The sequence below is a fragment of the Meles meles genome, chromosome 6 (genome assembly GCF_922984935.1).
Source record: "Meles meles chromosome 6, mMelMel3.1 paternal haplotype, whole genome shotgun sequence".
Classification (NCBI taxonomy): Eukaryota; Metazoa; Chordata; class Mammalia; order Carnivora; family Mustelidae; genus Meles; species Meles meles.
In genome coordinates this window covers 77,414,659-77,536,554 of record NC_060071.1, presented here as the reverse complement: position 1 = coordinate 77,536,554, position 121,896 = coordinate 77,414,659, and the positions used below count along the sequence as shown (strand labels likewise).

General features: G+C 46.2%; 5 protein-coding genes across 10 annotated transcripts; 1 reads left to right on the top strand and 4 right to left on the bottom strand.

Moving 5' to 3' along the window:
• Positions 1 to 4,199: 4,199 nt before the first annotated feature.
• On the bottom strand, positions 4,200 to 14,590 carry MMP14 (matrix metallopeptidase 14). Its single transcript, XM_046008304.1, has 10 exons — positions 14,224 to 14,590; positions 10,005 to 10,153; positions 9,695 to 9,817; positions 9,007 to 9,314; positions 8,352 to 8,513; positions 7,847 to 8,007; positions 7,531 to 7,669; positions 7,248 to 7,398; positions 6,656 to 6,771; positions 4,200 to 6,308 (listed from the first exon to the last, which is right to left on the bottom strand). The coding sequence occupies exons 1-10, from the start codon at positions 14,326 to 14,328 to the stop codon at positions 5,968 to 5,970; spliced, it is 1,755 nt and encodes a 584-aa protein (XP_045864260.1). The 5' UTR covers positions 14,329 to 14,590; the 3' UTR covers positions 4,200 to 5,967.
• A 1,516-nt stretch (positions 14,591 to 16,106) lies between these two features.
• Positions 16,107 to 20,305, bottom strand: MRPL52 (mitochondrial ribosomal protein L52). Of its 4 annotated transcripts, none has more exons than XM_046008313.1 (5): positions 20,224 to 20,305; positions 20,059 to 20,116; positions 19,889 to 19,956; positions 17,020 to 17,084; positions 16,107 to 16,662 (listed from the first exon to the last, which is right to left on the bottom strand). In XM_046008313.1, the coding sequence occupies exons 1-5, from the start codon at positions 20,249 to 20,251 to the stop codon at positions 16,510 to 16,512; spliced, it is 372 nt and encodes a 123-aa protein (XP_045864269.1). In that variant the 5' UTR covers positions 20,252 to 20,305; the 3' UTR covers positions 16,107 to 16,509. The 4 variants fall into 4 exon arrangements, with proteins under 4 accessions (XP_045864269.1, XP_045864270.1, XP_045864271.1 ...); XM_046008314.1 differs by having other exon boundaries at positions 20,239 to 20,268; XM_046008316.1 differs by having other exon boundaries at positions 16,553 to 16,662; positions 17,013 to 17,084; positions 20,224 to 20,268.
• An 11,066-nt stretch (positions 20,306 to 31,371) lies between these two features.
• Positions 31,372 to 63,967, top strand: SLC7A7 (solute carrier family 7 member 7). 3 transcript variants are annotated; one of them, XM_046008305.1, is made up of 10 exons: positions 31,372 to 31,526; positions 32,658 to 33,197; positions 58,001 to 58,126; positions 58,882 to 59,026; positions 60,426 to 60,549; positions 60,860 to 60,963; positions 61,255 to 61,351; positions 62,760 to 62,909; positions 63,060 to 63,243; positions 63,454 to 63,967. In XM_046008305.1, exons 2-10 carry the CDS (start codon positions 32,699 to 32,701, stop codon positions 63,558 to 63,560), a joined length of 1,536 nt encoding a protein of 511 aa, XP_045864261.1. In that variant the 5' UTR covers positions 31,372 to 31,526; positions 32,658 to 32,698; the 3' UTR covers positions 63,561 to 63,967. The 3 variants fall into 3 exon arrangements, with proteins under 3 accessions (XP_045864261.1, XP_045864262.1, XP_045864263.1); XM_046008306.1 differs by having other exon boundaries at positions 31,384 to 31,526; positions 32,661 to 33,197; XM_046008307.1 differs by lacking the exon at positions 31,372 to 31,526 and adding an exon at positions 32,004 to 32,250.
• A 401-nt stretch (positions 63,968 to 64,368) lies between these two features.
• Positions 64,369 to 72,798, bottom strand: OXA1L (OXA1L mitochondrial inner membrane protein). The gene is made up of 10 exons (XM_046008308.1): positions 72,705 to 72,798; positions 72,098 to 72,259; positions 71,214 to 71,418; positions 66,132 to 66,275; positions 65,794 to 65,879; positions 65,459 to 65,623; positions 65,223 to 65,327; positions 64,948 to 65,110; positions 64,779 to 64,859; positions 64,369 to 64,696 (listed from the first exon to the last, which is right to left on the bottom strand). The coding sequence occupies exons 1-10, from the start codon at positions 72,765 to 72,767 to the stop codon at positions 64,575 to 64,577; spliced, it is 1,296 nt and encodes a 431-aa protein (XP_045864264.1). The 5' UTR covers positions 72,768 to 72,798; the 3' UTR covers positions 64,369 to 64,574.
• A 45,568-nt stretch (positions 72,799 to 118,366) lies between these two features.
• Positions 118,367 to 119,296, bottom strand: LOC123943301 (olfactory receptor 49). Its single transcript, XM_046007343.1, has one exon. The coding sequence runs from the start codon at positions 119,294 to 119,296 to the stop codon at positions 118,367 to 118,369; it is 930 nt and encodes a 309-aa protein (XP_045863299.1).
• Positions 119,297 to 121,896: the final 2,600 nt, after the last annotated feature.

Sequence of the window (121,896 nt, the reverse complement as noted above, 5' to 3'; positions counted from 1 at the left end):
TACAGCTGTTGGCTTGTGTAATTCACAGTTTTCACTGGCAATTTAAGTCAACAAACTTTTTTTCCCCTTTTTAAAAGATTTTATTTCTTTGTCAGAGAGAGTGAGATTGAGAGCAGGAGCAGGGGGAGTGGTGGGCAGGGCAGAGGGAGAAGCAGGTGTCCCGCTGAGCAGAGACTCAGTCCCAGGACTCTGGGACTCCTGACCTGAGCTGAAGGCAGCCGCTGAAATGACCGAGCCACTCAGGCGCCCCTTTAAGTCAAGAAACTTTCATTAAGGGGCTTCTGCATGCCTAGCACCAGCCTACTCCTTTGTAAGGAAGTGAGGACAGAACGTGTTTGTCCCGTGGCCTCAGTGGAGTCAGTATTATTATGAATCATAGTCATTCCTGGACAGAACTATCCCATCAGTGCCTTGCAGGGCTGTGGCGGGCTGTGTGAGCTGCTTGCAAGTGGCCACATTTTTGGGATCCAAACTCGGACGAATTGTCTGCCATACACAAACACAGAGTGAACGTGAATACACAAATGCGCAGAACCTCAGGAAGATAATATTACTGGATCCAGACTATACCGTCAGGGCAGCCATGATCCTAGCGCAGAGCCAGACACTGAGTGGCCAAGGAGAGCATTTTTGGGAATTGATTTTGCTCTCTGGCCTGGTGCTCCAAGTCTCTGGAAGCTGAGCGAAGGGTGACGTCTTTGACCACAGGCTGGATCAGAATGAGCTGGAGCTTGTCGCATGTGTGTGAATCCGTTAGGCCTTCGGAGGCATCGGTCTTTTCCCCTCTCTTGTGGTCATCCTGGCCTTGCCCCACCCAGACCCCATCCTGCCCCAAATCAGGGAAGTGTCCCTATTGGGAAGTGAAGTGTGTGAGCAGGAAGTGACCCATGATGAGGCAGCTCCCAGACCTGGTCTGGTCCCTGAGTCAATGAGCTACTTCAGGCATTCAAAGGAAGTCCTTCCGCCAATTCACTGCAGTGTGGACACCTCTTCTGTGCCCTCTATTGGTCCTCCCCACCCAGGTGTGGGTCTGTGGGGACAGGAAACTGGTCTCCTCCTCCTCCAAGCCACAAAGGGCCCATTGGAGAAATAAGGCACCCTTCGGGGGGAAGGTGCTGCCTCAGCATGGAAGCAAGGGAAGCTGCAACCTTGGGGTGTGGCAATAGCCCGCTTCGGGGTGCCTGATCCTGCTGTGAAGCCCCTGGTTCCAGGACTAGTGAGGGACAGTGGAGGACAGAGGGGGCTGGGCCTGGCTGGGAAGGCTGGCCTGGAAGGCGCTCAGCCTTCGGCCCTGGGCCAGGGTGGAAAGTATGTGTGTGAGCTCATTTGGAAGGTGGCTTCTGGCCAGTCAGGCCTGCCTCCTCTCCAGGCCCCAATTGCCCAGCCCCCTTGAAGACCGCCACTGGGTCTCCCCAGTCTCCCAAGACTGTCTGAGGGACGAAGGCTGAAACCCCCAGGTTAAGTGTGCAGCCCCTGGTCTCCTAAAGAAAGTGAATTCAGATTTGGGATGTGGGTGAGAAGGGGGTACAGGGACAGCAGAACAATGGATTAGCCTTGACTGGGGTTTCCTTGGAGCCTCAGAGAATGGGAACTGTCCTCCTAGGCCCTTGCATAGCCATTCGCCACCCCCATCCCTCCCTTAGCTGTGACCACTGGTGCCACTCAGTCCTTCTGGCTTCTGAGTCCTTCCTGCTTCTTCCTTCTTTCCCTCAGAGGGGGACCTGTTCCTGTCCTCCAAAAAAGGAGGTGACTGCAGGCAAAGTGGGTTTCTGAGGAAGAGCCCTTCTCCTGCTGCATTTCTGTGCCCCATGCTGTTGGAGTAAGAAGCAAGTACTCATGGGCTGTCAGATCTCCAGAACACACACCACCACACACACCCAGCCATGCAGGGGCCACATTGGAAAAGACACCCAAAGACAAGGGCAGAACCTACCCGCACAGGGAAAAAAAAAAAAAACACAAAAACAGACAGACCTGGGTTTTCATTTTGGATTAAGGAGCTACGACCTTAAGGAAGTCTTATCTGGGCCTCAGTTTCCAAACCTGTAAAACAGGGGCAGTGATTGTGCCTATGTCATTGGGTGTCATGAGGACCTGAGCCAATGTTGGTTTTTTTACCACCTCCCTTTGGCTGGAAAGGGAAGTGGAAGTACGGAGGGCAAAGAGGACTAGGAAGTCTGTCAGTGTCCGGAGAAGGGGGCCCCAGGGGAGGGACAGTGGAGTCCCAGCAGGGCTGGCTAGGTTGTGCATGAGGGGTCACCCTGCTCAGTCCTCCCTTCTCTAGAAGGCCCGGCTCGTTCTTTGATTCTTGCTTCTCATGTCGCTGACCCAGCACCTGGCCGGCAGCCTTGGAGGTGTGGACCCAGCTGGTGGCAGGATCCCTGGGGAAGGGCTCAGATGTGTGGGGTGCCATGGGGGGCAGAGCACTGCCTCTGCTCAGTGCTTGCCCCTGCTGCAGGCTCCTTTGAGGCCGTGTCCCTGGGTTCTGCCCAAACCTCCTCGCAGATTCCCCTTGGCTCTCCCCGGCTGCTCTAGCTCCATGTGCTGCTTTCGAATACAGGAACTTGGAACCTTAGAAACTGGGTCAGGCCCAATGGACAGAGCAGGGTAGGGCCAGTAAAAGCAGCATTTTCAGGTCTCTCGGGAGCCACAGGGACCTCTGTTCTCCCCTCACCCCGCCTGACCCTGTGTGATCAGCAAGGCACCTCCCAGCGTCTCTGGGTGGCCTCCCTGGGCTGGACCCCTCAGGCCCAGGGCATGTCAGAAGCACGGGACCTTGCAGGCCTCCACCCCACAGTTCTCCCCGCTCGGGAAACCTCTTCCGCCTCTTTCCCCCTTTGTCTCTGGTCCTCCATTCCCATCTCTCCCCCTTGGCTTCAGAGAGCATCTTGTGATTCCAGAATCAGGGCCAAACAATTTCCTCGTGATGGGGAAACCGCACTCCAGCCGTGGCAGCCCTAGGCTCCCCCTCCTCTTCCCTCTGGCAGTCCCCCCTCCCCAGGCTCCTCGACTGGCTCCAGCTGTGTTTTGCAGAACTCCCACTGGATAACATCTGTAATTGCCTCCAGATGTGGGCCACAAAAACACAAAGGGGCCATGAGCTCATCTTCGAGCTCCTTGTAACACGCACAGCCCCCCGCATCCCCTCCCCGCAGACAACCCCTGACTTTCCCATGCCAGCTTTCCCTGGGTCCCCATCCCCTCTGGTGAGGGTGGCAGGGAGGTGTCCACATCCACTGAGATACATAGGCTGTGCCAAACAGCTGTTGGCGGGAGAGGTGGAGGAGGGCAGGCGCAGGGTCAGGGTTCCTGGCTGGCAGAGAGGTGGGGTACCCCTTCTGCCAAAGCAATCACACTGGCCAGCCCTGAAGAGCAGCTGGAGAGAACTGCTGGTCTAGGTGGGGCCAGAGCTCGTGGAGGAAGGCTGTGGAGGGGGCCTGGGCTCGAGCCCAGGGAGGGCTGGGCTAAGGCAGGAAGGGAAGGGGAGGAAGAAAGAGGGCTGCTCCCCTTCAGCTGAGCTGACTCAGCAGCTGAGCTATTCCTCCCTCCAGGCTGGTTTCAGAGGAAGGGTGGGTCAACAGCCTGGGAACCCTGTCTGGGGCAGCAGTTTCGAAGAAACAAAGCCTTGTTATTCTCCCCTTCCGCCCTGACCATCCTGCCTCTCCTGGGCAGTCCGGTGAGATTCCTGTTTTGCCAGAGAGAGGCTACTCCTCACTGGCCACGGGACAACTGTTCGGCCTTCCTGGGTGTTCCTTCTGCCCCTATGGCCCGAGCCCCCTAGGCCTAGAAGAGGCTTAGATGCACGCAGGGCTGTGTTAACGGGCTCAAAGACATCCAGGGAGTCCCCAGCAGCAGAAAGAGAGGTCTGAGGAAACAGAGGGTCTGCGGCCAGATCACAGGATGGGGTAATGCAATTTAGGAAGATTTTCCGTATGGCCTCAGCTTGACCACTTCCTCTTGCTCTGGGCCTCCAAGATAACCTCTTGGCTGGGTTGGAGAGAGCGCCTGGGCTCTGGGGACTACTTCCCTGCCTCCACGGAGTGTGTATGCCTTCCTTCCCAGCTATGGCCCTGAACCCTCACTGTCCACCAGGGATAAGCATATTCCATTATGAAAAATACTGAAACCCCAGGTCACAGAAAACACAGGTTACAGGCATGCTTTCCATTCACCTCTCTGAGAGAAGGCAGCCACACAAAGAATGTGAAACACCATTTATTCTTTGTGGAAAGGTTGAACAAGGTCAAAAATGTCCTTAGAGGGCACTGACCCAGCCCCGCCCTGCAGGTTCCTGGGGTCTGATGCCTCTGCACCCCCCCACCCCCACCCTTCCCCTGCCCCTTGTTAACAAAAAGGAACGATTTGAAGGGAATTCATATATAATAATTATAATAAAAATATACATTAAACGAAACAAAAAAAACCCAAACAAGACAAATTTAGCCGAACTGCCAGCACCGTTCATCCCCCACACCCCCACCCCCCCCGGAACTCCCCACCCCTAACATCCCTCTCCTCTCCCTGTTCCCACAGGGTCTCACTCTCTCAAGTCCCAGGTACCATGACCACCTGTGGTGGCCAGAGGAGACTTCGAATGGGCAGGCAGGGTGGGGGAGAGGAGGCAGGACATGGGTAGGATGGGACGAGGGGCGGGGGTATCAGGCAGTGAGGGGCTAACCTGACAAGACCCACCCAGGCACCTGCCCCCTCACTGAAGCCAGCCGAGGCTGCTGAGTGCTGTCAGCCCCTGGTCACCTCCCAAACTAGGTGGCCACCCTCATGAAGGTCCCGAGTCACCAGTCCCTGGATGTGTGTCATCTCTGCTCCTTTCTCTGGGCTCCCTACCCTTCCCATACTTGTATGCTGGTTGGAGAAAGGGCACCAAAGTGGAGTAGGTGTGCCCTTCTCCAGCCCCTCCTCAGACCTCCAATAAAACATGGCCTCCCCTGGGGACCACCGCCCACCTGGTGGAGTCCCTGCTGGCCTGGCCCACCTGGCCTCCCTCCCCTGATCCCCCGGCCCTCCACTCCCACTGCGCCTCCCTGGTTAGCCTTTTGGTCCTGTCCTATCCCCTGACTGCTCCGCTCCTTGGTCCCTATCCCAGCTGCTTGCTTTCAAGCGAGCTTCTTCTGTCACCTTCAGGCTCACCCCAGGGGTCCAGACAGTCCCTCTCCTTGGCCCCAGCCATCCTACCCTGGGAGCTGCAGCCTGTGCGCTCCACTCCTCTAACCCAGACATCCCCAGTCAAGGCTGACATTTGGGGGGGTAAGGCATTTGTGGGGGTAGGGCCATCAAGGGTTTCTACAGCCCCTTAATGGCTCAGGCTCCTGGGGACGTCCTTGGGGCCAGGTGGGGCAGAGGCAGATCTTTGCAGAGGGGACTGACTCTGAGCTTCCCTCCCAAGGTCTTAAGGTGGCTGTGTGGCCCTCCCCCCCACCACTCCTATTCTCTTAGGGTCTCCCCTCTCAACAAGATTAGATTCCTTTAAACCAGAAAGAGTGGGAGGAGGTTGCCACGGGGGTGCACCAGGTGGGGGGGCTTGTGGGGCTGGAGTGCCCAGAGCCTCCTGAGGTCAGAGTTCAGAGGTTAAAGTTACATCAGGGAATGGAAAAGGAGCAGGTGACCCCATTTGACCTTTGCCAGCGAGGTCTGAGGGTCCTGCCTTCAAGTGCAGAGCCAAGACATTCAGATGGGGCTGGGCACACACCAAGCTACAGAGGCCCCTGGGGGGGGGCAGGGGCTGAAAGGGGCAGCCCCTGATCAGCCCCCAGGGGACTCCATCTAGGGAAGAAGCAATGCCAGGGTTGAGGTGGAGAGAGGCAGTCAGGGGATAGAAAAGAAGGGAGGTGGGGGGTGGGGTAGGGAGAGGGCCTGGGACAGGTGGAGCAGCCCACCCACCACCACCTGCTGCCACTGGCCTTCAGAGGCAAAGTCCTCGTGGTAGGAGTGGGTGGGCGGCTGTGGGGGTCAGACCTTGTCCAGCAGGGAACGCTGGCAATAGAGCAGTCGTTTCGGGGTCCCGTGGCGCCTGAAGAAGAAGACGGCGAGGCCCACTGCCAGCACCAGGAGCAGCAGCAGCACGGGCAGCACCACGGCGGCCGCACTCACCGCCCCGCTGCCCTCTTCATCCACCTCGATGATGATCACCTCCGTCTCCTCCTCCGTTCCCGTTCCCTCGTCTGGCCGGCCCCCTGATGCGGGGCAGCCCATCCAGTCCCGCAGGGCTGACTTGGGGTAGCCTGGCTCTACTTTCAGCTTCTGGTTGTTGAATTTCCAGTATTTGTTCCCCTTGTAGAAGTACGTGAAGACTGCAGCGGTCAGCAAAAAGGTGGCAGGGAAGACACACAGGGAGGAGAAGAGTGGGAGGGAAATCTGTGAGCCACGCGAGCCGGCTGAGTTAATCCCTTACCCTCTGTGAACACAAGTCGCCTTAGCTGTAAACTGGGGTAGTTCTAGTACCAGGCTAGTAGGGCGCTGGGGATTAGGGACCCGACGTGCAGAAAGCACTTTGCTCAGAGCTTGGCATGTGGCAAGGCTTCCAGCCCCCTTGTCATCACTGTTTTCCCCACCATACTGTCCTGTCCAGCTTTCCTCCCGTTCTCCCTTAATCCGCTGTCCCCATCCTCCCCTCATGGACACCTCCCTTGCCCCTCACCTTCATCGCTGCCCATGAATGACCCTCTGGGAGACTCGGGGATTCCTTCCCAGACCTTTATGTTTTTGGGGTACTCGCTGTCCACTGCCCTGAGCTCCTCGTTGAAACGGTAGTACCTGGGAGACAGGAGGGGAAGGGACGCAGTAGGGCACTGGGCCTGTCCTCAGAGCGCAGCGGGGCCCAGACTGAACCCACCAGAAAGCAAAGGGTGCCGACGGACGGGGTGCGGGACCGGGGTTTTGAGTAATGAGGGCCTGTGTCTGAAAGTGGCGGAAGGTGGGGGTGGATGGGAGGTCCCAGGCTGCAAGGAGCCACCGGTAGCCTTTAATGACAGTGCCTGGCTGCTGGGGTGGAGGCACCGTGCTGGGGGCAGGAGGCGCCAAATGACTGGGTCTGAAATGGTGACCCGGTCACTTCCCACTCACTCAGCACCTGATGGAGGCTGTCTGTTGCTAGGCAACGGCAGAGACTCAGCCAGCAACCAACTTCTCCAGGAAAACATCCCAGGGAGAGGTGGGTCTTTCTCCCAAACTGAGGGAATTGGGGTGGCATCTGAGGAGGGAGGCCTGGGGTCAAGGGGCTGAGGTCTCACTTGTTTCCCCGGAAGAAGTAGGTCTTTCCATTGGGCATCCAGAAGAGAGCGGCGTCAATTTTGTCAGTAGGCAGTCCTCGGCCCAGCTCCTTGATGTGCTTGGGGTAGCCAGGTTCCAGGGAAGCTTCGTCAAACACCCAGTGCTTGTCTCCTGGTGGGGAGAGGAAAGGGCAGGATCAGGGTTCCCCTCGGGCTCTTGTGTCTTTGGAGGAGTCAAGTGGAATCCAGTCCTCCAGGGAGACTCTCCGCACACCTGGAGAACTAGGGCAGAATGCCCAGTTACCTTTGAAGAAGACAAACTTGCCATCCTTCCTCTCATAGGCAGTGTTGATGGATGCGGGCAGGCCCCGCCAGAACTGGCCGATGGGCATGGGGTATCCATCCATCACTTGGTTATTCCTCACCCTCCAGAACCAGCGCTCCTAGAGGGTGTCGAGGTGGGGACGGTACATTCTGTCTTACAGGGAGTCCTCTGGCTTGGTCCCCAAAGCTTCCCACTGTCTCAGTTCTAGTTCTTAGTCCTCCTGCTGCTGTTTCCACCCAGCCTGCCGGGCTGGGAGCCCTCCCGTCCCCCACACTGGCCCACTTCTTCCTCTTACCTTGAAGACAAACATCTCCCCTCGGAGCACGGCCACAGTGTCGAAGTTCCCATCACAGATGTTGGGCCCATAGGTGGGGTTTTTGGGCTTATCAGGGACAGAGGGCCTGGAGGTCGTCCTGGGTTGCGGCGGCATCTTGGTGGGGGACCCTGACTGACTCCCTGGTATAGAGAACATGAGAGGCACTTCAGACTTTGTGGCAGAGGGGGGCGGAAAGAACAGGTATATGGGCAGACAATCCCCTTGGAAAGGTGTGGATGGCCCTATGGGGGAGGCTGAAGCAATCAGGTGGGAAAGGACAGAAAAGGTGGAATCAAAAGTGGGAGAATAATTAAACATGTAGGAGAGATAATGTAAAAAAAAGAAAGTGGGAGTAGGTGGTGCGTGGAGGCAGGGTCAGGTGGGGTTGGGGGTAGATCGTAGGGCATGGGGGAAAGGAAGGGATGCACAGGTCAGAGAGGAAGAGGAGAGAAGGAGCAGATAGATGTGGGCATAGATTACTTACCGTAAAGTTGTTGGATGCCCCGGCGGTCGTCATCGGGCAGCACGAAGTTCTCTGTGTCCATCCACTGGTAAAAGGGCGCCATGATGGCCGAGGGATCATTGGAATGCTCAAGGCCCAGGGCATGGCCCAGCTCATGCACAGCCACCAGAAAGATGTCATTCCCTGGAGGGATGGCGATGATTATGAAGGCAGCCTGGGTCCCTTACCTCAGAAGCCCTGCTTTCCCACCAGAGGCTTGGTTTTCACACCTGAGCCTGCGTGTCACATTTTCCACCCAAAAAGCCACAAAGCCAGTCAGCAATCTATTCTGGGCAGAGATGAGAGGGTGCTCTGGGGACAGATCCCAATCCCAGGGAGACATGTATTAAGGGAAGCTGAGGTCCCGTCTGGGCCCCAGGTTCTGCCAGGAGCTAGAGGTGACATTTGCCTGGAAAGTGGGAAGTCTTTGACTGGGAAGTCAGTTATTGGGTGAGAAAGGGACCAGATGTAAATGGAGCAAAATAAGAATCCTGCTTTCATTGGAAGTCAGATTAGGAGATCTCTGTAGCCCAGAGACTTGGGGGTTTGAGGTTTTGGGAGGAGGCAGGACAAACACCCCTCCAAATGATCATTGACTCTCCCCAGAATAAATGAGTCCCAGGGTTACTTTGCTCACCATTCAGATCCTCATTCCTGACAGTCCAGGGCTCAGCAGAGTCAAAGTGGGTGTCCCCTCCGATGTTGGGGCCCGGGAAATAGGCATGGGCCAGGAAGCCACCCTCGCCATCGAAAGGTGTGCTGTCACCATGGAAACCCTCAGCAAAGAAGATCATGATGTCTGCTTGCTTCTCATGGCCCTCGCGGATATAGGCATAGGGCACCTCTCGGAATCGAAGCGGTGTGGCGCTCTCCCATACGCGGAATGCCTTGCGAATGGCCTCGAATGTGGCATACTCACCTACCTTGGGGGTGTAATTCTGGATGCTGAGGTCCAGCCACGTGGGGAGAGGAGGGGAGTGTGTTAGCATCACAACGAATACAATTCTCCTTCCTTGTACTTTCCCAGGTCTGACTGAACCGCCCAGCTACCTCTGCTGCCCCGGCTCTTCCTGCTGCCTCTTGATGCCTCTGCCCCAAGAACTGAGGGCTCAAGACCCCCCACAGGCTTCAGCTTCCTGGCCCTGGGGTGCATCCCCCGCAGGCTGCACCTTCCTCCAGGATTACAGCCATGTTTCTCCCCACTCCCAGGGATGCTTCCCAGGGACGGAGGTGAGTAGGATAGGAGGCCTCCGAGTCTATGAGCACAACTGATAGGGAGGGCGACCCTGATGTTCTGAGAAAGGCAACTTGCCTGTTGGACTCACCAGAAAGTGATCTCATTATGCTGCCATTTGAGGCCCTGGATGGCATAGCGCTTCCTTCGAACATTGGCCTTGATCTCGGCCCCAAACTTATCTGGAACGCCACAGCGGGGACGCCTCATGGCCCTGGGGTGTGAGAATCGTGGCCATTAAAGAGAAGGGTCTTCTGAGAGGGGGAGTGCCTGGCCTTAGGGTCAGTGTGGAGAAGGGGAGGGGACAGGAGTCAGGCGCATAGGTAGCAAGGTCTCTGTGCTCAGTGTTGTCGCTGGGAGGTGGGTGTCATGCAGGATTCCCGCCAGGGTCTGGCACTTACTTCATGGTGTCCGCATCAGCTTTGCCCGTCACGCGCAGACCGTAGAACCTCTGCATGGCAGCGATGGCAGCTGAGAAGGACTGGGGTGAGCGGTGTGTGTGCGTGCGCAGGTCCCCGGGGGGCAGGTAGCCATACTGTTGCAGCCAGGCCTGCAGGGAGAAGAGCGTGGCTTAGAGCATCTCCACTTGGCCCAAGGGGAGCCTCTGCCTCCCCCTGCTATCTGGCATGCAGATATCCTTGGCTTGGGAGAAAAGGGCAACGAGCTCCCAGCCTGGCTCTGGCAGTGGGGCTGGAGGAGTTCCCAGGCTGGACCTGCACTCTGGCCCAGGCCCCAGTATGACTTGTCCTCTCGGGGCTGTGGGCTCAAACAGGGGTGGGGAGCCATGGCTCCGGACTTTGGCTGTAACTCTTGAGAATGGGAGCCCAGATGGCTTAACTGAGTCCTGGGATAGCTTCTCAGAGCTGTGATTCCTTCCAGCACTTTTCTTCTCTGTGTCAGTGTTCTTGTAAATATAGCACGTCCTACCTGTGAGTGGATTGTGCCCATGATGGATGGAGGCAGGGAGGCTGAGGGGGGGGCCCTCTTTTGGGCCCGGTATGAGACCTTCTTGGGACAGGTATGCCATGCCTCTAGGACCCTCACAGCTGACATCTTTTTAGAAAGGAGGAAGCAGAGCAGAAGCTAGGGCTGAGGCTGGCTGCTGAGACAGGACACTGGAACCGTTGGAGGTGGTGGGGCTGGGACCCAGCCACAGAGCTGGGATCCTGCCACTGTCCCCATCCAAGCATCTGACCTAGGGCTTGGGACCTAAAGGCCCATGTGAGGTTCTCAGGAGAGGGAGTGGGAGATGGCGGTCGTGGTAGAGACTCGGTGGCAGCATTGCACTTGAGGTATATTGTGAATTGTTCATAAGATAAAGGCTGGCGTATTGCTTTAACATAAAGTTAGGTTTTCGGTGTTTGATCGAAAGGCACACAAAATACAAAGCCCTGTTGGGGAAAAAAATCCAGCCTTTATTGTAAGAACAATGGAGCATTTTCCGAAAGCCTGAAAAGTAAAGCGAGCCAAGTTATATATGGAATATGAAAATGCTCGGGTTCTCCGATGGAGATACTGTGTTGGTCCCTGCTCCAGCTTTGCCTTCCTCAGGAGTTCGGAGGGGGCCTGCAGGTTGCTTAGGATGGAAGCCTGGAGCGCAGAGCGGGTAGAGGCTGCTGCTGGGTGCCACAACCCCCATCCCAGGTTGTCACGATGGATCTTCCTGACGCCCTTCACCTCTAGGCGCAGGCCCTGCTGGCGGAGCAGTGCTCCTGCATTGGGGCTGGGGGTGATTCAGGAGCAGCTGACTGGGGACATGTGCCTGTGGGGCAAGAATTGCAACAGGGTTCTGGGAAGTGATCCCCCAAGGCTGATGGGAGTTAGGGCCCAAGATGTAAACAACCCAGCTTTTCCCCAGCCAACAGGCCTGGTCAGAGCAAGCTTAGCACCACCCGCCTCTGAGAGCCCCTCCTCAGGAGTAGAGGAGGGAGCCAAGTTTAACCTCTGGGAGACCATAGGGGAGCAGAGCAGGGTGCTACAGAACCTGGTTGATCTCTCCAGGAGCTGTGGACGTGCCCTGACCTGTGCTGGCTGATGCCACAGCTAGTGCCCGTGGGAGGCCTGCTGTGGCCTGTGCCCAAGTATGCGGGAAACTCCCTTTGCCCTTCGCCTCACCTGTGGTGTACACACACACCCCAGGCTTCTGACCCCTGGTGAGGGAGCAGCTGCTTCAGCTTTGGAGAAGGGTGGGAGTGGCCTGCTCCTGGAGCTGGAAGTCAGGAGGACTTAAGTCAGGCCTCCTCGACCCTCAGGGAAGGAAATTGAGGGGAATTCTCTTAGGGCTGAATAACAGAATGGAGGGTGGCAGAGAGGCGAGGAGAATCCACATCCAGGTCTACGGCCATACCACCCTGAACGCGCCCGATCTCGTCTGATCTCGGAAGCTAAGCAGGGTCGGGCCTGGTTAGTACTTGGATGGGAGAATCCACATCCAGGAGCTCTGGGATAAATCCCTCTTGAGAAAGTAGACAGGTCTCAATATTCCCACCCACAACGTCCACCCCATACACGACGGAGAAAAATGGAGACTTAGGCAAGAAAGGGACTTCCCTGCATTCAAGAGAGCCTCGAGGCCTGGAAAGGAAGTGCCCCCATCCCTCTCCTCCCAGGCCTAGGCTCTGAGCAAAGCAAGAACCACAGAGAAGACTAGGAGGTGAGGTAGGAACCACAGAAGAGAAGACTCTTGTGTCTGCGGCTGGGTGGGGGAAGGGCCAAGTTCCAGAAGGGGCCACGGGGAGGAGAGGGATGTCCTGGAGCTGGTGCAGGACTCTGGAGGCCTGGTGGGAGGGACCCGGCTGCCTGAGGCCTGGCCACCCCAGCTCGCCCTCTAGACTGGCCTGGAGAGAGAGCAACTATGTTAGGTCCAAAAACTCAGTTGGCTGGCTTTGTCTTGAAAACTGAGTGGTCTTGGAGGTATTCCCCGAGAGGGGGGAGGTCCAGAGAACCCCTCCCACCTCTGGCCTAGGAGTCCTGGAGAAGCTGGGTGGGTTGGGGGAAATGCTGGCAAACTCCAGCAGGCCCTGGATGGGAGCCTCTGGGCCTGCTCCTCCCTCCCTCTGCTTCCCACCCCTCAGTGGCCCAGAAGCAAATGGTGGTTCTGGCACTGGGACTGCCCATGACCCACTTAGAACAGAGCCTGGGCTGCTGCCCCTCCCCTAGGGGGCCTAGTGGGGCAGGGGAGGGAGGGCAGGGCAGGCAAGTTTGGCAGTGGGCAGCCCCCTGATGCCCAGGCTTCTTTTGTTAGGAGCTCTCCTTGCAGGCCTGAGATGAAGACTCCAGGCCAGGGGTGAGGATGACTCCTGCAGGGCCCTGTCAGGCTTAGCCCCAGGTCAGAGCTGTACTCTCCCTGGTCACCCCCACTCCTAGGGCCACACTTCACTTTTTACCCTCAGATCCCTTCGGGACAGAGAGAGTGTGTTCTTTCTGGAAATGTTTCCTCCGGGGGTGGGTCCGGGGCCAGGACCCAGAGGGAGGAAGCCAAGCCCAGATCCCCTCCCCCTTCTGGGGCCCTTCCCGGCCCCTCCCGACCGCACCCAGGCCCTGCCGGGCTGAGTGGGTTGAGATGGCCCAAAATAAGAAGCTGATCAAATTCGTCTCCCACCTTCACCCCAAAATAAGAGAGAGAGAGCAAGAAAGAGAGGAAAAACCTCCCTAGACAACTCCCACGCGGCTTCCTCCCAGGCGGGTGGGCCAGCGTCGGGGAATGGGTTGGGGGGGCGCCTGAGACCTCTGCGGGTACCTCTCCGGGCCCTCTCCCCACTCCCCAGTGCGATGCCTTCAGTCTTCCTGCACAGAAAAGCAATTAACAAATTAGCAAAAAAGCAATTAACAAAGGCAACTAGAAGAGCCTAAAGGCGCCACGGGCGGAGTGGGGGGAGGCTTGGGGTGGTGAGGGGGCAGAGGGAGGAGGCGGCCTCCCTGCCGAACCCCCAGCTCACAAGGAAAGCTTTGTGTGTACGGAAAGGCGGTCGGGGCGCCAGCCCTGCGCGACCTTCGACGCCAGGGCTCCGGGCCGCGACACAGCGCGGGGAGGCGGACTGGGGCGGGGGACGGGGCCGCTCGGCCGGTCTAGCCCCAACCCCACCTGGTGGCGGCTGCACCCGTGGAGGGCCGGGACCGCCCGGGAGGCGCGCAGCGTGGGGGGGCTCGGAGCCGCGGCGCGGTCCACCCGAGCCTCCCCGGCCGGCGGGTGCGGACGGGAGAGAGCTGGAGGGCCGAAAAGTTGAAGAAACAACGGACTGGCTCACATGACAAGAAAGCAGGGCAGCGCAAGGGCTGAGCAGAGTCAAAGTATTTACCAGGGTCCGTCCTGGTTCTGCAGCTGAGCTCAGAGCCCAGGGGAACCGGGGACGGTGGGCCCCAGCCGTAAGGCTCTTCCCAGGAAAGAACTGGGAAAGAAAGTCGGTGGCGGCGGGTGGGGGTGGCGGGCTGGTTGGGGAAGACAGAACTTGGATCGACTTGGAAGTTTGGAGATGAGGAAGGAAAGCAAAAGGAGGGGGTTGCTGCTCCCGAGCACCCCCGAGCTTGCTGCTCTCCAAGGAGGAGCCTGTCCCTTTGGAGACCCCCGGCTCGCCTCCCTGGCGGGCCCGACTCCCGGCAGGGCCGGGAGAGCTCACTTACTTCGGGGCTGAAGCTGCTCTGGGCCGAGCTGAGGGAGGCGAACGCGGTGGCGAGCGTGAGTAGGGGGAGCAGCAGACTGCCGGTGGGCCGTGGGGCAGGAGACATGGTCAGCGACCTTCCCGGCAGCCAGCCGTGCAGGCTCCGCAGCGGGGGCCCCAAGCCCTGGGGTCGTGCCGCCACTCCCTTGGGGCGCCTTTGTCTTCGGTGGGCACAGAATTTGGATTCCTAGAGCGCTGTCCGCTTGGAGATGGGGGGATTGTTCTTGAAAGTGCCTGTTTGTTCGTCCCCTCTTTCCCGTTTTTTGATCTTTCTTCTGCTTAGTCTGCGAACTGCATTGCGAGTCCTCTCTTACTCCTCTGGTCCCTCCCTTCTCCCACAGTCTCTCCGCCCCCGCCCCAATGCCCTCCTTTCCCGGTGCGGACGTGGTTGTTTCAGCCTGAATCCAATTACAGCCAAGAGTCGGGTAAAAAAAAAAAAAACCAAAAAAAAAAAAAACACCCTAAGTTGCCTTTTTGTGGTGGAGGCTGCCATCTGCAGGGGTTGAGGCCACAGCTACGGAGGGGGTTCTGTGTGTGTGTAGGAGGGGACTTAGGAGACGGGATATGGGAGACTTTCTCCCCCTAAGCATATTTTAGGTGGCTTGATTCCCCTGGTATTCAGCGTTTGTCTCACCTCAGAGTGGGAAGTACTGGGAGGCTCAGTGTCCCAGGCGGACAAGTTGAGAGTCTGGGATGCTGGTGGTGGGGGTCTTCATGTCCACCACACCTGGGTTGGAGATTGTCTGCTGGGACCTGTGGCTCAACCAAACTGAAACATTTGCCCCTTGTTCTTGACAACCACCTCCATCCCTATCCTGCCCCAAACATGCAATAGTAACAAAACCCAACTACCGACCAACCAACTCCACAGCCACACTGGTCCCGTCCTTGCAGAAAAGGCAAATGCCCTGCCTTAAACACCATCATTTGCAATCTGGCTACTCCTTATACTGTCTTGGGAGGAAGGAAGTGCAAGGCCATGGAATGTGGGGAAAGGCAAATCAAGTTCCGGGAAACTGTTAGACAAGAGAGATTGGGAGTTTGGACTTTGGTTTTCCCCTCTACAGTGAAAAAAGGCAATTTCTTGAGGAGTAAAATGTTTATGAATTGACTAAACAGAGAACAAAAGGTGGAGGTATGCAGGGAAGGGGGGAGGGAGAGCTGAAGCTGACAGTGGGGAAGAGACAGATAAGAGGCTGAGAGTGAGATCTGGAAAAGCAGCCCAACAGAAGCAGGAAAAGTGTGGGAGACAGAAAACTCGACCATCAGCGAAATCTAAGATCCCAGAATTGCATTGGTCAGCGAGAGAGGAAGTAGGTAGTAGGGGGAAAGAAAGCCAGGCAAGGAATAAAGGAGGCTGGAAAGAATTGAGGTCAGGTAAGAAGCTCCAGCAATACTAGAGATCTGGAACTATTACAAGTTTGTGGCAGAAAAATGGAAAGAAAGCCCAGTGTTCTGTATTGTAATGGGAGCAAAGGCCCGTTTCTCCCAGAATCTATGATCAGTAACAGGAAAGGTTTCCCTGGGTCCTGGGCAGCTTATGGGTTTGTGGGAGATACACATGGATATTGGATACCTATGCCACAATGACTGATTGGGGGCTGAGCACCTCCAGGGCTCCCCTACACAAATTGGGGTGGAGAGGTGTAGATCTCTCTCTGACCAGGCTCTGGAATTCAGCCAGAACCACAGAAACCTCAAGATCCTACTCTTCAGACATGCAACACCCAAGTCTGGTTCTTCCCATGTCAGCCTTCCCAGTGGGGGTAGCGTCTTGGGCCATCCATCTGAAGTTTAGGAACACTGACACCAGTTGCTTGCCAAGAAATGGACCTCAGCCGGAAAGCCTTTTTCATCAAAACATTTATTAAATGAGTAACTGCATGCAGTCTGAGCTGTGTACAGGCAGTTAAAGGCCCGAGTGCGGAGCTAAAACCAGGAGAGCTGCTGCCCCATTTTCATGTATGGAGAGCAGCTGCTGTTCTCAGTTGGGCTAGTCCTATGGCCTGCAAAGGCTGGGAAGGATCCCAGAGCAAGATTCCACTGAACTGGAATGGAGCCAGGGATGAGGGCACTAGGCCAGCTCCTCCAGGCAGTGATCTTACAGGTGGTTCTTCCCGGTGTCCAAGCTCTCATGCTCTGAAGACAGATGGGGAACGTGAAGGCTCTCTCTTCTGGCTGGGATGAGGCATGTAGGTGATAGAGAAGAAAGCCAGAGAGGCCGGGAAAGGGAGACAGGAACTGCTTTTTATTGATTTGGTCGTGGGTTCTGCAGGAGAGCCCCTTTGGGTTTAAGAGCATTTTTCTGCTTCCTTTCTTCTTCCTGTAACTTCTCCTGCTGCCTGAGCTGCCATGCCTGTAATCCAGCATCCATTTCCTGTGACAGCAGTACAACTCGTCTCTGAAACAGACAGGAAAACAGGGTGGATAACATCTGGGGCTGGAGCTCTGCACCATATATCCTTTCACTCACAGATCAAAGCTGGAGGTTTCAGCTGGAAAATGACACTGCTGACTGGGGAAGGGGACTGGGTCCTGGAATGGGAAGTGGAGGAGGCAAAATGGGTGGCAGAACGGCTTCTACTGGTTCCCACCCTGGGAGTGCCCCACTCTCTTCCTCCCTTCTCCCAGCTGTTAAAATGCTGGTGAAGGGGGCACATGTGAGTTTAGGTGTCAGCACAGCTCAAGCCAAATTAAAATGTACATTTTTTCCCTCCCAGTACACACAGGTTGCCCTGACTGGGCTCTAGCCACTCACTGCAAACTTCTCCCTTTGGGCTTTTCTTCGAAGTTGGCCTCTCATTGGAGGTGCGGGGCGGCCATCTGTAGATGGAAGTGAAGAAAAAGATAGGTATTAGAGATGGCTGGCAGCACCCTGTGAAGGCACTGGGATAGGAACAAGGGAAGAAACAGTCGCTATTTCCTCTCTCCCATTTTATACCCAGGGTGGCTTCATTCTCCAAAAACCCATCCCTCAGTGTCAAGGGTAAGGTATGCCAAGAATAAACTCTAAGGCATAGTCCTACTCTATTTCACTTACCCCTCGTTATCCCGGAATGGTCCTTTGTAGGGCTGAATCTCTTGTTTTATCTCCACCCCCCCAAGTTTTTATTTATTTGAGAGGCTGTGCAGGGGGAGGGGCAGAGGGAGAGACTCTCAGGCAGACTCCCTGCTGAGTGCAGAGCCCCACGTGGGGCTCTCTCTGGGACTCAGTCTCAGGATCTCAACTGTGATCATGACCTAAGCCAAAATAAAGAGTCCGGTGCTTAACCGACTGAGCCACCCAGGTGCCCCTCTCCTGTTTTATCTTTAGAAACCCCCCACTCAGGCAATCTGATCACTGTTCTATTCATCGTGAGTCTTTGCTAAATTCCATCTCACTCCTCAATGAAATGCTCTCTTTTCCTTTCCTTTCAGCCCAGTTCTCGTACTTAGGCCCCCCTAAAACCCTACCTGCCCAGAAATCCTCCTCAGACCTCTTCAACTCTGTGAGCTCTCTCCTGAAAGAAGTGCCTGTCGGGGTGCCTGGGTGGCTCAGTTGGCTAAGTATCTGCCTTTGGCTCCGGTCTCAATCCTGGAGTCCCTGGATGGAACTCACTACATTAGCCTCCCTGCTCAGGAGGAAGTCTGCTTTACCCTCTCCCTCTACCCCTCCCCTGCCTGCAGTCTTTCTGGCTTGTTCCCTCTTTCTCTTAAATAAATACATAAAAGGGGCACCTGGGTGGCTCAGTGGGTTAAGCCGCTGCCTTCGGCTCAGGTCATGATCTCAGGGTCCTGGGATTGAGCCCCGCATCAGGCTCTCTGTTCTGCAGGGAGCCTGCTTCCTCCTCTCTATCTGCCTGCCTCTCTGCCTACTTGTGATCTCTCTGTCAAATAAATAAAATAATAAAATCTTAAAAAAAAATACATAAATCCTTTTTAAAAAGTGCCTACCAGTGATTTAATATTCATTTAGTTGCCTTGGGACTATTATTGTACTATTTTTTTTTTTTTTTTGCCTTATTTGGCTATCTCAAATTCTTTTAGAAAGGGGTGGAACACTGAAGTATTATTATTTTTTAAGATTTTATTCATTTGACAGAGAGACAGCATCAGTGGGGGGAGGGGCAGAGAGAGAAGCTGACTCCCCACTGAACAGGGAGCCCAATATGGGGCTCAATCCCAGGACCCTGACACATGACCTGAGCCAAAGGCAGACGCTTAACCGACTGAGCCACCCAGGCACCCCCATTATTTTCTAAAATGTCCATGCTGTTTTCCCAGCTAGACTTTTACAGATTATGTCCCTAGGTTTCACTGTAGTACAGTGCAGGCACACAAGCATATCATACAAATTCTACAAATATCTGCTGACTTGGTGAAAAACATAGTATCTGACCTTAAGTTGTTTATAATGAAGAGGAAAAAAAAGGACACTTACTTTCTACAAAGTAAGAAACAGTGAAAACTCTGCCCAAAAGTTTTGTGGAAACGGAGAGGTACAATTAAGTAACATGTCCAAGACCACAGTATCAGCAAGTAGAGAAATCTTAAATAAGAATCAATTCAAGTCTTTCCAATATTCCATACTACTTTTAGGAGATGCTGGGTTTCCTGCAGTAAGTAACAAGGGGAAAGAATCTCTACCATCCTTCACGGGATCATACTCCTAAAGAACCCAATAGGGTATGAGTATCCAGGTCTCTGTGCTGTGGAAGAGGACCTTGCCCATACCCAGTTCTAGTTCTTGATCTGTGATCAAACCCACCTAGCTGTGTGATCACAGGAACTCGGAGGCCTCAATTTTCCCACCTGTAAACTGGAGTCCCATATTGGGAGTGGGGAGTGGCTTCAACTTTTCTAAGATCCATCCCTCTCTTCTAGGAGTAATAGCTATCTATATTTTCTTTCTTTCCTTTTCCTTCCCCTCCCCCCACCCCCAGTAAAGAGAAGAAACTTTTCTGAAGGGAGCTCTCCATTCTCAATCCTCACCCTTCTAACCCCTCTCTCTGTGATGTTCATTTAGGCAGGTTTTCAAAGAGCTCTCCTTGCATTTGGTACCAAATTTTCAACAATGTACTCACCACACTGAACGTTGAGTCTTTCTAACTTTTTAAAAACCATTCCACCACGAGAAACATAAAAATCTTATCACTCCCTCCACCGGGGTGTCCCAAATTAGAATTATCTTCTGCTCATCCTCAGAAGATCCCGAGCTAGCTTTACTTTCCTTAGGCGTAGTTTAATTTACAAAACAAACAACTGGGCTCCTTCCCCAGAACTCCAAATATAAAGTTCAGGACAGGGGCGCCTGGGTGGCTCAGTCCTTAAGCATCTGCCTTCGGCTCAGGTCATGATCCCAGACTCCCGAGACTGAGCCCCGTATGGGGTTCCCTACTCTGTGGGGACCCTGCTTCTCCCTCTTCCACTCCCCCTGCTTGTGTTCCTTCCCTCACTCTGTCTCTCTCTGCCAAATAAATTAAAAAAATTTGTTTTCAAATAATAAAAATTAAAAAAACCCCCAAAGTTCAGTACGTTGGCCACTCAGACACATGCCCACCTCGACCCCCTTCTCACCCCCCCGCCTCGCTCCGTCCACGGGCGTCCCCTCTGGGAGAAACTGAGTTAACTGTCAGGTCAGCGCTCACCCGCGTAAGACCAGTCTGGGAGCTCCGTAAGGGGCCCGTAGCCGGAGGGGTTGGCAGCCAGGCCCTGCCTGGGTGGAGAAAAATAGTCGGGTGAGGATTCGGCCCAGCTTCCGGCTTCCCAGTACCCCGCGCCCCAGTACCCCCCAGACCCGCACTAGACCGGCACTCACTGGAGTCGCCACTGGCTACCCGCCCGAGCCGCCACACTGCTGTGCAGCCTCCGGACACCTGCAGGAAAAACAGGGCAGAATTGGAGCAGAGGCCATGGAGGCATTTCAGGGGTCCTAGACCTGCCCCAGCGGGCTCCCGAGCCCACCGACCCCACACCCTCTTACTCAAGAGCAGAGAACCTAAAGCAGCCATACTGAGGCCGCGGCGTCGGAAGTGGGCGTGGCCTCGGTGGCTACGCGCGACGCTGCAGGGGAAGTCGGAAGCCGCCATCTTGAATCTGGGATTCAATCACGGGCCCCGCCATCTTGGGGCACTGTACGGAAAAGAGGACAAAACTGCGACCGGAGTTTTTGGGGCAGAGTGATTGGTCTGCGTGTGAATCGCCAGTAATGATTACATCCTGTGTGGAAGTTGTGTCCTAGACTGAACCATTTGGAACTGCTCCAGCCACCTCTGTGCAGCGATGTCTAGTCCTTCAGAATATATGTCTTTGTCTTAGAGGAGTATTTACCTCATTCTGCCTTCTTCCTCATCACTGTAACGTTTTTCCCAGCCTAAGAGTCAAATCTAGAATGAATAAGAAAATCTGGGTTTCAGCCCTTATTTATTCAACAAAATTGAAGAGCTTATATGTGACAAGCATTTTATTAGGTGCTGGGGATTCTATGGAGAGCAAAACAGACGTCATCACTATTCTGATAAGAGCTCCGGGTCTAGAGAGAGAAGACAAAAATAATCACACACATTACTGTAATAGACCGCTGAGATTGTAGAGGGAGCACAGGGGTGCAAGAACACCTGGCCGCAGGGATCCCGAACAGACTAGGTTCAGCCACTTGCCACTGACAAAATCCAAAGGCTGAAAAACTGATGGTGAAGTAATAAAGGAATTCATTTCAGTGTGAGGCCAACACTGGGAAGACAGCAAACTAGTGTCTCAGAGACTGTCTCCAAAGTCCAAAAATACTTTGGGATTTATATAAGGAAGACGAGGGGCAAAGGTGGGTGAATAGATGCAGGTGGGCAGGGAAGGTCAAATAGATTCTTGTCGCAGAGTCATTCACAAGTGGGATCTTGCTGGCTCAGAACAGTCCTTATTTTTTTTCTTTTCTTTCTTCTTTTTTTTTTTTTTAAAGATTTTATTTATTCATTTGACAGAGAGAGAGATCACAAGTAGGCAGAGAGGCAGGCAGAGAGAGAGGGAGAAGCAGGCTCCCCGCTGAGCAGAGAGCCCGATGCAGGACTCCATCCCAGGAGCCTGGGATCATGACCTGAGCCCAAGGCAGAGGCTTAACCCACGGAGCCACCCAGGCGCCCCAGTCTTTCTGACAAATCATGGGAAGGCCAATAGTAGTCTAACGCTAAGTTCCAATGCCTAAATCATTCACCTCTCTTCATCTTATCATCTACAAAAGAAAGATGAATACAGTCCAATAAGATATATTTTTAAAGATTTATTTACTTATTTATTTGAGAGAGAGAAAAAGCACAAGTGTGGGGGGTAGAGGGAGGAGGAGAGATAATCCCAAACAGACTCCGTGCTGAGCGCGGAGCTAGACACTGGTCTCATTCTTACCACCCTGAGATCAGAACCTGAGTAGAAACCAAAAGTAGGGTGCTTAACTGACTACACTGCCCAGGTGTCCCAGTACAAGAAGATATTTTGAGAGAGACCACATTCACATAACTTTTATTACAGTATATTGTTATAATTTTTAATTATTGTTGTTAATCTCCTGTGCCTAATTGATAAATTAAACTTTATCATAGGTATGTCTGTATAGGAAAAAAAAACACCCATAATATATGGAGTTTGGTACTATCCACGATTTCAGACATCCCCTGGGGTTCTTGGAAAGTATCCTCTGTGGATAAGGTGGGACTATGCTGTATTTGTACATAGTAAACCCAGATCTGTGATTCCTTCCCTCTTTTTAAATCATTATTTGTCTTGGGGAATTCGTTTATTCTTAATTTCTTCATTAAAAAAAAAACCCTTAACATATCACATGTCTGAAAACATTAAAAATGATAATGTGAGAGCAAATGCTTTATAAATGATGAAGCTCTTACAGAAGTTATTTTGTGCTAGGCTAGACACTTAACACGGGGGGATGGGGGGAAACTGAGGGAGTGGTGCTGTGGCCTATCTGGGAGTTTATCACTTCCTTCTGCAGGACTGGGAAGTTTTTCCACAGGAGGTGGCTCGGAGCTGTGCTTTGAAAGAGGGGAAGGGTGGATCCTGGTTTAAGAAGTAAAAGCAGCTGTTTCAATAACAATAATGGTATAGGCTGGGGCTGAACCAGAAGAAAGGATGGGAACAGAAGAACCTTGGCTCTAAGCCAAAAGATGGATCCCCAAAATGAAGCAAGGGCAGTAGGACAATAAAGAACTATCACCGTCTTAACTTCATACACTTCATTTTCACTTATGGAAACATTTCTATATAAATGATTTCACATGATTTTCATAAAAACCTGTAAAGTAGATAAGACAGTCCAGGAAGCAATCACTGTACAGATTGCTTATAGTTTTCAGAGATCAGGAAATTTAATCAAAACGTGGCTGTGGATTTATTGTTTTACAGTTGCAATCATGATTGAAGGCCACTTTCCCGGGCCTGGCTTCATATACCTTTGGCTGGTTCTGAGATACACGGCTGAGGTAGACAGCACCTGGAATCCCATTCCATAGTTCACAGTTGGCAAGTCAAACAGTAGAAGGTAAGGGTCGGAAAAATAACCTTAGTGTCAACATTCAAGATTGATAGGAAAGATGACAAGCTGGACTACCACCAACACGATAGAAAGTAATCGAAGCAGCAATACTCCTACCTCCCAGAAGCTCACACACTAGGGGGACGCCAAATTATAAAAGAGGGCACACACAATAAGGTGAACAAATACCGTGAACCATGTAAGTTCCGAAGGCAGGAATGAATGCATGTGATAGTTTAATAGCTGTGGGAGTCAAGGAGTCAGAGCTGGAGAACTTTGGGGGTAGGATGGGAAGTTTAATTGGGAAAACTGAGAAATCTGGGAGGGGAAAGGTCTTTGGAAGGAAGACAAGTTCAGCCTTTGACGTGGTTGGTGTGATGTGGACAGCCCGTGGGTTGTAAATAGCAGGAAATATGGGTTAGGATTTTGAGAGCGAGAGAGAAGGAACATTAGTGCTGACAGCTAACATCAGCAGCATTCTCAGCGACCTCATGGAACACTGTGGCGGGGGCGCGGGGGGGGGGGTGTCTGGCAAGTGGACAGCACTCTTTAATGACTTCACTAGACTCAAGCAACAGGAAAGCAGCTTCCTTATCCCAAACTAGATGTCTTTCGGCCTCTTGACTTCATCTGGGAAAGCCTGGCGTTAAGAGCAATGAGAAGGATCAGGAACCTGAGCTTCATGTCTTTCCTCTCTTAAACTCTTTGCCTCTCAAGGGCGTCAAACCTGTATTTGGTTTTAATACTTTGTTGTCTACTCATGTTTTGCCCAGTGACTTTTGTACAAGGGCACTGCTCTGAGAATTAGGTGCTTTTAATTTTTATTTATTTGTTTATTTAAAAGATTTTATTTATTTATTTGACACAGAGAGGGAGGGAGACAGTGAGAGAGGGAACACAAGCAGGGGGAGTGGGAGAAGGAGAAGCAGGCTTCCTGAGGAGCAGGGGAGCTTGATGTGAGGCTCCATCCCAGGACCCTGGGATCATGACCTGAGCCAAGGCAGAGGCTTTAACCCACTGAGCCACCCAGGTGCCCCTAAAAAATTTTTGAATCAAGTAATCTCTGTGTCCAACGTGAGACTCAAACTCAGGACCCTGAGATCGAGATCAAGAGTCACTGACTAAGCCAGCCAGGTGTCCCTGGGAAATTAGGTGCTTTTTTAAATTGTTGAGATGAATAATAATGGCATTGGAGAAAATGTCAGTGAAGCTGACTCAGGGTGGTCAATTCCATGTCATTTTTTTCCCAAAGATTTATTTATTTATTTATTTGACAGAGAGAGATCACAAGTAGATAGAGAGGCAGGCAGAGAGAGAAAGAGAGGGAAGCAGGCTCCCTTCTGAGCAGAGAGCCCGATGCGGGACTCGATCCCAGGACCCTGAGATCATGACCTGAGCCAAAGGCAGTGGCTTAACCCACTGAGCCACCCAGGCGCCCTCCATGTCATTTTGTAACTTGTTCTCCTTTTTGCATGCTTTTCACCAAAGTGAAGTTTCGAGAAGAGCAAACTATTTGGGAAGTGGCTTATTTTACATTCTTTCATTATTTTCCTCCTTAGGACAGCTCAGCAATTAAATCACTGTCACCCCATGCAGGAAGTGTGGGAGCTAAAGGCTAGCCCTCACACAATACATTTCTTTGCTTATTATTTCCTTATCACATAATTTATTGGTAACATATTCCCTTTCTTTTCCCATGGCTGCTAAATCAGTTCCGGCTAAATTTTGTGTTAAATCATCCAGCTTCCAAGATGGGTAAATTATGACCTTGGACTGCACTCTTTTTTCTTGCCTGGCAGCTGGGAAGTGTCTCAGCTGTGTGCCTTTCCACTACACTGGACTTTGAGGTGGGTGGCTCTTTGTGAATCTCTGCAGAGTGACAATGCTGGCTTTAAAAATGCTGGAGTTTGACTGGAAGGTGTAAAAAAAAAAATCATAGTATTTAGAAGTCATCTTTTAGCCTTAAAACATGGTGAAAGGGGGCACCTGGGTGGCTCAGTGGGTTAGGCCTCTGCCTTTGGCTCAGGTCATGATCTCAGGGTCTGGGATCTTGCCCCACATCGGGCTCTCTGCTCAGCAGGGAGCCTGCTTACCACCCCCCACCCTCTCTGCCTACTTGTGATCTCTCTGTCTGTCAAATAAATAAATAAAATCTTTTTTTAAAAAAAGATTTTATTTATTTATTTGACAAAGATCACAAGTAGGTAGAGAGGCAGGCAGAGAGAGAGGAAGGGAAGCAGGCTCCCTGCTGAGCAGAGAGCCTGATGTGGGGCTAGATCCTAGCACCCCTGGATCATGACCTGAGCCGAAGGCAGAGGCTTTAACCCTCTGAGCCACGTAGGTGCCCCAATAAATAAAATCTTAAAACAAAACAAAACAAAACAAAACATGGTGAAAGGAGTGTTTCCAGATCCCTTTCCTTGAATCAGCCCAGCAACAACCTCTTTTGTTGTGTCCACGCTGTCAGTAGGACTCTCTAGACGGAAAGATGCTTTGGGGACTCCAACCTCTTTGGCACCCTAAGACAGGCTATTTTTGGTTAAGTGCTGCCTCCTGGCGGCGGCTCTACTGTCGACACCTTCCCGGCCTGGTGGAGACCACTTGCTTTTAGCTAGGGATCTCGGAGCTGATGCAACAGCTCCCCAAGGGGGCGGGGAGTTGAGACGTCCGTCCGAGAGACCCCTCCCCTGGATCCGGGCGGGCGCCGCTCCCTTCCCCCTCCCCCACGGACTTTGCAGTCCAGAGGCCCTCGAGAGTTTCAGCCTGGCGTCTCGGGACTGGAGGCGGGGTTGCCACGGTTTGGGGTTCCTGCCGGGACCCCCGTCGGGCAGCCAGCGCGAGCAGGATCGGGAGGGAGGGAAGAGGAAGCTGAGCGTTCTTGGGGTGGAGGACGCGTCTAAGGGTATCTGCAGGCACTTTCATGCAGCGCAGCTGTACCTGAGTGAGGAGAGGGCAGGGGAGAGGGTTGCGGGGCCCCTGGGTTCTCGGACCCTGGCAACCTTCGTCTACACCATCCCCCTTCCCCCCCGCCCCGGGCTTCCTGGAGTCCGGACGAGGGCTGCTCCGCTAGGTGTAAGGAAGGAAAGGAAGGGACGCCGGGTGGGCTAGGACCCCCCCCCCCCCCCCCCCCCCCCCGCCAAGGCAGACCTGGACATTGGCGGCGACCGAGCTCTTAAGAGGGGCATAGGGGGAGGGCAGTGGCTGGGTCCGATTTGGGAAGGTCTCCGGGCTGCCGACTCGGAACAACCTGGGGTTAAGGGAAAGATGGTAATAAAGGGACCGGCCGGGGCGACGTTAAGGGTCGGGCGGGGTCAGGCGAGGCGGAGCGGGGAGGAGGAGAGCGTGGGAGAGAGGGGCAAAGGTGAGGTCGGGCGGCCGCTGGGCGGAGGCGGAGAGGTGTGTGGCCTGGGTCACCGGGAAGGGAAGGGCTGCGGGACAGCGTCCGGGAAGAGGTCACGCTTAAGGGTTTGCGGTTCAACCCTTGAACTCGCCTGCACGCTCGTGAACCTGAGCCCCAGCCTCGCTCTGCCTCGTCCGCCTTACTGCCGCCCCCAGACCGGTCACCTGAGCCGGAGTGTGGGACAGCAGCGGTCCCGGAGGGCGCGTGCCATAATGGCTTTTTGTTTTCCCGCGACTGAAACGAAACATTCATTTCAAACCATTCTAGGCCTCGCAGTCAAACTGAAAATCATACCCGCCCTCTCCCTTCAACCCATTACTGTCAAAAAGGATAAATACTTCCAGATACTCCTTGCTTAGTTGAGGAGCCAGACCAGCAGCAGCATAGGTGGGCCAGAAGGGCAAATTCAAGGGGGTTCCCAGAGCCCCGGCTCCTGGGAAGTCAGTCTAGCAGGAACAGCATTGTTCATTCATTCATTCATTTATTCTTCCAGCAAGTTTTCTTGACTGTGTGCATGTGCTCTGCCCTGGGGGCACAGGGTGAAGAGCAAGCACTCTGGTGGGGCTTGCATTCTAGTGAGGGAGATGACAACCAACAGAGCAATGAGCTCTGAATGGTGGTGCCCTTGCAGAAAAGTGCAGAATGCTGAACCGATGAAGAGGGAAGAAGTTGCGCCTTCAGAGACTCCTCAGGGAAGGCCTGTGGTAGTGTGGTGTCTAAGCACAGTCCTGGATGGAGTGAGTGAAGGGATGAACAATGTTGCCAAGCATGTCTGTTGTGTGGCGAGAGCAAGGAGGTGGCCAGGGTGCTTGAGTGGGAGTGACATTGCAGGTGCCATGTCAAGGGGGCCATGTTAGGGTGGTCATCCCAGGACTTCCGTCTTGTACATCATGGGCCTGACCCAAGAAGGGAATGAAGGGGCAGGCCATCTGAGCAGTGGCCTGGGTGTAAAAAGGCACTAAGTGATCCTTGGAGGAATTCAGACGTTTGTTGCCAACGAACTCCAATTTCTGTCTCTTGGTGAGCGGTTAAGTTGGCTCCCATCCGCAGACAGAACTCTTGACTGCTTACCTGGACTGTCTGTCTCTAGGATAATTTTGCAACACGCAGGTACAGGTCTGAGTTGCAGGGTGTAGCCCTGAGACTAGCCAGCGGGTAGTTGTAGGGAGGCAGGAGTCACAGCTGGAATTCTGAAAATGCCCCATGCACCGTGAAGTGCCATTCCCCCAGAGAGATTTCCTGAGAGGTTTATGCTCTTGTCTGTGATTTATTTTTATTTTTATTTTTAAAAGATTTTATTTATTTATTTTACACAGAGAGACACACAGCCAGCGAGGGAGCACAAGCAGGGTTGGAGGGGGGGTAGTGGGAGAGGGAGAAGCAGGCTTCCTGCTGAGCAGGGAGCCTGATCATGACCTGAGCCAAAGGCTGATGCTTCCCACTGAGGCACCCAGGCGCCCCTCTTGTCTACAGTTTAAATGGTTTAATATGCGCACTGAGAAACTACTTCAGAAAGTTGTATGTAATGAATGTAATGAATTCATAGAATAAGCTCTCCTTTAGAATAGGAAGAATGAGTCTTCCTGTTTTGATTCCAAGAATCGGTATTCCTCCACCTCCACTAAGTCGACATTCAACAGATATTTCAAGGATCCTGGTTTGAAGGGGTGCCAACTCATTAGCTTGCCCAAGGTGCCAGAGCTGGCTCTTAGGCGGCATGTGCCTCCTCTGGACCAACTGGGGACCTGAGCTGTGAGTGGGCTTGTGCTGCGGCATCTGGCTGTACTCACACAAGAGGTCTTCTTGCATGTGTTGCCTGCCACAGGGGCTGAGTTCCAGAGCCCTAACGATGGAGCCGATGCCCTCCACAGGACCAAGGATAGTTTGTGAGTGGGAGATGAGTAGGAGACGGAATGAGGGGAACAGGCGAATAGGAAGGCACTGTCAGTCGCTGGGAGAGCTTTAGGGCTTGGGAAACGTAGGGCAACAAGAAAGATTAGAGCTGAGGTAGGGGAACAGGAGCCACTGAGACTGGGTAGAGAAGGTGCCTAGAAGAGGGCAGGCGACGAGGTCCTCTGGGTCTGACCAGGCAGTCCCAGCTCCAGCCCATCCCCTGGCCCCTCCCCGCTGCCGGCCAGAGTCACACATGTGTTTTCCTGTTTTCCATTTCGGTCCCCGTCACCCTCTGCCTTTTCTGCTCCTCGGAGTCAACAGCTGCTGCTGCTCGAGCCTTAGCCGGCTTCCCTTCCTAGCACCTTCCCCTCCCCCGCCCCCCCAGCGTGCTGGTAGCCCCTCCTCCTCGCACCTGCCCAAAGGTCACGGGACAGGTAAGAGGTGGGAGAGGAGGGACTATGGGCGAGAGGGGAAGTGCTGGAGGAGGATGTAGTGAGCGTCCTGAAAACTGGCTCACTGGAGACCCAAGAGCCTGTTGTGTCTCCGTCCGGGTCCTGGTCCTGGCCCTCCCCGGGCAGAGCCCTCTGCCCAGAAGCTTCAGCCCTACGCTAATGGGAGCCCTGGCCACAGGAGTAAACAATTTCTTGTTTCACTTTTTTTTTTAAAAGGGACTATCGTAGCCACAGTGGGATATAGAAAAACAAATGGAGAACTGGGGAGGGAGGAGCTGAGCTTCTAGCCTGGGGTGATGGGGGCATCCAGCTGAACCACAGTGTGACTGTTTTCTGTTTCTGTTGTTAGGGGAGGCAGCACAGGCCAGTTGGAGCTAGGAAGGCAGGACATGGGGTGTTTGGGGGGGTAAAGTGGTTTCTCACATTTAGTACTTGAGCTGGACCCAGCAGCCAAGACCCTGGACTGCGGGCTGGTTCCTGGAGGAAGTACGCTTTGGCGTTGCCGTTCATGGGTGGGTTTGGGGGACAGGGCTTCAGTGACTGTTGTGCTGGGCATGGCACACTGGGGGGCCCTGTGCCTGTGTTTCTTGAACCCCTGAATCTGAAACTTCACCCATAGACTGTAGAATGAGTGTGTTGTCCTGTAACCTCCACTAGGTCCTCAGAGTTGAATGCACCTCAGGCAGGAAGAAGACGAGGTGCTGTGTATCAGGAATGATGCTATCTTCTAGGGTTTCAGACTCTACAAGTTTTTCCCGTAAAGCCTAGGGTGGGAGAGTCCCCTGGGAAAGGTGCTCCTGGTCCCAGGCTGCCTGAATGGGAAGCATTTCCTGAGAGCCAGAGTCTCCGGGAGGAACGTGAGGTGCCAAAGACGGTGTCTTCCTGTCCACAGCCTCCGGTGCCAAGCCGTGGTTGGGGAAGGAGGGCGCATCTTTTCTCTGAAGGACAGCCGCCTCTGTCGTTTGTGTAGACTGAACAGGCTAGGGAGATTCCACTGGCAGCACTTCCTGGAGAGGCCGCTAGGGTGTGCTGTCCGCTGGAGTGTGGGTTTCACAGCCCTCCCCCGCCTCGCCCCCTCCCCGTGGGTTTCCGTCTCAAGATTCCCTGATGTGGACTTCGCTTTCCCGCAGCAGGGGACTGAACCCTGCACACTTCTTCCCCACCCTCCCCACGGGTTCCCCTTCCTTCGTCCATCCTTCATTTCTTGCTTTTATGTTCCATTAGGACATCCGTCCACCCCTTGGTGCCAGTAAATGTGGTCTTAAAATGGCAGGCGGGATGATGTGTTTCCGTGTGTTTTTGTTTGCTAAGCCGTGGGCACCCTAGCAATAGCGTCTCTGCCAAGAGGACTTGGGTGATTGCCTCTCATCCCTGCAGACGGATGAGAAAGGGGAGGAGCAGCCGGGAAGGAGATGGACGGGCTTTTTTCGAGTCTTGAGCCTAGCCTGCAGGCTAAAGGATGGCAGAGGCTTTTTGTTTAATCTAATCACACCCTCCCCCAGGTAATTCAGGAGGGAGCCATCTAAAGCGTTTTCCTGTCTGAGGGCTAGGCCTGGCGGTGGGGCAGGTCTGAGCAGGTCAGAGGGGGTGGGAGTTGTGTGTGGGGGGGGGATATTGCACCGGCCCGTTTTCTAGCTCTCTACTTGGAGAGCCTCTCCACCCCCCTCGCTAGTCTGGCATTCTGGCACTGGGTGGCAGGCAAGGTTGGCTGAGATAAGGCATTTGGGGGCTTAGCGGTGTGTCTGGCACCGGGTAAGTGCTCCATAAAAGACAGCTATCATTATAGGAGCATGGAGGGGGGCAGCTGGAAGACACGGACAGGCTCCTCTGGAGGGATTTCCAGATATTTGTGAGAATGGCTTGGGAGAAGTATGATCTCTGGGAAGGCTACCAGGATATTCCTCTCTGTTAAGAAAAAAAACCTAAGGATCTTTAATGCAAATATATAGGGTAGAGATAAGCCCCCCCCCCCCGGGGGATTTTTAGGACTTCATTCTCAGGTTGTAGAATAACCAAAGAGGGTTATTTCAGAACCGGATAGGATGTATTTCTCTTGGTGAAAGAGACCCAGAATACCAGACTGAAGTAGATTATGAAGATAGAATATGTGATTTCAAAAAAAAATGCTTAACTTTCTCTGTCTGTTTCGGGCCTGTCTGTCCAGGATAGCTCAGTGAAATCTTATTTCCCCATACGTTTAGGAAATTGGACTAAACTTGTATATGGTGAAGGTGTTTATAGGAATTGATGGTTTCCTTTGAGGATGAAAGGGCACAGGAGTAGGGAGGGGATGCAGCCATGGGTTTGAGTCTCATTTCTTGACCTTGTTTCCTTGGACATAGCTGGACGCTCAGCCTTGGGGTCATGGCTCAAATTTGGGGGCAATTGAGGGGAAGTGTGCAGAGTTCCTCTTAGGACACCCGTCACGAGGCCACCGAGTGTGGGGACTGCAGTTACACTTCCTCTAATCTCAGCACAGCAACAGGCCTTCGTGGCACCCTTGCCACCTCCCTGCCTTTCTCATAGGGCAGGGCGCTGAGAGGGGAGCGGGGCTAGGGTGGGGCCTGGAGGACGGAGGGTTGTTCTTTCTCAGCCACCAGCCCAGTCCTCTGCTCATCGCCTGAGGGCCAGCTTCCCGGGGCTGCAGAAATCGCACCCAGCGACTGTCCTTTCTTCTGGGCGGTCAGTCCCCAGCAGCGCTGACAAAGGAGATTCCTGAGAGAGTGCCTTCTTATCACGGAAAGTGCTGAGCCAGGAGCTCCTAGCTGCCCCTTTTGCAGATGTGAAGGGCCCATGAACCTTGGACCCAGACAGTTGCTTAACCCTCCTCTCCCCCTCCCTCTCCCCCTGCTATGACTTCTCGATTTGATTTAAATCCATAAGCATTCGCCTGCCCTTTCCTTTTACTGCTGGCTGAAGAGGAGGAGCGGTCAGGCCACAGTTCCCAGAGGCTGCGTCTTTGTGGCTGCGGCCCAGCGGAACCTGCTAGAACCCGGGTCCAGGGTGTGAGTGTGCTTCCCTCCTCCCCCATTCCCCTCCGCCGGGCCCACCTCGCCCACCTGCTGTGCTGCTCTGCCTTGGCCAATGACTTCCTCGCCTGTGGCGTCTGGTGCTAGACCTCTCCCCTGGCGGGGCGGTAGGCCTCTCTCTCTTCCTCCCCACCGCCTCGGGTGGGGCCGGCACCTGCGGACACTACAGCGGCTTCCTGGCCTCGGCTTTGCGTCTTTGGGTGCCTTTGCGGCTTTGGGTGCCGACTCTCCAGCCGCAGCTCCTGGGTGGGGAGCCGTCATCAGCTGTCTCCTGTCATCTCGGGGTTGGGCTGTCCCTTTGGATCACTCTTCTCTCATTCATAATCTTTTGGGTGATGCGTCTCTGTTAATGTGAGGAAATTGACAGCAGGAGGCCTGGAAGACTAGGGGCCCGGAAAAGAGGTGGAAGGAAAAGCAAGGAAAAGAGACTAATCTGTCGTCTTTCTTCCAGGGCGAGTTGGGGGTTGCCGGTACTGCTTGGGCTTTGCAAGGGCTGCTGACTTCACCTAAGGGTGGTTAAGAGCGGCTTCCTGGTCAGGGGGAGAGTTGTAGGTTTCCAGCAAGAGGTCCCCAGCGCCTCCCTTTAGGTTTGCTAGAGCCGGTGTCCTTGGGGGGGAGGGGGAGAGAAGTTTGTGAGGAGAACCCAGAAGGGCTGCTTGCAAGGCTGGTTCCTCACGTTGCAGCTGCGCACAGGTGACAGGTGAGGCTGAAATTAGAGGGAAGACAGCTTGTTTGGGGGTGAGGCTGAAAAACACAGATTCAAATCATGACGGTTATACCTGGGAACTGCCAACTTGCCTTTTATCACAGCAGACTCAGATAAAACCAGGATTTAGTTTTCTCTTCTGTAAATCTGGTGGGCAGCCCCAGCTTAATGAGGAGAAACAGCTTTTTTCTCTCTAGGACGTGAGGGCCTTCCCTTGACAATTTAAGTTGGGGTTATTTTAATGAGCCAGCTGGAGAAGAGGAGGTTAGTGGGAGGTGGGAGGCCAGAGAGAGCTCTCTGAGCTTCGGCAGGGTGGGGTGCATTGCCCATATCGACCACTGTGGGCAAGAGTTCTACGTAATTGCCAGCCCCTGATCTATCTCTTTATCTTTCTTCCTTAGAAGGCGATGCCAAGAAGCTGGTGACAGCTTGCTTCTCTGCCATGGCCGAGGGCGTTAAGTATGAAGTGGCCTCCCAGCGGGAGGGGGATAACCCCCCTTCAGCCGATGAAGCCAGCCCAGGGTCTGAGCAGGTAACGCTGAAGAAGGAGATCTCGCTGCTCAATGGCGTGTGCCTCATTGTGGGGAACATGATTGGCTCGGGCATCTTTGTCTCCCCTAAGGGCGTCCTCATGTACAGTGCCTCCTTCGGCCTCTCCCTGGTCATATGGGCTGTCGGGGGCCTCTTCTCCGTCTTTGGGGCCCTTTGTTATGCGGAATTGGGCACCACCATTAAGAAATCTGGGGCCAGCTATGCCTACATCCTCGAGGCCTTCGGGGGATTCCTTGCCTTCATCCGACTCTGGACCTCGCTCCTCATCATCGAGCCCACCAGCCAGGCCATCATTGCCATCACCTTTGCCAACTACATGGTGCAGCCCATCTTCCCGAGCTGCTTCGCGCCGTATGCTGCCGGGCGCCTGCTGGCCGCTGCCTGCATCTGTGAGTGGGGCCGGGACAGGAGGTGTGGGCTAGAGCGCCTGGGTGGAGGCGGGGATGTGAGCTCAGGAAGCCAGGGAGAAGGAGCTGGAAGGGAATGCTTCCGACAAACACTCTTGTTTTTAATTTAGTAGTATTTTTAAAGAGTTTACTTTAAGTCATCTCTATCCCCCAATGTGGGGTAGAAATCCAGAGTTGAATGTTCTACCGACTGAGTCAGCCAGGTGCCCCCTTGTATTATTTTTACATTCGTGTATGGTTCCTGTAAAAATTCAAATGGTAGCAATGTGTAAAAACAGCAAAAACAAGCAAAACAACAAAGAACAATTTACCTTTCCCCTGTTTTCCCATGTGAGGCCCATTAGCAGTTTGTAGGCCCTTTGTGACTTTCTCTCATTCCTTTAAGAAGTGTAGTGTTTTGGGGGGCACCTGGGTGGCTCAGTTGTTGGTGGTCTGCCTCTGCTCAAGTCGTGGTCCTGGGGTTCTGGGATTGAGCCCGGATCAGGCTCCCAGCTGGGCTGGAAGTCTGCTTCTTCCTCTCCCACTCTCCCTGCTGGTGTTTCCTTTCTCTGTGTGTGTGTGTGTGTGTGTGTCTGTCAAATAAATAAGTAAAATCTTAATTTTTAAAAAAGATTTTATTTATTTGACAGAAAAATCTTTATTTTTTAATTTTTTAAAAAAGATTTTGACAGGAGAATCTTTTTTTTAAAAGATTTTATTTATTTATAATAAATGAGCCAACCCCAAGGCAGACACTTAATGACTGAGTCACCCAGGCGCCCCCTAAGTAAAATCTTAAAAAAAAAAAAAAGTGTAGTGTTTTGGTTTCTTTTGACTGATTGATTAATTAATTAGTAGACTCCATGCCCAGCATGGAGCCCAGTGTGGGGTTTGAACTCATGACCCTGAGGTCAAGACCACAGCTAGACCAAGAACCAGATGCTTATCTGACTGATCACCGAGGCGCCCTTCAAGAAGTGTAGTTTTGTTCTGATTTTTTAAAAAAATATGATCATAGGGGCACCTGGGTGGCTCAGTTGGTTAAGTGACTGCCTTCGGCTCAGGTCATGATCCTGGAGTCCCCGGATCGAGTGCCACATCAGGCTCCCTGCTCAGCAGGGAGTCTGCTTCTCCCCCTGACCCTCCACTTCTTGTGCTTTCTCTCTCTCTCAAATAAATTAACAAAAAAGAAAAAAAAAAGGGATCATAATAAACATATAATACTACAGTTTTTGCTTTTTTCCGCGAATTTACCAGTGACATTTTCTGCTTAGAGATCTACTGTTTTAAAAAAAGCTTCATGGCTTCCATGTAATTTCAGGGCTATGTTTCATAGCAAATCAGTCCTCTGTTAGTGGCCACTTAACGTTGGTTCTGGTTTTTCCATCGTACAGGTAATGCTTCGGTGAATATCCTGTTGCATTTGTATGAGTTTTTCTGTGGACTAGATTCCTTTTTTTTTTTCCTCTCAAAAGCCAGATATATTTTTGAAAGATCATGCCTACAATAAGTGTATTATGTAGTGATGGAACATTAAAAAAATTGATGATCAAAAGGCACATTCTAAGAGTTTAGGAGTAGAAAGTACAGAAGCATTCTTAGAAAAGGGAAACAGGTATATTAAAGTTATTTTTTAGGTGAAGGTTTCTGTCAGTTGAAGCAGTTCACATTGGCTTCTTTCTCCTCGGTCCAAAGCAGTCTTTTCTTTCTTTGGCTTCTGAGAATGTGTTTCATCTTCCGCTTTGGAGAGGTGACACATGAGAGCCACCACCGGTGCTGAGATGGCTGGGATCACGCAGCTGGTCCACCGGCTAGAGCTGGAATCAGCAGTAGTAATGAGAGTTTCCGGAGGCTTGGTTAACTTTGCTCTGTCATCCGGGTGAAGTTACCCAATGATGTACATTTTGGACGTTCAGTAGCATCTGTAGGGTGTCCACATCCACAGAACTTACGGTAGCATCCCCTTTGACTTGTTCCTTAATGTTTCTTCCCTAGAATCAGCCAGATTCTCTTGCTGTGGTTGTGCTTCTAGGTCCCTTCCAGGGTGTAGTACTTGACAGTCTGATCCAACTGTTCGGCCAATTTGGAAGGTGGCAAGCCTTAGGCTGCGTAGACACCAGCGGAGCCAGGAGAAGCAGAGTGCACATCTGAGCTAGCCGGGGCCAGGACAGGGTGTTCCCAGGGCTCCTGCTCCCCGCCCTGAGCAGGACGGCCTGCCCCATGGAGCTCTCCTCTCCTGCCTTTTTTTTTTTTTTCTTTTAAAGATTTTATTTATTTATCAGAGAGACAGGAATAGGGAGAGGCAGGAAGCCAGATGTGGGACTCGATCCCGGAACCCTGAGATCATGACCTGAGCAGAAGGCAGATGCTTAACCGACTGAGCCACCCAGGCACCCTGTGGTCTAGATTCTTTCAGTCTCCCTTGACTCTTGCTGTGTCTCATAAATAATGCATGTAAGCCTGTACAGTCAGCAAAGCCACACTGGAGGTACTGAGAAGCTGATCCTCTGTAGCTGCATCCCTCAGGTGCCTCAAGGAGGGCCTTGCCTGAAACCTTGGAGACCCTTTCCATGCCACAACTGTGCAGAAGGTCAGAGCTGCTGTCATTTCAAGGAGTGACTACTACCCAGCAGCAGCAGCAGCTGTGAGGTGCAGTCCTTTGGCACCGGGTGCAGTTGCTCCCTGGGTCAGCCCTATCCAGCCAGCCTCAGGTTTTTCCACTGCTTCGTCTTACTCCTCAGCTCCCCCCAGCCTCCCTGCTTTTACTGTTGTGGAGATGTGGGTGTCTCTGTGGGGCACCCCCGTGCTTTGTGCGTCCGTGTGTGTGGCTTGGACTCCTCTTTGTGTATCCTCGTGTAGGGGAATGTTTGTCCTGCGTGGGAACAGTCAGGGAGGGGTGGAAGGCACTGCCTCTGTCACAAGAAGGAGGTTCTCCCTTGAGGTCTTAAATGTGTTCTGTAATTTCTCTTGCATCATCTACAGATGATCTGGTAGGTTGACTTACTGGTGAAACTAATTTTAGATCTGTCAGGCTTGAAGTGCCCTCAGATGTGGGTATATAGTACATATCTTGTGTGGTGTAAGGATTATTCCTTCTAAGTAAAATTTCCAAGATGGCTATATCCCTTTAGCCCTAGGATCCTATTATGTTTGTCATTATTATCATGTTGGTCGCAACCTCTTCTAAAACCAATGATATGTCTGCTTGCCTTCCTAACTTGACATTTCTTTTGGTGACTCAGAGTCACCATTGCGCATCTCAATTCTTGTATCACTGTGAGGGCTTCCCAGGGTACTGGGGTGATGGGGTGTGTTGTCTTAGTGGCTTCAGAGCGCTGGCCTAACTTGAGTTCATCAGGTTTCATTCTTTAGGGTTTTGATCTGTGTCGAAACGGCTGTCATCTGACAGCTGTTCCTGGCTTCTGGCATCATGCCTACCTCTGTCAGTCACCCCCTTTTAATTTGTTGCATCTACCTGGGGAACAGAGATGTCCACAAACTCTGGTACACCCTTGTAAGAAGACGCGCGGAGTAGCCGTGGTTATGCTTAGTCTGCAGGGCTCCTCGGTTAATGAAAGACACAGTTGTGTGCACAGGTTTATGGCGTATATTGGACACAACTCTGGTAGAATGACACGTGCATCAGACTTGTGTTTGTGGCTGGGCTCAAGACCCATGTGACCCTGGGCGAGATGCAGTTACTGTTTTATTCCAGGCTGCTGTGTGGATGAAGTGAGATTCAGTGAAAACCATAAATCATGACTCAAGTCCAAAGTATTGGTGAGGATTGTGTTTAAAATGACTCTCTCTCAGCTGCTTCTAGGACTTTGTTCTGTCTTTAATAACTTCCGGGGAACCTAGAGATCTGGAAGAAGGTTCAGAAGGGCAGCTAAGATTGTAAGAAAGAATTAGGGACATACGATTCATAAGTTTCTTCCTTCAGCCATTGTCTAATGAGCTCCCAGTACATGTCAGGTGCAGGGACCTAGGAGGACATTCTGTCCAGGTACCACCTATGCAGTGGTATGTCGTTTATCTAACCGTAGCCATTCAGGAGAAAGCCAGGAGGTAGGCCTAGAAGCAGCCAAGAAAGAGAGTAATTTTAAACATAATAATCATCAATATGTTACACTATTATGTACCGAGCCCTCCCTCAAACATAGGTCTGGTGCACTTGTCACTCTGCTAGAGTTGTCACATATATGCCAGCAGTTAGGCACAAAGTAAGGACTGAGGCGAAATCTTCAAATTCAGCAAGAGAAGGGATTTAATACAGAACATTCCTTCATTCAGGGCACATTTACGGTCTGCTATGTGCTGGGTATTCCACCTAGTGCTGGGAAACAAAGAAGAAAAAGATATGGCTCTTGCCATCCAAGAACTCCTAGTCGAGGTGGGAGACAGATAACGTTGACCGACAATTGTGCAGTATAGTAAGTGTGGGGATAGAGGCGCCATGGGAGTGAGCAGGACATCTTTCTTCCTGTGAGGAAGAGAGCTTAGGAAGACCTCACAGAGACCATGATGTCTAAACAATTTTGGAAAGATCCGCAGCTGTATCCTACAACAATTCTCACAGAAGGAACCGCAAGTGAAAAGGTGTGGAGGTGCAGAAAGGCATGGAATGTTCAGGGAATTCCCGGTGGTTGGTATGGCTGGAATGCGGGGAGGGAGCTGGAGAGAAGGTGGAGACTGGAAATGTAGCCCAGGGCCAGCTCCAGGACTGGTTTATACAGTGCCTAAACAGGTTAGACTTTATCTAGAAAGTCGGGGGGGGGGGGGGGGGGCGCTGTTGGTTGTAAGAGGGGAAGCAAAATCGGAATAACTTGGGAGAAGAACTCTGGTGGCCATGTGGAGTATTTTTGGCAAGTGTGAGAAGGTGGGCAGACCGGTTCAGGGAGCTGAAACCTGAGTCCACATGAAGGATAGTGAGGCCTGTGCTGTGGGCAAGGCCTTTGGACTAGAGATGGGGGATGGATAAGGAAATAGTTATAAGGTGGAATTTTTAGGACCTCTGGATGGGGGTGTGAGTGGGGGAGCTCTCAGAGGTGATGCTAAGGGTTGGGCTTGGACAGGTGGGCAGTGATGGGGCCTCCATCTGAAACAGGGAAGGTGAGCTGAGCGATGAGCAGAGGGGCATCGGGCGTCTGCTGGGCTGCTTATGGGACCCTTCCCTGAGCAGTGCCTTCCTTGGGTCTTCACGACCCAGAGTTGGTCATTTTCCCGTCCACGGAGTCCTGCTTACCTAAAAAAGAAACTGATGGCGAACGATGATGCCAGTCTATGACTGCACAGTGATGAGTGTACATGTGGAATTTCTAATGACCAGGTGGTGTGTATTTGCTCTCTAGGCTTCCTAATACCATAGCCCCTGGGAAACCTATCGAATCATCAGGGAATTGCTTGCAGGGCATGGAATCAGAACAAAGGAAGAAAGTTTTGATCATGGGAGAAAAATTTACTGAACGTGACGGACTCTGTAGAATATGGAGCTGAGAGGTAGAGCAGGGAACTCATGGTGTGGTGGTAGAGATAGGCAAAAGTTGTCAATGCAACCTATGATCTATGGTCAGTGCTGGGAGGGCATGGAGAGTGCCTTCCTCAGGAGACGCCTGTCGCAGCAGTGAAGGATGAAATGGAGTCCGGGCATGTTTGGAGTGCCCGCTCAGCATGGTCTGTGAGGCCTGCTCCAGCTCTCCTTCTCTGACCTCTCTCTGTTCCAGAGACACCAGTCCTCTTGCTTTTCTTCCACTTTGCCTGGCCTGTTCCTGCTTCAGGGGTTTTGTACTTTGTCCTTCCTTCTGCTGGGAAGGCTCTTTCCCCAGATACCCTCGGAGCCTACCCCCAGCCCCTACTCCATTCATGTCTTTTTATAGATATTACCTCACCGGAGGCTCAGCCTGTCTAAAGTGGTCCCTCTCAGTTTCCCATCCTGTTTTGTTTTCCTTTATAGCCCTTGTTACCACGTGACATTAAATATTTACTTGCTTATTGTCTGTCTTTCCCACTAGAATGTAAACGCCACAAGAATAAGTGCTTTGTTTTGCTCGCTGCTGAGTCTCGGCATCTAGAACAGTGCCTGATCTGTTGGGTACTCAGTAAAATTGGTGAATGAAGGCTTAAGGACATTCTCGGCACAGGGATGGAAAGGACAGGCAGTGTAAAGCACAAAGGGGAGAAAAAGTATGGGGTGTGGGGTGTATGGGGGCGATTGTGGGAATGTGAGAGGACAAAGGGAGGCAAAGGGGGCTAGAGCATGAGGCAAATAAATGTTCCTAGAGGGTTTAGGTTTTACCCTAAAGCATCTGAGGAGTGACTGAGGGGTTTTAAGCGGGGGAACAGTGTAGCTGCGGTGGGACATCAGAGCGAGGCTGGTGGCAGAGACACAGATTAGGAAGCTCTGTGGCAATCCAGGCAGGAAGTGACAAAAGCCTGAACTAGAGCCGTGGAGTGGGAGTGTGACTTGCTTAGGAGGTGATGTCTCCAGGAAAGGAGAGGGAGGGGAGCAGATTAGAAGGCATAATCAGTATAACCAATAGTACTCATTTGGATGTCCAGTGTGGGAGAGAGGTAGGTGAGGAGGAAAATATTTAGCAGCCTGTAAATCCTGAGCTACAGGGGCTGAGCCTGTCTCAGGAGTCCCTGTATCCCCTGCAAAGAAACAAAGAGAGGAGCTTGATAAAGATTGCTTGAATGAGCTGGGTTTCTGGTTTGGGCGATTGGTAGGTAGTGGCATCATTTACGGGGGTGGGGAAGATGGAATCATGTTGAGTTTGAAATTTATTTGTAGGATAGTAGGTGGATTTGCCCATTCGGAGCTCAGGAAAGAGATGGGGCCAGAGATTGGCAAGTGCTTCGTGACTGTTGGATGTTCCTTTTCCCAGCACTACCCTTTGTCTTTATGGAGCTCTCGGGGTGTGTGTGGGTGTGTGTGTGTGTGTGGGTGTGTGTGTGTGTGTGGGTGGGTGTGGGTGTGTGTGTACACGTGCGTATGCATGAGCACGTTGGGGGTGGGGCAGGATGGGCAGCCCAGCACAAGATTACAGTGGATTTTTTTTTTTTTAAAGATTTTATTTATTTATTTGACAGAGAGAGATCACAAGTAGACAGAGAGACAGGCAGAGAGAGAGAGAGGGAAGCAGGCTCCCCGCTGAGCAGAGAGCCCGATGTGGGACTCGATCCCATGACTCTGAGATCATGACCTGAGCTGAAGGCAGTGGCTTAACCCACTGAGCCACCCAGGCACCCGATTACAGTGGATTTTGATGAGTGTTTTGATTCCTTAGGCATAGAAGGCCACAGGAGGAGACCTATGCTAGCCTCGGAGTTTAGAAACTCTTCATAAGGAAGTTTAAGCTGACACCTACATGAATGATGAATTAACCAAGAGTAGGTAGGGTAGAGGAGCATCTCAGGCAGGAAGAACAGAATGTATGAAAATTTGAAGACAAGAAGAATTTTTTTTTAGAGATTTAATTTATTTATTTGACAGATCACAAGTAAGCAGAGAGAGCGGGGGAAGCAGGCTCCCTGCTGAGCAGAGAGCCTATTGTGGAATCCCTGGACCCTGAGACCATGACCTGAGCTGAACACAGAGGCTTAACCCACTGAGGCACCCAGGCGCCCAAGAAGAACATTTTTGAGACTCTTTTCAATAAAGGAGTTCAGGGTGGGCTTCAGTATTGAATTTAAGGTAGGAAATGTTGAGAGCTGGCTTGCAGAGAGGTAGGTAGAAATGGTAGGACAGGTTGTTCAGGGCTTTATAAACCGGTCTAGTTATTATTGTTATATAACAAACCACTTAAAACTTAGTGGCATAGACTAACAGCCATTTCATTCATTCATTCATTTTTAAAGTAATATCTCCATACCCGGAGTGGGGCTTGAACTCCCAACACTGAGATTCAGAGTCATGTGTTCTACCATCTGAGCTAGCCAGGTGCCCCACAGCCATTTTATTCTTTTATGGTTTCTATAGTTCAGGAATTTGGGAGGGCTAAGTGGGGCAGTGCTGCTGGCTCGGGGTCTTATGTGGCTGTAGTCACATGGTGGCAGGAGCTAGAGCAAGGAGGCGCTGAAGAAGATGGGGACTAGCTGGCCATCTTTTTCTCTTCAAGTTCTGCTGGATGTGTCTTTCCATGGAGTCTCTCCCTGTGGACTGTGTTGAGTTTCCTCACATAATGGCAGCCCGAGAGCAATCAAAGTCTTTACTTGGCAGCCGAAGACTTCAAGAACGAGTATGTCAGCAACGGAAGGAGAAGCTACACTGCCTTTTATGACCTAGCCTCTGAAATCACAGGGCGTGCCTCCTGCTGTACCCTGTAGGTAGAAACATTCACAGAAGACCACCCATTCCTGAGAGAAGAGGTACAGACCCTATCTCTGGATGGTCAGAATGTTAAAGTCACATTGTATGAAAAGTGTATGGGTTGGGAGATCTTGGTGAGACATCTTTGGGAGATACAATCTGTTACATAGACCGTATTAAGGAGTTTGGTGGGCTTTCTCCTAAAGCAATGAAAAACCTCTTTAGGTTGTAAAATGGAAGAGTGACTTGCGTCATTTGTGATTTAGATCTTAGAATTTGTGATTTTTATTTTTTAATTTTTTTTTGTTTTTTAATACTTTATTTATTTGTGGGTGAGCGAGAGAAAGAGCACAAGCAGGGGGAGCAGCAGGCAGAGAGAGAAGCAGACTCCCTGGTGAGCAAGGAGCCTAGTGTGGGACTCCATCCCAGGATCCTGGGGTCGCGAACCAAGCCGATGGCAGATGCTTAAATGACTGAGCCTCCCATGCATCCTGAATTTGTGGTTTCTAGAAAGGTTATTCCAGAGAGGTGGCTCAGTTGGTTGAGCATCTCCCTTTGGCTTGGGTCATGATCTCAGGGTCCTGGGATCGAGCCCCATATCAGGCTCCCCCTACTCTGCGGGAAGCTTGCTTCTCCTTCTGCCTCCCCCCGTTTGTGCTCTGTCAAATAAATAAATAAAATATTAAAAAAAAGGCTATTCCAACTCCAGTTTACAAAACTGAAAGCAGGGAGACCAGTTCAGAAGCTGTTACCATGATCCCAGTGATGGTGGCTTGGATTAGAGTTACGGGATGAGAGAAGAGGAGACTGATTTAAGACTCAGCTACTAATTAGATATGGGTAGAAGCTGAGGAGGATAAGATGGCTAGGTTTCTGGCTCAGGCAACCAGATGGATGGAGCTGCCAGTTACAGGGAGTGAGACTGGAGGAGAAGTAGGTTGAGAGAAATTGATAGGATCCATTTGGGATAGGTTGAGTTTCCTCCTCCTGATGTCCAGTGGGTGGTTGGATATTCAGATATATCTGAAATCCCGATAGGTGGGCTGGAATATACTTTTGGGAATCATCAGTGTAGAGATGGTCATTGAAGTCAGATGAGATGATCTTGGGACAGGTTGTAGCAAGAGAGAAGGAAAGAGCTTAGGATAGCATTCTCAGGAATGCAAGACTGAGGGAGAAATACTCTGCTAAAAGGAGAAGAAGCATCTAGAGACATAAGGGGGGAAATGGGACACAGTGAGTAGAAGAGAGCAGTTTGAGGAGGAGCTGGTGGCCAGCAGTGTGCAGTCTAAGAGGCCAAGCTAGGTATGGAGGGCATTGGCTTGGATTTATCAACAGGTCACTGTGACTCTGGAGAGGGAAATTTCAGGGCAGTGAGGGTAGTAGAGTCAGATTTCAGAGAGATTGTTCATTTATCCAGTGAAATCTGAGTGTCTGCTATGTGCCTACCTCAGAGCTAGACCCTCGGGATCTGAGGATGACGGTTTCCCAGTGTGCTCTCACGTGGCTCCCAGTTGTTGGATGAAACCGTTACATGAAGCATTCTATGGCGGAATGGCTCGTGTGGGGATGTGGGAACCCAGAGCAGGGGCAGCGTGCCCAAGGGTGGTGGGTTTATGCTCAAAAGTGGCCTTTGTGGAGGAACTGTTAAGGCATGGAATGTCATTTGGAATTGGCAGGTAGGAGGTCAAGGAAAACCGTCTTTGGTTGGAGCTGTGGAGTGGCTGTTAGTCCAGAGCAGAGGAGAGAATCTAGAGGTACCATCCAGAAGGCTGAATCTGAAGACCGGAAGGGTGGTTGTTAGCGGGAGGGATCAAGGTTGAGGGAGGAATTTATGGGAAAGACTTAAGTCTGCCTTAGGTGGGTTTGGGGGTATATTTCTGGAAAAGTTGGATGAAATATCCTTAACAAGAAGGTCTTGCCCATGGTTGGAATGCTTGGGGGCCCTGAGTCAGCATTTCTCTCCCTTGACCAGTGTAGAGGTTCCCCTCATCCCTTCAGGAGGCAGCAGTGTGTGGTGGTGAAGAAGGTGGCATCAGGCCAGATTTCTTAGTCTCAGGTTCCTCATCTGTAGAACTGGGTCTCTGTCTCATAGAGGCGTGATTTACATTTTTGCCATACTTGCCTCCTTTTCTATCCAAACGGTGGCCGTTTCAAGCAGATGGAGTTTCTGCTCCTGTCATGGTGGCTCACTGTCCTTTTCTAGGTATAGTCTTCCTTTTCAACAGCTGATGGAACTCCAGCCCTGGTAGGCTAGTGTTGCTACTAGACCTTGAAGTCATTTACTGATAATCGCTTAAGTAAGTTTTTTTCTATGCATGGCTGACTTCACTCATTGCTGATTTCATTGTCAGGGGAATCACGTGCTGTCCTCTCTGCCAGGAATTTGTCCTCTCCTCTGTCCTCCCCCAGCCCTAGCACCTGCCTCTCTGTGCTCAGTCCAGGTAACACAGTGGTCCTGGTACCCACCTGCACCTGTTTCACTGCCCCAGACTGGATGCGGTGCCACCCATTGACTTTCAGAGCACCCAGTTCTTACCCATGTTCACTTTTCTATGAAGGCTGGAGACTGGGTCTTGTACAGGGCCTGGAACACAGCTGATGCTCAGTATGTGCTGGCTGGATGCATGAATGAATGAATGAATGGATTGGGAGTTCTGAAGGAACCTTGCTGTCCTGGTTACCGTTGGGGCGCCTGGGTGGCTCAGTGGGTCAAGCGTCTGCCTTCAGCTCAGGTCTTGATCCCAGGGTCCTGGGGTCGAGCCCCACTTTGGGCTCCCTGCTCTTCAGGAAGTCTGCTGCTCCCTCTCCCTCTGCCTGCTGATCTCCCTCTTTGTGCTCTCCATCTCAAATAAATAAAATCTTAAAAAAAAAAGTTACTTTTCCTAACCAGAGAGGTATGCAGATGGACCCTCCTGAAGCCAGTTATTCTGGAATCTCAGGGTTCTTTGAGGATTGGTCCAGTTTCTGCAGCCAGAAGGCCCAACATCCCAGGGAGACGTCATCCCACAGTCTTGCATGCAAATGGGGAGGCACATAGTGTTCTGGAATGTATACAGGCTGTGGAGGTGGCCACGGACTGAGTTTCCTCCGTTTTCTCTATCATAAGATAAAGACAGTCGGCCTGCTCTGTGTGAGAATGTAAGTGACCTAACACTTTATTGTCAGTCACAAATGGTCTTTCCTTCAGTCACGTGCATCTTACTAATTCAGTCACAGGTGTCTTACTAGTTTCCGGATACTTTCTGCATTGTCTTTGGATGACCTAGGAGCTGTTTTAGTTTTACGGAGATCAGAAAGGAGGGCTGAGACCCTTCTTCTCTTTGCCGGCAAAGCAGAACTTTTCTCTTGGTGGAGGCGGGGCTGGGTGTCCAGAAGTCTGGCTCCAGCTTCCTCTTTCACTAATGGGACATTTTTCGTCCTGGGTTCTTTCTCACAGGCGGTCTGTCCATGCTGTACCCATCAGCCAGCAACATCTGTTCAGGCTCCTGGGAACAGAGCACTGGTCTTTAGGGATCGGGCAGAATCTTCACGTCCCTGATGCTTGACTCTAGTGGCTTGCATGGAGCAGGTCCTTTGACAAATGGCCGCTGGATGGATGAACAGGAGATAGGCCTCCAGCTGCAGCTTGGCCGAGAAGGGCATTGCGTGCTTTGGGCTCTCGGGGGGCTTTCAACTGACGGCTGGGGTGACTGTGGGAGCAGGGCACAGGGGAGGGCAGATGGCTCCTCCTGAGTCTCCCAGAGCTGCCTGTGGGCTATAGAGGACTTCGGATCTCGGCGTGTTTGTCTTAGAGCTTTGGCCATGGGTCCCTGTGCAGCTCCTTCTGATACCAGATGACTGACTTCATGTACTTGGGGCTGATGAAGTGGAACAGCCAGGTGCTGGGCCCCCAACTGATTTTTGCCCTTTGAACTTTCTCCTTGGAAGCTGATTACTTTCCCAGAGGAGTTTTCTCAAGAGCCACTTTAGGTTGGAGGTGAGGAAGCTTACATTTCATGTCCCATATTCACAGCAACAAACAGGCCGGGGTCAGAGCCTAGGGTTCTTTGTTACAGGGTCGGTGTAAACTTTGGCACAACCTCAGCGGCGGTGAGAGGGTAGAACTCTGTGTTGGTCTGATTCCCAAGGCTCTTCAGGGGTTCACCCTTGGTCTCCTCCTTTTTCTGTTTTCTTTCTCTCTGCCTCAGAAGAGACTGAGGGGATAACCTAAAGGGGACTGGGGAAGGAGCTGGGGACATTGAGTCCCCACCCTGGCTGTACATTGGAATCACCTCAGAATTTAGAAAAATGCTAATGGCCCCTTCCCCTCCCACCTGTTTCCCCAACCAAATAAATCCAAACCGCTGATTAGAAGAATGGGAATTGGGGATGCCTGGATGTCTCAGTCAGTTAAGTATCTGCCTTCTGCTCAGGTCATGATCCTGGGGTCCTGGGATCGAGTCCTGTGTCGGGGCTCTCTGCTTAGCAGAGAACCTCCTTTTCTCTCTCCCTCTGCTGTTCCCTGTGTTCATGCTCTCTCTCTCCCTCTCTCTCTCTCTGACAAATAAATAAATATTTTTTTAAAAAAGGGGGGAATTGGCTTGGAGAATGAGAATTGGGGAAAAGTTGCTGCTGAGAACTGATGGGGGCCTTGGGAAGAAAGGTTCTCAGTTGTCACTGTCCTTTAGAATTATGTGGGGAGTGGGGAGCTTCAAGAACGTGCTCATGCCTGGGCTCTACCCCAGAGTTGCTGACTTCATTATCCAGGGCAGGCCAGAGCCCTGGACTTTGTTAATCTTGTCAAGTGATGCCACTGTGCAGCCTGGATAGACGGGCACTGCGTTAAGTGAAGGGCTTGGGCTTGTTCTGCTCAAGGTGGTTCTGTAGGTGATGATTTCACTTAGTGAGTGCCTTTACTTAGCACATCCAAAGCAGGTAGGTCATCAGACTCCTCCAGGAAACCCCGTCTCAGGCCTCCTGCATTAGAACTGCTGGGTTGGAGCCCTGAAGCTGTAACATTCCCCGGGTGGTTCTGATGCTTGGGGTCCTGTTTCTGAGGACCCGAACTGTACTTGGCTGAGCAAACCAAGAAGAAGCTGATGGACAGAGCTAGTCAGCTTTGAGAAGGGAGCAAATAGTGTGGCTTAATAGAAGGGCCTCCTGGTGCAGACTGCCTGCTCGCTCCTTCAGAGTGGTGCAGGGCTATGGCAACCGACATGCTGGCTGAGTTCCAGGAGGCAGAGAAGGAGGCCTCTGGTCTGGCGACCCATAGGGTTTATGCTTGGCTTGTCTTCTTGCCACATGCTTTCACCCATGATGCCTGAGTGAGCAGAATGGTTCTGTAGCCTGAAAGGTAAAAGAATTTGAGGACCATCTGCTGTCTGGGACCTATAACAGCACCTAGGAAGGGTGGAAGAAACAATACATCAAGGAAGCCAGGAAGAAAAAAGTGTGTGTGTGTGTGTGTGTGTGTGTGTGTGTGTGTTTGTGTTTAAGAGCTTATTTATTTGACAGAGAGAGAGAGAGGGAATACAAGCAGGGGGAATGGGAGAGGGAGAAGCAGGCCTCCCAGTGAGCAGGGAACCTGATGCGGGTCCTGATCCAGGACTCTGGAATTAGGACCTGAGCGGAAGGTAAGTGCTTAATGATCGAGCCACCCAGGCACCCCAAGAAAAATGATTTTTAAGATGTAGAGAGTATCCTAACCCAGCATGAGACAGCCCAGACAGACAGACAGCAGAGAAAGGGAGGAAAGACTTGAAATTTGTAGGGTTAGGCAATAGACCTGAAGCTTTTTCAGAGAGCTTACATGTGGTTGTTCTGAGGAAATGACAGCGATAGAACATTCTGGAGACATCTGGGTATAGCAGGCCTGAGCAAACCAGTTAAGAAACTTGGTGGCTCCCCAAAGGCTGTGACTCTGACTATATGTAGACTAGCCTAATGCAGAGACATGCGGTTTTCCCTGGAGCAACATACCACAAAGCTTGCTTGAGTCAGTTAAGCCCACCGATGGCTATCCTTTGCTGTCCTTTGGGTTGAATGATGTCACCAGTCAGAAGATACCTGAGGTATGTCTCTGGTAACTTTGAAGTTCAAGATAGGGAACTGAGTGGAAGGTAGCATTTTCATGTCTGTCTATTGAAGGCTGTGTATATGAAAGCAAAAAGAGAACCTAGAACAGAGTCCTCGACTATGAATGCTAAGATAGCAGAAGGCTAAACTCTGGGAAGGGATAGAACAGATTTCACTGCTGAAAATTTCACCTGAAATTTTAGAGGAAAGGAGAAAAATGCACAGATGAAAGTATAAATCTGGGTATTCTGGAGGCTGTGAGGAATTATAGGGAAGAATAAAGGTGGAAAAGTTGCTGAGTAATGCATTTGGGAAAAACAGGGTAGAAGACTGGGAATGATGCTTTTGGACTCCTATTCTATAAACATTAAATAAGGCCAATAAACATTTGCTTTTTACTTTTATTTGCAAAGAGGAAAGAATTTCCTATTTGATTAGAATATGACCGGGAAAGCATATATACCTTGTTGAGAAATGGCGGGTTTCCTAGAAAAGCTGAGACTGATGTGGTGTGTCAGAGAGAGCTTTTCCTGTATCAGGATCTGCTGTAGAATGAGATGATGCTTGCTCCCTCTGGGCAAGATCGAGTTTTGATTCTTTGGATTGCGGTGAGAGGGAAATTTCAGTACTCCAAGATACAGAGACCTGTCAAAGGATTTTACTTCCCCGTTTTTTCATTCTGACAAATGCAGTGAACAGTCCCACCCTGTGCTGCCTCAGGCTCTCTGCCTGCAGATGGATTTCTTCTTACAGCTAAACAGAAGTCTTTCTTCTCTTACCCTGGGCCTCACAGATATGTGGCCCATCTCTTAGGGAACAAAGACACTAGCCTCTGTTAATCTGTCCGCTTACCTGGGGAAGAATTATTACGTGGTGCTGTCAGAGACTCTCAGGTTCCACTTGGGGAATTTTCCTGAAGGTCTCCTATAGCAGTAGGGCATGGAAATAAATCCCCATCCTAAGGGAAGAAGCATGGTGGAGAGAACAAGAGGATAAAAGCAAAAAGAAGTAGGAATGATGTGATTGTAGGTATAAACTGCACACCATCGGATCAGAGGGAGGAGAAATAGTTTGCTTTCCTAAAAAATCACGACGAAATTTGTACAAAAGGGAAAATAAGGCAGTGATGGTAGTCTCAACTCCTTGAGCATTTTTTTGCTAAAATCTTTTTCATTCCATTAGAAGCAGTACCTTTATAATTAAAAAAAAAGTTTATTATAAAACAGTTTGAACATACAAAAATAGATATGTGATATGATGAATAATGTGATGAACTCCCAGGGTTCAAGCACCAGCATGAATGATTAGTCACCCTTGTTTTATCTATACTCCAACCACCCCCCCATCCCACTAGACTATTTAAAGCAAATCCAAGACATTATACAATTTAACCTATAAAGGCTTCAGTATGAATCGCTAAAGGATAAGGATGTTGCTATTGTTTAGTATTTTTATATTGTATAGTGTTATAATATTGTATAGTATTATTAATTTAACATAACCAGGGGAAATGTGGGATCCTTGTGTGAAAGTGACTCTGCCTACCCAGAGTTTGTACCTCCCAGAAGAAGAAATCGTGTATTTCCTCAGAAATACACTCTAAATTTGGGCAGAGATTGCAGAAAAGTTCAGGGGAAACAATTTATAATCTCATAGCTAGGGACTTTAAAAAAAAAAAAAAAAGGACCAGTAGCTTCTCCGAATGAAATTTTCACCTATTTTATCAGAATTCTCTTATTTAGGAAGAGGAGAACCATGTGAACAAACCAATGACTGAAGCTTTTTGATAAACTTAGATTTTTAGAAACAAGATCCGTAAGAGATGGTGAGAAGTGGTATAATGAGGACTAAATGCAGGAGTGACCCAGAACTGTGAGAACACCCGAAGGTCGGTGCCCAGCATCAGCCTAGATCTGTAGAACCGACTGTGGAGGATGAAAAGCTCTAGAAGCAACAAACAGAGTGAGAACAGCAAGGGCAGTTAGTTCTGTAATAACAGATGGTGGAGAGAAAGGAGAAGGCCATAGTCCCATTTTCCCTATTGTTACATTGCAGAAAGATTGCTAACCTAGTAAAGAGTCATTAAAAAAACAGATCCAGGCCAACAAAAAAACCAAGACCAGGAGAACTGAGGAGATAGTAATAAAGCATGGCATTGCTTTAAGTGTTCCTAACTATCCACTCGCAGACAAATGGAAAGAATTTATAACTAGCTCAGGCATTCTCCATGAGGAATCTCCCCGATCTTGAAGAACAGGAAGGGTGTGAAAAGAAAGCTGTTGAGTGAGGTATTAACTAATTTTCCTATTGCTGCTGTAACAAATTCTGACCAATTCGGTGACTTAAATCAACACAAATTTAGGGGCACCAGGGTGGCTCAGTCAGTTAAGTGGTTTTCGCTCGGGTCAGGATCTCATGGATTTTTTTTTTTTTTTTAAGATTTTATTTATTTATCAGAGAGAGAGAGATCACAAGTAGGCAGAGAGGCAGGCAGAGAGAGAGGGGGAAGCAGGCCCCCTGCTGAGCAGGGAGCCCGATGCAGGGCTGGGTCCCAGGACCCTGAGATCATGACCTGAGTGGAACGCAGAGGTTTAACCCACTGAGCCACCCAGGCACCCCGGATCTCATGGGTCTTGAGATGAAGTCCTGCATTAGGCTCCATGCTCAGTGGGGAGTTTGCTTGATGATTCTCTCCCTCTGCCCCTCCCCAAATTCCCATGTGTGCATGTACTTACTTTTTCTCTAAAATATATAAATCTAAAAAACACACAAGTTTATTATCTTACCTGTAGAAGTCTGAAATGGGTCTCATTGGGCTAAAATCAACGTTATCAGCAGTGACTTGCTACTTTCTGGGTCCTCTAGGGAAGAATCCATTTTCTTGCCTTTTCTAGCTTCTAGAGGAGGCCCATATTCCTTGGTTCTTGGTCCCCTTTCATCTTCAAAGCTAGCAGTGGCTAGTCAGGTCTTTCTCACATTGCATCACGGTGACACCAACACTTCTGCCTTCCAGGGCCATTATTCTGTCCACAAAAATGATAATCCAGTTTTCTGAGGAAGAGGTGGATTCTGGGAATTTTTTTTTAAAAGATTTTAATTATTTGACAGAGAGATCACAAGTAGGCAGAGCAGCAGGCTCCCCGATTCTCAGCATTCTGCACTGAATAATTTGAAGTTCATTCCAGTCTAAATTCTGGGCTCATCTGTTAAACCTGGTTAGCAGTGTATGAGGAAAAGAAAGGAAGATCTCTAGTTACCTTATAGATTTACTAGAAATAAACCATGCTAAGCTAACCTCATTTTTGGTTCAATTTTGGCCTCATCTTGGCTTAATTTTAATTTTTTATTCAAGTATAATATAAAAGGAACAGTGCATGTGTCCTAAGTGTACAGGTTGATGCATTTTCACAAATTCACACAACTGTGACCATCATCCACATCAAAAAGCCAGCCCCCTGAGCCTCTCTTGTGTTCTCCCAGTCACTCCCTCTTGTCCCCCATGCACACACAAAGGGAAAATGCTATCCTTCTTAGTAGCATAGATCGTTTTGGCTATTCTTAAGTAAGTGGATATACAAGATATGCATTTTTTTTTTTTTTTTTGGTACCTGACTTCTTCACTTAATACGTTTGTGAAGTTCATATTTTTATAGTTGTAGATACTTCATACCATTATTTAGTATTCCACTGTATTTAGCCACTCTACTGTTGATTGGCATTTGGGTTGTTTCTAATGATTATTTTTGCAATTATTATTTTTTAGAGATTTTATTTATTTATTTGACCGAGAGAGACACTGCGAGAAAGGGAACAGAAGCAGGGGGAGTGGGAGAGGGAGATATAGTCCTCCTGCTGAGCAGGGAGCCCAATGCGGGCGCATCCCAGGACTCTGGGATCCTGACCTGAGCCGAAGCAGATGCTTAACGACGGAGACACCCAGGTGCCCCTCAATTATTATTTTTAACTAAACTCTATGCCCAACACAGGGCTCAAACTTAGGACTCTGAGATGAAGAATCATATGCTCTCCGGTTCTTGGCTGGCTCAGCTGGTAGGGCATGTAACTCTTGGTCTCAGGGTCCTGAGTTTGAGCCCCATTTTGGGTGTAGAGATTATGTTTAAAAAAAGAAAAAAATCACATGCTCTATGGGACTGTGGTTATTTCTAAATAGCAGTGAACATTCTAGTGTAAATATGTGCTATTTCATTTGGATCATTGGATATGTCATTAGAATGCAAGAGCAGAGACATATACAGATTTCAGAAAAGTTCTTGGCAAGTTCTCATTCTTTTTTTAAATTTATTTTTTATTTTATTTTATTTTTTTAAAGATTTGATTTATTTATTTGACAGAGAGACATTTATTTATTTAACAGAGAAAGTATAAGGTGGGGGAAGGGAGCAGCAGGGAGAAGGAGAAGCAGGCTCATGCTGAGCAGAGAGCCTGACATGGGTCTCGATCCCAGGACCCTGGGATCATGACCTAAGCAGAAGGCCGATGCTTAACCAACTGAACTACCCAGGTGCCCCTCTCATGATATTCTGGCTGATGAGGTAGAAAAAGGTGGACTAGATAAAAGAGTAGTTTGGTGGATTCTTGGTTGATGTTGTGGAATAATGACAGCATAGGGGAAGGTCTATAGTGATGATTACAGGGCTCTGCCTATCTAGTCAACATTTTTGTCAATGACTTCAGGAAAGACCCAGAGAGTGTGCTAATCAAATTTGCAGATTTCATGGGGCGCCTGGGTGGCTCAGTGGGTTGGGGCCTCTGCCTTCGGCTCGGGTCGTGGTCCCGGGGTCCTGGGATCGAGCCCCGCGTCCGGCTCTCTGCTCCGCGGGGAGCCTGCTTTGAGCCTGCTTTCTCCTCTCTCTCTGCCTGCCTCTCTGCCTAGTTGTGATTTCTCTCTGTCAAATAAATAAAATATTTAAAAAAAAAATTTGCAGATTTCACAAAATTGAAGGCTTTTGACATGCCTGATAAAATTAAGGGGGAAAATCCATTTTTAGTAGTTGAGAATGATATCTAAAAATTTCAGAGGAAAGTTGCTAGGAATAAATGTTAAAATCTCATATTTGGGATTAAAAAAATTACTTTTGGGACATCTGGGTGGCCCAGTTGGTTAAGTGTCTGCCTTTGGCTTGGGTCATGATCCCTGAGTGCCAGGACTGAAACCCACATAGGGCTCCTTGCTCAGTGGGCAGTCTGCTTCTTCCTCTGCCGCTCATCCTGCTCGTGCTCTCTCTCTCAAATAAATAAAACTTTTTTTTTTTTTTAAAAGATTTTATTTATTTGTCAGACAGACAGAGTGCATGAGTCAGAGGCGGAGGGAGAAGCAGGCTTCCTGCTCAAGAGCCCGATGCAGGGGAACTTGATCCTAGGACCCTGGGATCATGACCTGAGTCACCCAGGCATCCCTCAAATAAATAAATTAAAAAATTTTTAAAAAAATAAATAAAATCGTTAAAAAAATCACTATTATAGGCCCCAAAAGGGGGATAGGGAAATGCTCATCAGTTTGAGGTGGGATTGTAGTTGACAGTGAATTCAAACTGAGACCCCTTAGTCTGCAGAAATGTCTGTCGTGTTCTCTGTGGGTCTCCTGTTTCAGGGACATCCTGACAAAGCGAAGTGAATGCAGAGGGGAGAACCTCGGTGGTGAGCAGCCTGGAAGCCATATTTGCACAGTGGAGGCTGAAGAAACTGGGTTTTTAGTCTGAAAGGGGGAAGCCTCCAGGGGGACAGGATGTTAATCTTTGATGATAAGAAGGGCCATTATGTGGATGCAGAATTAGCCAAATTCTGTGTGGTTCCAGAGGTGAGATATAGGACTGCTGGGTAGAAGTGTGGTGAGGAGAAAGTTTTTGGCTTCATGGAAGGAAGAGCTGTTGATCTCTTTAAAAATGGAATGAGTTGGGGCGCCTGGGTGGCTCAGTGGGTTAAGCTGCTGCCTTCGGCTCAGGTCATGATCTCAGGGTCCTGGGATCGAGTCCCACATCGGGCTCTCTGCTCGGCAGGGAGCCTGCTTCCCTCTCTCTCTCTCTCTCTCTCTGCCTGCCTCTCTGCCTACTTGTGATCTCTCTCTCTCGCTGTCAAATAAATAAATAAAATCTTAAAAAAAAAAATGGAATGAGTTGTCTCATAAATAAAGTACTGAGGTTTTATAGTCCCTGGGAATCTGAAGCAGAAAATACACTGAATAGTACCTTAAGTTTTATGTGTTCTGTTCTCTGATTTAAAACTAACAGTGCTGGAAAAACCCAAAACAACCTAAAAACTAACAGTTTTGGGAAAACTGTGGGGTTAAAGTTCTTTTTCAGGGACTGTTTAGTGTGGGCATCTAAAGCAGATCTGGGCATCCGATCCTGAGTGGGCCTGCGCACTTTGTTCTGTTCTGGATCAACCTGTGTGGGTGCTTTCCTGGCTTTTGAGTTCTGCAGCCGTTGCTGGGCCTTAGAGCTAGGACTAGCCTGCTTACTCCTCCAGTAGAGCCCATGACCATTTAGGAGCATCTCCCCACCCTCCTCCCTTTTTAAAAAGATTTTATTTATTTGGGGCGCCTGGGTGGCTCAGTGGGTTAAAGCTTCTGCCTTCAGCTCAGGTCATGATCCCAGGGTCCTGGGATTGAGCCCTGCATCAGGCTCTCTGCTCAGCGGAGAGCCTCCTGTCTCTCTCTCTGCCTGTCTCTCTGCCTACTTGTGATCTCTGTCTGTCAAATAAATTTAAAAAAAATCTTTTTTTATTTATTTACTTGGAGAGCAAGCAAGAGAGCATGAGCTGGGGGAGGGGCCAAAGGAGAGGAAGAAACAGACTCACCACTGAGCAGGGAGCCTGGTGCCAGATCCCAGGATCCTGGGATCAAGACCTGAGCCTAAGGTGGGTCCAAGTGACTGAGCCACCCAGGGGCCCTGAGCATCTCTCTTTTTAAAAATATTTATTTATTTATTTAAAAGAGAGAAAGAGAGTGTATGCATGAGAGTATGAGAGGGCGGAGGGTCAGAGGGAGAAGCAGACTCTGCTCAGTGGGGAACCCAACCTGTACTTACTTGATCCTGGGACTCAGGAACATGACTGAGCCTACGGCAGATGCTTAACCGACTGAGCCGCCCAGGGGCCCAGAGCATCTCATGAGAGGATTGTGGGAGTGGCTTCTTCAAAGCATCTTCCTCCAAAGCAGGTCAAAGCAGGAATGGAGCTGCATGTGAGTCAGGAGTCCAAGGTGATTTCAGGCCATCATCTTGTGGGCTTGTACCAATGTTGGGTGGAGATGGAATTATACCTAGAGGTAGGAGGGTAGGGCATTTCTGCCCTTGAAGCTGACTTGCAGTTGCCTCTGTATTACTCTAACCCCATGGTCCCCTCCTTTCCCTGCCTCTGAAACAGGAGGTTGGGTCCCACTGTAGGAACAGTACACTGGGCTGGGCTTTGGGGTCTCTGGTGAGCTGTGTCAGCTGTGGGTGAGGCAAAGAGCCCAGTCAGCGGTGCTGCCTGGCATACCCATTCCCTGCCCCCATAGCCAAGAGGCCCCAGAAGAAGCTGGGTGCTAGAGAAGGTGAGGGCCAGCTCTCTTCAGGCAGTTCCTCTGCTCCTGGTTTCTTTCCAGAGGATTCCCTTCTTCATTCAGACTGACCCCCTGTGCTAAGTACAGAGAGTAGATCAGGGCAGGAAAATGGGTCAGTGGCTGAGAAATAAGGCTCAGGTGCTGGGGAGGGAGAAAAACTGGCAGGTCAAAGGAGAGGTACAAATGGATGGATACAGAATTTACGTAGAGAAGCGGTAGGGATGGAAATGGCAACAGTCCATTATTTTCATTTCAGAATTTGTTGTAGTAAAGGGTGATGAGTTGTCTGTTTGCTGCCTATAGGCATTGGCAAAGCTGAGAGCAGCTCCCTGTGGCACATGGCTGTAGACTGAGCCAGAACTCGGCCTGTCCCAGCTTGGTGTTATGACTGTGGGTCCCTTAGGGCTAACCATCCACCTCAATGAGGCGATCCCTTCCCTTGTGAATAGTGCAGCATCAGGTGTCCCTGGTGTTTATTTATTTTTTTTCACTAGTCTCTGTACCCAATGTGGGCCTTGAACTCAGGACCCCGAGACCAAGAGTTGTGTGGTCTACTGACTGAGCCAGCCAGGTGCCCCCCACCTTTTGTCCCTGGTTAGTCTATCTGTCTTTTTAAAAATTTTTAAAAAGATTTTTTATTTATTTCAGAGAGAGCGAGCGAGCGTGCACGCAAGTGAGCAATCATGAGCAAGGGGAGAGGGAGAGGGAGAAGCAGAAGCTAGCTCCCTACTGAGGGAGGGAGCCTAAGGTGGGGCCAGATCCCAATTTCCGGAGATCAGGACCAAGCCAAAGGTTAAGGGAGGGCAGAGGCTTAACTGACTAAGTCACGCAGGTGCTCCTGTCCCTGGTGTTTCTAATCAGAAACCTCAGCTGGGGGGCACCTGCACCTGGGTGGCTCAGTTATTAAGCGTCTGCTAAGCATCTGCCTTAAGCTGGGGTCATGATCCCAGAGTCTTGGAATCAAGCCCTGAATGGGACTCCCTGGTCCCTGTGGGGCCTGCTTCTTCCTCTCCCACGCCCCCTGCTTGTGTTCCCTCTCTCGATTTCTCTGTCAATTAAATAAATAAATAAAATCTTAAAAAAAGAAAGAAAAACCTGGGCCAGGTCCTATTTGTAAGGCAGCAGCAGAGCCCAAGGGTGAGGTGTAGGGGCTACACAATGGAGAGAAGTTGTAGGAGGGCGGACGGATGGCTGGAAGCAGAAGTCCAGTGGCGATTAAAGGATGGGTGATTGACTGCGGAGGATTAACAGGTCTGAAAGATTCTTGGAGGGTGAGATACGGACACTAATGTCACTTTGTGGGGTGCTAGTGGAGACTGTGCTTGTCTTTAATTATTAACTTAGCATTGAGGAATTATGGGTGCAGTCTTGCCCAGCCCTGTGATAAGGTTTGTTTATTGTCTTGTTTATTAGGTAGAAAGGCACATGTTTGTATAGGACTAGGATGCCCTTTCTAGGGAAGAGGAAAAGAGTTTTGGCGGCCAGGAGACTAGGAGGGGTGCAAAGGAGGGAGAGGGAGAGACAGAAGATGACCCAGCTGTTCCCTGAGGTTGGTCTTTCCTGCTTCTCAGGATGGAGATGCTTCTGGGCCAGTGTGGCGAGGCCAGGACACAAGAAAATAGGAGGATTAGGGACAATGAAGGACATGCCTCTGCCAGAACTGAGACAGCGAGGAGGCTTCCTGTGAAGCATGCAAGCCCAGCACCAGACCTCCCTTTCTCTACTGGGAAAGAAGGCAGGCTGATTCTGACCTTGCCCTTGGAGCCCTTGTAAGGTGGCAAGCCTTCCTCTTCAAGCTCCTGTGGCTGAACTGGAAAGGCAGGGGCAGTGAGGTGATTGGCTTCCACAGTGGAGGTGGGCTGCAGGGGCCTGCCCACTTCAGACGCTGGTGTGGGATCCAGAACATTAAGCGGGCTCTCAGAATCCTTTCTTTTCACTCTCGTCCCAGCCACATCCGGGGACTACAAGGCAACCTCACAGCAAATGTGGGCTTCCCTTCTTGAATTTCTTCTTAAGTAGTGGATTGAAACTTTTTTGGGGGGAAAATGGATTTCCCCGAGATTCTGACAAAGGCTATGGACCTTTTTCTTAGAAAAATGCATATTCTTTGGACATATGTACTTAACTATTTACAAGGAATTTCAGGCCTTGTGGAAGCCCTAGGTTAAGCACCCTGGCTCTAAGGGTGATCCATGAATTTTCCCAGAGCTCGCAGGGGTCAAAGTATTGCCTCTGTCCCAGGGTAGGACTTAAGGAATGTTTGTGGCTCGCTCTTTTGCATTGTCCATCAGGAAAAATGCCATTCCCACTCTATAGGAACCTTGGCTCCAAGGATCTTTCCAAGTACAAAAACAAGTGGCTGAGCTGGCAGGCGGAGCAGGAAGTCTGGCCCCCATTCTAATCCTTGGCCACACGTCCTGACCCGCTGGCCCCTCACTGGATAAGTCACAACAGGAATTGCCAAGGTTAACAATACCACAGATTGCTGAGTCCTGGAGCCTCTATCAGGAGGTAAAGGGGTGTAAAGCTGGGAGGACAGTGACTTTTCAAAGCCTGATAGCCGATAGCTGGAAAACATCACTATCCTGTATGGCTGCCAGTCACCTCCCACTGCTGGGAGTACTGTTGTGTCTAAGCAAATCCAGTTACTTTGTTTGCTCCTGATTAAGTGCTGAGGGTGTGTGTGCGGTGCTGCCTACACAGATGCTCAGCTGGGCCTTTGAATGCTAATGCTGAGGACCTGCTGGGCAGAGGTTTCAGATAGCTCAGGTCTTTGGCCAAAGGGTCTGTTTTGATGACTGCTTCCGAAAGTAATGCTTGGGGGTCCAAGGCTCTCTGGGTGGTAGGGTCATTCACCGATCAGAATTGCTCTTTTTTCAGGTCTCTTAACCTTCATTAACTGTGCCTATGTCAAGTGGGGGACGCTGGTACAAGATGTCTTCACCTATGCTAAAGTGTTAGCACTGATCGCTGTCATCGTCGCGGGCATTGTTAGACTTGGCCAGGGTAAGCCGGAATAGCAGTGAACTCTTGTGCGTTTTCTTTGCGTCCTACTTCTTTAAATGCTTTTTGTGCATTCTCATTTGCTAAGTGCCATGATTTACATTTTATAGAGGAGGAGACTGAGGCCGTAGAATTAAGTATCTTGCCCAAGTCCCTAACTCCTAGTACGTCAGTGGGGATTTGTACACAGGCTGACCTCAAACCTGTCTTCTCCGCATGCTCCCAGAGGCTGATCTTGGCAAAAGGGCTGATGGTCATGTCCTGGGAGTTGGCTTTAGCCGACTGTCCAGCCCAGTGCTGTGGCTATGTTTGGTCTACCCTTGGAAGTTCTGCAAGGGCAGAAATGAACTCCTTGTATCCACCCCTCTCCAATTTCCAGGTAGGAACACTAGTCTGCCCTGCTAGTCTGTTGCCCTGGGCATAAGAAGCGCTGTCCTTCTTCCATCCTGTACCAGCTGTTTGTGGTGTTAGAAAGGGGGTAAGAATGGGGCAGCTTACAGGGCAGGACAGAACCACATCATTTCTGTTCTATAGGCCTTCTGCTCTGTAGTGGTTTCTCACCCTAGAAAGCTGCCCTAGTCTTTCCTGTCAGGATCCCCATGCTGTCTCCCGTTCCGTTTTACCAGTGTCCTTGCTGCGGAAGGGGTTCTAAGCCACTCACTTGCTGTGAGCGTCATGTTCTTCTCCTTTTCTGGATCACTTTGAAGCTGGGGGTAGGCCACTAATCCTTCTGCCTTTGCATGTTCTCTGGATTCTAGGAGCCTCGACTCACTTTGAGAATTCTTTTGAGGGTTCATCATTTGCAATGGGTGATATTGCCCTGGCACTGTACTCGGCTCTGTTCTCTTACTCGGGCTGGGACACGCTCAACTATGTCACTGAAGAGATCAAGAATCCTGAGAGGTAGGTATCTCCCCATCAGTTTTCCATAGCAGTAAGGATAGCTATCATTTACCCATATAGCTCACCATAGCTACCGAGACAGATTTTACCAGCTCCGCTTGAATAGATGCCAGGCCTAAAGGCGGGAGAGATAACTTGTCGGGTAACCGCAGGCCTTTTCACATCTGTCCCTTCATTCCTCCATTAAGTACAGCAGGTTGTACCTGTTCATGTGTGCTTTCTCCTGGGTTTTCCTTAATATTCACCTATCCTTATTCCCACATCTTAGGTCACAGATGCCCCCAAACTTTCCTGTTTTCCTTTCGAGCCCTTCCTGGTTTCTCAAATTTGTACTGACATAGTGGTATGATGTCAGTATTTAACAGCATTATTTCAGCCTTGTTATTCTAAATTATTCCGCAGTTATGCAGAATGACAAGAGCACTGGACAGGGAGTCAAAGGGTCTGGAGCCTGTCTTTCCACTGATTTGAGTCCCCTGCCAAGGCTACTGGCTTCCTTATCTGTAAATTGAGGGGGTTGAATGATGTGATCTCCAGAGCCCTTCCTGCCTCTCAAATTCAATGATTCTTGGAACTAAGATGTTCCAAGAGTGGAATGGAGTTTCTGTAAATTTTTAAGTCAAAACAATAAACTCCTCTTGGTGCACAGCCAGTGTTGCAATCCCGGGAGCAGATGAGAGAAGTAGGACTGAGGCCCTGGGTCAGTGGTGGTGCTTCCACCTACTGGACAGAAGCTAAATGACTTGAGTATGCCCCCCTCCCCCACACTGTGAAGAATGTTTATGAAAGTCATAGCTTTATTGCTTTAGAGGATCTTGTCTTTGTGTCTTTCTCCTAGCCACTGGTTAGGATGGCCCCCAAGGTTCTCAGACTGAGTAAGGGGGTGGAGTGAACCCAGTTCCCAAGTTGCTTATTTAAATACACACATTGTTCTGGTCAGTGAGGACCTTACTCTCTGGATTTCACAATTTGCGTCCCTAATTTCCTCTTATATTTCTCAACCTTAAGACATATTTCCCAATGTTGGCAATCTTGTAAAGGGAATTCTGACACCAAGAGGCTTGGGATGTTAAAAAAAAAACACAACAAAACACCAAAAAAAAAAACCCACTAGCCACCTCCCCACCCCCACCGCCTTCTGTGCTATTACACAGTGACATTGCTTTTTACTAATCCTTTTTTTGCTGTTTGGTTAGCCTTTTCTCTAAATGTGATATTCCTTTCCCTTGATTCTCTTTAAGCTCTGAGCTCAAGAATGAACTCACTATAGTACACAGCTTCAAAAGCAAAAGCACTGGGGAAACAAACAGGAGGATCCATCCCTGGATTGGTGTAAGAGTCTGAGGATTAAAGGATGTGACCCTCGGACTAATGTCTGCATTATTCTGTTTGGCTGTAGGAATCTGCCTCTGTCCATTGGCATTTCCATGCCCATTGTCACCATCATCTACATCTTCACCAATGTGGCTTACTACACTGTGCTAGATATGAAGGACATCCTGGCCAGTGATGCCGTTGCTGTGGTAAAGGATTTTCACTAGCAGAAGGCTGAGGGTGTGTTTGTGGGCTTTTTGGAATATTGTAGGTCCTGAAAGTCCTGGAAAGGGGGTAGTCCTTGAAAGGACTATGCTTAGGGGTACCTAGCTGGCTCAGTTAGTTGAGTGTGCGACTCTTGATCTTGGGGTTGAGTTTGAGCCCCATTTGATGTAGGGAAACTAGGCTTACGAGGTTGTCACTCCAGCTGTGGAAGGAGGGTTGGTTAGATTAGGGGCCTCTGGGGGCATGCTTTCATCCTTTTTAGATCCTAATGACCCTTCTGTTCCTTTCCCTTAGACTTTTGCAGACCAGATTTTTGGAATCTTCAACTGGACAATTCCGTTTGCAGTTGCATTGTCCTGCTTTGGTGGCCTCAATGCCTCCATTGTGGCTGCTTCTAGGTAGGAGTGGTGTCTTTTATGGGGGGTGGGTGTTGTGAAGAGCTATGGCAGGGGAGGGTAGGACTTACAGGACCTAGAGTTTAGTCACTATGTTCCCCAAATCGTATTAACCCCTTTGTTCTTGTTTCCATTAGCAGCCTCCAGTTCTCACTCATCTCAAAACTGAACCCCATTCCATATTATTCACACTCTTTTGAAGGAGGGGAGGGTAGCAGGAGTGCTAGGAGGCATGTGAACCAGCCCCACCCAGTGTCCCACAAGTTTCTCAGCCTCTTATTTTACCCAAAATAGGCTTTTCTTTGTGGGTTCAAGAGAAGGCCACCTCCCTGATGCCATCTGCATGATTCATGTTGAGCGGTTCACGCCAGTACCTGCGCTGCTCTTCAATGTAAGTAACCTCAAGGATGGCGCTGAAAGGCAGACTGGGGGGAAATGTTAACAGAAGAAGTGGGGGCACCTGGTTAAGTGTCTGACATGATTTCAGCTCAGGTCATGGTTTTAGGGTTGTGAGGTCGAGTCCCCACGCTCAGCATGGAGTCTGCGTAAGGCTTGCTCTCTCTCCCACCACCATACATAAATCATAAAAACCAACAAAAACCAGCAAAGCAACTATTCTAGCTTTCCCAAAACCACTAAAGAATTTAGTAGAAAAACTGTCTTCTTGAAAAAGAAAAATGGTAACTCTTCCGGTCTAGGATAAAGCATAAAGTACACTGATTATAATGAAATGACTGCCATGATAGTAAATGACATAGTGTTTAAGGGAAAAATGATCTTCTGTGGGAGTAGGTAAAGGCGGAAAGACCTTCTTAGACAAAGTGCATTTGTTTTTTTTTAAAGATTTGAGAGTGCATGCCACGGTGAGGGACAGAGAGAGGGTCTTTTAAGCAGACTCCATAGGGAGGGCAGCACCGGACATGGGCTTGAACTCAAGACCCTGAGATCACAACTTGAGCTAAAACTAAGAGTCAGATGTTTAAGTGACTGAGCCACCCAGGTACTTCTAGATTATATATATATATATATATATATATAGAGAGAGAGAGAGAGAGAGAGAGAGAGAAATTTTTTTTTTTTTTTTTTTGTTAAAGATCTTATTTACTTATTTGACAGAGACACCGTGAGAGGGAGAGTGGGAGAGAGAGAAGCAGGCTTCCCTCCAAGCAGGGTACCTGACATGGAGCTTGATCCCAGGACACTGGGATCACGACCTTAGCCAAAGGCAGATGCTTAAGGACTGAGCCACCCAGGCACCCCTGGACAAAGTACATTTGAAGGGATTTTTAAGGTTAGGCTGCAAAAGGTGGAGATGGGCTTTAGGTTAATGAAACAGTATGTGGGGAGGTAGATGGGGCACCTGACTGGCTCAGTCAGTGGAGCATGCCAACTCTTGGTCTCAGGGTCGTGAGTTGGAGCCTCATGTTGGACATAAAGATTACTTTAAAAAAAGGTTATTAAAGAAACCCAAAGACCGTATCAGAGTCCTAGGGCAAAGCAGTATGGAGTTGGGTAGTAGGAGACAAAAGCTGAAAATGTAGGTTGGAGTCATTATGGAGAGAGGTTCTTCAGCAAAAGATTTGTGAGGATTGTACTGATCTGTGCTTTAGAGGTTAACTTGGCAAAGCTTTGAAGAATGGGCCTGAAAAACCAATTGAGAGGCCACTGGATTACTAGAAAAGGAAGGAGATACTGTAACTAGGGTGTTGAAGTTTGTGGGAACAGAAGAGGACAGATGTGGGTGAGTGTGGCTTCAGTGACCAAGGCTGTGAGGAGTTGACCTGGGCTTGTGTCCGCAGGGTGTCATGGCACTGATCTACCTGTGTGTGGAGGACATCTTCCAGCTCATTAACTACTATAGCTTCAGCTACTGGTTCTTTGTGGGGCTCTCCATTGTGGGTCAGCTTTACCTGCGCTGGAAGGAGCCTGATCGGCCTCGTCCCCTCAAGGTAATCCACCTCTATCCTACCTTTGCCTGGGACTTGGTGGTGGTTGGGTGTGGAGGTGAAGGGGTTGGAAAGGCTCAGTGCTCTCGTCTTCACAGAAGAAGCCGTTACTATAGCTGCCTAACCTCTACCTGTTTTCTCTGTACCCTCCAGCTCAGCCTTTTCTTCCCCATTGTCTTCTGCCTCTGCACCATCTTCCTGGTGGCCGTGCCACTTTATAGCGATACCATCAACTCCCTTATTGGCATTGGCATTGCCCTCTCGGGCTTGCCCTTCTACTTCTTCATCATCAGAGTGCCAGAACACAAACGACCTCACTGCCTCCGAAGGATTGTGGGTAAGCCTTTGGATCTTCAAGATGATTAGCTATTGTATGGCCTATTCCACCCCTCCACATCTGGTCCCCCGTCTCCCAAGTCAGCTTTGCCATTAGGCCTTCTGGTTGTTAGGCTTAACCAAATTATTCCTCAGGTCAGCCCCGTTCAGTGCCCCTTGAACTGAGCTCAGATGACCTCTTTTTAGTTCTGACTCATATTTCTCTTTGTAGCATCTGCTACATGGTACCTCCAGGTCCTGTGTATGTCAGTTGCTGCAGAGATGGATTTGGAAGATGGAGGAGAGATACCCAAACAACGAGATCCCAAGTCTAACTAAATACTGTCTAGAATCAATCCTGAGATGTGGAAAGCAGGGGCCTCTCATCCCTTACTGGCTGGAGCCAAGGAAGGTGAAAAGGAAAGTACACTTGGTTGAAGCTGCTCAGCCTAGGTTTCTGGACAGATGCCTTCAATTTTCGAACCTGCCTTTTAAGAGATGAAAAGTAATTTATTTGTTTTGCTACACATTGCTTTATTGTCCCTTAAAAAAAATCTGGAACAGACAGCGGTGGGGAGCATGTCAGGTGTGGGCTTGATCCCCTGTGTTAAGATTTTTACTCACCTCTGGGTGTGCCTACCCACTCCTTTTCCTTTAAAAGAGCCAAAAATGCTCCAAAATTCCTGCCTCCTTTAGAGACATGAAACTGTCACAGGTGCTAGATAATAAAAGGGTTATGTTCTAAACTTTGAGTGGTTTCATTTGAGAACGGTCCCAGAGACCTAATAGAACACTATAAAAAGTCTTGTGCTTGAAAGTATCTGAGTATTTCTTTCCTCTCAAATCAGCTGAGGCAACCACTCTATACAAGAGAACACACTGAAGCTGCTCTAGCAAAATGAGATTTTTCACTAACAGCCTAATTATATCTAAGAATTCTGAGCACATGTACTTCTGGAATATTTATAGCATCCTGAGATAAATGTGGATGGAAAACCTCACGTATGGGGTGGGAGTGTAAGCTTGTAATGCCAGGTTACAGTGCTGAGGCACTTCCTAAGAGCACGGGCAGGAGCAGTCGATGTAGTCTTCAGTTGTCTGGAGCACACCATCCCTTTCCCTGTTTAATAAGTATTCAGAAGCAGCATGTAGTACAGAGGTTTACTGATTCTGTGGCTGGCAAGATCACTTGGCTCTTTTACACTTAGGTTTGAGTCTGTAATGGAATCCACTTTTAAAAGGAAGAGCTCTATGCCCCAGGGCTTCTAGGTCTGGGGCAAGGACTCCAGGTCCAATCTGTTCTGACGCCGAGTCTGAGGAGAGAGCTCCCACCAGTCTGAGCAGGAATGGACGTCAACCCAGCGTGTCACGCCAGGGCTGCTTTGGCTTGGCACTGCTGCTGTTAGGGGTGCTGGGAGGCTGATTCTTTCCATGCTGTAGCAGCGGGTTGTGGGTAAAGGTCTGTCGTAAGGGACCTAGGGCAAGAGAAGACAAACTTTGAGGAACGAAGGAAAGGAAGAAACAAATCAGAGAATTGAGCCCGCAAGGGTTATTTACCCCTGGCGGCTAGTTCCAAGTGATTCTGCATGCGTCGTTCGCGCTCCTGGAGCTGATGTGCCAGTTCAGCATTCTTCCACCCTGTTGTAAAGAGGAGGAAGACACTGGGTCCTATGCCCATTTTTAGATGACTCTCCCCAGTTGTGTTTCACTAAGGACAGACCCTTACCTCTTTTGAAGCTTTTTATAAAACCTTCCCGTGGAGGTAATTTACTAGAGTCATGCACAACACGCTGGGGGATTTTAAGTATAGTCCGTACGGCTGGAATCCGGAGGCAAGCCACCTGGACCAGGGAAAACATATTGGAGGAGAGCCAGTACATGAACACCGCCTGGAGGAGAAGAAAGAGACAGTACTCAGGAACTGTCCTCTGCTGTCAGCTTGATGGGAGATGGCTGGGCTAGATGGAAAGGCTTGGAGCCAGTTCCTAAACTATTACCTACCGTGGGGAAATGGATAGTTATGGGCAAGACGGCTAGGGGCATCACTCTGAACACATTTCTCATCAACTGAAGATCAGAACTTTGCACACCGGTCTCTGCACCTAACTGAAAAAAAAAACCAAAACCAAAACAAATGCATGTCATTTCTAGAGAATCTGGCTCAGATTTCAACCAATCGACTCTATTTTCTTCACTCTCCACTTTGCAGGCCTGGCACTTAGCCAACCTGAGCTTACCTCAAGGACACCCCACATTGTAGCAGTGACCACCAGTGGTAATATGTAGGTGGGGTCAGACAGTGTGAGATCCTGGAACCACAGAAGGCCACCTGTCTGCAGGCTGGGCACAGGAAGGTTGGCCATTTCTCTCAAGGCAATGAAGAAGGAGATGAAGATCGGGGCCTATTACACAGGATAAACAGTATCAGTACCCTTTAGCAAAGGGGACATTTTCATTTCTCTATTACTGAAAACCCTATCACCACCACTTGTTTTTTTGGGGGTTTAAGACATGGGAAATAGGAGTTTATCTGACTGGTATAGGATAAAATAAGGAAAATGTTTTTGCTTACCTGAGTCAGAGGTAGAATAAGAGGTCTAAAGAATTTAACATCATGCTTTTTCTGGTAAAATGTCATTTCCGAGGAGGCCTTGTAAACTGTAAAGGAGGGGAAGTTAATGGTTGGGTTAATAATTACACTGATGGAGGTGACCATTCTTACCACCTGGCCCATAAAGCTTCTACCTAACCCTGGCCAATCACTGGAAACATTAGGCCCAAGAAGCAGGTAGATCTTTAGAACTTGCCCACTTCTAGCAACTCCTGATATATGCCATTCCCTTCCCTCAGCAGTGTGTCAGGAGAGTGTAGATGTGGTCCTCTCCTGTGCACATTCTGCAGTTGACTCACACTCAGCATGGTCTCCTGCCAACTTGGCTTCTCTGATTCGAGTGGAAAACTTTTGGATCTCTGGCATGTGGTTATGGATCTTGGCTGCTTCTCGCTGGCCCTTCACGATGAGAGGAAACACCAGGCAGCGGGCAAGGACGGTACCTGGAAAACACAGACTAGGACTGTAGTGAAATCAAAGCAGTCCTGCAGTTGGAAGGTTGAAAGTTTTTAGGTCCTCACTAAAAGGGTCTTTTTTATTCTAGTTTTTTTCAATACTGTGACACCTGCTGAAGGAACACATTAACAAAGGGCAGGGATGACTTGGTTCTTGCAAGGCTTAGTCCTCTGCTTTGACCTCACAAAAATCTAGCATTAACTTCTGTAAGGAAATGGCCAGGGATACTGTTTATTTCCTTGAACAAAAGGAGGTGAGACCAGATAATTTTCTAGATAGTGATGTCTGAAGTTTTCTATTATCAATGGAATCTCCCTACCCCCAACTCTTTAAGTATAGCCCCAATATACATAAGAGATAAAATATAAGAGATATATAAGAACTGCTCTGAGAGAGAGAGTAGTCTGGCTACAGAACTATTCAAGCTCTAGCCTTTGCTTTTCTCAAAGGCACCATTATAGATATCGGGGGCTCCTAGGAATGAAGAGTGAGAGCCACTATCCTAGGAATCCCTAGGGTAGGAAGTAATCTGGTGGCTTACTGCTTTAGTTCCTCCCTGTTTCTTATACTTCCTATTTCCTGATCATTCAAAAAATATTTAGTTTATCTGTAGACAAGGAAGATGGTCTGGGCTGAGAAGAGAGGGTGGTGGTGCAGTGGGGAATACGGGATTAGGCTTTATCAACCTTACCATGGTTGATATGGGGTGGGAAGAGAAGGGAAGCTAAGGATGAAACGGAAAATACTAGCCCTGAAAGAGTAGACTGAGAACTGGCCAATGGCAGTGGAAAGATGTGGTTAGAAAGACCAGAAGAAAATCAGGAAAGATGATCACAAAAGCTAAGGGAAAGATTTCAAGGCCTAATGTGTCTAATTCAGACCTTAGGCCCAAGGACATCAAAATGGAGGAGGAAAGATCCTAGGCTTACATCCTCTCAAGGATATACCAAAATCTACAACTCCATATAGAATTACCTCTGTATAAAGAACTTTAGCAGAACAGATCTTACATACCTAAGGATATAAAGAGAAAGTCATTTTGAGTTGGGTAGGAGACACAGACAGGGTCTAGTCAGGACCCACAGTGGCAGGGATTTCACAACCAGAGAGATATACACTGTGAAACGAGGTCCAAGTCCCATATTGGGTTCCCAGCCCTACAACACCTGGCTTTGAAAACCAGCGAGGCAGGGCGCCTGGGAAGCTCAGTGGGTTAAAGCCTCTGCCTTTGGCTCAGGTCATGGTCTCAGGGTCCTGGGATCGAGCCCCGAATCAGGCTCTCTGCTTGGCGGGGAGCCTGCTTCCTCCTCTCTCTCTGCCTGCCTCTCTGACTACTTGTGATCTCTGCCTATCAAATAAATAAATAAAATCTTAAAAAAACAAAAAACCAAAACCAGTGAGGCAGCTTATGGTGGTGGTATAGGCCTATCTTACGAAAGAAAAATCTCAAACAATCTAATCTTACTGCTAAATGAACCAGAAAAAGAACAAAGCCCAAAGTTAGTAGAAGGAAGGAAATAATGAATATTAAAGCAGAAACAAATGAAACAGACTAAAAAAGCAATGGAGAAGATCAACAAAACTAGAGATGGTTCTTTAAAAAAGATAAACAAAATTGGTAAGGCTTTAGCCAGACTCATTAAGAAAAAGAGGGCCCAAATAAAATCAGAAGTGAAAGAATTTAACAACCAACACCACCTAGGAAACACAAACACAAAGGATTGCAAGACAGTACTATAAACAATTATATGCCAACAAATGGGATAACCTAAAAGAAATGTATAAACTCCCAGAAACATACAATCTTCCAAAACTGAATCTGGAAGAAATAGAAAATCTGAACAGACCAATTACTAGTAATGAAACTGAATGGGCAATCAAAATCCCAACAAAAAACACTCCAAAGACCAGCTAACTTCACAGGTGAATTCTACCAAACATAGAGGAGTTAATACCTATCCTTAAACTATTCCAGAAGATAGAAGAGGAAGAAAAGCTTTCAAACTCATTCTACAAGGCCAGCATCACCCAGATACCAAAAGCAGACAAAGACATTAAAAAAAGAGAAAACTATACGGGCCAAAATCTGTGCTGAATATAAATGATACAAAAAACCTCAAGAAAATATTACCAAACTGGGGTGCCTGGGTGGCTCAGTTGTTAGGCGTCTGCTTGAAGCTCAGGTCATGATACCAGAGTCCTGGGATCAAGCCTGCACTGGGTTCCCTGCTTGACAGGAAGCCTGCTTCTCTCCCTTTCCCACTCCCCCTGCTTGTGTTCCCTCTCTCGCTGTCTCTATCAAATAAATAAAAAAAAATTTTTTTTACCCAAACACTCTAATTTATAACAATATATCTAAAGGATGATTTAATACATTTGATAACACATTTAACAATACATTTAAAGAATGATTCACCCTGATCAAGTGAGATTTATTCGGGGAATTTAAGGATGGTTTAATATTCCAAATTCAGTGTAATTTACCACATTAACAAAATGAAAGAAAAATTGTATGATCATCTCTACAGATGCTGAAAAAGCATTTGACAGAACTCCACATCCATTCAAGATAAAATCTCTCAATAAATTGGGTTGAGAGAGAACATACCTCACTATAAGAAAGGTCATATATGAAAAACTCATATTTAAGGGGCACCTGGGTGGCTCAGTCAGTTAAACACCTGCTTTTGGCTCAGGTCATGATCTCAGGGTCCTGGTATTGAGCCCTGAGTCAGAGTCCCTGGTTGGCAGGAGGCCTACTTCTCTCTCTCCCACTCTCCCTGCTTGTGTTGTCTCTCTCTGTCAAATGAATGAAATCTCTGGGAGGGGAAAAAAAAAAAAGGTGCACCTGCTGCACCGCTGGGGAGAATGCAAAATTGTACAGCCCTATGTCCAACTCCACACTCAGTGGGGAGTCTGGAAAGACGCACTTGCTCTTTCTCTTAAATAAATCTTTAACTCCCACCCCCCCGAGCCCCAAAACAAAAATATATTTGCACCTGTAAGTTCACTGTAGCATTATTTACAATCGGGAAGATATGGAGGTAACTTAAATATCTGTAGATAGATGAATGAATAAAGAAGGTGTGGCATATAAACACACAACAGAGTATTATGCAGCGATTAAAAAAAAAAAAAAGTGAGAGGCACCTGGGTGGCTCAGTGAGTTAAAGCCTCTGCCTTTGGCTCAGGTCATGATCCCAGGACCCTGGGATCAAACCCCACATTGGGCTGTCTGCTCCGCAGGGAGCCTCCTTCCTCCTCTCTCTCTCTCTGCCTGCCTCTCTGCCCGTCAAATAAATAAATGAAATCTTAAAAAAAAAAAAAAAAAGTGAGCTCTTACCATCAGTGACACAGATGGACCTATAGGTATTAGGCTATGTGAAATAAGACAGAAAGATAAACACCATATAATTTCACTTGTGTGAAATCTAGAAAACAAAACAGACTCATAGATACAGAGAACAATCTGGTTGCCAGAGGGGAGGGGACTAGAGAAGATGGGCAAAATGGGAAGAAATTAAAAAGTACAAACTTCCACGGGTGCTAGGCTGGCTCAGTCAGTGGAACATGTGGCTCTTGATCCCAGGGCTGTGAATTCGAGCCCTACACACCCAATGTGTGGGTCAGGATCATATCATGACCCTGAGATAAAGATCTGCACACTCCATCAACTGACACCAGCTAGGCGCCCCAGGGATTGCTTAAATAAACTTAAAAAAAAAAAAAAAAAGTACAAACTTTCAGTTGCAAATAAAGATGATCCAGGGATGCAATGTACAGCATAGGGAATTACAGTTGGTATACTGTAACAACTTTATATGGTTACATGGTGATCACTTCATAATATATATCTTGAATCACTATGTTGTACATCTGAAACTAATGTAATATTGTATATAAACTACAATAAAATAAATTGGAAAAAAGTGTCTAACACAGAAAGATCAAGTATGAAAAATGGGTTCAGTAACGATGTCACTGACAAAATGAGGTGGTATTAGTAAGTCAGATTCTCTCCCTTTGAATGTCAAAGAGTGGAAAGAAAGAAGTCCACTGCATGCAGAACAGTCTTTTAAATAAGAGCTATGAAAGAGAAAGAACTAAGGATGAAAAAAGGGACTTTTCCTCAAGAAATCCATGGTATACTTGAACATGTTTATATTTTCAGACTAGTGCAGTAAAGAGAAGCTGAAGACCTAGGGAAAAGGATGATCAACCAGAGCAAGGTGTAGGAAGAACAGAATTTAAAGTATAGTCTTAGCCTACAAGAGAAACAATGTGGGCACCTTCCAACTGGCGGTAGGGGTGGGTGCTGCATGGGTAGAGGTTTAAGCGCCAGGCCTGACCTATCACCTAAACCAGGGCAGCTTCATCACTGTTACCAAGGTCTCCTTACTCTAACCCCATGCTCACATTAAATATCTACACTTGTTGAATCCCAGGTGATCCAGTGGTTTTATAATGTCCTTTAGGAAAGAGAAGTAGTGTGTATCTAAGGATCAAGAGCCTCTATTCCTTATCTGAATCATCTGCTTTTCTGACCCCTAAACTGCAACTACAGTTGACCCTTGAGCAACAGGGGTTTGAACTCCCTGGGCCCAAGCATATGTTGTTGTTGTTTTTAAACAGTACTGTATATGTATTTTTTTCTTCCTTACTTTAAGAATGTAGAATACATGTAACATACAAAACATGTACAAACTGTTTATGTTATCAGTAAGGCTTCTAACAGTAGGCTATTAAGTTTTTGAGGAGTCAAAAGTTACGAGATTTCAATTGCTGGGTGGGATTAGTGCCCCTAACCCCCAGGTCATTCAAGGGTTAGCTGTATTCCCTCCATCCACTTATAGAAAGGCTATCTTTAAAGTTCTACCCCTAAGTTCCCAGTTTTTCTACCCTTGGCCAAGATGTGTTTCCCTTACATGCAGCAATGGCCCCCCACCAAGGTAGGCCTAGGTTAACATGCATAAATTCCAGTAAGTTCTGAATCAGTCCCACTGGGGTGTATGACCCCAGACCCAGTTCAGCGAAGCTCTGTTCTGCAGCAGCTTGGACTACATCTGTGGTCTCTCCAGAAGCCACCTCTGGTACTGCTGTGGGTGAGGGAGTTGCAGGAGGGCCCTGAACCTGTGCAAAAGGAAGTCATGTGTAATACTCAGTAGGGGGGACAGAAATCACAGGCCCCCTAATAACTAGTATCAGGTTGTTCTATTGACTTTCTACTTCTTGTTCTCCGGGTTAGTCTACAGTGTAGACTACACAGAATTCAAGGCTTAAAAAAGACATCTTATTTTTTCCTCTGGACAGGAAGACGAGTTACTTAAAGTAAGACTTCCTGACTTTCTTTCCTATTAGGAAGTTATTTCTTCTATCAGTGTTCCAAACTTCACAGTCATTTGAGTTTCACTGACACAATTTTGCAGATACTAAAACTATCATAATTTTCATTTAAAACAATTCAGGTTTTAAGACCAAAATATTCACTTGGTCTCACCATCAGAAATATTAATACCCAAGAAGTCATTCATATGCAATTTATAACTTCTAACACACATGCACACCTGGAATCATATCTCATACACCATTGGGGTTTGCCACCATTATGGCAAACAATGCCTTGTATTGACATCAATCTCTCCTGCTGTACTTTCAATTATTTCCCCACCGATACGAAAATCTATCCGAAGCAGAGATGCTACCATTTTGGGAGCTGCATGGAATGTGCCACATCCCTCCTCCTTGTAAACAAAATAAAACCCACCAACAAACACTACTCCTAACGTCGCAGGGACGAATCGCCTCTTACCTGGGCTTCTGCGAACAAGATCATGGAGGTACTGAGGCCCCGGGATCCAGAGCCAGAGAGGACGACATAGTGCGGGCGCTCGCAGCACCGGCCGGTGGGAAAGAGGAGCCCCGCATTCAGCGGTTTCCGCGGCCAACGCGAGGGCCCTGCGACGCTGTGGAACTGAGAGGGTAAAAGAAGGATGGAGCACCTTTATCAGGAGCAGATGTCACTCATCATGCTCATTCGCCACGAAGCACACAGGCTTCTACCACAGGTGAAGTCACTATTACTCTCCGCGCGCAGATGGCTGGCCCGAAGGCATGCACTTAGTGCGGCCTGGCTCTCGGTTACCGCAGGCCCACCCCGGAGTACAGAGGTCGAGGCTGACGTTTCCGTGGCAGGGGTGACATCGGGACCCACAGAAGATATGCGACAACAATATGAGGCCGCTGAGCCCGCAGGGTCGGGGACATAACCCTCCCACATACTCATGCGAGCCGAGGTCAAGAGAGGCAGGTCCCAGTGAGGTCAGCGTCTGCTCAGGCTGTTCCGGGCACGAGCTGTCTCTGGCTGGGGTCATGGGGACAGAGCTGGGTCCTGGCGCTCAGTCCTGGGGTAGCCTTACCTGACGCTGTGGCCGTAAGAGGCGCAGAAGCTCCCGGCGACCATACATCAAACCTACCGCCATTTTGCCGGGAAGAAGGCTGAGTGCGCTTGCGCCTGCGCTTGCGCACTCAGAACTTCAGCCTCGCGGGGAGAGGCCCTTTTGAAAATGGGCATGAAGCCAGAGCTGTTGCTATGATCAGGTGGTAACTGAGACTGGAACTCAGCGGCCATATTTGAAGTGGGTAAGAAGACGCTAAGGGCGCTATTAACAAGCTCGCGCAGTGTGTTGGGAAGATTGAGAGAAAATTGAAGTTAAAGGCCACCTGAACGGCTGTCAGGTTGTGACTGCAAAATCCTAGGGATTTCTTGGCTGTCAGCTCCCAACCCTAACATCTCAAATGTACCCGACAGAAATGGTAAAGATAGGCAAAAAATATAATCGAGATTTAGTAATAGTGGGGGTTATCACCTATCAATCATATATGTTGGATACTATTGTAAATAAGATTTTAAAGTTTACTTTGAAAAATTAATACAGTTACAAGTGATGACAAATATACAACTACAGGACTCTTGGGGGGAAAAAACCCCGAACTGTTACTTTGGTGCCCCCAAATGAACCATTTGTCACAGTATTTACAGTGGCCTTGTACAGCCACTATGGAAAACAGAAGTTTCTCAAAAAATTAAAAATAGAACTACTATATGATCCAGAAATTCCATGTGTGGGAACATAGCTGAAGGAAACAAAAACACTACATCAAAGAGATATGTGCACCTTCATGTTCACAGTAACATTATGTATAATGGCCAAGATGAGGAAAGAATCCAAGTATCTGTGGGAGGATGAATGGAAAAAAGAAATCGTGGTATAAATGTACAATGGCAAATAATTCAGTCACAAAAAAGAAGGTAATCCTGCCATTTGTGACAGCATGGATGGACCTTGAAAGCATTATGCTAAGTGAAATAAGACACTCAGAGAAAGACATATACTGTATGATCTCTCTTTTATGTGGATTTAAAAACAAAACCCATAGAAAAAAGAGATCAGATTTGTAGTTATCAAAGGCAGGGGGTGGGGACATGCAGAATTGGATAAAGGTGGCCCAAAGGTCCAAACTTCCAGGTATAAATAAGTACTGGGGATATAATGCACAACATGATGACAATAGGTAATATGGCATATTTGGTATGGTATATTTGGAAGTTGTTAAAGGAGTAAATCTTAGGAGTTCTCATCACAAGATAAAAACCATTTTCTTTCTTTTTTTGTATATGAGATGGTGGATGTTAACTAAATCTATTGTAATTATTTTGTAATATATGTACGTCAAGTCATGCTGCACACCTTAACTTAAAATTGACTGTGTGTCATTTTACCTCAGTAAATCTGGAAAAAATTCTTGACACACACAGATTGTTACTATGCAAGGTGATGACTATGCTAACTAACTTTATTGTGGTAATTGTTTTGCAATGTATATTAAGTTATTACATTGTATAGTTATACAATATTATATGCCAATCATATCTCAATAAAGCTGGGAAAAAAGGGAGATTTTGAGGAACATATAAAAAATTCTAGGGGTGTTTGGGTGGCTCAGTCAGTTAAGCATCTGACTCTTAATTTTGGCTCAGGTCCTCATCTCAGGGTCATGAGATTGAGACCCAAGTCAGGCTCTGGGCTCAGCTCGGAGTCTGACTGAGATTCTCTCCATTTTGCTCCCCCTCTGCACCTCCTCCTGCTTGCCCAGGTGCATGAGCTCACTCTCAAATAAATAAAAAAATCTTTAAAAAAATTCTACCAAAACTAACATGTAAATTAGGTAAGGTTGCTAGATACAAGGTCAATATGCAAAAAATCAATTTCTATACACTAACAGTAAACAATTGGGAAAAAATGTCATTTACAAGAGCATCTAAACCAAGAAACATTTTTGAGTACATTTAACAAAAATGAGAGTAAACAAACAAACAAAGGAACCCAAAATATGTGTCTGACTTGTATAGTGACAGCTACAAAACATTACTGAGAGAAAATTTAAGAGGTTTAATCAAGTGGAGAGATAAACCATGTTGTTGGATTTTCCAAGACTCAATATTGTTTAGAGGCTGATTCTTCTCAAAGTGATTTATAGCAATCTCAATAAAAATCCCAGCACTTTTGTAGAAACTGACAAATAATTTATATGAAATATTTATATGAAAAATATAAAAGATCTAGAATAGATAAAACACTTTTTGAAATAGAAGAACAAAGTTGGAGGACTTATAGTACTAGATTTCAGGACTTACTATAAAACAACAATAATGAAGGCAGTGTGGTACTGGCATAAAACAGACATTTAGATCAAAGGAACAGAATAGTGTTCAGAAAAAAATCCACACAAACATGATCAACTTATTTCAATAAAACTGCCAAAGCAATTCAAAGGAAAAAGGAAATCTTCAACAAATGATGCTGGAATAACTGGATATACCTATAGGAAAAATTCAATCCTCAACTCTTAGCTTGTACTATACATAAAAATTAACTTAAAATGGGTCATAATCCTAGGCTTAAAAGCTAAAACTATAAATTTTCTAGAAGAAAGCACAAAATACCTTGGAGTAGGCAAAGATTTCCTAGACAGGATACAAAAACACAAGTCATAAAAGAGAAATTTGATAAATAGGACTTCATCAAAATTTAAAATGCTGGCCCTTTGAAAGGCATTAAAAAAATTAAAAGCGAAGCATAGACTGGAAAAATAATCACAATACATACATCCAACAAAAGATTTGTATTTAGGATATATAAATGACTCTTTTTATAATTTAATGATTAAAAACAACGTAGCCCATGAAAATTGGCAAATGTTTTGAACAGGCATTTCATGAAAGAAGATAGTAGAAAGAATAGCTAGAAATCAGGGTGCCTGGGTGGCTCAGTTGGGTGAGCATCCAATTCTTGATCTCAGCTCAGGTCTTGATCTCAGGATTGTGAGCTCAAGCCCTGAGTTGGGCTCCACATTGGACATGGAGCCTAAAAGGAAAGAAAAGAAAAGAATAGCCAAAATCAAGATGAAGAGACACTCAAAATCATTAGTCTTCAAGGAAATGCAAAATAAAACCACACCGATTTACTTTTACGTACTACTAGAATTGCTGAAATTAATTGATGGATAATACCAGGTATTGGGGTGGATATGTGAAGCAAGTAGAACTTTCATAAATTGCTGGTAGGAATGCAAAATTGTACAATCACTTGGCAGATTCCTATAAAATTAAATGTACACTTACTAAATGACCAAGCAATGCCACTTCTAGCTATTTTTCAAGAGAAACGAAAATATTTGTTCACAAGAAGACTTGTACAGGAGTATTCACAACAGTTTTATTCATAGTAACACCAAACCGGAAACAAATATTCATCTGTATGTGATTAGATAAATCCCAGTGGGATGGAATGCACTAGCAATAAATAGGAATGGACTACTGATACACACGACATGGGTGAAACAATATGCTGACCAAAAGAAGCCAGGGACAAGAGAATCCATTAATTCAGTTTCATTATCTGAAGTTCTAGAGCTGAAAAATGTGACAGAAATGAATCAAATGTGACAGAAAGCAGATCAGTGATTGCCTGGAGCTGTGGGTGTGTGGATGAGGGTAGAGCTGAGAGGTCAGAGGGAACATTTTGTGATGATAGAAATATTGCACATTTTGATTGTGTTGGTGGTTATATAGGTGAATAACATTTATCAAAAACTCAGCAAACAATTCACTTAAATGGGCACATTTTATGTGCTATATTATACATCAATACATTTCGTTCATAAGTAAAAAAAGTTTATAGAAGTCATTGCTCTGTCAAAATAGTGTATTTGCCTCAGTTATCCAAATTTCACATAGAAATTTTTAAAAATTAATTTTCTGGGGGTGCCTGGGTGGCTTAATGGGTTGGACCTCTGCCTTCCGCTTGGGTCATGAGGGAGCCTGCTTCCCTCTCTCTCTCTGCCTGCTGCTCTCCCTGCTTATGATCTCTCTCTCTGTCAAATAAATAAAATCTTAAAAAAAATAATTTTCTGGTAATTATTTTACTTTTTCACCCAGCATGGATATTCAGTCTTTGGTGTCTTTGAGATATTTGGTGCCTTTGTGAGATACACATAACGTGCTTTAACAATTCTGAGAACACCAGGGATGGTTTCATGGAGGAAACCTTTTTTTTTTTTTTTTTTTAAGATTTTATTTATTTAGGGTCACCTGGGTGGCTCAGTTGTTAAGCGTCTGCCTTTAGCTTGGGTCATGATCCCAGAGTTCTGGGATGGAACACTGCATCAGGCTCCCAGCTAGGCGGGAAGCCTGCTTCTCCTTCTCCCATTCCCTATGCTTGCGTTCCTTCTCTCTCTGTGTCTCTCACTGTCAAATATTAAAAATTAAATTATAATAAATTAAAATATAAAATATTAAAAAAAGATTTTATTTATTTGACAGAGAAAGAGACAACACAAGAAGGGGAAGCGGGAGAGGGAAAAGCAGGCTTCTCGCTGAGCAAGGAGTCCGAAGCAGGGCTCGATTCCAGGACCCTGAGGTCATGACCCGAGCCAAAGGCAGATGCTTAACAACTGAGGCACCCAGGTGCCCCAAGGAAACCATTTTTAATCTTGGCCTTAGATTAGTTAATAAAAACAGAGAAAGGGGCTCCCGGGTGGCTCCGTGGTTTAAGCCTCTGCCTTCAGCTCAGGTCATGGTCTCAGATCCTGGGATCAAACCCTGCATCAGGCTCCCCGCTTAGCAGGGAGCCTGCTTCCCCCACTCTCTCTGCCTGCCTTTCTGCCTACGTGTGATTTCTGTCAAATAAATAAATAAAATCTTAAAAAAAGAAAAAAGAAATAGAGAAAGAGAAATAAAGATAATGATATGGCATTCCAGGCAGAATGGACAATAAAGCAAAGCAGTATTGCCTTTTGCAAAAATACACTGTTTGGAGAGACTTCGAGTCTGCACTTCACTGTTTGTTATATCATGTCTTTATATCAAACACCTATATGTAATTATCTGTAACTTTTAATTATGCGCAGATGATTTTTCCCTATGCAGAGTGTTCCTTAGGCTTAATCAGGAGATCTTTTAAAAGAGTCACCGCTAGGAATTCATTAACTTAAAAATTGGCACTGACTATAACTAAATATTAATAACATAGGAATTATTACGTTTCTACATCTCATCTAATTTTCTACAGGAAAATTACTGTAGAGCAATTTACAGTACCACATAAAAGGGCATTCATTCATTCAACAAAGTGTGTGTTGAGTGCCTTTAATGTACCTGGCACCATTCGAGGCAATAAAACCAACCCCTCTGTAATTAGAGTGAAAAACCACTTTGGGTAGAGTATCATATCAGCAGTCCTATTTAGTCTTCCTTTAAAAAAGATACATATTTATACATAAATATTGGTCTTCCATAATTTTTCTTTTGTTCATTTTTCAGCATTAAACACTCTAAGATACAGAAAAAAACCTCAGAGAAATTCATAGTCTAGATATGGAGAAAATACAGATGCATGACATGATCAAAATACTTTAAAAACAAATTTACAGTGAAGTTTTTGGTAACAAAATACAGACTAACTGGGAGTGCAAAATTAACAGGACCACAATAGTCATGAATGAGGACAGTGGATGAGATTTTGGTTGGCGCTTGGAGGAAGAGGGAACCAGACAATAGCACAAAGCAATGAGTATGGTGTGTGGAGGACACTATCAACACTGGTCTGCAATTGAGTTTAACCTTGTAATTCTTTTTTTTCCATTTTAAAAGATTTATTTATTTTATTTTAAAAGATTTTACTTTTAGAGAGAGCACAAACTGGGGGAGTGGCAGAGGGAGTGGAAGAGGCAGCCATGCAGGACTCGATCCCAGGACCCCGGGATCACCACCTGAGCCCAAGGCAGACGCTTAACCAACTGAGCCACCCAGGTGCCCCAGATTTATTTATTTTAGAGAAAAAAAAGAGGGATGGAGCTTGTACACATGTGAAGGGGGAAGGAGCAGAGGGAGAGAATCTTCAGGCTGATTCCTGAGTGAGCGTGGAGCCTGACCACAATGGGGCTCGATCCCATGACCCATGAGATCATGACCTGAGCTGAAACCAAGAGTTGGACGCTCAACTGACTGAGCCACCCAGGCACCCCAACCTTATAATGTTTTTTCTTTTTTAAAATATTTTATTTATTTATTTGACAGACAGAGATCACAAGTAGGCAGAGAGGCAGGCAGAGAGAGAGGAGGAAGCAGGCTCCCTGCCGAGCAGAGAGCCCGATGTGGGGCTCGATCCCAGGACCCCGGATCACGACCCAAGCTGAAGGCAGAGGCTTTAACCCACTGAGCCACCCAGGCACCCCTATAATTTTTTCCTTTCAACCTTATAATTTTTATAAGGACACTGGTCATATGAAATTAGGGCCCACCCAAAATACCTTATTTTAACTTAATCACCTCTTTAAAGATCTTATCTTCGAATGTAGTTACAGTCTGAGGTACTGGGGTTGTTAGAATTTCAACATACAAATTTTGGGGAGACACAATTCAGCTTACAACATTATTTAAAAAATAATTACTATATTATTGGTGAGCTCAGAAACAAAAAATGGGGGATGCTTGGCTGGCTCAGTTGGAAGAGCACGAGACTTGATCTCAGAGTTGTGAGTTTGAGCCTCATGTTGGCTGTAGACATTACTAAAATAAATTAACTTAGAAGAGAAACAAAGGAAAAATGGGGTGAATATGAGTAGAGGGGATATTGTAGATAACTGGAAGAGTAGATTAAATAAAACAATGATATTTTAATTATTATGTGCTGGGTGTTTTGCTACATTATATTCACTATCTCACTAAATCATTGATTTAAACATTAAATCTGGCACCAGTTTCGGGAGTGTGTTGAATCTTGCTAAGCTGTGGGCTTTGGGTTTTATTGAATGGAGATGAAGAATAATTTGAAGGCAGGAAAATGACACAAGGAAGAGTAGTTTAGGAAGATTAGTAACAGAATGGAGCAGACTAGTCCATTTTAAGGGTCAGCAAACTTAACGTATAAAGGGCTGGAGAGTAAATGTTTTAGTCTTTGTGAGCCATATGGTCTCTGTCACAAGTACTAAACTTTGTCATTGCTGTGTGAAAGCAGTAAACAAATGAGCATGGCAATGTTCCAGTAAAGCTTTATGTACAAAAATAGATATGGCCCATTGGTCAATGTTTGCTGGCCCCTGGAAGAGACATAGATAGTACCGGAAAGAAATTGGCTGTTCAAGACCAGTTAGGAGGAGATTATCGCAAAAGTTTTATCTGCAGCAAGGAAGGCCTGAATTAAGCTAGGCCAGTATAATGGAAAGAGACAGATATAGAGACATTTCAAAGGAAAATCACCGTACCTCAAGTTGGATCAAACACTGGCTGTGGGACTTGAATACAGGGGATGTTGAGCAGAGAAGCAGGAAAACGGTGGAGCCACCGACATAATTGGTGATATTAGTGTGCCGGTCATTTGCCTGGTTGCTTTCAGATCCTTCTGTTTCTTGCGATTTTTTTTTTTAAGATTTTATTTATTTATTTGAGAGAGAGAGTGAGCAAGGATGAGTGGGGGTGAAGGTGGGGAGGGGGAAATGGGGAGGAGCAGAGGAAGAGGGAGAAGCAGGCTCCTTGAGGAGCAGGGAGCTTGATGCGGGGCTCGATTCCAGGACCCTGAGATCACGACCCGAGCTGAAGGCAGACACTTAATGGACTGAACCACCCAGTTGCCCTGATCCTTCTCTGTTCTTAACCTCTTTGTCTTGTATCATGTAGTACTGCTTTTCTTTGCCCTCTGGCGTCTGGATAGGTCTGCAGTGGATGGAAGTCATTGCCTGAAAAGGAGTGTAGAGAGAAAAGACAGAGAAACTAGAGTAGTTCCTCCTCCTTTCTCTGCTGCCTGCATTATTTCTAGCAGCTGTATCTCTTTGGCCAGACAGGCTTTCTCTCCATAATCCTGGCTCCCTCCCTGCAGACTTTGCCATGATTCTAGTGCCCTCTGGATGCCCTTAGATTCTGGGCTCCAGTAACACCACCAGCTCTCACTGTCCCTCCAGCCTAGGCAGGATAGCAGCTGCCGTTGTCAATTTCTGGACTGCTTTGCTGTGGGTCCCTGTTTGACTTCATAGCTCTTCTACTGCCCATACACCAATCAATTCCTTGTGGTACAATTCCTCTGTTGTGCTTGCAGCGGTTTCTGTTTCCTGGCGGGACCCTAGCTAATGTAGCTCAGAAGCCTTGTCGCTTATCAAGTAATTGTCTCCTAGCTCCAAACTTGACTGCTTTGCGACGCCAGGGCTGGCAACCTCCTGAACTGCGTTTCTGCCTCACCAGCTGGCTCCCTTGTTCAACTCTGCCAATAAAGGGCACCAGGGGGAGACAGAAAGGTTGGAGGAGGGGGAAATGACTGGCTCCTTCTAGTTTGTTCTACGTGGGCTTCCTCTCTAATTGCATTTCCTGTGAACAGCGTCCCAGCAGTGCTTCTTCATCCCAGCAGTCCTTTTGGCAGAAGTGGAATCCAGCTTTCCATTTTCCCCCAACACTTGCAGAACCAGTCTTATCCCCCTGCCGAGACACGGTTCCAGTTGTCTGCCGCTCCTGCACTTGCTACTTCTGTGATACTTTTAGAGTTCTTTTTACCCTTTGGGTTACACAGTTAACAACATTAGACCCACTTAACCATTCTTTATGTTCTCCTCCAAATAACTGGTGTGGTTTCTGGCTCTTGAAGGGATCCTGACTTTCACAGAAGTGGAGCTGGAGTTTTGCAAAGGTGTCAGGTTTGGTTTTGGATATATTGAATTTGCAGGGATATGGGGCTGCCTGGTGGAGGTATCTTGTACTCAGATGGAAATGTGGCGCTGGAGTTTGTAGGAGAAATGGGAGCTGCACATGTTCTGTCATTGTCAGCATCAAGGTGATGGTGGAAACTGTCAGACCTCTTGGATTCTCTGGCTGAAGGGTGTTGGGGAGTCAGGAACAGATGGTTGGTTGACAGTGATCTCATGTATAATCACAAAGAAAAAGCAACATAATTAAAAAAATAACAAACTTGGAGATACGATGACGATTTAATGCTAAAATAGTAAGTGAAGCTCATATGAAGATTTTTTGGGGGGAGGGTACAGTTTACTTCTTGTTCAGCCTGGGTTTCCAAGTCTATCCCAGTATTGGGGCTATATTTACAAATACAAGCCTTAGAACCCTGGAACTTTTTTTTTTTTTTAAAGATATTATGTATTTATTTGACAGAGAGCTAGGGAAAGAGCACAAGCAGACAGAACGGCAGGGAGAGGGAGAGGGAGAAGCAGAGTCCCCGCTGAGCAGGAATCCCAATGTGGGGCTCAATCTCAGGACCCTGGAATCATGACCCGAGGCAAAGGCAGATGCCCAACCGACTGAGCCACACAGGTGCCCCCCTGGAACTCTTTTTACTTTTCCTCCAGGATCTTTGGGGAAAGCCTCCAGGTCACACTGAATGTGGTGACTTACTCTTCCTTCTGTTTTTTAGTTTTACAAAATATTACAAGAATTATGTGGAATTAGGATGTCTGGGTGGCTCAATTGATTAAGCATCTGCCTTTTGCTCAGGTCATAATCCCAGAATCCTGGGATCAAGCCCCGAATTGGGCTCCTTACGCAGCAGGGAGCCTACTTCTCCCTCTGCCTGCAGTTCCCCCTGCTTGTGCTTGCTCTCTGACAAATAAATAAAGTCTTCAAAAAAAATTATGTGAAATTTTGATTATTGTAACGAATTGTGGTTTTTCCTGTGACTTGACAATTCTTTCCTCATGTCTTATCAATTTTTTAAAAAAGATTTTATTTATTTATCTGACAGAGAGATCACAAGTAGGCAGAGAGGCAGGCAGAGAGAAAGGGGGAAGCAGGTTCCCTGCTGAGCAGAGAGCCCAATGCGGGGCTTGATCCCAGGATCCTGAGATCATGACCTGAGCTGAAGACAGAGGCTTAACCCACTGAGCCACCCACGCACCCCCATGTCTTCTCCATTTGTTTAACATCCAGTGAGGGCCTACTTTGTATTCTGTGTAGTTTAGGGTCCACAGTTGTTCTGGACTTTTCTCTCCTCAGTCCCCTCTGGGTGCCCCTTCGTACCTGTACCTTCTTCTTTAAAAGGGGTTCTGGGGCGCCTGGGTGGCTCAGTGGGTTAAGCCGCTGCCTTCAGCTCAGGTCATGATCTCAGGGTCCTGGGATCGAGTACCGCATCGGGCTCTCTGCTCAGCAGGGAGCCTGTTTCCCTCTCTCTCTCTCTCTGCCTGCCTTTCTATCTACTTGTGATCTCTCTGTCAAATAAATAAAATCTTAAAAAAAAATAAAAGGGGTTCTTACCTCCTACTTTCCTGACAAAATAAAGAAAAAAACCATGTTTAATCCATTCCAAAATATCCTTGTATCTGTTTTTTTCTCTTTCCTTATCTGAGATGAACTAAGCTTCAGCTTTAACTATCCTTGTGCCTTCAATTCTCTTTCCCCCCTTTCTCCCTTGAGTGCTATAACATCTAGAATCAAAGATTTTCTCCCTTAATGATTTCCATTTTGTCTAGCTTAAGCACCTTTAATTTCCTTTTCTTCCCTCTGCCTGCAGACATAATCTTTCTTCCCTATGCTAAGAAAACAAAAACAAAACCAAAAAAATAACACCCAAAGCCCCCAAACTTTCACTTGACCTTGATGCAACCTTAGCCTATTTTCCTCATCCTTTTATTATCGAATGTTCAAGGACTGAACTTCATTTTTCCAAAGCTCAGTCACTCTTAGTTTTGCTCTCTTGACTCCTGCTGTTCCCACAGCCCCTGTCCCTGTCATTCCACTGAAAGACAATCCTGTCTTCCTAATCACCAGGCACAGTGGATTCTTCTCAGCCCGCATTCTCTTAGACTTCTCTACAGCATTTGACACCATTGATTACCCTTTTTTCTAAAGCTCTCTCGGCTTTCACGGTACAACGTACGATTTTCTTCTCATCCTTTTGCTCTAACCTTTTCAAAACAGTTTGGATGACTGAATATACTGAGCTTAATTTCTAACATATCTATTGCAGTTTGAAGAGGTCATGAAAAAATAGGGGGGGTCACCAAAGGCTGATTGCTGCTCAGACGGGCTTTGTAGGATATTGTCTGAGGATGTTAAAGCTTCCTTACCTTGGAGGGTCTGGGTGTTTGATTGTATCCAAGCCTGGTTAAAGTAAGCAATCTTGTAAGAGACTAAAGTTCTCTCCATAGTCTCTTCCTTGCACAGTGCTAGCTAGCCAGCTAAATTCTGGCTGAGCTTGCCTTTACAATTCTCTTTATCTCTCTGTAAGTTTCTAATCTCTTAGCTATATTAATTATATATATATTAATAATATATTAATCTAATCTCTTAGATATATTAATTCTACTGTTTAGGCTGTGGTCAAGCTCTCAATTCGGACTTTTACTTCTTGTGTCCCAATGGTATATGTTGATTTTATTTGTCTCATTTTTAGAGTTCTGAAGGTGCTTACTGTAAACCTTACATGTAATTCACAGGGCTCTATAGAAGAAAAGAGCCCAGGCTGACAGGCTTTCTCTCTTGTTAAAGGTGGGAGTTATTTAATATACTCTAGAATTTGAAAAGCAGAATGCTTCTTTTATGTTTGGTATTTAAGATGCAGAAGATAGAGTTCGTTGTTGTGCGAGAAGAATTGTCTCTCCATAAATAAGAAGTACTCACTGGAAAAACATCCTCATACTGAGACTGGATAAGAATAACAACAACAACAAAATAAATAAATAAATAAAGAAATAAATAACCTGATCTCACAAACCATTTCTTTTTGTATTGTGCTAAGTTATAAGGTGAACTTCTACTTGCTATTGCTGTTAGTTGATACCACAGAGCCTTAGTTAGGCTGAATGGAAAGAGAACTGAGAGTTATGAGTTGATGGAAAAAGAAGCTTCCCTGGCAAAGAAAAAAGAAGCCTGAAATTATTTCTCTGTGAACTTGAACCCTTATTTATTCCTGATTGCAAATGCGGCAGATTTTCGCAGAGCCTTAAAACTCATCCCTGCTGTGGTCGTTGACTTTGAGTTAACCATTTATAGCTGAAACTTAAAGATACAAACTAGGAAGATTGCTCTACATAAGGTTCATTTGTTCTCTGCGTTTTCTTCTTTTTCTCTTCGGTTGTACTGCCTTTTCCTACACATTTACTGTACTCGGGTACATTGTGCAGTTCAAATGCACAATCTGTTTTTACTTCAGTATAAGGGGATTTCAGAGTATGAGATCACTTGGCTCGTAATAAGTAAGTCAGGGCAAGACTTCATCTTGGATTTCCTAGTACCCAAATCCGGGACAATTGGAGCCTCAAAATTAATAGTGATAGGAACTTCATAATCCGCTAAGTGAAATAAGAATCCGTGAATCCATGCTGATGTACACAGATGAACAAGTAAATATGTAAAAGGTAGAGAAGGGAAAATCTCTTTCCAGCAGAACGTCAATTAATAAATACGACACATGAGGAAGGACTGGTGGAATTAGAAAATCACCATTTGGCAATGACCATATTAATAACTGCTTCAGGCAAGAATCATCAATGGAAGCTAAAATTAGTGGGCAAAGTTGTCTGAGGAACATGATACTCACATAGTCTCAAATTATCTCCCTTAAGGTTAGCTAGTGACTATAACGGGAAAACTAGAAACTTTACAGTGGTACAATCTGGTAGTCACTGCCTTTAGTGAATAATCAAAGTTAATATTACCAATGATGGGACGAAGCAGAATCAGGTACCTCAGAAGTGATGCACTGACAAGGACATAACATCATTTTTGCAGTGTTCTTGCCAAAACTGCATAAAGCTCAAGCTTAGCACAAGGAAACATCAGACAAACTGAAGGAGCGTTATAGCCAACTGACCTGTGGCCTTCCTAACAGTTGAGGTCCTGAAAAACTGATGAACTGCTCCAGATTAAAAGAGATTAAAAAGACATGATTACTGGGGCGCCTGGGTGGTTCAATGGGTTAAAGCCTCTTGCCTTCGACTCAGGTCATGATCCCAGATTCCTGGGATCGAATCCCGCACTGGGCTCTCTGCTCAGTGGGGAGCCTGCTTCCCTTCCTCTCTCTGCCTGCCTCTCTGCCTACTTGTGATCTCTGTATGTCAAATAAATAAATAAAAATCTATAAAAAAAGACATGATGACTAAATGTAACATGTAATTTTAGAATTGGAGACTATATTTAAAAAGGGGCAGGGGGCAAACCCTCTCGGGTCCCCTCCCTCCTCAGGAGCTTTGTACTGTCACTTTGCTATTGTTCAGTAAAGCTTGCTTTGTTGCCCCTCTCCGGAAAAGGCATTGTTGGAACAATTGGTGAAATTATACTATGGACTGTAGCTGAGACCATGGTATTTTGATGTTAAACTTCCGGATTTTGATGACTATACTTTGATTATTTATTTATTTATTTATTTATTTATTTATTTATTTTTTTAAAGATTTCATTCATTCATCTGACGGAGAGAGAGATCACAAGCAGGCAGAGAGGCAGGCAGAGAGGCAGGCAGAGAGAGAGGAGGAAGCAGGCTCCCTGTGGAGCAGAGAGCCCGACGCGGGGCTCGATCCCAGGACCCTGAGATCATGACCTGAGCCGAAGGCAGCGGCCCAATCCACTGAGCCACCCAGGCGCCCCTACTTTGATTATTTAAAAGAATGTCCTTGTTCATAGGGAATGCACATGATGCATTTGGGGCAAATAGGTATGACAGCTGCAACTTAATTTCAGTCCAAATAAAAATGTACAGATACACACACAGAGAGAATGATAAAGCAAGTGGGACAAATGTCAGCCCCTGGTGAATCTGGGACAAGAGTGTACAGTAGGGCTTTGTATGATTCTTGCAACTTTTCTATAAATTTGAAAGTACAAGAAAATAAAAGTTTACCAAATAAATCCAATCCTGAATTTTCTGGGGTGAATTTTAAACAAAAACTATGTAGTATAGTATGCATACAGAAGAGTGCACACACCAAAAGTGTAAAGCTTGATATATTTTTATGAAATGAATCCCTCATGTAATTGTGATCCAGGTCAAGATCTAGAACATTACAAGTATTCTGGAAGCATTTTTCCCAGTCATTACTCCATCCTTTCTCCATCCTTTATCTGACTCCTTTTATCGCAGTTTAGTTTTGTCTGTTTTTTGAATGTTACGTAAATAGACTTATACCATATAATTCTTCTTTTGTTTGTCTGCCATTTCTTCCAATATTATTTTTATGACAGTCATTTCTTGTTCCAAGTAACTGCAGGTAATTTGTTTTCTTGTTCTTTAATATTGCAATGTATTTAAATAGATCATAATTTATTCACCCATTCTATCATGTTGGACATCTAGGCTGTGAGGTAGGCAGTCTCTAAGATGACCCCTGAGAATCCTTGCTTTTGGTTATTCATGACCTGTATCCTCCTGTCTCCTTGAGTGTGAGCTGGACCTAATGACTAGCTTTCAATGAATAGAATATGGCAAAAGTGATAAAATTTCACTCCGAGGCAAGGTTACAAAAAGACTGTGGCCTCAGTCATGGGTGCTTTTTCTTCCTTTGCTTACCTGAGGGAAATCAGTGCCATATCATGAGGCAGTGCATGTGGTGAGAGACAGAGGTCTTCTAGCCAACAAGAGTGAGCATGGAAGCAGATTCTCCAGCCCTAATCAAGCCTTGGGATGACTGAGCTTTGGCCAAGAGTTGACTGCAACTCTTGGTCTGAGTGACAGACCTTGAGCAGGGGTCATGAAACTAAGTCACACTGGTTTCCTGACTCAAAGAATTTGTGGGCTATAAGTGTGTTATTAGCTGCTAACTTTGGGGGTAATTTTTTTTGTAGTAATTGATAACTAATACAGATTCCCCCTTCCCACCCCCCAGTTTTTGTCTGCTCAAATTTTCTTGTATGTGTACAGCACCTGTGTGGGCATTTCTTTTGGAGCATATACCTAGAAGTAGAATTAGTGTGTTGTAGAGTATATTTATGTCAGCTTTAGTAGATATTGCTTTATGGTTTTTCAAAGTAGTTGTGCCAGTTTATATCTCCACCAACAGTGTATGAGAGTTTGTTTGTTTATTTATTTATTTGTCAGAGAGAGAAACAGGGCACAATCAGGGGAAGCAGCAGGCAGAGGGAGAAGCAGGCTCCCTGCTGAGCAAGGAGCTGGATGTGGGACTTGATCCCAGGTCCCTGGGCTCATGACCTGAACTGAAGGCAGATGCTTAACTGACTGAGCCACCCAGGTGCCCCTGTATGACATTATGCTATTCCATACCCTTAACAACACTAGGCATTATCAGTCTTTTTAGTTTGAGTCATTCTAGCACCTCATTTTAAAAACATCTATTAAAAATCTTATTTTGAAATAATTTCGAACTTAGAGAAAAGTTATAAGAATAGTACATAAAACTTGCATATTCTCTTTACCTAGATTCCCTAATTGTTAATATTTTACCATATTTCTCTCTTCCTTTAATATATTTGAAGATTCTTGGGGTACCTGGGTGGCTTGGTCATTAAGAGTCTGCCTTTGGCTTGGGTCATGGTCCCATGGTCCTGGGATCAAGCCTGTGGGAAACCTGCTTCTCCCTCTTCTGCTCCCCCTGCTTGTGTTCTCGCTCTTGCTGTCTCTCTCTCTGTCAAATTTGAAAATTATTTTTTAAAAAAGATATGTTTATTTATTTATTTGAGTGGGGGAGAGGCAGAGGGAGTGGCAGTCCCAAGAAGGCTCTGCAATGAACACAGAGCCTGATACGGGGCTCTATCTTGCAACTCTGAGATCACGACCTGAGCAGAAACCAAGAGTTGGAGGCTTAACCGACTGTGTCATCCAGGTGCCCCATGATGATTCATCTCAGCACAAGCTAGAGAACAAATTGCAAACATGATGGCCTATCCCTTAAATATTACAGTGTATTTTTCCCCAAACAAGAACATTTCCTTTATAATCCCAAAGTAACCGAGAATCAACATTCATGCCACACTTTTATTATTCAGTTCACAGACCCTGTTAAAACTTTGCCTACTGTCCCATTTTCTCTCTCCCTTTTTTCTGGCCTAGAATCCAATCCACTGCCATGTTGTGCTGAGTTGTCATGTCTCTTCAGTCTTCTGCAATCTAGATTAGTTTCTTAATATTTCCTTGTCTTTCATGACCTTGATAGTGTTAAAGAGTATTCACTTTTGATTCTGGAAATATTCTCTATTGAGTTTGTCTGATGCTGCCTAGTGCCAGACTTAAGCCATATATTCTTGGCAGGTGTCGCCTCCAAAGGATGACATGCTCTTCTCAATATCCATCACATCAGGAGACATATGATGTCAGCCAGTCCCACTGCTATTGACATTAACCATGATCATCTGGCTAAGTTGGTATCTGCCAAGTTTCTCCACTGTGAAGTCATTATTTTTACATTGGTAATGTGTTTGGTCCAAGACTATTCCACTATCTTATTCCTCATCAAACTTTACTCACCAATCTTTTTTTTTTTTAAGACTTTATTTATTTATTTGACAGACAGAGATCACAAGTAGGCAGAGAGGCTGGCAGAGAGAGAGAGAGGGGGAAGTGGGCTCCCTGCTGAGCAGAGAGCCTGATGCAGGGCTCGATCCCAGGACCCTGAGATGATGACCTGAGCCGAAGGCAGAGGCTTAACCCACTGAGCCACCCAGGCACCCCCTCACTTACCAATCTTAACTCCATGGATGACTCTTGCCTGAATCAGCCACCAATATGATGGTTGCCACATGTGATTTTAAAAGTCTATCATTCCTGGGGTGCCTGGGTGGCTCAGTGGTGCCTGGGTGGCTCTGCCTTCTGCTCAGATCATGATCCCAGGGTCCTGGGATGGAGCCCCACATCGGGCTCTCTGCTCAGCAGGAAGCCTACTCCCCCTCTCCCCTGCCTGCCTCTCTGCCTACTTGTGATCTCTGTCAAATAAATAAATAAAATCTTTAAAAAAAAGTCTATCATTCCTTTTAAATTATTAGACGACATTCTGCTGTAAGGAACAGCTTTCCCTTATTCTTATCATTTGCTTATTTTATTAGTGGACTTATGGATTCCTATGTTAGTCGATAGTTTAGGATCTGTTACACTCATTATTATGATGATCCGATTGTCCTGGATTAGGTACTGAGAACCCTCTCAGGCTGAGTCCCATGTTCTCTGAATATATCCCCTCACTCTGAGCACTTCCTTACTTTCTGTTACAATAGGATATTCCAAGCTCATCTTATGCCCCAGTCCTGGACTCAGCCATTTCTCTAAGGAGTCCCCATTCCTCTTAGTGGAGGATGATATTTAGAAAGCTGGGTGCTTAGCATGCTTATTGTAACTATGTGTCACATACATTCTTTGACACCTATCATCTATCTATCTTCCTCTATCAAGTATGAACTCACATCAATATCTCCAGTTCCAATCTAATACCTCACGTTTTAAAAATTTTTTTTAATTTTTAAAATTTATTTTAATTTTTTTATTTTATTTATTTATTTTTAAAAGATTTTATTTATTTATTTGACAGAGAGAGAGATCACAAGCAGGCAGAGAGGCAGGCAGAGAGAGAGGAGGAAGCAGGCTCCCTGCTGAGCAGAGAGCCCAATGCGGGGCTCGATCCCAGGACCCTGAGATCACGACCTGAGCCAAAGGCAGAGGCTTTAACCCACTGAGCCACCCAGGCGCCCCACCTCACGTTTTTTTTTAGATTTCTCCCATTCTGTATGTATAAATCCCTCCTCAAGCCCCGATGAACTTGGCTCTCAGCTTCAATTTATTTACTTACTTTTCAGTCTTCTTGTAAGTAACCAATCCCCCTAATCACAGAAACTTCCTCCTCAGCTGGGCTTCTTGGTCTTGTCAATCCAGGCCTGATGTCATGTGTCTTTGGCCAGCATCACCCTTCATTGCTGCCTCCTTGTGGTTGCCTCTTTGGTGGCCAAATTGTCACTTTTGAAGGATGGGTAAAGAAGGGCAGGGAGGAGGGAAGGAGAAGAGTCATCCCGATATCCTGACTTTTAGGCCAGTGTTTTATTCATCTGGTTCCTTTGTGAGATTCTAACACTCTTCAGGAATTAAGGCACACCGAGAATTTGGCCCCTCAAGATATCTCAGTGTGCCAGGTTATTTTATACTTAAAATGACTAACATTTGCAGGATTAGCATTATTTAATGAGAATGAGGAAGGAGAAGGAGCCGGAACTGAAAGAGTAGAAAATGTGGGGAAGAATAAACAATCACCATTCCAGCTGGTCATAACAGAGCCTGACTCCAATCTGAGAATGATTCTCTTTAGTGCTCCGTTTAGTGAGTAGTAGCTTCCAGCAGGTCCCTGACGGCTTGGGAGCAGTGCTCCCACTTGATGCTTGCTCTCTAATGAAACTAGGTCTTCTGCTGTGCTATGTTTATTTTCACCCTTGAGCCTTGACTTACCAGTTTCCTCTAGCCAATCACCTTACTCGGTCTTCCCTTCCACCTCTTTTGTATTTTATTCATCTTTGTGTCCCAGCAACCAGTCAGTGACTAGTTAAGCAATAGCAATCAATCACTATTGTTTTTGGTGAACAGATGAAGGAAGGAATGAAAGAAAAGGGTTGGTTAGGCTTAGGCAGATCTGTAAATGGGGTGGGGTGATGATCATAGTGGAGAGGGACAAAGGTTATGAAGAATGACTAAACAGGGTAATGACTGAGAGGGATGAGTGGAAACACCACCCTTCACTGGAGTAATATCACTGGGTCTCTCATAGTCTATTAAGTACGGAAAAGATAGGCACCCTGGTTTGCTGACTGTATGAGCATTTAAAAAAAAAGATTTTATTTATTTATTTGACAGACAGAGAGATCACAAGTAGGCAGAGAGGCAGGCAGAGAGAGAGGGAGAAGCAGGTTCCCCGCCAAACAGAGAGCCCAATGTGGGGCTCAATCCCAGGACCCTGGAATCATGACCTGAGCTGAAGGCAGAGGCTTTAACCCACTGAGCCACCCGGACACACCGAGCATTTTTTTTTTTTAAGAATTTTTTTTAAGGTTTTATTTATTCATTTAACAGAGAGGGAGAGTACAAGCAGGGAGGGCAGCAGGCAGAGTGGGAGGGAGAAGCAAGCTCTCTGTTGAGCCAGGAGCCTGATGTGGGACTTGATCCCAGGACCTGGGGATCACGACCTGAGCTGAAGGCAGCTGCTTAACGATCTGAGCCACCCAGGTGTTCCATATATGAACACTTTTAAAAGAAGGAGGTCATGGTGCCTGGGTGGCACAGTCCATTAAGTGACCAACTGACACTTGGTGTCCACCCAGGTTGTGATCTCAGGGTCATGAGATGGAGCCCTACATTAGGCTCCACGCTCAGCACAGAGTCCCCTGTGCTATACCAGGTGCTATGCATGAATGATGGGGAAAGACACCCTGGGCTTAGGTAGAGGAGATCATAATATTTACACGATGCTTGGCAACACTAAAAGTATTTTTCAGTGCATTATCCTGTTTTATCCTCACGGCAACCCTGGGAGAAAAGTATATACTATGAATAATAAAAATAAGTTTCTTTGTTTGGAAAAACAAGTATTTTTTGTGGAAAATTAGAACATATAGATACACAAAAAGAATAAAAATCACTCTTAAGGCTATCATTGCTAACATCTTTATACTAGCTTCTCAGCATTTTCTATGCATATTTTTTTATTTCTCAATAAAAAAAATGGGATCATACTATATATATTAGCTTGCTTTTTACCTAGGGCATTGTAAACATATTTTCATGTCTTTAAATGTTCTTCCATGCATGAGTATTAATGGCTGCATAATATCCCGTTGTCTGCCTATTTTATACCAAAATTTACTTAACCAGTCATTTATTGCTAGCATTTAGTTGACTCTGGTTTTTTTTACTTTTATAAACAAGGTTGAGATGAATGTCTCTGTAGTTAGGTCTGTGCACATACCTTCAATTACATTCTTAGGATAACTGTCTAAAAGTAGAATTACTGGATCAGTAGTTCTGCATATTTTAAGGCTTTTTCCCCCACATTCCCAGACTATGCTCCCAAGGGATCATACTAGCTATTGGAAAGCACGTGTTTCTCTGAATCTTCTACAACCTAGGGTATTCTAATTTTTGTGTGCACTACTTTTAGATGTCGAAGTAGACATTATTTTTGTTTTTAAAAACAGCAACCAAGGCTGAAGGAGGCTATGGATGATGCCGGGTGGATAGGAGGGCCTGAAAACTCCCAGGACAGCTCATCAATCTCATGCACTTTCAGTTTCTTCTTCTCCCAGGGATGCAATCACTAGAGGGCCATGTTTCTTCCTGCAGGTAAAATAGGTTCCATTAGTAGACGGGACTGGTAGGAGTTAGAGAGTACTTCCCTTTCCTTAGCTCTGGTCAGAGCTTTCTTCATGCCTTTGGTTCAGTTTGAGGCTATGTAACTAAAACAGGACATTTGCGGGGTGCCTGGGTGGCTCAGTGGGTTAAGCTTCTGCCTTTGGCTCAGGTCATGATCTTGGGGTCCTGGGAACAAGCCCCACATCGGGCTCTCTGCTCAGTGGGGAAGCCTGCTTCCTCCTCTCTCTCTGCCTGTCTCTCTGCCTACCTATGATCTCTCTCTCTGTCAAATAAATAAAAAATTAAAAAATTAAAAAAAAAACAGGACATTTGAAATAGTCCATAGATAGGTCATAAAAATGATCAAAGAATTAGATAAGAGGATCTAGGAATAAAATATCCTGGATATTGAATTATTTAGACAGGAGAAGAAAGGGCTAGGAGGAACTTTGATCTTGGAAGAGTTGATGGCTTGAGCCTGAGAACCAGAGGAAAGAAGCTCTTAGCGAGCCTGGAGTGTTCAGTTGACAGAGGAAAATATATTTTGCGAGTGAGACACTGGGGTAAGGTATGCTATGTTTCTTGGAAGTCTCAAAGAAAAGATCCCTACACTGTTTCTTAACCTAATATGTCCCTGGTATGACAATCACCTCAAAGGCAGGGCGAGAAGAAAATGGCTCATGGGACTGTGTGTGGGTAAGAGTCATGGTGTATCTTCATGTGAGCTTGGTGAGGCCCCTTTCATGCTCTCAGTGTCATCTGGATCTTTTTATCAGTAGCTACTTTCCTTTCATGTTTGTAGTATTTCTGGGAAATGCAAAAGGTGTACGAGTGAGAAGGTAGGTGGGTAGGAGAGGGAGCTTGTGAAAGGTAGAGAGGAGAGGAAAAGGAAGGGCCTGGAGAGATCTGGAACATGGAGCTTCTCAACTACCTGACTGACCCCTTGGTTTACATCTCTCTGCCCAACTGGCGGCACTTTTTTGGTCTTTATGGGAGGAAGGTAAACTTCTGAAATGAAATTCTAAATGGCTGTGTTTCAAGGTAATGGGTTAGAAAGAGCACAGGCCTGAGAGTCTTGGGTTTAGTCCAACTCAATCACCACAATCTGTGTGGCCTTGGGCTACCATTTCAAATTTTTAAAGTCTCAGGCTTCCTTTTGTTTTTTGCTTCCTCTCCTAACAACTACAACATCCATAACAATGTATTGAATGTTTACCTTTGAACCAGGCACTGTAAAGTGAAGGGACTAGAATAGAACAAGGGCTTTAAGTTGGGACTATGGATAAGCTTCCAGGTGTCGGAGAAAACCAGAGAAAGTTCAAAACCAGTGGGCTAAATGAGCTCTAAGGTCCTCCCAGTCTTGACCCTCTAAGTCTTCTCTTCAAGAACATATGAGGTTGCCCCTGAGAAAGAGCTTCCTTTACGTGCCCGCTCTTGGGAGATGTTAGGTGGGTGTTGGTTGTGGGCACAGAGTTGAGAGGGAGCCTGGGAACAGAAGTGTGGACAAATGGGGCAGAACTTGGTGTTCAGAACCACACTATCTGGTTTAAACCAGAGACTTTAAACTAGATACTCCACCTTGTCACTCACTAAATAACTTGAGTCATGTTACATTGTTCTGAGCCTCAGTTTTTTCATTTGTAAACTGGGATAATACTATGCCTTACTCTCAATGTTGTTGACTTATGTAAAATGTTCAGAGCAACACCTAGCAAATAGCAAGCATTATTTAACTGCTGTTATTATCGAAGATGAATGTATGTGTCTAAAAGTGAAAATATTTGGAACTGTGTGTGTGTGTGTGTGTGTGTGTGTGTGTGTTTATGAGGGGCAGAAAGATTTTTTTTTAATTTATTTTTTTTACTTTGGCGGGGAAGAACAGGGTAGAACTCCATTTCCCACCACTCCTTTGCTCCCAGGACTGGCAATCAATAGGACTGACAACTTTGGGGCCAGAGATTTTTCCCATCCAGGAGATGCTGAGATAAGCCCATTAAGGACAGTGCTGCTGTGAATTTCATGATTTCAGGACCTCATGGCTGGACTGGACCAGAGACTTCATCATCTGATCCTTGGATCCTGGCCTGAGTAGGAGCATGGACTCATTTGGGCCAGAGCCCTAGAGCCAACTGTCCAGGCACCAGGACCTTAAAGAACACCTGCTCCTGTCTCAAATGCATGCTATGAGAACACCATTTGATGTTTGTAGGATAAAGGGCACCCCTAGAACCTTGGTGGAGTGGGGGAAACCATGACTTTGCTTGTGCTTTGAGGTTTCCCTGAGTAGCTTGGACACTGGCAGCTGGGGCAGTGAGGATGGTGTCTCTGCTACCCTTGCAGACCATAGCTGACTCTGTTGGTCCATCATCTAAACCTCGCTGGAGGTCTTTCCTTTGTTCTTTTTATTTTATTTTTAAAGATTTTATTTACTTATTTGAGAAAAAGAGAGAGAGCATGTGAGCACGTGCACATGACGGGAGGGGCAGGGGAGGAGGGAGAGGGAGAAAGAACATCTTAAGCAGAGTCTGTGCAGAGCCTAATGTGGGGCTCGATCTCACGACACTGAGATCATGATCTGAGCTGAAACCAAGAGTTGGACCCTTAATTGACTGAGCCACATAGGCACCCCTCCTGTGAGTCTACTTTAAACATATAGAAATTCCTTTAGAAACTTCCTTTATCTCTACCCCCCAAGATATGTTACCAATTATCCTCCAAGCATATGACCCACTGATACACATCTAAAGGGTCTGTCGTGACTGAGGTTTTACTAGTCAGTAATAAATGACTTTTTCCTAACAATAGCTAGCCCCCTCAAGGTCCTGGAACCCTTGCTTCCAAAATTCCTTAGAGACTTATACTATCCTTAACCTCTTCCCAACTTGAAAGTATATAATCTGTCTCTCATCACATCCCCAGTGCAGCTCTTTCTGCACATGGGCCCTGTCTCTGTGCTTTAATAAAACCACCATTTTGCACCAAAGATGTCTCAAGAATTCTTTCTTGACTGTTCACTCTGAACCCCAATATTCCCACATCAACTCATGTTGTTGTGTGTATCGGTGGTTTATTCCTTTTTATTGCTGAATAGCATTCCATAGTAGGGATACTCAACAATTTGTTTATCTATTCACCAGCTGATGGACGCTTGGATTGTTTCAGATTTGGGCTTTTTTGAATAAAGTTGCTATGAACATTTGCATATAAGTCTTTGAATAGACATAGTTTTCATTTCCTTTGGATAGATACCTGAAAGTGGGATCGTTGGCTTGTATGGCAAAAGTATGCTTAGCTTTGTAAGGCACCGTTAAACTGTTTTCCAAAGTGGTTGTGTCATTTTGCCTTTCTGCTGGCAATGCATGAGCGTTTCCCTTGTCCGTAGATCCTTCTTGGGGTCTATCACCTGCATACCTTTCACTTTCTCCACTGCAACGGGTCATTAATAGTGAGAAGGTCTCTTCTACTGCGAAAGCTCCCGGTTTCATAATCTGTTTCAGTTACTCATTCTAATGGTGAACATAACACTCTCCACTGTTAGGAAGCTTTCCTGTTCAGAAATAGAGAATATTGACTCCCAGTCCTCTTTGTCTCTGGCTATTATTCATTACTCCTCTGATTTCCCTTTATCCTCTTTATTAAGACAACCAAAATTAACAACTTTGGGCAACTAACCCATCATTAGTGTTCAAGATTTTATCTTGATTTTATTTACTTGTTTTTAAGAGAAAAATGCATTTCTGGGACTTTTCTACTCATTCCTGAGTTTTTCTTTATCTGTTCTCTCTGAGTTTTAGTTTGTAGACAAAAGCACTTTCTGGTGATTTATCTTTCCCTTCGGTCTGACTCTTGTTGGAAGCTCTCCCTGTCCTTCCCCTCCTCAGCACTGTATCTCTCTTGCCTCCCCTACATTCTCTGCCTTTGGGTTGGTGGTAGCATCTGCCTGCATTGGTTCCTTGCACCGGGCCAGTGAGACTTTGGCTCATTCTTAGACCTCCCTGCATACAGCATTTTGGCTTCCTTTTTCCACGCTGTAGGGAGAAAGAGAAAGTTCCATGATGCTCTGGTTGTGTGTGTCCAGGAAAGGCTCTGTGATCATTGAAGCCCTGGGTTTTTATTATCCAACCAGGGGGAGGTATTCATTTCCAGTTGAATAGAGGCACGAAGCTCTTTTTGAGACCGGAGCTGACTGTTTTGCATAAAACAAAGAGGTTATACATCAGCATGGGGTAACTGGCTTTTCTCAGGAGCGCTCTAACAATGCCTAGAGACAAAGGTTTAATTATAAGCTACCACAGCTAAAAGACTCGTAACCCACACATAATATCTTATCAAAATTTCACCATTCCTTTCGAAAGAGATTTAAACTGGTTTGTGGATCTAATGAAGAGCCTACTTTGTCCTTTGCATTTCAAGCTTATTTCAGCCTCTGGCCTTTGCCAAAGCTGTTCCCACAGCCTCGGCTGCCTTCTCCTCTTTCCTTTAGCTTATCTGTTACTTATTTTTCCTTCATTTCAAGCACTTCCTCCTGTAAGAAGGGTTTTTGTTTGCTTTTCTCTTCCCCCCACCCCCAACAACTTCAGCTCATTCTGAGCCCTTCTGTCTATGAAGATTTGTTTCTAGGACACATGAGTTTAACTCATTATTCTTCAGTTGTATCTATCAGTGATCTTGTTTTCTCTGCAGAAATGAGCTATTTAGAGAGTAAAGACCACAGTTTCCTTGTATTTTTATTCCAACCCCTAACACAGATCCTGGGAACACAGAATTTCGTTGAACCAATGAGGGAAGGAACGTTAGGCAGATGTGAGGTACCGAGGGAGGAACTGTTGATTGATTATGGGGCCATTGTTGGAAATGTAAACCTTATCATGATTGGGAAATACCGTGTAACCTAGTCTGCAGCATCACCATTATAATGCGGGTCAGCACTGTTTGCAGAGGTCAAGGAGAAACTACACCCCATCCCCATGTCTTCCTCCAGTATTGACTCCTTTCTTCTTTCCTCTCCCCTTGAGCGATTTTTGGCGATTTGGACAACAAAGAGGTAAATTTGGACAGGAAAAACCTAAAAGGAAAGAGGATGCGGAGGATTAGAAGGGAAATATTTTAAACTAGTTTATAATCTTATTATGAATTGTATTCTTCTTCATGGGTCAGGAATTCTATTTCATCATGGTTGCATGAGACATATGGACAAATGTTGACGGAGCCGGCAAGGTTTTGTTTACGGGCAGTTGGCAAAAACCACCCAGTGCAGTGGGCCTATTTCTAAATCTTCAAAAACTTTATTTTTTCTAGTAATTTTTACACCCAACATGGAACTTGAACTAATGACCCTGAGATTAAGGGTTGCATGCTCTGCCAACTGAGCCAGCCAGGTGCCCTTAGATCATATGATTTTCTAAGAGCAATTCCCCAGTTAAGCCTGGGTGCCTTGTCTGGCCCACCTCAGGCTCTTGGTGTTAGGTGTAGAGATTACTTAAAAATAAAATCATTAGGGGCACCTGAGTGGCTCAGTGGGTTAAGCCTCTGCCTTTGGCTCAGGTCATGATCCCAGGGTCCTGGGATCGAGCCCCTCACTGGGCTCTCTGCTCAGAGGGGAGTCTGCTTCCCCCCCCCCCCCGCCTCTGCCTACTTGTGATCACTGTCAAATAAATAAATAAAATCTTTAAAAAATAAAATAAAATCATTAGGGACACATGGGTGGCTCAGTGGTTAAGAGTCTGCTCAACGGGGAGCCTGCTTCTCCCTCTCCCACTGCCTCTCCTCCTGTTTGTGTGCTCTCTCTCTGTCAGATAAATAAGTAAAATCTTTAAAAAATAAAATCTTTGTTGGGGGGGGACTTGGGGGGTAGGAAAAGAGTAAATGAAACAAGATGGGATTGGGAGGGAGACAAACCATAAGAGACTCTTAATCTTGCAGAACAAACTGAGGGTTGCTGGGTGGAGGGGGGTGGGGAGAGGCTTGGGGTTATAGACATTGAGGGGGAGGTGTGTGCTGTGGTGAGTGCTGTGAAGTGTGTAAACCTGGCGATTCACAGACCTGTACACCTGGGGCTAAAAATACATTATATGGGGGCGCCTGGGTGGCTCAGTGGATTAAGCCGCTGCCTTCGGCTCAGGTCATGATCTCAGGGTCCTGGGATCGAGCCCCGCATTGGGCTCTCTGCTCAGCAGGGAGCCTGCTTCCTCCTCTCTCTCTGCCTGCCTCTCTGCCTGCTTGTGATCTCTCTCTGTCAAAGAAATAAATAAAATCTTTAAAAAAAAATACATTATATGTTTATAAAAAATTTAAAAAATTATAAAAAAATTAAAAAAATGAAATCTTTAAAGAGGGGAAAAAAAAGAAATCGTATGATTTTGGAATCACCAAAGACAGACATTACGGATTGAGGTAAGGTCTTTGGGTTTTATTCTGAGATTAAAAGGAAACTACTAATGAGTTGGAGACAGAGAAGGGACCTGCCCCAATCTGTATGAAAATTAGCCATTTACAGGTTGGACACTAGGTAGAGCAAGATGTCAATATCCTGTTGTTTCTGCAACAGGAAAAATGGAGTCGGGATGAACTCAGGCCAGGTCCTGAGGCAGCCTGGTGGGAGAAGTTCAGCCTGTGGTCAGCAAGCTTCACTGTCAGTTTGTAAGAAAATCTGATGTCAAGGGCAGTTGGAGGCTGGCATAAGTCCTGAGAATTAGGATTGACACCTATAAAATTGGACAAATGTTTATGGACAGAGTTGGTTTCCTTAGGCCTCCTTTGGAGGCCTGGGACTCACCTGCTGTCCACTGACCCTAATAATTACAATGACCTGTGCAACAGTGAGAGAGAGAGTCAGCTTCCAAGGAATGAGAGTGCTTTGCCCTGGTTGTTTTTAAAAGCAAAACCTGGATAACATCTTTTAACATCTTTCATTGGCATATTCTGTGATGAGGGTTTTTTTTTTTTTTTTTTTTTTTTTTAGGAGAGTTAAAGCCTGTCTTGATTAATTGGGTTTCCAAAAATGAAAAACCACAAACTTGTGAACTCTAGGAATTCTTCAATTCATGATGGGGGAGGGAGATAGTTTCTTATGGGGGGCATGGAGGGTCATCTCCACCACACCCCCTGTGAGGCCCTTCCAGCCTGAATGCCACAGCACAGATAAAAGAGCTGTCTCTGGGGATAGATTGGGACTTTGCACAGCAAATGTCATCACCAAAATTTCAGAGGCCCCGCTGGAGATAGTGCAAACGGTTGCAGTATTTTCATGCCTCTAGGTGGGTTGTTTCCTTGCATCTGAATGAGGAGATTCACAGAGCGTTCCATAGACTCGAGGGAGTTCTTCCCGGGGCGGGGAGAAGGCAGGGAGCCTGGATAAGGTTGATTCAGGCTTGGTCCTGAGCAAAGCTGTGAAGTTGGCCAAAGGTTCTTCCTATTTCTCTCTCTCTCTCTCTCTCTTTTTTTTCCTGAAAGATTTTATTTATTTATTTGAGAGAAAGAGAATGAGAGAGAGAGAGAGAGAGAGAGAAAGAGATAGAGCATGTCAAAGGGGGAAGCAGACATTCTGCTGAATAGGGAGCCTGATGTGGGACTCGATCCTGGGACTCCAGGATCATGACCTGAGACACCCAGCTCCCCATCTATTTTTCTGCACCTCCTAAGTCTACATTCCCCTCTGGTAATTCCTTTCTGGCCACAGGCTTCTGTGCTGCCTGCGAGGAGAGCGGTACCACACATTGCAGGGGGGCACTAGGCCTGCGATTGGAATGTCTGGATTCATGTTCTGACTCTGCCACTTACCAACGTCTGTGTGATCGTAGGCATGTCCCTTAACCTCAAAGATTCTCAGCTTCCTCTATTGAATGATGGAGAAACACCTCAAACAGGTGTTATGATATGTTATGAACAGGGTCAAGTGATAGAGTGCTTGTGTAAGTGACTTTTCAATAGTATAAGCTCTCTACTTATGATGAAGACTTATCCTCTTGAGAAATGACCTACTGACCACTCAGAATGTAATATTTGCATTTTCCTCCTATCCATCAAACTCTTATTCCTTTACTGGAACAGTCCTCAGTCAGCTTTTGGCAGGATTATACGTGATTACTGTAATTCTCAGCAGGGTGTGTGCCATTATTAATATTGGCTTAAGGAGCTTCTCATGGGGATTTTCATTTTATTTTGTTTATTTCTGAAGATTTTATTTATTTATTTGAGAGAGAGAGAATGAGAGAGAGATAGAGAGACAGAGAGAGAGCATGAAGAGAGGAAGTTCAGAGGGAGAAGCAGACTCCCTGCTGAGCAGGGAGCCCCATGTGGGACTCAATCCCAGGACTCCAGGATCATGATCTGAGCTGACAGCAGTTGCTTAACCAACTGAGCCACCCAGGTGCCCCTTATTTTATTTAAGAATTACTTTACTGGGGCGTCTGTGTGGCTTAGTCATTAAGCGACTGCCTTTGGCTCAGGTCATGATCTCAGAGTCCTGGGATCAAGCCCCTCATTCGGCTCCCTGCTGGGCGGGAAGCCTGCTTCTCCTTCTCCCAGCATCCCCCCACCCCGGCTTGCGTTCCCGCTCTCACTGTGTCTCTGTCCAATAAATAAACAGCAGTTCTGAATTTGGAGTTTACCTTCCCCTAACACTTCTTTATAGTTTTACTATATGTATATATTTCTAGTCAACATATTTTTTCTAGTCAATATTTTTTTATCTTTGCACATTTTTGAACTTTATAAAAATGGTATTGAATTGAGGATATTCTTTTTGTGACCGCAGTGTTATGTTCCTGACAGTCATCCATGTTAAAACAAGTGACTATAATTAATTGATTTTCACTCTTGTATAGTATTCCATTCTGTGAAAAACTCCTTTATGGAGGACCCGGGTGGTGCAGTCGGTTGAGCATTTGACTCCTGGTTTGGGCTCGGTTGGTGATCTCAGGATTGTGCTATCCAGCCGGTGTCGGGCTCCATGCTCAGCAGAGTCTGCTTGACTTTCTCTCTCCCTCTGCCCCTCCCCTTCACTCTCTCTCTCTAATAAATAAATAAATCTTAAAAACCAAACCAAACCAAACCAAAACACAAAACCCAAACTACTTTGTCCATTTCTTATTGGTTAGACATTTAGATTGTTTTTGAGGTCATTTCCCACCCCCCCCCCCCCCCCCCATTTCTAGCAGTGCTGCCATGAAAGTTCTTGGGCATGTCTCCTGGGCACATGTGCAAGAGTTTCTCCTGGGTATGTATGTGCTTGGGCATGGTTTCACTAGGTGGTGGTTTATGCAAACTTTCAACTTTATTAGATAATACAAAAGTATACCTGTTTGTTTTTTCATCAGGAATTTATGAGGGTTCAACATCTTTGCCAATATTTAGTTATGTGAGACTTCAACATTTTTGCCAATCAGGTGGCTATGTAGTAGCATTTCCTTATGCTGTTAGTGTACACTTCCTTGATTACTAATAAGATTGAGGAGAGTGTGGGTTGCTGAGTTGTTTAAGTGTCTGCCTTTGGCTCAGGTCATGATCCCAGGGTCCTGGAATTGAGTCCAGCATCTGGCTCCCTGCTCAGTGGAGAGTCTGCTTCTCCTTTTCTCTCCTCTTCTGCCTCTCTCCCTGTTTTTGCTTGCTCTTTCTCTCTCTCTCAAATAAATCAAATCTAAAAAAAAAAAAAACCTAATAAGATTGAACATATTTTCACACATTTACTGGCCTTTTTTTTTTTTTTTTTTTTTGAGCATTTAGAACATTACATTGGGTTGCCTGGGTGGCTCGATCCATTGAGCATCTGCCTTCAGTTTAGGTCATGATGCCGGGATTCTGGGATCAAATCTGCATCAGGCTCCTTGCTCAGCAGGAAGCCTACTTCTTCCTCTGCCTGCTGCTCCCTCTGCTTGTGCTTTCTCTTTCTCTCTCTGTCAAATAAATAAATAATATAAAAAAACCCCATTACATTGGTTATCTCTTTCTTAAAGACTTTTAAGTTTGGATTTAATGAATATTTAGTCCCTTAAATTGGTTTTAGACTGCTTTTTTCACTTTGTAGCTTGTTGGTTCACTTTCTGTCTTTAGATGAAGGAAGTCTTAATTTTCTTTTTGTTCCTCTTGAACAAAATGAATTAAGATACACAAAGACAACAAAAAACTAAACAAAAATTTCATAAAAGGCTTAAGTATTATTGAAACCGCAGGCAATGGCCATCTGCTGATACCGCGTAGCACAAGTTGGGCACACACAGGGGCTCAGCAATTCAAGTATAGCCGCTCGCCCCTTGACCCCCAATACTGGTTTTGGTTTCCCTTTCCGAGGTTTCAGTTTCCCAGAGTCAACCCTGACCCGGAAGCAGATGATACTCCTCTGATGTATGATCTGGTCAGTTGTCACCTAATGCTAGGTCACAATGCCTATGTTATTCACCTGATGTCATCTCATCATGTGGGGTGAGTACAGCACAAAAAGATATTTTGAGAGCAAGAGACCACATTCACATATGTTTTGTTACATACATTGTTATAATTGTTTTATTATTATTGTTGTTAATCTCTTATGGTACCCAATTTATAAATTAAACTCTGTCATAAGTTTATATATATAAGAAAATCATAGTATATGTAGACTGGTATTATCTACAATTCAGGCATCCACTGGGGGGTCTGAGGATGTACCCCCCACAGATAAGGGGTGCTGACTGTAGGGGCCTGGTTAGCCAGTGGAACTTACTTGTAAACCCTGGATATAGGGGCGGGCCAGGCCAGATAGCCGTATCCAATCAGTGGGGTGTGCATATATTAACTGTGATGAGTTGAAATCTCATTGGCCACCTGTGTGTGGGCCGGGCTCAACAACCTCTATAAAGGTTAGTCTTTGAGGCTGGGGGCGGGGGAGAAGTAGGAGGAGTTAGAATAGCCGTTGGAGGAGGAGGAGGAGTTAGAATAGCTGTTAGAGTAGTAGGAGGAGTTAGAGTAGCCGTTAGAGTAGCCATTGGGAGCCCTTAGGGGAGTCGGAGTGATAGTGTCGGGGTCGTTGGGAGCCTTGGACCCTCAGGATCATGGGGAGCATCGGGAGCGGCATTTCTGGGAGCAGCACCGCCCCAAGCAGCAGCGCCGCCGCGACCCCCCTCCCCGGGACCCCGCCGGGACCCCACCGCGACCGGCCTCGCTGCTCCGAGCCGCGGCCTGGCCCGAGCGGCCTCGCCGGAAGGGCATCATTCTGGGGAGCGGCCTCACTGGTGTGGGGCCTCATCTGGAGGGGCCTCTTCATCATCGGGAGCGGCCTTCGTCCAGCGTGTGGCCTCCTCCAGAGCGGCCTTGTCTGGGGAGCAGCCTTGTCAGAGTGGCATCATGGGGAGCAGAGTCTGTGTCATTGAGGTTGTCGTCCTCGTCGTCATCGCCTCTTTGTCGTCAGTAGTGGCATCCTCGTCGTCGTTGCTGTTATGCCCAAATAATGGGTCCGTGATTAAAGGAGCGAGACTGATATAAGGCGAAGGTCAAGCAAAGCTTTATTTCGCGCCAAGCATCAAGAATCTACCCGAACGTTGGGGGCGCACCTCTTACAAGAGAGGGCGACCCTTCTCTGTTTCACAGACTAGCTTTTAAGGGCAAAGGCCATGTGGTTGGGCCTGGCCATGCTCAGGTGGCCAATGAAAATGTAACACACACAGGAAACTCCACAGGGATGCTAGGTGACCAATTGAATTACAATTTACCCTAGTAGACATTAGAACTAGCCTATTAACACCTTGATTAGGATTGGGCCTACTTAGCCAGAGGGAGCCATTTTGTTGTCTATGCAGTAAACTTAGATTGACCCTGCCTCTCCCAGAGGAACTTACTTGCAAAGCCTGATACAGGGGTGGATCAGGCCAGGTGGAGACATCCAATTAGTGGGGTGCACATACGGTCTCCCTAGCTATCAAGGAGAGTGGGCCCCACCTTATGCCAGTTCTGACCAAGGTGATAGGCTAGTTCGAATATCTACTAGGGTAAATTGTAATTCAATTGGCCGCCCGTGTGTGACCTAGCATGACTGTGCAGTTTTCTCTGTGAATTGTAATCTCATTGGCCGCCTGTGTGTAGCCAGGCTCAACCACATGGCTTTTGCTCTATAAAAGTTAGTCTGTGAGGCTGGGAGGGGTCGCCTCTTTGTAAGAGATGGCCCTGACTGATCAGTTTGATTCTCGATGCTTGGCGTGAAATAAAGCTTTGCTTGACCTTCGCTTTGTATCAGTATCACTCCTTTGATTACAGGGACCTAGGTCCAAAGAGAAACTAAGTGACTCCTGTGTGGTAAAGTGCAGGGGAAGTCAGTGACCCTAGCCCCAGACTGTGGGGGTTCAGAGGATGCCTAGGATTACCTGTTGTGGGTGTCAGAATTTTAGAAGGGGATCTAAGAGCACACAGTAGCAGAGGAGTGGGGGAGGAGATTTCAGGAAGGGTGTGCTCCAGGGGATGTGAAGGTAGTGCTATTCAGGTAGTCTGGAAAATGGATGGGAATACCAGGATATCACTGAAGACACAAGTCCCATTGGGCTTTTCAGTCATGGAGTAACATGACCAACTGGTTTTTCAGACTGACCCTGCCAGGTGACCATGCAGAAGACATTGTACTGGAGGTGCAAGGTATACTCCACTCTGACCTACCTAGAAGCTACATGGGCCCAAACTTCTCTAAAGCACAAAGAACTATATTTTAAAAATCTTTTTAAAAAAAGATTATTTATTTGAGAGAGAGAATGAGGGAGAGCATGAGAAGGGAGGTCAGAGGGAGAAGCAGACTCCATGGAGCTGGGAGCCCGATGCAGGACTGGATCCCGGGACTCCTGGATCATGACCTGAGCTGAAGGCAGTCACTTAACCCTCTTGAGCCACCCAGGTGCCCAATAATTAAATAATATTAGAAAAAAAAATTGTTCCCGACCTCAAAGCATGAATTTATTCTCCCATACAATCTTTTTAGAACTTTTATAGTTTTTCTCTTTTACATTTGAGTAGTTAATTTTCTTGGAATTGATTTTTTTTTTATGTGATGTGAGAGAGGGATCCGATTTTGTTTTTACTCCTAGAGAGAAGAAATTGGCATAGCGTTCTTCTCCATACTCTTCTGCAGTACCAGCTGTATCCCCAATTAAGTTCCTATAAATGCTTCTGAGCATTTTTGGGTTTTATATTGCTGTGTTGGTCTGTCTCTCCCTGCACTGACATCCCACTTGCTTAGTTACGTTAGCATTATAGTAAGTGTTTTCTGGCAGGTTACATCCTTTAGTTTGTTCCTTAGGGCTGTCCTTGGTTCATTGCTCTTTCATGCAAATTTTATAGAAAGCTTGACAGGCTTCTTGAAAACCCTCTCGGAGTTTTGATTGGAAATGCACTGAATCTACAGCTAGCCTTTTAAAACGTGCTGCGGGTGTTCTCAATCTTTGCTTGCTTTTTTTCTCTGGAATAGCTGGGTGAGGATAGAATAATGGTTCCGTTATCTGCTGCTGCATAACAGCCACCCCACACTGAGCGGCTTAAAACGACAATCATTTATTTTGTTCACGGATCTGTAATTTGGGCATGGCTTGGTGGGTGGCTTGTGGGGACAGCTGGGGCAGCTCAAAGGCTGGGGTGGGGGAAGGTGAAGCTGGAATCATCTCAAGGCTTGTTCACTTACGTGTCTGGCATTTGAGGTTGGCTGTTGGCTGGGACCTCAGCTGGGGCTGTTGGCTGCAGTTCCTATGTGTACCCTGTCCATGTGGCTGCTTGGCTTCCTCTCAGAATGGTGGCTGGGGTCCAAGAGCAAGCATTCCCAATAGGCAGAGAGTGGAAGCTGCATGTCTCTTTAGGTCTGGGTCTGGAGTTTACACAGCAAGTCCAGATTCAAGGGGAGGGGACACAGGGCCCACTCCTTGGTGGGAAGAGCACATAGAATTTTGAAACTATTTTTAAAATTTGCTACAAATAATTTCAGTTTTCAAATGCTTGTTAAAACTTGCCTTTGACACTGTCTGGGGTTGATAGTTTCTTGTGGGAAGTTTAACCACAGATTCAATTTCTTTGTTTTAGGACCAACCGGATTTCCTATTTCTGAAGCCATTTTGCTGAGTTAAATTTTTCTAGGGATATGTCCTTTTAAATCCATTTTTTCAAATTTATGCACAGGATTCTTTGGTTATAATATTCTCTTAGTATAGCTTATCTTTCATTTTGTTTGTTTTATTATTAATTTGAAAAAATCTTTTCTGTCAAAAGTTTTCAATTTTGTCTTTACAAAGAACTGAACTTTGATTTTGTTGCTTTTTTCTGTTTTATCTCTTTTCCGCTTCATTTGTGTTTATTCTTTTTTTTTTTTTTTAAGATTTTATTTATTTATTTGACAGACATATCACAAGTAGTCAGAGAGGCAGGCAGAGAGAGAAGGGGAAGCAGGCTCCCCTGTTTATTCTTTTTCTATTATTTCCTGTTTCTTTTCAGTGTGTATTTTTTTCTGATCCCTGTTTCTTGTTTCTTCAGCGAGATGCTTAGCTCATGAGTTTCCTTCTCTTTTCTTTTCTAAAGTTAACATTTTAATCACAGATATCCTTTTTATTTTATTTTATTTTATTTTTTTAAGATTTTTTTTTTATTTGACAGAGATCACAAGTAGGCAGAGAGGCAGGGAGAATGAGAGGGGGCAGCAGGCTCCCCACTGAGCAGAGAGCCTGATGCGGGCTCGATCCCAGGACCCTGGGATCATGACCTGAGCTGAAGGCAGAGGCTTTAACCCACTGAGCCACCCAGGAGCCCCCACACATATCGTTTTTAAAAAGAAGTTATTTATTTGAGAGAGAGTGAGAGAGAGAATGAGCAGGGAGGAAAGGGAGAAGCAGGTCGATCCCAGGTCCCTGAGATCATGATCTGAGCCAAAGGCAGACTCTTAACTGACTGAGCCACCCGGGAGCCCCACAGATGTTCTTCTAATAACACTTTAGCTAACAAGGTTTTATGTAGGTAGAATTTTCATTATTGTTCAGTTTAATGTTTTTCTAATTCTCAATATAGGACTTCTTTGACCCATGAAATGGTTAGAAATATTTAAAATTAAATATTAAAAAATTAAAAATTTCTAAACTTATGGCACTTTTTAGTCCTGTCTTTGTTATTGATTTCTTAATTTTATAGTGGTCAGAACATAGTCTGTATAATGACAATTTGATGTGTTAGAGAAATTCATGTGTTATGGCCTCATATGTGGTCAATTTTTGTACATGTTTCACCTGTTCTTTCAAAGTCTGTGTATTTTCCAGTTGTTGGGTATGATATTCTTTATGTATCCATTAGATTAGGCCTGATTTTTTTTTAAGCCACCATGTTGAGGTGTGATTGACATAACAAAAGCTGTACATATTTACTTTATACAACTTGGTGATTTTGGAGAGCTAAGCATACATCTGTGAAACCATCACCACAGTCTGCCACAAACTCATCTATCACATCTAAAACAGGCTTGAGAGTTGTATTATTTTTTTATCTGCTTCAGCTATTAATAACTAAAACAATTAAGTTACATATTCCACTGTGATGATGGCTTTGTCACTATCTCTTTTTGGTTCTACCAGTTCTTGCTTTATATCTTCGGTGACTCTTATTCAGTGAATTGCACTTTATGTCATTTAAAGTAATGATCCTCTTCATTTTTTGTAATACTAGTTTTGTCCTTAAAGTTGTTTTGCCTGATATTAATAAAAGTATGCTCACTTTCTTTTGGTTAATGTTTTTCTGGTTGTTATGGTCTGTTTGTGGACTCCTCCTTCCCCGACACTTCCTATGTTGAAATTCTAACTCACAAGGGGACAATATTAGGAGGTGGGAAGTGATGGAGTCCTGAGAGTGGGGCCCTCATGAATGGGATTAGTGGCCCTATAGAAGAGACCCCAAAGAGATCCCTTGCCCCTTCCACCATGTGAGGTCATGGTGAAAAGATGACCATTTATGAACTGGGAACAGGCTGTCACCACACATTAAATCTGCTAAGCCTTGACCTTGAACTTCCAGCCTTCATTACTATAAGAAGTAAATTTCTGTTGTTTGGAAGCCACTCTAAGGTGTTTTGTCTATGGTATTTTTATTTTAGTACCCCAAATAGACTGGTGTATCCTTTTTCAACTTATACCAGTTTTTCTGTGTTCTAATGTTTTAGTTTTACCTCCTATAAATAGCTTATAGCTTAGTTTTAAGTTAAAAATTCAATAAAAAGACTTAGTTTAATCCATTTATACTTATGTTGTCTACTAATATATTTGAATATATATTTGAAATATATACTAATATATTTGAATTTATTTCAATCTTATTTTATAGTTTGCATTTGTTCTGTTTTTCTGTTTCCTTTTGTCTTATTTTTTTTAAGGATTTTTTTCTTTTTAAAAGAGATTTACTTATTTATTTTAGAGAGAGGGGGTTGGGGAAAAGGCAGAGGAAGAAAGAAACAAGCAGACTCTAAGCTGAAAGTGAAGCGCAACACAGGTGGGACACTATTTCATGACCCTGAGATCATGACCCTGGGATCACGACCTGAGCTGAAACCAAGAGCCAGATGCTTAACTGACTATGCCATCCAGGCGCCCCTTTTTCTTGTCTTTTATTTTTTAAAAAATATTTATTTATTTGACAGAGAGAGAGATCACAAGTAGGCAGGCAGAAAGAGGAGGAACCAGGTTCCCCGCTGAGCAGAGAGCCCAATGCAGGGCTTAATCCCAGGACCCTGAGATCATGACCTGAGCCTAAGGCAGAGGCTTAACCCACTGAACAACCTAGGTGCCCCTCTTGTCTTCTTTTGAGTGATTAAAGTTTTTTTTTTTTTAAAGATTTTATTTATTTATTTGACAGAGAGAGAGATCACAAGTAGGCAGAGAGGCAGGCAGAGAGAGAGAGGAGGAAGCAGGCTCCCTGCTGAGCAGAGAGCCCGATGTGGGGCTCGATCCCAGGACCCTGGAATCATGACCTGAGCCGAAGGCAGAGGATTTAACCCACTGAGCCACCCAGGCGCCCCTGAGTGATTAAAGTTTTTTGAAATTATTTTTCCTTTGTCTACTGATTATGAACTGTATATGTGTGTGTGTATATACACACACACATACATACATATATAATTATTTATTTATTTTAGAGGTTTCTCCAGAAGTTTTAATATGTACAAAGTTTAAATACCATCAATATCTTTATTCTATTCCTATCTAATATATGAAACTTAGAGTACTTGTTTGTTTTTGATTCTACAAATTAAACATTACTATTTTTTTAATGTAATCAATGCCTTGCTCACATTTGTTTTTTGCCTATTAGTTCTTTCATCTGGGACTTTAGTTTCCATTTAAATTATTTATTTACTTATTAAAAAATTTTAATAAAAGATTTTATTTATTTTACAGAGAGGATCACAAGTAGTCAGAGAGGCAGGCAGAGGGCGAGGGGGAAACAGGCTCCCCGCCAAGTTATCCCAGGATCCTGAGATCATGACCTGAGCTGAAGGCAGAGGCTTAACCCACTGAGCCACCCAGGTGCCCCTAAATAATTTATTTTAGAGAGCTCCATTAATGACCTGCTCTCTCAGGTCTTGTTTGACTTAAAATGTCTTTAGTTAGCTATTGTTCTTGAGAGAGTTTTGCTGAGTATGGACTTCAGGTTGATAATTATTTTATCTCATTATATTCCACTATCTTCTGGTTTTTCATTGCTACTTTTAAAAGATTATTTATTTATTTATTTGACAGAGAGAGAGAGAGACCACAAGTAGGCAGAGAGATACGCAGAGAGAGAGAGAAAGAGGGAAGCAGACTCCCTGCTGAACAGAGAGAACAATGCGGGGCTTGATCCCAGGACCCTGAGATCATGACCTGAGCTGAAGGCAGAGGTTTTAAACCACTGAGCCACCCAAGTGCCCTCATTTCTACTTTTGATTAGCAAATAATCTAATTGTTCTTTTTATTTTAAATTGAGGTATAGTTGAAGGCAGCAACCTCTTTGACCTCAGCCACAGCAACTTCTTCCTAGGAACATCGCCAAAGGCAAGGGAAGCAAGGGCAAAAATGAACTATTAGGACTTCATCAAGATCAAAAGCTTTTGCACAGCAAAGGAAACAGTTAACAAAACCAAAGACAACTGACTGAATGAGAGAAGATATTCGCAAATGACATACCAGATAAAGGGCTAGTATCCAAAATCTATAAAGAACTTACCAAACTCAACACCCAAAGAATAAATAATCCAATCAAGAAATGGGCAGAGGACATGAACAGACATTTCTGCAAAGAAGACATCCAGATGGCCAACAGACACATGAAAAAGTGCTCCACATCACTCGGCATCAGGGAAATACAAATCAAAACCACAATGAGATACCACCTCACACCAGTCAGAATGGCTAAAATTAACCAGTCAGGAAATGACAGATGCTGGCAAGGGTGCGGCGAAAGGGGAACCCTCCTCCACTGTTGGTGGGAATGCAAGCTGGTGCAACCACTCTGGAAAACAGCATGGAAGTTCCTCAAAAAGTTGAAAATAGAGATACCTTACGACCCAGCAATTGAACTACTGGGTATTTACCCTAAAGATACAAACATAGTGATCTGAAGGGGCACGTGCACCTGAATGTTTATAGCAGCAATGTCCATAATAACCAAACTATGGAAAGAACCTAGATGTCCATCAACAGATGAATGGATAAAGAAGAGGTGGTATATATATATATATATATATATATATATATATATATATATACAATATATACAATGGAATACTGTGCAGCCATCAAAAGAAATGAAATCCTGCCAATTGCGACAACATGGATGGAACTAGAGGGTATTATGCTTAGCAAAATAAGTCAATCAGAGAAAGCCAACTATCATATGATCTCCCTGATATGAGGAAGTGGAGATGCAACGTGGGGGTTTGGGTGGTAGGAAAAGAATAAATGAAACAAGATGGGATCGGGAGGGAGACAAACCATAAGAGACTCTTAATGTCACAAAACTGAGGGTTGCCAGGGGGAGGGGGTTAGGGAGAGGGTGGTGGTGTTATGGACATTGGGGAGGGTATGTGCTATGGTGAGTGCTGTGAAGTGTTTAAACCTGGCGATTCACAGACCTGTACCCCTGGACTAATAATACATTATATGTTTATAAAAAATAAAAAAATAAAATTGAGGTATAGTTGACATACATATTATATTAGTTTCAGGTGTACAACATAGTGATTCAATTATTATATACATGATAAAATATTCACCATTATCAGTGTAGTTGCCTGCTGTCACTATACAAAGTTATTACATTATGGACTATATTCCTTATGCTGTACTTTTCATTCTGTGACTTACTTATTTTATAAATGGAATTTAGTGTCTCTTAATCCCCTTCCTTATCCCTTAATCCCTAATCCCCTTAATCCCCTATTTTTAAAATATATTTATTTATTTATTTGACAGGCAGAGATCACAAGTAGGCAGAGAGACAGGCAGAGAGAGAGGAAGGGAAGCAGGCTCCTTGCTAAGCAGAGAGCCTGATGCGAGGCTCGATCCCAGGACTCTGAGATCATGACCTGAGCCGAAGGCAGAGGCTTTAACCCACTGAGCCACCCAGGCGCCCCCCCCCCTTCAGCTATTTTAATCTATCACTACCCTCTGGCAAAGGCTAGTTTCTTAAATACAGAGTATTCTCTGTATTTATGTCTGTTACTTTTTTTTCTTCAAATTTTTATTTAAATTCTAATTAATTAACATACAGCTAACTATGTGCAATATAAGTTTTTAAAAAAATTTTTATTTAGTTGACAGATAGAGATCACAAGTAGGCAGAGGGGCAGGTAGAGAGAGAGGAGGAAGCAGGCTCCCTGCTGAGCAGAGAGCCCAATGCGGGGCTCAATTCCAGGACCCCAGGATCATGACCTGAGCCAAAGGCAGAGGCTTTAACCCACTGAGCCATCCAGGCACCCCTGTGCAATATTGGTTTTAGGAGTAGAAGTTAGTGGTTTATCACTTACATACAACACCCAGTGCTCATCACAACTGTCCTCCTTAGTGCCCATCAGCCTCTAGCCCATCCCCCACCTACCTGTCAACCCTCAGTATGTTCTCTATCAAGAGTTTCTTATAAGTCTGTTTCTGTATCTTGTTTGTTTGTGTTGTTTTTAGATTTCACATATAGATGGAATCATATGGTATTTTTCTTTCTCTGACTTTTTTCACTTAGCATTATGCACTCGATCTATCCATGTTGACATGAATGGCAAGGTCCCATTCTTTTTATGGCTGAATAATATTCCATTGTGTTTATATACCATATTTTCTTTATTCATTTATCAATAGATGGACGCTTGGTCTGCTTTCGTATTTTGGCTCTTGTAAATATTGCTGCAGTAAGCACAAGAGTGCATCTATCTTTTTGAATTAGTGTTTTTGGAGTTACTGGGTTGTATGTGTGGTGTTTCTATTTTTAATAGTTTGAGGAACCCCCACATTGCTTTCTATAGTGGCTGCACCAATTTACATTCCCCCAACAGTGTATGAGGGCTCCCTTTTTCCACATCCATGCCAACATTTGTTATTTCTTATCTATTTGATACTACCCATTCTGACTGTTGTGAACTGATATAATGGTTTTGATTTGGATTTCCCTGATGATCAGTGATGCTGAGTATCTTTTCATGTGTCTGTTGGTCATCTGTTTAGCTTATTTAGAAAAATATCTATTCAGGTTCTCTGGCCATTTTTAAATCAGCTTATTATGTTTTGTTTTGTTTTGTTTGGTCTTGAGTTGTATGAGGTTTTTTTTTTTTAAAGATTTTATTTATTTATTTGACAGAGAGAGACACAGTGAGAGAGGGGGAAGAAGGCTTCCTGCCGAGCAGGGAGCCCAATGCGGGGCTTGGCCCCAGGACCCCAGGATCATGACCTGAGCTGAAGGCAGATGCTTAATGACTGAGCTACCCAGGCACCAGAAGTTTTTTTTTTTTTTTAAAGATTTCATTTACTTATTTGACACAGAGTGAGAGAAAGCACGAGAGTGGCAGAGGGAGAAGGAGATGCAGACTCCCCACTGAGCAGGGAGCCCGATATGGGCTCGATTCTGGGACACTGAGACCATGACCTAAGCTGAAGGCAGATGCTTAACCAACTGAGCCACTCAGGCACCCCTTGTCTTTTACCACTTAGTATGATGTTTACTGTAGGTTTTTCATAAATACCCTTTATTGGCTTGAGGACATTCTCTTCTATCCTAGTTTGCTAAGAGTTTTTTTTTTTTTTAATCATGTATAAGTGTTGAATTTTGTTAAGTGCTTTTTCTGTATATAGTGAGATGATCATGTATATTTTCCCCTTTTATTCTGTTAATATAGCAATTACAAGACTGATTTTTGGATGTTGAGCCAATCTTGTATTTGTGGGATAACCTTCACTTGGTTAAGGATGTGTTATTTTGCTGTATTATTGGAAATAACCTGCCAAAGTTTTGTTAACATTTTTTTTCATTTATATTCCTGAGGGATATTTGTAATTTTCTTTTTTGGTAATATCTTTGTCTGATTTTGATATCAGATTGAAATCAAGGTTTGATACCAAATAACGGTAATGTTAGCCTCATAGGTTAATTTGGATAATTTGCACAGCATTGGTATTATAATTAGTAAAGTTAACCAGTGAGGCCCTCTGGGCCTGAACTTTTCGTTTTGAGGAGTTTTTAAATTACAAATGCAATTTTTTAAAAAGACATAGGACTGTTGAAGTTATCTATTATATTTTGGTTGAGCTTTGGTAGTTTGTGTCTCCCAAGAAATTTATCTATTTCATTTAAGTTGTCATATAAGTTGACACAGACTTGCTCATAATATTCCCTTATTACCTTTTAATGCATATAGAATCTGCAGCAGTGTCCGCTCTCTTATTTGTTACTCTCTTACTGGTAATTTGTGTCTTCTTTTTTTTTTTCCTGCATTCTTCTACCTGTAGAAGAAAGGGTTTCTCTTCCATCAGTTCCTCTGAGTATCTCTGAATTGAGACTCATTTGGTTTCACTGGCCCGATTTTAGTCATGTAGCAATAACTGATAAGATGGCGGTGCTCTGATTCATTGGGGGATGAAGTCAGCATCATCTTAGCTACATGGACTGAGAATGGGAGGAGGAAAGTCAGAATCCTTTAATTTTAAGAATGAGGAATGGATGCCAGGCAGTAGAAAGCACATAATGGTTATTATATCATTTACAGGTTATTTTTTTTTCTGAAGAAGTCTACAAATTTTTAATAATCAAGTTTATAAACTTATGTTTCTTTCATTAAAAAACTCCCTCCATATCTTTAATAAGACAACTTTTACTTATATTTTCTTTTTTAACATTTTCATGGTTTATATTTATCTATTTGATTCATTGTGAACTTACTGGAATTTAAGATCTAACTTCACTTTTTCTTCAAGATGCTAGATGATTTCTTAATTTACCTTCATTTATTCAACTTATTTCTTCAGTAAAACATAAAACCTGTTTTTTAATGTGTACTTGGTCTGCACCAAGCCCTGTGCTAAACATTATTACAAATCTTAATGCATTAATATTTATAAGGATACTATGAGGTAGACACTACCTTAAATATTATACATATATCTATTTATACTATCCATATATAAAACTGAGGTACAAAGGAGTATTGCTTAATCAAGATTCAATAGCTAGTAGATATCTGGGGTCTCAACCTAGGTAGTAGGCTTCCAGTACTTTTTGAGGGACTTCCAATCTCTGTACTCTACTACTTCTCAAAATGATTGATGTCCACAACATGTCTTATAGCTACTTGCTTTGCAACTAGTAGACTTCTGTAGTACCCACCAACTGGTTTGTACCAAGAATCAGTTGTTTGTTTCCAAATCTTGATTTGATAATTAGACTTGTTATTATATTCACATATATTCACTAAATAAATATAAACCAATGAAATATGAGTATAGAAACAAAGCTGTCTCTATGAAAACCAAGTTGATTCCTTTCAACAGATTCCATAGAGCCAAATAATGAAAAAATGTGGTTAACTGAGGTGTGGGCAAGAAGTGTGAAGACTGGCAAACAAACGTAAAACAAAAATGCTAGAATTCTGTTCTCAGATAGTTTCCCTAGCATCTTTGAGACTTTTGTATTACTGAAACAAATCCTGATAGTTAGAGAGGGTGCATAATGAATGTGGTTTAAATAAGAAAGACTACAACAATCATCACACTCATTCTCATAGAAAAGGATATTTTATTTTTTTTAAAGATTTTTATTTATTTATTCAACAGACAGAGATCACAAGTAGGCAGAGAGGCAGGCAGAGAGAGAGAAATGGAAGCAGGCTCTCCGCCAAGCAGAAAGCCTGATGCGGGGCTCGATCCCAGGACTCTGGGATCATGACCTGAGCTGAAGGCAGAGGCTTTAACCCACTGAGCCACCCAGCCGCCCTGAAAAGGATATTTTTAAATTAGTGAATACATATTTGCTTATAGACTTAATTTCAAATAAGTACTTAAGGTGTGTACCACTTTTAAATTATTCTTCTGCTTTAAACTTCCCCATCTTCCCCAACCAACCAACCAAGTACTAATCCTAATATTTCTGAAAGGAAAATTTCTACGTAGTTAGGCAATAATCTTGACATCATTTATTGATTTGAACTCCTTTTTTTTAAACTGATTAGAAAGCCTACTTAATCATTTATTAAATCCTTATGTGTATTGTATTATCTTTTCAGATTATATTTCGAGTTTGATTTTTCTATTTGTTAGTTCTTGATTTCATGTTTTTTTTTTAAGATTTTATTTATTTATTTAACAGAGAGATACACAGCGAGAGAAGGAACATAAGCACAGAAAGTGGGAGAGGGAGAAGCAGACTTCCTGCTGAGCAGGGAGCAGATACAGGGCTTGATCCCAGGACCCTGGGATCATGACCTGAGCTGAAGGCAGATGGTTAATGACTGAGCCACCCAGACACACCTTGATTTAGTGTTTTAATACTTGATACTTTTTTTAAAAAAAGATTTTATTTATTTATTTGACAGAGACACTGAGAGAGGGAACTCAAGCAGGGGCAGTGGGAGAGGGACAGCAGGGTTCCCACTGAGCAGGGAGCCCGACGTGGGGCTTGATCCCAGGATCCTGGGATCAAAACCCCAGCAGAAGGCAGACGCCCAACGACTGAGCCACCCAGGCACATCTACTTTCTTTTTTTAAAAAGATATTATTTATTTATTTATTTGAGAGAGTGAGGGAGCAGAGAGAGAGAGAGAGAGAGAGAGAGAGAGAGTGTACCAGGTTGGGGGACGGGTAGAGGGAGAGGGAGAAGCAGGATCCCCACTGAGCAGGGAGCTTGATGTAGGACCAGATCTCAGGGCCCTGGGTTCATGACCTGAGCTGAAGGTAGACACTCAACTGACTGAGCCACCCAGATGTCCCTTATACCTGATACTTTCTTCACTTTATTATGTCTTGGATATTTCACCTCATTAAATTTTCCATATATGTCTTATTTATGAAGTTTATCATCAATATATTCTTTCTTAAAAAAAGATTTTATTTATTTACTTGAGAGAGGAAGCACGAGAGGGGAGAGTGTCAGAGGGAAAAGCAGACTCCCTGCTGAGAAGGGAGCCCGATGTGGGACTGGATCCCAGGACTCCAGGATCGTGACCTGAGCCAAAGGCAGTTGCTAAACCAACTGAGCCACCGAGGTGCCCCTCATGAGTATATTCTTGTAGAGGATCTTTTTATCAGTTATGAAAGGTTCTAGTGAAGATGATTGCTCTTTGTCATTATAACTTTTAAAAAATATTATCTATTTATTTATTTGAGAGAGAGAGAGAGTGCGAGCAGGGTGGGGAGAAAGGAGGCAGAAGAGAATCTCAAGCAGACTACACACTCAGTGCAAAGTTGAACTCGGGGCTTGATCGCATGACCCTGAGATCATGACCAGAGCTGAAGCTGAGTCAACTGCTCAACCAACTGAGCCATCCAGGCACCCCTGTTTATTGTTATAACTTAAAATGAGACGAGACTGAGAAACTCAGATATAGTACAGGGTCAGAAGTATGAACACATACCAACATAGCAGTGGATACTGAATTTTCTGTACCCTCTGAGAAGATTGCATGAGCCAATAATACGTGTAAGAAACCACTGTAGATTAGAACACATGGTGAAAACTGTCAAGAAGGAGATAGTTCATGGGTATTAGGACAGGACTGCCTTTATAGAGGTTTAGGCAAGGAGATAAACTTGCCCTCTCTCAGGCCCAGCTCATTTTTATGAGATGAGCTTGCTCATTCGCTCTCTAAACACCTGCTTCACCTGTTTGTTCCTCAGGGTGTAGATGAAGGGATTGAGCATCGGGGTCACCACGGTGTTGAGCAAGGCCACCACCTTGTTTTTGTCCTCTCCCTCGTTGCCCTTCCCTGATCGGACGTACATGAAGATGCAGCTGCCATAGAAGAGAGACACGACAATGATGTGGGAGGAGCAGGTTGAGAAGGCTTTCTGCCTCTCCTTGGCTGAGGGGATGCGCAGGATGGTGTGGAGGATGTGGCCATAGCAGGTGGCCGTCACGGACAACGTGCCCAGTAAACTGAAGTTGGCCGTAATAAAGCCCAGGAGCTCTATGAGACTCGTGTCTGCACATATGAGCTCCAGGAGTGGGAAGTTGTCACAGAAGAAATGATTAATGACATTGGGGCCACAGAATGGCTGTTGAAAAGTGATGAAACTTGGAAAGATGATAAGAAGGAATCCTGTCATCCATGAACAAAGAACTAGCTGGACACAGACCCTTTTGCTCATGATGGTGGCATAACGCAAGGGGTTACATATGGCCACATACCTGTCAAAGGACATCACTGCCAGTAGGAAGAACTCAGTGGTGCCCAGGAAGAAATAGAGGAAAAACTGGAGAAAGCAACCTGTGAGAGAGATGGTTTTGTATCCATTCAGGATGTTGGTCAGCATCTTGGGGAAGATGACCGAGGTGAACCAGATCTCCAGGACAGCAAAGTTGCGGAGGAAGTAGTACATTGGGGTGTGGAGGCGCCTGTCTATGAGGGTGATGCCCACAATGAGGAGGTTCCCCAGCAGAGTGAGGAGGTAGGTCAGGAGCAGCCCCAGGAAGATTAGCATCTGTAGCTCACAGACATCTGAGAGCCCCAGCAGGACAAACTCAGTGACAGTGGTGTGGTTCCTCATGGCTCCTCTGACATCCGCTGGGGGTGGCCAATCAGAGGTGTGCAGCATCAGGAGTTGTGGTGTTCTGGGTACCTGAGGGCACTTGGAACTGAAAGGAAAGGGGGATGAGTGTTCCATTTTCAGCTGAAGGAGTCCTTTTGTTTCTTTGGATCTATCATTCCCTTTCTTGGCCTCCTCAGGCTTGTCCAGATTCCTCATTGAGTTAATATCAAGTCACACATACTCTGACCCAATTTAAATCAATTTTCTGTTATTCTTTGGGGGAAAGTACTGCCTTTATCAATTATTTTTCATTTCTCATGTTTCTTTCTTTCTTTTTAAAAAATTATTTATTTATTTGAGAGAGAGAATGAAAGAGAAAGCATGAGAGGGGAGAGGGTCAGAGAGAGAAGCAGACTCCCCGCTAGGAAACTCTGTATTAAGCTCCTTTCATTCCTTTCTTTTGGATTAGATGATGGCTCTTTTCATATTCACCGAAATGTACAAGGGTCTCTCAAGTATATTAAAACAAACCCCTCTGCAATTTCTGTGTCCAATGGATCACAGACCTTTGTAGAAAACATTGATGGAATAATTACTCTAGAGCTTGTTACAGAAGGCATTTAAGTTAGAGATGGTGGTTGCACCTGAGCTCCATCATTCACTAACTTGTCTAGGACCGGTTATCTACCTCGCCAAAACTTTTCCTTGATGGGAACAACAACAGCATATTTGTAAAGCGTTCTCCCAGAGCTTAAATGAATGATGCATACCCAACACTTAGCACAAGGCTAGCCACAGAGCAAGCAGCTGTGTAATGTTAGCTATTTTAAATTCTCCCTTTGTGACTGAAACTCTAGTAGGACAATAAGAGGAAATCAGAGTCAAATTGGAGAAAAGACACCGGGATTTGGGGCCATAACTATTTAAACAAAAAGTTAAAAAAATATGAAGGCATTGTCAGCTCATTATAAGGACGTTTAGGAAACACAGAGAAGTGGAATAAAAAGAACCACATGTAGCCCCACAGAGGCACTTTTATGCACATTTTGATTTATTTCCATTATATTTTTCCATTCTTATCTAGTGCTTATTGTCTTACCTACCATACTCATAGATGATGTATTTTGCTTCTCTTTCCTTCTGATATATTACTGTAAGAAATTTTTGTCAGTTTATTACAAATTTCTTGTTATTATATTATTTGATTGATACGTTGGGAGGGAAGCATGTGCTTTGAAACTGATATATAGTGAGGAAGAGAGCATATATTTGTAGATGTGTCATCATGTTTAATATTTTGGGATAATATCCTAAATATGATAACAAAGTTAATAACAATTAGTGGTGATATTCAGAATTGTTCGTTGGCCAGTTTCAAATTCAGATGTTTGTTTTAAACAATTTTTAGATGAATTATTTTAAATGATTGTTATTTCTGGTCTTTATATTGTTTAATATTGTCCATGGAGGTCTGGGTAAAGAACTAGGCAACCTTGCCATTGGTTGTTTTTTAACAGATTTGACAGGTGAAGGCAAGCTTCTGTAGGGAGCAGGATAATGTGATAAGATTGCATCAGAAAAGTGGTAACACACTACTTTATAGCTATGTGAAGTATGTATTTTGATGGAGAAGGACTGTATGAGAACACTTAAAAATTAACATGATTGCCAGTAAGGATGGGAGGATTGTGGATGATTTGTCTTTCCTCATTTAATTATTGCTTATAAAATAAGTTCAAACTCATAAGAGAAGCCAGCACAGTGAGACCACTTGTGTTAAGGGATGGGCAGAGCACTTCGGGAGAGACAAATGGGAAACAAATGACTGTCCATGAAAACAGTGAGAAAAAGCTTTAGAGATTCTGTGACTCAACAGCTGGATCTGAGTCAGAATACTGAGAATGATGAAAAAAATCAAATGGGCCATAGCCTGCCAGTGGCACCGGCAAACAGATGACAGGTTTCTAGGCAGAGCGTCCAGAACTATCAGGTTCCCCTTCCCCCATTCCCAAAATGCATCAGTGCAGGTTACCTACTAGCTACCAGGTGAGGTGCTCAGTTGTCTTCACAAGGCACTTGCGATGATGGAGACTCCTGGTTTTCACAGGAAACTCCAGGCTCTACAGTGTTGCCTGAGGACCACACCTCTTCGGGGACTCACCAGAGATTCAAAGTGAAGGAAGCTCCAGAGCTGTAACATGGTCTGAAGGTCATGGACATAGGCAGGTCCTGTCCTCTTTGTAGCGCATGTGTCACAAACCTCCATGTTTTCCAACAACCAGTCTTCCTTACGAAATGCTCCCCAACTCCTTTGTCACCAACACATCCCCAGACCTCCTCAGAAATGAGCGATCTTGGGTATTCCTCAGAACTTCTGGGTTCACCAGTTTTCAGGAAGTTTCTATTGCTTCTGCCCTATCCCAGTACCCCTGCTGGGCCACCTTCCTGGGGAAATGGATGTAGACACACACTTAATTATTTGCTCATCCCTCCTAAACTAAGGCAAAGACAGATGTCAACTGGTGCAGATTCATATGACTCATCTTCAGTTGGGCTTAAGAGGCTTCTGGCTAATGGTACATGCCTTTCCAGGGTCATGGTGCCCATAGAGGATTCTG

Excerpts from the sequence above, each read along its gene's own strand:
- MMP14 (XM_046008304.1), bottom strand. The coding sequence starts at position 14,328 with ATGTCTCCTGCCCCACGGCCCACCGGCAGTCTGCTGCTCCCCCTACTC. Across the intron at positions 8,514-9,006 it reads CAGGAATGAGGATCTGAATG|GGAATGACATCTTTCTGGTG; the intron begins GTGAGCAAAGTA and ends CCATCCCTCCAG. Across the intron at positions 8,008-8,351 it reads GGGCATCCAACAACTTTACG|GGAGTCAGTCAGGGTCCCCC; the intron begins GTAAGTAATCTA and ends TCTCTATACCAG.
- MRPL52 (XM_046008313.1), bottom strand. The coding sequence starts at position 20,251 with ATGGCTGCTTTAGGTTCTCTGCTCTTGA. Across the intron at positions 20,117-20,223 it reads TTTAGGTTCTCTGCTCTTGA|GTGTCCGGAGGCTGCACAGC; the intron begins GTAAGAGGGTGT and ends TTTTTCCTGCAG. Across the intron at positions 19,957-20,058 it reads GGTAGCCAGTGGCGACTCCA|GCAGGGCCTGGCTGCCAACC; the intron begins GTGAGTGCCGGT and ends TTCTCCACCCAG.
- SLC7A7 (XM_046008305.1), top strand. The coding sequence starts at position 32,699 with ATGGCCGAGGGCGTTAAGTATGAAGTGGCCTCCCAGCGGGAGGGGGAT. Across the intron at positions 33,198-58,000 it reads GCTGGCCGCTGCCTGCATCT|GTCTCTTAACCTTCATTAAC; the intron begins GTGAGTGGGGCC and ends CTCTTTTTTCAG. Across the intron at positions 60,964-61,254 it reads TCCATTGTGGCTGCTTCTAG|GCTTTTCTTTGTGGGTTCAA; the intron begins GTAGGAGTGGTG and ends TACCCAAAATAG.
- OXA1L (XM_046008308.1), bottom strand. The coding sequence starts at position 72,767 with ATGGCGGTAGGTTTGATGTATGGTCGCCGGGAGCTTCTGCGCCTCTTA. Across the intron at positions 65,624-65,793 it reads TTATTCTACCTCTGACTCAG|GCCCCGATCTTCATCTCCTT; the intron begins GTAAGCAAAAAC and ends CCTGTGTAATAG. Across the intron at positions 64,860-64,947 it reads TATAAAAAGCTTCAAAAGAG|GGTGGAAGAATGCTGAACTG; the intron begins GTAAGGGTCTGT and ends TCTTTACAACAG.
- LOC123943301 (XM_046007343.1), bottom strand. The coding sequence starts at position 119,296 with ATGAGGAACCACACCACTGTCACTGAGTTTGTCCTGCTGGGGCTCTCA.